The sequence below is a fragment of the Lissotriton helveticus genome, chromosome 12 (assembly GCF_964261635.1).
Source record: "Lissotriton helveticus chromosome 12, aLisHel1.1, whole genome shotgun sequence".
NCBI classification, from domain to species: Eukaryota; Metazoa; Chordata; class Amphibia; order Caudata; family Salamandridae; genus Lissotriton; species Lissotriton helveticus.
This window is the reverse complement of record NC_136073.1, coordinates 417,232,437-417,376,615: the sequence shown is the minus strand read 5'-3', so window position 1 is coordinate 417,376,615 and position 144,179 is coordinate 417,232,437.

Genomic DNA, 144,179 nt, shown 5'->3' with positions numbered 1-144,179 from the left:
GAAAAGTCGCCTATTAGCTGTGTCAGTCCTGGTGTTTCGTAGTCTTCGTTAGGGTAAGGAATCCACTCCGTAGCTTGTGGGATTCTACCCTCACTGGGGGGAATGCGCGCGCTGTCTCCCTCACAGACATGCATGTACAGCTGGGTCAATTTCTTTAGATAAAGCTCCCACGGCACGGGCAAGAAAAGTGTCTATAGTGGATCACTTAGGGGTAGTAGTTGAATCAGTGGATGATTGTATACCCCCAACCTTTTGTTTACCCATACTGCTGGCTAATCAGCTGGCAGGAACACCACAGAAAAACAGGAAATCATAAATGGAGGAAAGACTTACTTCACACTGGGCCCCTCACAGACTTGTGGCTAGCATCTCACCTAACGATAAAATCCCAATGATGTTTAGTATAGGCCCAAAAGGAAAGACCAAGAGAGTAGGCCCAGCCCGGCCTCTGTTGGTTGCTGATGGTCACAGACGTGCCCGCTCTTGACCTGGTTTTCGCCTGGGCGCGCCCCACACAGCGGGAGCCCGAGTTCAATTAAGCAGGCGCCTTTGGGCGCGGAATGGATGGTGCTGCTGCGACGGCAGTGTCTATGGCCACAAGTGCTGATGGGGGAAGAGGTCCAGCTCCTTCCTCCTCACAATACGGGCGTTCCGCGCAGCGGGAGCCAAGTTAATTTATGTAGGCACCTCTGGGCGCAGACTAGAGGATTACTCATAGTGAAGGCAATGGGTGAAGTGGGCTGGCCCCTGTACCATCTTATATGATGCAGAGGCTGATAGAACAATGTGAATGCACGGTGAAAGACTATAGGATGAAGAGGGCTGGCTAAAAGCCCCTCCAAGCGAGAATATTATACATATCATCTTAGTTAAATCAAAAGGTCTTTGCCAATGCTGGACCTTGAAATGTATTTGTATGGAACAGTGGCGCTCAATCAGTAAAATGCTCTCCTGACTTTAATGGGGAAAATATTAGCAAGATGTTTAGGTTTTCATAATATGAAGCCTTAGTAAAAATTTTTGCCTTGGACTGTTCCCAATCTGATTTCAGTTTCTGAATTTCAATGTAATATAATATAAAGAATCGCTGTAGGATCCTGATCTGACATTCTAGGCAAAAAAAACACTAATGAGAACATTATTTCTTATCTTATTAAGCTATGTTAACACATACATCTGGATTGGCTAATGTATGAAGATGATATGCAGTGGTGCATGGATACGTTGCATGTGCAAGTATTGCATTTAAGAACATGTTATTCTCACCCAAAAGACATTTTGGAGCCCTGCCTAAACGATTTGAGATCACAAAATGTACCCTCTCCCTGAGTAGGAGATGACATACTCTGCAAGGAAATAACATCCAACACACATAAATGTCACATATATATATAGCTCCAAACCAAGCCCACCATAATATTCAGCATCTGCCTAAACATATATTCCTATTTTAGAGGGCATACCTGGGACTTCTGTACGTCGAATATGTATGTGCTGTAAATGTATCATCTTACCTGTATAGTTTATAGTGGAAGACTCTAATTGCACTAATTTATGCTGTATTATGTTTCACCTCCCCCCATCTCTTCCCTTAACCTCCCTCCACCCCCACCTTTGCACATTGTCAAGATATGATACACTGTGTACATGTTGAGTTAAATGCAAATAAAGAAATAGAAAAAGAATTTAAAAAATAACCTGTAATTCACCATTTATTTCTTACATTTAGATTGGTATACATTTGTGATGGTATATGCAAATCAAGTAGCATTCTTTTTTATTTCAACTTCAATCACATGGTGCTTTGGGGGAACAGCGTTTACAACGCAACTTTAACAACGCAGTACCTTTATGACGCAACCATTACAACGCAAGTCATTAAAACGACTTGCGCTGGGGGGCGCTCTAGGATAGGGAATAGTTTTAATTTACTATCCAATACCTTCCCTACTATCCACGGGGACTGGAGTTGGAATAGTAAATTAAATTATTCACTATCCAGCGCCCCCCAACGCAAGTTGTTGTAACGACTTGCGTTGTAAAAGTTGCGTCGTAAAGGCATGCGTTGTTAAAGCATGCGTTGTAACAACGTACATCCGGTGCTTTGTTTAGTAATTGTGAATGGTTGTGTAACTCACAGTGAAGTCAACACCTAACAGAATGTTTTCTGCAAGTATTTTAACACAGCCAATATTCTCAATCTATTTTATCATGTGATCTACAGATTAAACAAATATCCTGTCAGTGGTTACATCAATCCCTGTGAGATCCTTTTAAACAAATACTCTGCCTTGGGGTAATTGAATGCTTGTGATATTTAAAAGGTAAATTTGCATCAACTCTGGAAAAATAATAGTTACTATTTTGGCAGGTGACCGCTGAGCTTGCTCCAGGCGAGGTCGCCCCCACACACCGCTGCTCCTGCCCGCTGACTGCCAGTGCTCTGCTGCCTTCGTTTTTGCCTTCTGTGTTAATCCTTTCCCCCATCTGCTGCCTTCGTTTTGCCTTCTGTGTTAATCCTTTCCCCCATCTGCAGCCTTCGTTTTGCCTTCTGTGTTAATCCTTTCCCCCATCTGCTGCCTTCGTTTTTGCCTCTGTGTAATCCTTTTTCCCCCATTTGCTGCCCTCCCCTTACCTGTGTGCTGTTCTCTTTCAGCCGCTGAGCCGCCCGCGGACCTCCTTCCCGCCACAGACCTCCGGCGACTCCACCCCCCTCCTGCCCATTGGCCGCCCCGCTCCCGCCACCCAGCTGACCCGCCCTCCCGGCTCCTTACTTATGACGCCCCCTGAGCGACCGCGCAGCGGACGTGCGCAGCGGGAGCACCGAATGAGCGCCGAAGGTGCGCCTAAGGTAAGCCCGTCTGCGCCCGTCCGCGCCTGGACCGTGCCCAGCGCCAGACCCCCTGGCCCCCGCAGAGGCCACCCCACCCGTCGGACTTACGACGCACCCGAACTCAACGCACTCAACACCGGCTGGATCCCCGGCTGCTACCGAGCCACCCCGAGACGCACTCACGGACCCTTCAGCTGCCACTCCTGCAAATTCGCCTGCATCCGGACCTGCACTGCACCAGCACCCACCAAACCGAGCTCCAGCAGCAACCACCTGCAGTGCATCCTGCTCAACACTCGCTCCGTCCACAGACACGCCGTCCAACTCTGGAACCTGATCGACACTACATCCCCAGACGTCGCCTTCCTCACGGAAACCTGGATGAACGCCTCCTCAGCGCCCGACATCGCCATCGCCATCCCGGACGGATACAAGATCACCCGGAGGGACCGCGTCAACCAGACTGGAGGAGGCATCGCCATCGTCCACAAGAACACCATCCGCATCACGACCAACACCGACGACACCCTCACTGCCGCCGAACACCTGCACTTCCAGATCCACACCAACCCCAAGACCACCCTCAGAGGCACCCTCATCTACAGACCCCCGGGACCACGCACACAATTCAGCGAAGACATCGCCGACTTCATAAGCCCGCACGCCCTCCCCTCCGCTGACTACATCCTCCTCGGGGACCTCAACTTTCACCTGGAGAACAACAACGACCGCAACACCACCACCCTGCTGGACAACCTCGACAACCTCGGTCTCAAGCAGCTGGTGACCTCCCCCACCCACTACGTCGGACACACACTCGACCCCATCTTCTCATCCAGCAAGCACATCACCTTCAGCCACGCCACCGGACTCCACTGGACGGACCACAGCTGCGTACACTTCAGCTTCACAAAGTACACGATCCACCACCACCAGCAACAGGTCGCACGCAGAAACTGGAACAAGATCCCAGCCGACCAGCTCACCGCAGCCCTGAGCCAAGACCCCCCCGCCAGCTCTGCGAACCCCAGCCATGCCGCCAACAACCTCATGAAGTGGATCAGCAACTGCGCAGACGACCTCGCCCCACTGAGGACACCGCCCAGCAGACCTGGCAGTAAGAAAGCACCTTGGTTCACCGACGAACTCAAGAGCTCCAAGAAGAACTGCTGTGCCCTCGAGCGAGCCTGGCGCAGAGACCCTACACCAGACAACATGACCACCCTCAAGCTCGCAACCCGAAAACACCACCAACTGATCCAGACCACCAAAAAAAACGCATTTAAGGAACGACTGGACAACAATGCACACAATAGCAAGGAACTCTTCAACATCGTCAAAGAGCTCTCCAATCCCAACGCCGGAAACAACAACATCACCCCATCGCAAGACCTCTGCAACTCCCTCGCCTCCTACTTCCACAACAAGATCGCAGACATACACAACAGCTTCAATACACAACCGACGCACCCTATGACCGCACCAACGACCCACACCACCACCCTCCGCGCCTGGACCCCGATCACCACCGAAGACACCATCCGCACAATGAACTCCATCCACTCCGGATCCCCAACCGACCCCTGCCCTCACCACGTCTTCAACAAGGCCGACGCTGTCTTCGCACCCCACCTGCGGGACATCATCAACACCTCCTTTGACACCGCTACCTTCCCAGAGAGCTGGAAGCACGCCGAACTCAGCGCTCTACTGAAGAAACCATCAGCGGACCCCACCGAACTCAAAAACTACCGCCCCATCTCGCTCCTCCCGTTCCCGGCCAAAGTCATCGAGAAGACCGTCAACAAGCAGCTGGCCGCCTTCCTCGAGATGAACGGATCCCTCGACCTCTCGCAGTCCGGCTTCCGGGCCAACCACAGCACCGAGACCGCCCTCATCGCAGCCACCGATGACATCCGAGCCCTGCTCGACAACGGGTAAACTGCGGCCCTCATCCTCCTGGACCTCTCCGCGGCATTCGACACTGTCTGCCACCGCACCCTAGTGCAGCGCCTCAGCAACATTGGAATCCAAGAGAAGGCACTTGAATGGATCATCTCCTTCCTCACCGGAAGGACACAGAGAGTCCACCTCCCCCTGTTCGGATCAGAAGCCACCGAAGTCATCTGCGGCGTTCCTCAAGGCTCCTCGCTCAGCCCCACCCTCTTCAACGTCTACATGAGCCCCCTCGCGACCATCGCACGCCAACACAACCTCAACATCATCTCTTACGAAGACGACACCCAGCTGATCCTCTCCCTCACCAACGACCCCGCCACCGCCAGAGCCAACCTACACGAAGGGATGACAGACGTAGCCGAGTGGATGAGGAACAGCCGCCTGAAACTGAACTCAGACAAGACGGAAGTCCTCATCCTGGGCTCTTCACCCTCCCCCTGGGACGACTCCTGGTGGCCCACCGCCTTGGGCAGCGCACCCAAACCCACAGACCACGCACGCAACGTGGGCTTCATCCTGGACTCCTCCCTCTCCATGACCAGACAAGTCAACGCCGTCTCCTCGGCGTGCTTCAGCATTCTGCGCATGCTACGGAAGATCTTCCGGTGGATCCCCACCGAGACCAGGAAGACGGTCACCCAGGCCCTCGCCACCAGCCGACTGGACTACGGCAACTCCCTCTACGCCGGAACCACCGCCAAACTCCAGCGGATCCAGAACGCCTCAGCAAGACTCATCCTCGACATCCCCCGACACAGCCACATCTCCGGACACCTGAGAGACCTGCACTGGCTCCCGGTCAACAAAAGAATCACCTTCCGTCTCCTCACCCACGCACACAAGGCCCTACTTAACCAAGGCCCAAGATACCTCAACCGCCGCCTCAACTTCTACACTCCCACACGCCAGCTTCGATCGACCAACCACGCCCTCGCCGCCGTCCCCCGTATCCGAAGAGCCACCACAGGAGGAAGGTCCTTCTCCTACCAGGCCGCCAAGACCTGGAACTCCCTCCCGACCCACCTCCGCCTGACCCAAGACCACCTCGCCTTCAGGAAGCAGCTCAAGACCTGGCTGTTCGAGCAGTAGCGGACCCCCCTTCCCCAAGCACCTTGAGACCCTCCGGGTGAGTAGTGCGCTATATAAATGCTTGATTGATTGATTGATTGAGGTGGTATATGTTCATTCCATAGTGTGTGAATTGGAGCTGCTATTGACTCATTGAAATGTGCAAATTTGGAAGCAAGTAAAAATCAGTGTATTATTGTTGGAAAGTGGATTACTAGTAGTAATAAATAGGGAATGGCCGCTAGTAATAAGACCACAAACACAATAAAAGTTTCAGTCAGGGTCTCAATAAATGCCTCCCTTGGTAGCTTCAATGAGCAGGCAGGCATAACTGAGGACACACTCAAAAAGAAGTAGAAGGGGGAAATACAGGTGAGGCCGACCCCCACTCAAACAGATTCCAACAATAAAGGGCCCGCCTGGATGGCACCTCTCTTGACGCAAAGGACTTAACAAAAAATTAATTAACTCCTTGTCCTTCTAGTGTGTTAATTTACACTACTGTATTTAGTCATGCTGCACTTTCAATACTTAAAAACCATCAACACAGGTCTATACTAATTCCTGAAGAAAACCAAGTATGTGAAGAGAGAGTACCTCACGGTTGCAACACCCGAGGGGGTTACTGACTAATAATCGCCAGTCTACCCACTTCTCATTATTGGCCTCTCTCTCTTTGTTGCGTGTGAAAAATATACCAAAAGTTAGGTGCTCCCTTTACATTAAAACCTCATATAGTGAAGAACTAGTAGGTGCAGTTAAATGAGCCCACTTCACAGACCACATAAGTGCTCAAAAGAACCCCAGTGAAAATAAAAAAAAAGGAAGTTTAAAACCGGGTAGTGCTTACTGGCCATCCAGTTTTATTCCTGGCTGCAAGCATTCCCACTTAAAAATGGTTACCAATACACCATCATTTTTGCTAACATGTTGCGTTGCCAAGAGTTTGCGCAACTCCGTCAGGGCTTTAGGGGTTCTATATTCTTATTCTTCACTCTTGATAGTTCCCAAGACCTGTGACAGCATTAAAAAACGAACCAACATTAGATCACCCAAAGGTTACATTTTGAACCACAGTCATTCTTAGAACCAAGGAGTATGCTTTAATAATCACTTGTCTCACCAGTACCTGATGGTTGCTGAATCACTGCATACCTACAACCATCAATCGTTTATGGACCCCGTGTCAAAAGATCACGTGTCCGCCAGGTAGCCCTTCAATGTTGAGCGCCCTACAAAGTGTAAAAAACATAAGATGAGACGTGTCACATCCCATCCAATATTCACAACTTGTCTGGTGCACCCCGAGTTAAAAACTCCTGCCATACTTTTATGTGACCCTGTCTCACTTCAAATATTCACATACTATCTAGTATTTACTCCTGGATTCAAGTGTGACAGCGTACACCGCCCAGGACCACAACGGTCACTTATGGGCTCTATTGGTCCAAACCATACCGTAAGCTTAAATGGCACTCGATGTGGGCTCCACACTTCTCTCGAAAACACAACCCTGAGGGTCTATTCTGTTCTCCATTATTTAGAATCCCAACAAAACAAGCCATAGTGCTAACTGCATGCTCCACTCTTTTCTCAGGCACACAACCAGCAAATTCGAGTGCTTACCGATGCCGAGTCCCACCGGCGTGTGTAGCACTCCAACAATCTGCTAACGCCGCCGCTCGGTTTAAACACCCGTATTGACTACGCCTACAAGTTCTCATGTGACACAGCTTGTGCACGTCGTTAAGCATGGCGGCCATCATGGATCAGGATGTATTTTGTATGTCTAAATCTGAAAAAAGGGTGTTTTTCCCAAACAATTTTTCGCAACTCATATCCATGTATATATATAAATACATCAGATTGCTTTGTGGCCCCTAACAAACCCACAGGCAATTTAACCCAGCATTGCCCCTGTGTGTTACTGCTACTTTCCGTCACCGCCATCGTTGATATCTGAGCAAATCTGTACGGACAATGAATAAAGTTGCGGCATTCAAAATTAAAAGGCCCAAGGCCACTCGATCTTATGTGCTTCATAAAGCATAGTGGCCATCATAGAACAGGAATTGATTTGTATGCCTGAATCTGAAACAAAGGTTTTTTTGAAAAACAATTTCTATCACCTAATATCCACATATGTATCGGATTGCCATGCGGCCACTCAGACTCGCAGGCAATATCACCCAACGTGGCGCCTATGTGTAGCTACTGCTTTCCGTGGCAGCCATCTTGGGTGAGGACGCTAAGCTAAATGGACAATGAATAAAGTTGCAAAATTCACAAAATCAAAATTCAAAGTCCAAGGCCACTTGTTCTCTAATGCCGGATGCTCCACCTACTCTCGAATAAAATGATAATGAAAAGAATCAGGGGAAGGAGGGGGTACATACTGTGCCTATTTGTAAGGAAAACCTTCATAAGCTGACCTCACACCTCTCACATAAAAGTATGGGAAGGTTTTCTGAGGCTCACAGAATGCCCATGAAAGAAGAGTACTCATTCAGGTTCTGAAATAAACCCTGGACTTTTCATACAATGTCATGGCAACAAAATTGCAGATAATGAATCCTTCCTTATTCCTCAACCTTATGTATATATCGGGGCACAGGATTCTCACCGCCTGCTAATCTTATTCCACTCAATTGAGTCGTTAAGCCCATCCTGACCAGCTTGTTTAGTAAAAATCCATTTGGCCTCCTTTCTGGCCAGAATGGCTTCCAAATTGTGGGTGTCACCAATCACCTTCTCCAATACAGTCCATCTTAAATCCCTTGGGTCATGCCCCATGTCAGTGAAATGTTGCACTAAGCGTGTTGTCAACTTTCTCGCTCTGATTGTGCTCAGATGTTCCTGTATGCGTATTTTGACCTTTCTAGAAGTTAATCCAATGTAGTGCAAACCACAACTACAAGTCAACCTGTAGACCACATATGAGGTGTTACAATTACTAAAACGGTTTTGGAACCAGGTTCTCCCATCATGTAATGTGACACTTTTCATCATCTGTGTCAAGCCACAGACAGAGCAACCTCCACAGGGATGATGCGCCACTGGCAATAAATTAGGTGGTGTCCTTGTCGGTGTGCGTGAGTACACCAATTTGTTTTTAAAATTGGGAGTTCGTTGAAAAGCAAAGCGTGACACTGGCATTTTGCTAGTAGCTGTGTCCAAAATGGACCAGTGTTTGCGAATAATCTGTCTCATTTTTGTTGATAGCGGGTCGAATGTAGTTACCACCGGGAGACAGACCTGTCTTTCCTTCACGTTTCTTTCAAGCAAGGCTTCACGTGGGGTATTTAGTGCCCATTTCTGCGCCTGCTTGATGACCTTCATGGGATACTCTCTGTCTCTCAATTTAGTTATCAACTCCTCAGATTGTGCCATAAACGTGTCGAGCAATTCCTACGGTAGAGTAAAAATTGGCCAACTGTGAGATTATCCCGGAGGGCCCTAGGATAGAAAGAGCGATAATGGAGGAGCGAGTTCCGATCAGTTACTTTATGGTGGACATTCGTTGCCAATTCATGCTCCACCACAGAGATGTCCACATCAAGATATACTGCAGACACATTACTGATGGTCCATAACTGGCATAACTGAGGAGATAGGTGTGTAAAGCATTTAAACCAGCAATTAAGCAATTTTATACAAATACACACCAAAATGACAGAAATCCAATGTAGGGAACCAGAGATATGAAGTTTTAAAGAATAAACACTTTACAGTGCTAAAAAACATATAACACCACCTTGGGACATCTGGTCGCGCTTGACCGGGACAAAGTCAAAGTTTGATGACAACCGTGATGGAGCCCTGGTCGAATACACTAAGCAGGAGGACTCGATCAAAATTCACACTTTGTAGTTTTTCTAGAGCTTTTTCCCTTGATGCTGAGTAAGGCACTTCACCAGGCCAGATTTGGTGCGGGTTCGCCGACTTGAGTTTCTGCCAAGCCCCAGTCACATCCTGAAAGTCTGGAGCTCCTGAGATTTCAGATGGACAAACCTGAAATCCAGGCCAGGCCGCATTTGAATATAGTCAGGTTGACTCTATGCGTCAGGTCGGTCACCTTATGGATCTTTTCCCAAACGTTGCTCCGAACTTCCTTTAAACTTTTGGAACATTTTCCTAAGGTTCCTCTTGATGGTTCAAAGTGTCCAAAACACAAATCCATGGTAATGGAATCTCCTAGACGGACCTTGGGAGATCTGGACTAATATTCCCACAATGCACCTGGCTAAATCCTTAAAAGCCCACTGGACACACTCCAGGATGGGGACTCTTGGTGGAGATGATGCAAGTGGACTCTGTTAACTTGTAGCTTGCAGAGAGTTCACTCCTTAGACTTTCAGAGTCAGGCAAAGTCCTTCTGGTGCTGAGGAGTCTCACACTGTGCAGCAGGTGCAGTCCTGGTGAGTACAATCCTCTTGGTGCAGGCCAGGGAGTCAGCACGTCAGTCTTTCGTCTTCTTGTTTCTTCAAGCAGAAGATCTGAGGAGCTATGCAGCTTCCCCATATTTATCTATGGTTTCTGGGCGTCGAGCAAGAGGACAGACCTGATCAATAGGAGGCAGGGTGCCTCACAGGTGTATGACAACTTTTTCCAAAGTGTGGCATATTCCTGTCTCAGAAAGCATCATTCTTTCAAAATCCAGCATGGTGGAATATCTCACCAGCGGAGTCAGATCAGGCTAACCCAACTTACTAGTGTGGCAAATTTTCCTAAACACTCCCTTTCCATCCCTCTCCCTAAGCTAATTACAAAAGAATCCTGTGGGGCTGAAAAAGCGGGATGTGTGGTTGGGCAGGTGCTGTCAGAAAATTACATTCTCCCTTTGAAGACCAGTTTGGCTACCCCTCACACCCTTCCTGCCATCTGCTCTGCAACTTACACTTCTCCACCCACAGAAAACCTATTGTGTCTTCCGACACGACATTTAACACCTCATCAGGCAGCACTGGCACAGCCTGGGAAGAGGTTGGCCAATCAGGACAGAGCAGCTGGAATGCTGGAACTTGGCTCACAGTAAAGAAAGTTTAATAACGTATTTCCTGGTAAACAGTTATCGCTAATCCAACAATGGCATGTTGTTGGGATTATATCAAATATTCATTTGATACTTTGAAGTATGTTTTTACATTTCTCCTATCAAGATGTATACTTTAATTAAATATTATAGTGTTGGCCTATGGAGCCATTCACTACAATGGGGACAAACAACATTGGCAGTCTTTCCCTCACCAGGCCTTATAAAACATATTTTATAATGTCTATGCTTGTAGTTACAGGGCACCCTTCCCAAGGGCCCCCTCGTGGTGACATTAGGGGTGACATATGTAAAAATTGTGTTGTTTGAGACTGTGGAACTTCCTTTAAATGCAACGTCGAATTTGCATATAATTACATTTTAAGGACAGTCTGCAAAGCAAGACTGCCTTTAGAATGACAACAGGTAAACCAGCAGTGCACACACTAGTGCTGGAAATCTACTGGGCCTCTAAACCTCCGTGCCCTAAGATACACTAGGGACTGAAAGGTAAGTTGAACCCTCCTAGCCCTATCATATACAAGGGACTTACAGGTTCTGTCAGTGCCAATTGTAACTAGATCATACAGCAGACAACTAGCCCTGGGTCTGGGAAGCAGAACTCAGGGCACAATCAGGGTCAGTTACCACCAGTACCAAGCATAAAATGGGGGTGATCAGGGCAAAAAAGATGACTTTCTCACAATTATCAAGACACAGTGCCATGTCGTTAATTAACTGAATGTTTAAAACATGAAGTTTGAAATTACACAAAACTGTTTGTTCCAATGTGTTTGTACAATTAGTGCTAACCGTTCTCTTAAACCCTAAGCTGCCTTTGTTTTTCTGAATATGTAAATTCTGGCTATGTCCAATCTCCCATTGGTCCTCACGTGCGCCATGGACAAATCATTCCTATTTCTCCTTTATCTCAAAAGTAGAGAGACTCCCTAACAAAGAATGCCATTGAAATGTATGGACGTATGTTAAGGTCAGAAAGGAAAAGTAATGCTTTCAGAATGCATGTATTATTGTAGGAGAGAATAATACAAACTGGAATCTGGATCTTTCCTTTATGTGTGAGCTGCTTTGTGAATTATTTAATGTAACACATGTGTGGGCGCATGCCTATGTTGTGTGTGTTCTCTTTCGAACCACTAATCACCCACTATCTCTTTAAAGTAATTCCCACCATACTATGCAGTATTTCTGTCTCAACAGTATGGAGGCCCATGAAGCAGTCGGATTGTCTTGGGTCAACTCATGTTTTTGGTCAGCAATACTAAGCATGCATCCTCCATGGGTCACGCCTTTGACCTTTTGAGCCGACATGTAGCACTCACTAACACTCTACAAGCGGTACTTCTAGAGCCAGGAAAAAGTAATTTAACTGATGTGACTACATTACATTATATAATGAAATATGAACTCATTTACAATGCAGGGATATGAATACTGGGATTTTGCACATGCAACAAATATTCACATAAATGTCAATTTCTAAATTGAGTCAGCAAGATGTTAGAAAGACAGAAATGTCAATCCAGCCCTACAAAGTTAGTAAATTGAGAATCATTATTTTGGGTGATAGTAGCACCTTCTATTTACACTGCGTCGATGCGTCAAAAAAGTGGTATGAAGCACTTCAGGAAACACGTTTTGGTTGTATTGTAATTGTATTGTAATTGCATTTATATAGTGCTTACTACCCCTGACGAGGCGTCGAAGCGCTTTTTCGGCGGGTAGCACGCTACTCCGGGACCCACAGAGGATTAGTGTTGAATTATGAAACATGTTTCTTCCTTAGTCTGTAGTATTCATGCCATCAGTAGGTTTTATTTGTCAACTACGGCGATTTGTAACACAATGTCATCTTGTCTTCAGTTTCATACACTGGAGACATTCTGCTATTTTCAGTCAAAAAGCTTTCGTAAAAATATGTTACCGTGCCCGAAATCTTTCATCAACATCACCTCAGTCTTTTAGGCTGGCAGCACATGGCACTTTGATAAAATGCAGTGCCCTTTCCCCTTCAAAGATCAGCTGACATGTTATCACATACAACTGAACTCAGAGAAATTAATGGGCCTGGATGCACAGTGAGCAAAATGGCACCCGATGTCAGGCGGTGTGTACGAATGATTTCAGAAAAGAAGATAGTAGGGGCACTTCCTGCCCCCTTTTTGATTTAGTAGTAAAAAATTCATGCTTTTAACACTGATATTATTTGGAGGTGACCTAAAATGCGCCAATACAAATGTGAATTCTCTACATGTGCATGTATTTTCCTTATATTTTTCAACTTGAATATCTTTTGCCTTACAAGCCCCACAGCAACAATGAAATCTGGGATATTTCATGGCAGAATTATTCAAAAGAACATCACTGCTAGGTTTATTATTCTGGATTTTTCCACTAGTGTACATAATACTTAATTGTGCTGTCATGCTTTCAAACAGAAACTGGGGCAGTGACGACCAATATTAATTGAAAAGCACTTAGCTAATGAAGAAATCCAAACAGTTACTGATGTAAATAATAGAGAGTGCGCTTTGCGCAAGTAATTTACCTATTACCTTGCAGTTAATGTAAGCTCTCTGTGCAACATGAACACAAGCCTTTTATTGATTGACTGGTAGTGAAAAGCTTTAGGTATCTGGCGTGATATAAATCTGTGTTTGAAATCTGCTGTCACATAACTAAATATTAGTCTTACGAATAAAAACAAGCATCTGGTTCCAAGAAATACTCGATGGTTTGCCAAAGGAAACAGATTTTCAAATTCGCTATGTTTTATTTTTGAAAGCCTTGAGGTTCATGAAAATGAAAGTAGCAGAGGAGAAAGCGCTCAACATTTCACCGGTACACACTGCAGTATATCATACATTTACTCAAGGGAATAGCGAACCTGCTGTGGAGGGCTTTTAACTGCTAAGTAAAAAATCACTTCATTTATTATATAAATGAAAATAGAAGGTTGAAAATAGCTCCGGATATCCTTGATTCATTCTGCAATCTACTTTAATCAAATTCTATATGCTAAGGGTTGGCGATGAATACCTAGATTGATAGCAAATTCAGCACCAAAATAGAGCACTGCTTTAGTTTACACTCTTATCACGTGTTTATAATGTGCATTACCCGTTGTTAGTAGATTTCTGACTGTATTAGCTTTCAATAAATATTGTAGTTTAGTGCATTGTGCACTTCAGAATCAGATGGATGTTCAAACATGACACTTTTCTGCAAAGTGTTATTTGTTTCTGCAACATTAAACAACTTGGGCCAACGACATTTGAACTAACTAATTGATGTTCATTGCGTGTTTGAAAACGTCTGTAATTAAACAACAACAAAAAGTGATGGAAGATATGCTTGTAAAAAATGTCCACCGCTGTCCACGCAGTCCATTTTGTTTTTTGCATATTGGACACATCCTGGGAGGGAGTGGCAGTTTGCAAATCAGACTTAGGGCTTGATTTACACTTTGACAGACAGAGTAGTGTCCATTCCGGGTGGAGAATGACAGTGCCTCCGCAACCCGATGGTCTGTGGTATCAACAGATAAACGTTGGCCCAGCAGTCATCTCTGTAACTTGAAAGGAACCATTGTTGATTGAAGGTATATAAAGTTTGGTGAATGTCCGCCTACAGTTTTAACGGATGTCCACCCAACTTTCATCCTTTCCTAGAAATATCCTACCAAAGCAGGAGTCTGTTGTTTCAAAAACAAAAAAACTAGTGATTCCCATATCCATGTGTTTTCATCTATCGACTATTGGTGGTGATGAACACCATCCATCTTACATAGGGTGGGCAGTATAATACCTTACCTTGATGGCCACTACACTGATGAGCTTTCTGTCAATGGATGCCGGATTAAATGCGTTTAGTGGACATGGTGCTACATCACATTTGTGATGCGGTACCCTGTCCATCCAACTCTGAATCTAGCCCTTAGTCCTGCTCAAGAAGGAAGAGTGCAGCCTGACCTGCCTCGTCACATCCACTTTGAATAGGAACACAACCAATGTCAAATCAATTCCAGGCTTATTGCATTTCCTCTGTAACGATTGTTTTGAAAATGGGTGTTCCCTGTCTAGATTGCGGCGGTGGGCACAAAATGATAGATATAATGTGGCCTGGTAGAGTTCCGGTGGCTGAGAATTTAGCACGCATTCTTGCCATCATATTTTGTTGTTCAAATGTAAGACGTAAGTGCAGTGGGTTGGCCCTGACTTGAGTCCGTATTCTCTGTACCATATGTTCCAAGATGTACCTCCTTCATTGGTCCTAACCAAGTTGAAACCTGTCTGGAGTGCTTGTGATCCCACTCATATGGGATGGTGGACTGTTCTGTTACTTAAATGTGATCAACTCTTACAACATTGCTTCATGTCATTATTCCTTAAGTGTTACATACTGATGCTTATAACCCTTGGTATAATCCCACTTTCTGTTACACTACATGCCCTTCGACATAAGGTTCAGCACACCATTCTCCAATACTTCTTCATGCCACCCTAGGTTACTAACTATTCATAATTGAAAAGACCCATTAAGCACTCCCCACTCCTGACCGAAGCGGTCTAAATATAAATGTGGAAGAATAATCACGATTATAAAGACATAATAAGTATGTAAAACAATATGTAGTTATAGGAATATACTTATATGTAAACACACACATTTATATACTTTCATGCACACATTTGCGTATATATATATATATACATATATATATATATATATATATATATATATATATATATATATATATATATATATATATATATATATATATATATATATCACTGACACCTTCTCCGTTCCAACTCGAACAGACGAGAGCAGACCCAAATAGTGGTGCAATTAAACTGTTATTTTTCTTCCCCACACCACCGCCATGACGCGTTTCAGCCTCCCACGAGGCCTTGATCACAGGAACGCGCTGAGAAAAGTGACAGTGCTCAATAGCTTAGTTTCACGTATGCCGTACTGATAGACATAGAAAAGTTGTAACCGCTAGATTAGGACAGGGTTGGACAACACTGTATACATGCCTGTTATGGGCTCCTTTTTACAAGTGAAGCAGGAACTGTGCAAATATAGGCAATAAATATGTTAAAACTCAATAAATACAATAATAAATAGAGTTTTAAAATACTGGTGATCAAATACATAAAAAATGTGTAAAAACCTGTCAAGGAAATTAATATACATTGTCCTAACACAGTCTCCACAATATGTATGGTCATCACTCAAAAAGACACCAGATAACACCCTGAATCCAGATGTATATCGGTTCAATTCAGTATACATGTTAATTGATAACGCCCAAGTGGGCCTACCTTTATCCACAACAGTGCATGTCTAAAACTGCAAGTGCAATATATTACAGTACTATCCGCTTAGCTCATATGTGACTATATATAAAAAAATGTGAATAATAAAATATTTTATAGATACAAAAATACAGTGACAATAGTGGCAAGTAAAAAAGACTGGGTACACTAGCTAATGTTGACTACATTCTCCATATTAAAATACCTGTGTTGTGATCTAGAAGTACATACAAATTGTAACAGTCGTCAATCATGGGGTTAAATTATAAACATGTATGCATGTCCTCACTGGAATTAAGTCCATTCGGTATCTTGGTATCCAATTCCAGTATATAATTTATCTCCATCCTGCGTAACACTGCTTCCCGATTACCCCCCGTTTCATGGGTGGAACACTGTCCATGACAAAGTATATATATTATACATATATATATTCACTGAAAAAACCATAGGTTTCACACATGTTATAGTTAGCTGGACATTTCCCTCATACAAAACCATTGAAATTCCCCCGTTATAGTTAGTTCAGCTAACTATAACTCGCGCGCCCGCAATGTACTGCTGATGACGTCACATATTACATCACTCATGACATGGTCAGTGACATCACATCAACGGTTTAGTCATGGGATCATGCTCTGCTCCCAGCTTCGCGAATCTTTTCATGGTAAACTGGGAGGAGAGCATTAGATCAGATCCTGGACTCCAATCCGATTTTGAACATGTGTTGATGTGGCCTCGCTACATTGACGACCTGTTCACTATCTGGAGAGGTTCTGAGAGTGATGCAATGAATTTTATTACTAAACTCAATAACAACCAATTGAACATTGTGCTTAGTGGGAAAATGAGTAGGACTAAGATTGAATATCTTGATGTCAAACTCCAGGTCAAGGGCAACAGGGTTCTCACTACTCTGCATCGCAAATCCACCGCTGGAAACAGTGTAGTTCATGCCCTCAGCAGCCACCCGGAGACGCTCAAGTGGAGCATTCCATATGGTGAGCTGCTGAGGGCAAAAAGAAACTGTAACACAGAAGAGGGGCATAAACTTAAAAGTGAGATGATAGTCGAACGATTCAGGGAGAGGGGTTACCCTAATTGGGTGCTCAGAAATGCCCTTAAAAGAGCAGGGGAAATAAATAGGGCACAGACCTTCTCGGACAAACCTCTGACAGACAATGAGCTAGGTGACAAGACTAGGGTGATTTTCACATATAGCTCCGAGGCACAAGCCATCAAAAGGATTATCACCAAAAACTGGGAAATTCACAAAAATGACACAGTCATTGGTGACAGGATTCCTGAGAGACCCAGCATTACATACCGCAGGGGCGACCACTGCGCCTTCGGCCTGGTCGCCCCCACGCTCCTCGCTCTCCTGCTCCTGAGCCTCCTGCTGCCTGTGCCTGAGCCTCCTGCTGCCTGTTCGCCGACGCCGATCCCGGCGCCCCAGCCGCCGCAGGGCCGCCCGCCAAGCCCGCACAGATTTTCCCGCCGCTGCCTGCCTGCGGCCCCGCCCCCCCGCGAGCCGATTGGCTCACACGCTCCCAGCGAACCCTCCCTCCCGGCTCCCTTCTTATGACGCCCCCTGAGCGACCGCGCAGCGGACGCGCGCAGCGGGAGCACCGAATGTGCGCCAAAGGTGCGCCAAAGGTAAGCCCGTCTGCGCCTGCACCGCGCCCAGTGCCAGGACCCCTGGCTCCCGCAGTCACCAGCCCTCCTGCCGGACCCAAGCCGCCACCGACCACTACGCACTCAACGCCGGCAGACTCCCGGGCTGCTACCGAGCCACCCCGAGACGCACCCACGGACCCTTCTGCTGCAACTCCTGCAAGTTCACCTGCATCCGGACCTGCACCACTCCAGCAGTGCCCAAGACCTCGACGAGCAACAGCAGCAGCCACCTGAAGTGCATCCTGCTCAACACCCGCTCAGTCCACAGACACGCCGTCGAGCTCTGGAACCTGCTCGACACCACAGCCCCAGACGTCGCCTTTCTCACGGAAACATGGATGACCGCCTCCTCAGCGCCCGACATCGCCATCGCCATCCCGGACGGCTACAAGATCATCCGGAGGGACCGCGTCAACCAGACAGGAGGAGGCATCGCCATCATCCACAGGAACTCCATCCGCATCACGACCAACACCGACGACACCCTCGCACCCGCCGAGCACCTGCACTTCCAGATCCACATCAACCCCAAGACCACCCTCAGAGGCACCCTCATCTACAGACCCCCGGGACCACGCACACAATTCAGCGAGGACATCGCCGACGTCGTCAGCCCGCACGCCCTCCTCTCCGCTGACTACATCCTCCTCGGGGACCTCAACTTCCACCTGGAGAACAACAACTACCGCAACACCACCACCCTGCTGGACAACCTCGCCAACCTCGGACTCAAGCAACTGGTGACCACCCCCACCCACTACGCCGGCCACACACTCGACCCCGTCTTCTCCTCCAGCAAGGACATCGCCTTCAGCCACGCCACCGGACTCCACTGGACGGACCACAGCTGCGTCCACTTCAGCTTCAAAAGGACCACGATCCACCACCAACAGCAAAAGGTTGCACGCAGAAGCTGGAACAAGATCACAGCCGACCAGCTCGCAACTTCCTTGAGCAAGAACCCACCCACCAGCGCAACGAACCCCAGCCAAGCGGCCACCAACCTCACGAAGTGGATCAGCGACTGCGCAGATGACCTCGCCCCTCTGAGGACCCGCCTAGCAGACCCAGCAGCAAGAAAGCCCCATGGTTCACCGACGAACTCAAGAACTCGAAGAAGAACTGCAGAGCCCTTGAGAAAGCCTGGCGCAGAGACCCAACACTGGACAACATGACTGCCCTCAAGCTCGCCACCCGAAAACACCACCAACTGATCCACACCACCAAGAAAACTGCATTCAAGGAACGACTGGACAACAATGCACACAACAGCAAGGAACTCTTCAACATCGTTAAAGAGCTCTCCAACCCCAACGCCGGAAACAACGACATCACCCCTTCGCAAGACCTCTGCAACTCCCTTGCTTCCTACTTCCACAACAAGATCGCGGACATACACAACAGCTTCAGCACTCAACCGATGCACGCCACGACCGAACCACCGCCCCCCACCACCACCCTCCGCGCCTGGACCCCGATCAGCACCGAAGACACCGTCCGCACGATGAACTCCATCCACTCCGGATCTCCGACCGACCCTTGCCCTCACCACGACTTCAACAAGGCCGACGCTGTCATCGCACCCCACCTGCGGGACATCATCAACACCTCCTTCAACACCGCCACCTTCCCGGAGAACTGGAAGCACGCCGAACTCAGCGCTCTACTAAAGAAGCCATCAGCCGACCCCTCTGACCTCAAGAACTACCGACCCATCTCGCTGCTCCTGTTCCCCGCTAAAGTCATCGAGAAGACCGTCAACAAGCAGCTGGACGCCTTCCTCGAGACGAACGGATCCCTCGATCTCTCGCAGTCTGGCTTCCGGGCCAACCACAGCACCGAGACCGCCCTGATCGCAGCCACCGATGACATCCGAGCTCTGCTCGACAACGGAGAAACAGCGGCCCTCATCCTCCTAGACCTCTCCGCGGCCTTCGACACTGTCTGCCACCGTACCCTAGTACAGCGCCTCAGCAACGTCGGAATCCAGGAGAAGGCACTGGAGTGGACCATCTCCTTCCTCTCCGGAAGGACACAGAGAGTCCGCCTCCCCCCGTTCAGATCAGAAGCCACCGAAGTCATCTGCGGCGTTCCTCAAGGCTCATCGCTCAGCCCAACCCTCTTCAACGTCTACATGAGTCCCCTCGCAGCCATCGCACGCCAGCACAACCTCAACATCATCTCCTACGCCGACGACACCCAGCTGATCCTCTCCCTCACCAACGACCCGCCACCGCCAGAGCCAACCTACACGAAGGGATGAAAGAGGTAGCCGAATGGATGAAGAACAGCTGCCTGAAACTGAACTCGGACAAGACGGAAGTCCTCATCATGGGATCCTCACCCTCCGCCTGGGACGACTCCTGGTGGCCCCCCGCCCTTGGCAGCGCACCCAAACCAACAGACCACGAACGCAACCTGGGCTTCATCCTGGACTCCTCCCTCTCCATGACCAGACAAGTCAACGCCGTCTCCTCGTCGTGCTTCAACATCCTACGCATGCTACGCAAGATCTTCCGATGGATCCCCACCGAGACCAGGAAGACGGTCACCCAGGCCCTCGTCACCAGCCGACTGGACTACGGCAACTCCCTCTATGCCGGAACCACCGCCAAGCTCCAGAAGAGACTCCAGCGAATCCAGAACGTCTCAGCAAGACTCATCCTGGACATCCCCCGTCGCAACCACATCTCCGGACACCTGAGAGACCTGCACTGGCTCCCGGTCAACAAGAGAATCACCTTCCGTCTTCTCACCCATGCACACAAAGCCCTGCACAACCAAGGCCCAGGATACCTCAACAGCCGCCTCAATTTCTACGCTCCCAAACGCCAGCTTCGATCAACCGGCCACGCCCTCGCCGCCGTCCCCCGCATCCGAAGAGCCACCACAGGGGGAAGGTCCTTCTCCTACCTCGCCGCCAAGACCTGGAACTCCCTCCCGACCCACCTCTGCCTGACCCAGGACCACCTCGCCTTCAGGAAGCAGCTCAAGACCTGGCTGTTGGAGCAGTAGCGGACCCCCCCTCCCCAAGCGCCTTGAGACCCTCCGGGTGAGTAGCGCGCTATACAAATGCTTTGATTGATTGATTGATTGAATCATCAGGGACATGCTGGTACGGAGTGACATCACCACCTATCCTCCTATGGACACAATGGAGTCACCAAGAATATCACCCAATTTGTGACTTGCAGTTCTGTTTTTGTTGTGTATGCCAGAGTTTTCCCCTGCAAACTATGGTATATAGGAAGCACCACATGCATGGCCTAGAAGAGGATTTTGGAGCACAGTTGTGCGATTTCCAACTTTGATCCAAAGTATCCGGTTGCCCGACATTTTAGGGAGAACCACTTCTCTAATACTAAGGAACTTAGCTACATCATTTTAGAACAAGTAAAAACAATCCCAGAGGGGGAAACAGGGTTCTGAAATTACGCCTGAGGGAGTCTAGGCTCATTATTGACTTCTAAACCAAGACACACAAGGGTTTGAACCAGGAAGAAGAATTATCTGTACACCTTAAGGAGTAATATTCGTTATGTTATTGTTGTGTCCACCCTGTTGTTTTAGTTCTTTTTCTGTAACTCATGCAAGGTTTTGTGCCCAAGATGTTAGAAATTTACTATGCCGTTATGGCACTATATAGGGTCATATGATCCTGTGATTTTAACCTTTATTCTGTTTTTTCTTTTCTTTATTTTACAGGAGGAAAGGAAGGGGCCCAAGTCACCAGCACTCACCTCACATGGGCTTCCTACCTTTTTTCTCTTTCCTGTTTTTTCAAGAGCACTGCGTCATAAGTTTGTATGAGAGCACGGCTAGTTTGTAGTATTGACACGTTAAAATATGCCTTTTTGTCTAAATGGACAATACAGCAGGACTTCTACTTTGTTCCTCAGTGTGTGCTAGGATATCGCACTTTGACATTTGTTCTCCAGTGATGTGTTTGGTTAGTCTCCCTCCTCCCCCTCTGTTTCCCTTTTCACTTCCTCTTCCATGTGTGTTGCCCATTTTAATTTCGGGACAACACATGTTTTTTCTGGCACTTGCCAATACCAAAGTAAGAGGTTTGACCCTTTGTGTTAAACATGTGTGAATTATTTTGAGAAGTGTCCTGTGGGATCGGTTGGTCTTTATATTTACCACCCGGGGGGTCACACGATCCTGGCACATGTACCCTTTGTACTCTCCATATTGTATCAATTTGTATTGGCCTCTTGAACATGATTGGTCCAGTAGCGGTAAATATCTGCAAGAGGAGAGTTTTGTTGTGTCAATTTAAATTTATTGGCAAACAACCTGAACGTGACTCACGCATTTTGTGTGAGTCCCGAGTAGTCCACCATGTATGAGAGGGTGGCAGGTTTAAGACGGTGCGGATGATACACTAAGGGGATGTGTGATACTCATTCTCTAAGATTTATCATCTTATTATGTTTACCATGCATGATGACAGTAATAACATCATTGTAACACCTTTAAGTAACAACCAAACACGAGTTGTATTTCATGACATTTTTAACTCGGCTCGAGACATGTGTTTATTTCACAGAATAACGTGCGATACAGCCCATTTATTTCTGTAAAACAATGAATTACATGCCATTTCATTGTGTCTCAGCACCAATGTACAACATTCCAATATGTCCACTATTCTTGCAATGTTAGTCCTATGTTGATTGTGATTATTATGTCTTTGAACATTATTTACGCTATGCAATACTGGCTGTTCGTTTCACGTGAACAAGCCTCGAATGAGGTGAAACGCGTTGTGGATTAAACAACAGACACCTTGATGGTTTTGTGTCTGTTTCTTTCCTGAGATCACGCACATTTTGTGGATTGTTGTTACGATTGATTCGCCGGGTGCTCTACCGGCATGCGTGCCACCTTCCAAGGGTCTTGTGGAGTCCAGTAAGAGCTTTTGTCTGGAGTAGTTGAATCGATGAGTCTGTTACAGAGACCGGCCCAGTCACAGTGCAACGCTTGGAATCGATACGGCTGAAGACCGATGACGGTGCAGGTAAGCGGGGACCCGATCTCTTCCATCCTCAGGCTGCAGGGGTGGGGGGGGCGCTTGACGGCGGTTGGGCACTGACACTCCAGTACCCAGGGGCAGCAGGGTGATTAGAGGTACCTCGTCCTGCAGCACGTGCGATATAGGTCACAGCCAGTTTACAAACATGGAGAAGCTGATGTGTACATGAACACTTGTGCTAATTTGTACACGTAGCATTGAAATCCCTCACACGTGTGCACGAACTGCAAGGCAGAAGGAACTTACGGGCACATGCATCATTGTCAATTGCATTCGCAAACGGTGCGAATCGCAATTTTCGGCCGTTTGCGAATGCAATTGACAAAATTGGGATGCATCATGTTTTTCGCAATTTTAGAAATCGCAATCATGTTGCGATTTCTAAAATTGCGATTGCATTTAAGAAATCGCAATTTTAGATTTCTTAAATTCAAAGCATGAACATTTTATATTTGAGAATTCGCAAATAGGGAGAGGTAAATTACCATGAAGTTGACCTTCATGGTAATTTGCGAAAACTTTCAAAAATGCACAAAAGTGCATTTTTGAAAGTTTCATTTTACACACACACATGCCCTTGGGGCATGTGTGTGTGAAAAATGCACTTAAAATTATATTTCAGGGGTGCAGGGGGGGGTCCTTTGGACCCCCCCTGCACCCTTGAAATTGCATTCTCATTTTGTGATTCGCAAATTGCTAATCGCAAATTGAGAATGACTTCCCATTCATTCCTATGGGCCTCTAGGCCCATAGGAATCAATGGGAAGGGATTCCTTAATTGCGATTCGCAAATTGTGAATCGCAATAAAGGAATTTTTAGAAATCGCAAAAAAAAAAACATAAAGATAACAAATAATTTAAAAGTGATTTATCCCTATTTGAAAACTCAAAAAAATGTCCTCATTTTAGTTTTTTAGAGCACTAACCATAATTTTGATTCAAATAAGACCCTCTCATATATGTAATTTCTAAAGGAAATGCTCTAGGTATTACCGTTTTGATTACATCAAGATGACGTCAGGCGTTCTACACTTTTGTAATAAATATAGAATGTTAGCAATCTAGTTGTTCATTGGGATACTGTTGAGAGGCAGAGGCCAGGGGCACAGACTCAGAAAATTGAAGGAAGGTAGGAGGGTGCAGAGGTAACAATTTGACCACACTGGGCAGGCAGGAAGGGCAGTGGCAGCACAACAGACTAAGGAGGGCAGTGGAAAGGGGGGCAGGGGCGACAAACCAACAATACAGGACTGGCAAGCGATGCTGTGGCAATATAATAGACCATTTTGGGCAGAAGGAAGAGGCAGTGGTAGTACAGCCATACATGCCAACAGACCCGATTCATCCAGGAAACGCCCAATGTTTTTAAGCCCAAATGGGCTTCATTTGATCTGTCTCCTGTCTACAATCTCCTCTTTTTCAATGTAAGTCAAAGGGGAAATCAATACCCTAGTTTTTTCCAAATCTCCCCCTTACCAAATTCAAAATGTTAGCAAGTATGGTACATTGGATCATGGAAGGCAGGAGGAATTGGGGTAGGGACATGAAGAGGTGCACCAAACTGAAGCTACAGGGCAGGCATCAGGGTTTGCAGCAGCACAATACACCACACAGGGCATGTGGGACTGGAGTGCACCACAACAATCCATACAAAGCAATAGGGAGGGGACAGGACCATGCACATGGACAACAGAGAACAGAGGGGAACGAGGCAATGGTAGCTAGCTGACCATAATGGACAGACAGGAGAGAAAGCTACAGCATAACGGACCATAAAGGGCAGGAGGGATGGATCAGGGGCATTACAATGGAACAGACAAGCCAGGAGGGAGGGAATAGGGGTCCGCACATGGAAACAGAGGGCTTGGGGCAAGTGGGCAGGAGCAACAAGATGACCATGGAGGTCAGGCAGGATGGGCACTAGAAGCAAGACACACCATGAAGAGCAACAGTGAGACTATAATGGCATACACACAGACCATGGAGGGAAGGTGGGAGTGGGTCAGGGGCAGCTAGCTGACCACACAGGGAAGGTGGGAGGGGCTGTGGCAGCAAAGAAGACCATGCATGACAAGCGGGAGGGTAAGTGGCAGAACAATGGCTATGATGGGCCAGAAGGAGGGTGCACAGGCATGCACAAAGGAACATGGAGGATAGAAGGGAGGGTAAGGACCTGGGTACAGACAAGATAGTTCAGGGTAAGGGGCCTCACAACAGACCACGTGGGGCAGGCAAGAGGAGCAGTTGCAGCACAACAGACCAGGGAAGGCAGAAGGGTGTGGCAGTAAAATTGACCATGGAGGACAGGAGGAAGGGGATAGGGGTAAGGAATGTGGAAAGGCAGGGTGGAGGTGGAGGGGACAGGTTACTGTCACCTGACAATGCTAGGCAGGTGGGAGGGGAGTGGCAGCTCAACAGAACACTCAGAGTAGATAGGAGTGGCAGGTCCATGGAACATGGTGGGCAAAAAGGATGGAGCAGCCGCATGCACACAGACATCAGAGGGCAGGGGGAAGGAGAATAGGGGCAGCAAGCTAAGCACAGAGGCGAAGCAGGAGGTCAATGATGGGACATAGAATTGGGCAATGGAGGGCAGGAGGAATGGACTGGTACATCATGCTAAATGGAGGGAAGTGGCAGCACACCAGACCATGCATGGCAGGAAAGAGGAGGCTAGTCCATGGATTCAGACAACAGAGGATAGGGAGGAGGTGGATGGGGCAGCAAGCTTACTGTTCAGAGAAGGGGGGAAAGCCATTGGCAGAACAACGGCCACACAGGGCTGAAATAAGGGAGCAGGGACATGGACTTGGACAACGTATGGCTAGGAGGAGGGACGGCAGGAGCAGCAAGCTTGGGTGTGGGCAGCACAATGCCAGGCCCTGCTTCCAGCCCCCCACCATCCATTGTGATGCATCTTACTTAACGTTAAAAAAAACTAGAAATTTGCTAAAAAAAACAAAGATTACAGGGGCGGTATAATTAGACTCAGATTTCACTCATACAGAACCAGTGAAATTCAGCAGTTATCGTTACCTGAGTTAATCATAACTTACGCCCCCGCAATGTACTGCTAATGACCTCAGACATTTCATCATTCATGACATGGTCAGTTACATCTCTCATGACATCACTCATGCCATCTCAAATGAGCTGTGAATGGAATGGAACTATAATGGCTAGAACTTTATTTAGGGATCTGCTGAAATGACATTGTGTGCGTATTAACACTTGTTTTCTTTTCTTTATTGTATCAATTACTGAATTTTCACATTGTGACCAGGCCAATATGGCCGCCAGCTTTTTGGATTAACATAATATGTAGTCCTTTGTTAATGTTGGCAACTGGAGACATTTGTACATTTAAATAAGAATGCTACAATGACGTCTTGTTTCGTTATCAAGATTCAGACGAGCCGAAACGCGTGGATCACGTCCTTTGCAGATTAAATACTTCAAAACTACAACCTGAGTGCTGATTCCTTCCTTGTAACAGTGAGAGGAGATTAAACACACATATATAAAATTCACTGAAAAAAACACCAGTTTCAGGGACATTATACTTAGAAATTAGCATTTGAAAAACCTCAGAAATTCACTGAAAAAAACCAAAGGTTTCATGGACGTCATAGTTAGTTGGACTTTTCACTCGTACAAAACAAGAGAAATTCGGCCGTCATAGTTAGTTGTGCTAACTATAACACGCGCCCTCGCAATGCACTGCTGATGACGTCACATATTACATCACTCATGACATGGTCAGTGACATCACTGATGACATCTCAAATGACATCACTGATGACATCATCCACGTGATCATCTGATGCAACTCCTTACACCCTAAACTACAGATGACCATTCTCTAAACCATAGACACACCAATACTAGTACAGCTACAATATTCTGTGCACTATGAATGCAAAACTCTAATCAGCCATATAGCATTGATACAGTCTATTAAACACTCAGTTAGTACCTATGCAGACTAGGAATCCTTCTGTCTGTCCCTTGCACTTGTCCATTCACCTATCTTATCACTCTGCCAATACCTAAGCACTAATACATTTAGTATACACTCTCTATGCAGCACTGAAATTACTACAGTTACTAGTCATATACTTAAGGAATGGCCTAGGCACTAACCCAAGTACAGGTACAATATTTTGTACACTATGCAGGTAGATCTCTAAAAAGCTACATTCTAATAATACGCTCTTCTAAATACCCAGTTAAAACCTATGCAGTGTTGAAATCCTTCTGTCTGAGCCATGTATTTCTCCAATCTCCCATCCAGCACTATCTACATATTCTATCACTCCGCCAATACCTAGGCACTAATACATTTAGATTGTGCTCTCTTTGCAGCACTGAAATTACTCCAATTATTAGTCACATACTTAGGTAATGGCCTAGCCACTAACACAAGTGCAGGTACAATATTTTGTACCTTATACATGCAGACCTCTAACCTGCTACATACTATTGATAAGCCCATCTAAATACCCTGTTATTACCTATGCAGTCTAGTAATCCTTATGTCTGTCCCATGCACTTTCTATTCACCCATCCAGCACTATCTACGTATCCTATCACTCCACCAATACCTAAGCACTTATAAATTCAGCATGCACATTCTTTGCAACACTGAAATTACTCCAGTTATTAATTGTATACTTAAGGAATGGGGTAGTCACTAACACAAGTGCAGGTACAATATTTTGTACACTATACATGCACACCTCTAACCAGCTACAAACTAATGATACGCTCTTCTAAATATCCAGTAGGTACCTATGCAGTGTAGGAATCCTCCTGTCGGTCCCATGCATTCCTGCAATCACCCATTCAGCACTATCTACTTATTCTATTACTCCACCAACACCTAAGCACTTATAAATTCACTATACACTCTGTTTGTGATACGGTAAAAATTCTAGTTTCTAGTCATGAACTTATGGAATGGCCTAGCTACTAACACAAGTACAGCTCTAATATTTTGTGCACTATCCAAGCAGACTTCTAACTGGCTACATACTATTGATACACTCTTCTAAATACCCAGTTAGTACTTATGCAGTGTAGGAATCATCCTGTGTGTCCCATGCACTTCTTTAATCACTTATCTACCACTATCTACTTATCCTATCACTCCACCAATACGTAAACAGTTATAAATTAAGTGTTCACTCTGTTTGCAGCACTGTTATCATTCCAGTTACTAGTGGTATTCTTATAAAATGACCTAGGCACCAACACAAGTACACATAAAATATTCTGTGCATAATCCCTACAAATCTCTAAGCAGATCCACTCCAATAAATACTGAAGTAGTACCCATGCAGCGTAGGATACCTCCTGTCAGTCTCATGCAATTCTTCAATCATCCATCCAGCACTATGTTCTATTGTATCAGTCTGCCAATACCTAAGCACTTATGGGGCAGATTTACAAGCACCCTGCGCCACCAGTACGTCACTTTTTGTAATGTGGTGATGGCACCAGGCACACCTTCATATTTACAAGGAGAGGAAAAGCCATCCTGCATGTTTTTTTCTCTCCTTGTAAATACGACCCCTTCATTCACAGAACTTTGCATTGAAGGGTGTTTCATAGGTGTTGCTGTGGGTTTTAGCACTCAACACCCATAGAACAAGACACATCTCCAGATTTATGAGAAATCGTAAATCTGGAGATGTGTTTGAATGCTGTGCCATCCTAGAGTTGGTGTAGCAAGGCGCAATGAGGAGAATTGTTTTCATTTCTCCTCATTATTTCCTCTTTCAATGCATGCTGAATTCCACAGCATGCATTGAAAAAGGAAAATGCCTTTATGATGATTGTTCTGCACAAAAACAGTCTCCGCACGACACAGACACCCTTACGCCATGGTGCAAGCGTGCCTGTATCACCGCATGGCTGCAGTTTGTGCAACAGCAGAGTTGCAACATATTCATGTACATATGTCACATCCCTGTGCTTTGGAAGTGCCACAGTGCAGTGCAGCTAAAGAGCTTGCAGTATCACGCTGCAGTACTTCCTAATAATTCTTCATCTATAAATTCACCATACACTACTAATGCATTCTTTCAGTCAATCATGCTGTATACATATATTTAACCAAACTTTCACACATTACCTTGCAATTATAGTTTTTTCTTTAAGCAGATAATGTAGTTCTGATAAGACATTTTTTTTTCTTCTTTTTTCTTTTGTATTTTTTTTATTTCAAAAAATGAACAAAAAAAATAATGAATAAAACAGGAAACTTTTGGAATTACTTATTATTCCAACAACTAAACAAAAAAAATTGACAACGATGGATGCATTGCGCAGCACAAACTGCATCCACTGACTGCTCACCGAAGCATGTAAGTTTCTTACACTTCACGCAGTGTTGCTCGAGAAAGGCGAATTCTGGCCTAATGTCCATTGCAGGTGCCCCTGAGGACGCTCCAGGCGTACTTGCCACACCAGGTGAGGTGTTCAAAGCAGCTTGCCTTATTTCCTCCCGAGCAAGATTGAGAGGATGTGTGGTCCAGAGATGCTTGTACATAGAAGCAGTGCCACAAGAGTATTTTTTTTCACTGCCTGTTCACAGGACTCGGTCACAAATTTTGCACGTCACCTTTCTTGCATTTACTTTCTTCTCTCCAGGTGGAAAAGTGAAGAATTTCCACACAGCAGACTCCGGCTTCTGTGGATGTGGTGCCTCCTGCAAGAATTCTTCTTCAGAAGATACTTCCTCCTTCTGCTGCTGCTGTCCAGATGCCATTTTGTTTGATAGTTTTTGAAAAACACCAAAAAACAAGCAAAAAGGGTTCTTGTAGGAAAAGAGATGTCTCTCTAAAGATGCTCCAACAAGAATGATTACAATGGGTGGGGTCCTTCAATAGTTACAGTGGAAAATGTTATAAACCATTTAAGTCTTTTTTTTAGGTCACATGGGATCCACGCACTCAGCGCTCAGGAAACACGCACCCAACGTAACTTCGCTAAAATATATTTAAAAATAATATGTTTAATATAAGTACAAATATATTATTTTTATGAATATTTTAGATAATCTCTTGCCCTAATATGTATATTAAAGACACATACATATCATTTTAGAACATAACATTTTTTTTGCAGGAGTTGCACACCCAGCGCGCCCCAGCACGTATATGATGTCACGCGGGACCCGCCACCGCACAAGACTCGCGTACCGTAATGCGCATGTGTCACAAATGTGTGGGACCAGGAGTCACAGACTGGTCGCATACCAATCGCGCACATCTCGTAGTATTAAATATATATGATGTAACTGAAAAACACGCAGCCGTCTCACACCGTAAGCAGAACCTTCGTGACTTTTCTAAAATGGCGGCTAGGTTTCCTGCTCTCTCTTTCAAAAATCAAAGCAGTTTGCTATGGTAGGGTGGTAGCCACCAGGCTCCCGCCCTACCATAGCAAACAGCAGTGTCCCGGGCTAGGCTCCCGGGGACACTGCAGGAGCCGACCCTGGGGGGTGGCGGTCCCCAGGGCCATCAGGGCTCCAGGAGTGGGGCTGCGCGGCCCCCCTCCCACCTGATAAAAGCCCAAGGGGGGTGGTGGTCCCCGGGGCGTGTGGGGGGGCTTGAGCCCCCCACACAGGTCTTTACAAAACAAAAACAAAGCCCTGGGGGGTGGCGGTCCCCGGGGCTGCGGGGGGGCGTGAGCCCCCTGCATACTTAGTAATAAAGCCCCGGGGGTGGCGGTCCCCAGGGCTGCGGGAGGGGGATAGGGCCCCCCCCCACACTTTTTTGACATTATGCCCCCAGGATTTGGTCCCCCTGGGGGATAATATTAAAAAAGCAGACCGTTTTTTTTTTTACACGGGGTACACGTACCTATGCGTACCCCGCAATTTAAAAAAATAAAACAATTTTTGGGGGGCTTTGGGGGTCCCACAGGACCCCCTGAGCATGCCTAGGGGGTCAGGGTGTTTTTACCCTGCCCACTTTGCGTGTTTTCGCGGTTCTTTTGCTGGTTCTACAGAGGCACAAGATGGCTGCACACACTTCCTGGTTTGGAGTGTTGACAGACAGTTGACAGCCAATGAGCATGCAGCTCGTGCTCAGGAAGGTACACTTCACCGTACGCTTACAGTACACGTACGGTAAGCACCTATATATATATCTATAATTTTACTTTTCATTTTCTCAGGAACTACTGAACGGATTTACACAATTTAACAAAAAGGGTAAGCTGAGAACCGAACTCTACCTTTTTGCCAAATTTGGTGTAATTCCGTTCAGCCGTTCGGGCTGTAGCCCTGGCTAAAGGTCCTATGGAAAATTGCATGGGAAAACACGTTTTGGGACCCCCCTGTTTTTTTGGGCCCCCGCTTTACGGATCAACCCCAAACTTTCAGGGAAGGAGTGGAGTGGAGCAGGCCATCTTCTTGGAGTATTTCGCAAAGATTCGTCCACCGGCGCCAAAGTTATTCTAAATAGAATGTTGTAGATTTTCTATGGAAACTAGGTCCTAACTATAACTACCTACTGGCGACCGCCATTAGTTAATATATATATATATATATATATATATCCTTGTATCAACAACACTCCAGTACGCTCTCAGTAAACGTCACCCCGCCAGCTTAAATTCCAAGGGTGTTTATTCTATAAAACAACAATTTTTTAGAGGAGTATCGACATCTGCGCCGGAGCAGACGGACGATGAAGGAGAATCCGGCACCTGTGACAAGGGGACAGAGAGGCCGAGGACGCGGCAGAGGACGGGGAAACATAACAACAGAGGAAAAAGATTACAACAAAGATGGACCAAAAGGCAAGGCAAGGGGCTCAAAAGGGAACAGCAGAGCGCGCTCCAAAAGAGGTCACTAATGGATATGGAAACAGCCAATCGGAGAGTGATTAACCTGTCGAGCAGGGTGATTAATGACACTGAAAAAATGACTTTGTGTTTGGGACTTTCATTTTGCCCCTCGATGCCATTTAACTATGCTCGAATTAACATGTTCAAATTTACTTGTAAATTAAAACTTAGAAAATGGCACAAAGTTAAAAGGTTAGGGTGGACCAAGAAAATTGAAACCACCCGCACGGAGCAGTCAGACACCATTACAATTAGCAACACTGATACCATTATAAATATGGTACTCCTAGAGCAGGAAGGTGCTGAGAACTGTAATATCAACACTGAAAGCGTGGTTGAACAGGTAACCTATGCCAGCCAACCACCCTGAGATACACACATTCTTCAGGGAGCAGAATTCATCACTGACAGCAGTGCCACTTCAGGTTTCAAACCAAAATCTGTATTCCTTCCTCCTCTCTCTCATGACTCGTTAGATACATTTCATGATAGCGTCAGCAAGGCGTTATGTACATATAGGCACAAGAAGAACAGGTTAAACATGGCCAACGGCAACATGACATTTGCTGAGAGGCAGGCACTCAGGGCGCTCATGGACGATGACAGCATTGTCATACGTCGTGCAGATAAGGGTGGGAATGTGGTCATTTTAGACAAACAAATGTACATCATGGAAGCACTTAGACAACTCAAAGATGAGAGATTTTATCTCCCAGTCTCCAAAGAAATTTACAACAGAAGCATAATAGATCTGTGGGATGAATTAACCATGTGGAAGGGTGAGGGAATACTGGAATGGGAGGAATATGGATATCTAAAGAACGATTACCCAGTTCTCCCTGTAATGTATTTGCTTCCCAAATTACATAAGGATCCTTCAAATCCTCCTGGGAGGCCGATTGTGTCATCTAGAGGAAGTGTGGCAGATCATGTTTCTAAATATGTGGACCACTATCTCCGTGAGTGGGTGTTTGGGCTGCCGAGTTATATACGGGACACCAAAGATTTTCTTAATAAAATCCAGAAGATCAATTGGCAAGATGGGTACATGATGATAACGTTGGATGTCCAATCCCTATATACCATCATTGACCACAGACATGGTCTAAAGGCATGAGGTCACTTTTTGGCAGCACGTCCTTTGAGACTTAGAGAACACAGCAAGATGTTACTGAGTATGATGAAATATTGTCTTACCCATAATATCTTTTTATTCGATGGTGTTCTTTACAGGCAGGTGGTCGGCACTGCGATGGGTTCCAGCTTTGCTCCCAGCTTTGTGAATCTCTTCATGGGGTGCTGGGAGCATGAGATCAGTGCCGACCCCGCATGTGCCAAGTACCTCCAACAGGTGATTATGTGGTGGAGGTACATAGACGACCTTTTTGTCATTTGGAATGGCAATGAGCAGGATGCTGCCACATTCATTGACATTCTGAATAACAATGACAAGAATATAGTACTGACCAGCCATATCAGCAACAAAACAGCAGAATATCTAGATGTCAAGATTGACATTATGGAGAATAAAATACAGACTACGCTGTTTAGGAAGAGCACTGCCGGGAACAGCATTCTACATGCCCTCAGCAGTCACCCGTAGACCCTTAAGTGGAGTATCCCTTACAGTGAACTGTTGAGGGCCAAAAGAAATTGCAATACTGAGGCAACCTATCAACTGGAGTGTAACAACATGCTTGCCAGGCTCTCTGCGAGGGGGTACCCTAATTGGGTCCTCCGCAGAGCCAAAGAAAGGGCAGATAAAGTATCTAAACCTGACACTCTCATTGACAAAGATATGGCCAACAGTGATGAGAATGAATGCAACACACGATTGATTCTTACGTATAATGCTGAGTCTGAGAACATCCAGAGGATCGTAGCAAAAAATTGGAACATCTTAAAATGTGACAACGCCATAGGAGAAGAGATGCCCAATAGACCCTGTGTGACATACAGAAAAGGGAGGAGTCTAAGAGACCTACTTGTACACAGTGATGTGACAACATACTCAGTGGGCTCTGAACATGGCCTCAAGGGATTTTTCCCTTGTGGCCATTGCAAGGCCTGCAAAAATAGTGTCTTTACCGACAAGATTAATTACAATGGCACTAATAAGGAAATCCAACAATTCCTCACTTGCAGTACCACACACATTATATATGTGATTGTTTGCCCATGCGAACGGTGGTACATAAGCAGTACCACCTTTGCAGCCAAGAAACATGTTTTAGAGCACTTCCGGGCCATAAAAAACAATGATGAAAAGTATCCAGTGGCGCAACACTATAGGGACAAACATTTCTCCGATACATCCAAGGTGAGATTTTTCATCCTAGAGCAAATTATGAGGAATCCCAGAGGTGACAACAGAGTGTTGAAACTCAGGCAGAGAGAATCTAAATAAATAGTGGAATTTCAGACAAAAGAACCTGGGAGACTTAACCAGGATGAAGAGCTAGCAATACAACTTAGAGAATAGTGTGATCCTTTTCTGAATTAAATTGTATCATGCTCTAATCCCCTTAGTTACTATGTTTTGTTTGTCACTACCTAGCAATGAGTTACAATGCCTTTCAAGTCTGTTTATAGTTTTACCATTATGCTATCCAGTGTGCCCAGTCAATCTACATGATTGTCCCCGAGCCCCTCACTTCTCTCCCTGGAAATATGGTGGCTCATCCATGAACATTGTACGCAAGAGAATATGATTTGTATTTAGCTATTTTTAATGATTTTATCTACACTATTCACATGTCTCCTTTGTTGTTTCTCTTTCTAAACAGGAGAATCGGAATTGGCCCATTCACCGTATTCACTTGGCACGGGCCGCGTAATTCTTTTCACCAGCACATTGAGAACATTGTTTCACTGATGAACATTACGGCAAGATTAGCATCATTCACTTTGCATGACACGTGAGCAGCATCTTGTCTTGGCAGTGATCGTATGTGTGGCCTTAATTAGGGCAAACTGCCCATGTGTGTTTTACATGGTTACTTCGAGATAAACAGTTTTTCACAATGTGGTACCGCGTTATTCGTTACGTATTTTACGTATGAACTGAGATACATTTGTCTCACGCTTGCTGACTGTAAATTACGTCCGGCAAGACTTAGAAAATTTGATTCATTTATCTAAGTGCCCACTTTTGACAGTTACTCTTCTGGCCACTGGGGAGGGTAGATGCCTAAGTTTCATTGAATTGTACATGCGCATTTAACGTTATAACTTTGTATCAATTTGTTTGTTTGTTCTATTGTACTGACTGCATTTTGTTTTCTGCCACATGTTATGATTAAGTTTGCACAAACCGCCCCATTCCAAAATGGCTGCTCTATTGTCAGATGGGGTATGACTTATTTCAGTCACCTTTCTATGCTTATGTACTGCATCGTGACTTGTCAATTGTCAAATGCTTTATTAGTATCTATGTGAGCACTATTTCATTGAACGTACAAGGATTAAATTACCAGCGTGCTCCGCCGGTTGTGTACGCCAATTCCCTCGGGGCAGCAGGAAGTCGGAAGGAGCGCTTTTTGGAAACCATATATATCCATGCTAGCGGCCTGTAACCTAGTCCAATTAATAACCTTACCCACGCACAAAGCGGGTCACACACTGGACTTAATCTGCTCCAATCTCCCCTCCATCCGGGTGGCCCCCCCCTATTCCGGTTATTTGGTCGGACCATTTCTTTATCTCTTTTGAGATCGACATTCCCCACCCCTGCAGACCTTTTATCACGCCTAAATCTTCAGGCAGAAACTGGAGCCGCATCACCTTGGATGCGCTCCAGAAACATCTCAACAACTCCCAACCCTGCCTGTCGTCCGACCCTGACCTAGCTATCAACCACCTGGACATATGGATCGGTCAGGCCTTAGATGCCCTGGCCCCCATAAAGCCCATCAAATCTCACAGGGCGGTACCTTCAGCCCGCTGGTACTCCAACGAACTTCGGCAGAAAAAGGCCTTCTGTAAATCTCTTGAACGCCACTGGAGACAGAACTATTCTCTGGACAGTAAAACCATCTATAAAACTGCCCTCAAAGAATATCGGAGAATGATAGAGGAGCATAAACGGGACTTCCTGGCTTCCAGAATCAAACTCGCCAGCAATGGCGCCAGGGAGATCTTCAACATTGTTAGATCCTTCACAGACCCCGCCGCGTTGACCAGATCTCAGCCCGCCTCACAGGCGCTATGCAATAAACTTTCTCAATTTTTTGAGGACAAAATTGAGATCATTTATTCATCCTTTCCCCCCTCCAATAGAGAAGGAGGTGACGAGCGATCTACTCCTCTTACACCACCGCCGTCCTTCCTGACTGAATTCGCAGTAATATCGGAAGCAGATTCTATGACAGAGCTCCTTAACCCCTTCGACGCTCATGACGAGCCCAGCTCGTCATGGAGTTTCCATTGGTTTCAATGGATATTGCATTGAAGATCCAAAATAGCCTTAGCATCCAAGTGGTTAAATGTAAATTAGGTTCCCCAAACGACCTTTGGCCAGCCAAGGAATACAAAAAACTGGCACCCCTACTTAACCCCTATTTAAATCACATCTGGAATGACTCCCTTCGTACAGGAAGCTTCCCTACCAAATGGAAACATGCCTCCCTAGTCCCCATTCTGAAGAAGCCCAATTTGGACCCTGACCTTCCCAGCAATTACAGGCCCATTTCCCTTCTGCCTGCCCCAGCTAAGATCTTGGAAAAGCTGGTTCACTCTCAATTGGCTAATTTCATCGAGTCCAATGGGCTTCTCCATGTCTCCCAGCATGGCTTTAGGTCGGGCCACAGCACGGAGTCGGCCCTTATTGAAATGGCCGACTCTGTGAGATGGACGCTTGACCGAGGGTCGAGGGCGGTGTTAGTGCTGCTGGATCTTTCAGCAGCATTTGACACCGTCTCTCATAAGATCCTGCTGGGAAGGCTGGAGGACTTAGGGCTGGGCGGCTCTGTTCTGAAATGGCTGTCATCCTACCTGTCTGACCGCACCCAACAAGTTTTCACCCCTCCCTTCACTTCCTCTGCCAGACCACTTAAATGGGGAGTCCCACAGGGTTCTTCCCTAAGCCCGCTTTTGTTTAATGTTTATTTCACCCCTTTGGCTAAGCTGATTGCTCAGACTGGGATCAAATCCACATCCTATGCCGATGACATCCAGCTACTTTTTACGTTCGATACCCCCTCTGCATCTGCTTTCGATCCGCTGAAATCCTGCCTTAGAGATATCTCTAATTGGATGGATGCTAATTCCCTCCGTCTCAACGCAGGTAAAACGGAGATCCTGTTTTTTAACTCACCTTCTCCCCTGGATGCTAGTCTGTGGTGGCCTGAAGACCTGTGCCAGGCCCCCACGCCTAAAGACTCGGTGAGAAACTTAGGAGTACGCTGGGACACCCATCTCAGCTTCAACACCCAGGTACAAACAGTTGCAGCCTCCTGCTTTGCCAAAATCAGAACAATTAAACGGCTCATTAACTATCTGCCGGAGGACTGCCGTAAGACTGTGATCCAGGTATTAATCATATCCCATCTTGATTATGCCAATGCCCTTTACCTTGGTATCACAGCCGGCGCGCCGCCGCTCGGCTGGTAGAGAGAATCCCTGCCAGACATCATATCTCTCCTCACCTCCGTAAACTGCACTGGCTACCCATCGCGAAAAGATGCGTTTTCAAAACAATGACGCTGGCTTTCCGTGCATCTAAAGGCAATGGGTCGGCCCATCTGAAAAATACCCTACGTCCATACGTCAAATCCAGGGCACTACGCTCCAACTCCCTACTTTTCCTAGAAACTCCCCGATTCAAACGTTCCCGTGCAGGTGGAAAAACCTTTGAGGTTTGTGCCACCCAGCACTGGAACAAGCTCCCGTTAGCTCTACGCACCTGTCAGGCAGAACCAGCATTTCGCAAATCCCTTAAAACCCATCTCTTTTCCTCCTAGTCTGGTACCCCGACCCTGTTCCTCCTGTTGTCAGAGTTTTTCAGCGCCGGGGTGCCCCGTTGGGGCTGCTGCACGCTTTACAAAATACACAAATAAATAAATAATAAATATATATATACATATATACACACACATACATACATACATAACCGAGGTGGTGGAATTGGTATCATCTATCGAGAAAGGCTGGGTCTTTTCCAGCTTAAAATTGGCGAGGTATCGGGCTTTGAATTGATGGGGTTCTCTATTAAAGATCTGGAGAGAACACTGATTACGGGTGTGCTGTGTTATCGGCCACCGGGCGCGGCTCCCTTTCTATCAGAGTTCCTTGACCTGGTATACGATCTATCAAACACCCACTCCAAGCTGTTGGTCCTGGGGGACTTCAACTTATGGCAGGGGGGTCCATTAGATGGGGCGTTTACGACACTTTGCCAAGCTTTTGCTGACATTCAATTGCAGCAACTGGTCCGTTCGGCAACTCATAGGGGAGGTCATGCTCTGGACCTGATTTTCGCTGACGCTCAATCAGTAGTGATCAACGATATCCTATGCCAATGCTGGACCGACCATGCGCTCGTGGCTTTTTCCCTCTGCTTAGGGGATTACTCCTCTGAAGTCGCCGGGGTGGGACTATCGAAACTGGGTAGACCTTGGTCCCGACTACTCAGCTTAGCTCCAGTGCCCCCTTTAATACCATATAACTTTCGTCTGAGTAATTCGGTGGAGGAAAGCTACTCTACTCTGTGCCGGTCCATTATCGACACGCTTAATAAGGTGGTGCCCCTCCGCAAGTCCCGAGGGAGAGTGAATCGGGCTTTTCCCTGGTATACGGAAGAGCTACGACAGTTGAAGTTGAGCTGTAAACGTGCTGAGAGAGCTTGGAGGAAGCAGTACTCCACCCCGGCTAAAACCTCGTTCAGGCTCGCACTGCAGGGCTATAAGGCGCAGATTAAGCTGGCCAAGGCGGCTTTCCTGGAATCTTCCTTGAATCAGGCGCCTAATAAATCCCAAGCCCTGTTCAAAATTGTCAGGGACTTGTCCCACCCTGTTTGTGTGGCTAATACGGGTTGCGCGCGGCAGGGTCAGAGCTGATTTGCATATCGCCATTGTCTAACCCAGGGTGGTGTGGAGTGCAAAAAAACGATGGATTTGGGCCCAGATCTTTTGACTGGGGGAGTGTGTGACATTGATCCACATTCAGTCCATCACTTGTTGTTTTTGCAATTGCCGCCCTAAGTGCGCTGGGGATGCCCAGACGTGGGTCCCAGGCACTCCACACCACTTGGAGTCAAGCTAGCCGGGCTGAAGAGAGGTGTTACCTCGAAACCGGTCCGGTCCTCGGATGCTTGATTCCGTTCTGGGAAGGACATGGCTTTTGTAGTTCGGACTGGACTGTTCCCATGGGGCAACAGGGTCAGAGCTGATTTGCATATCGCCATTGTCTAACCCAGGGTGGTGTGGAGTGCAAAAAAACGATGGATTTGGGCCCAGATCTTTTGACTGGGGGAGTGTGTGACATTGATCCACATTCAGTCCATCACTTGTTGTTTTTGCAATTGCCGCCCTAAGTGCGCTGGGGATGCCCAGACGTGGGTCCCAGGCACTCCACACCACTTGGAGTCAAGCTAGCCGGGCTGAAGAGAGGTGTTACCTCGAAACCGGTCCGGTCCTCGGATGCTTGATTCCGTTCTGGGAAGGACATGGCTTTTGTAGTTCGGACTGGACTGTTCCCATGGGGCAACAGGGTCAGAGCTGATTTGCATATCGCCATTGTCTAACCCAGGGTGGTGTGGAGTGCAAAAAAACGATGGATTTGGGCCCAGATCTTTTGACTGGGGGAGTGTGTGACATTGATCCACATTCAGTCCATCACTTGTTGTTTTTGCAATTGCCGCCCTAAGTGCGCTGGGGATGCCCAGACGTGGGTCCCAGGCACTCCACACCACTTGGAGTCAAGCTAGCCGGGCTGAAGAGAGGTGTTACCTCGAAACCGGTCCGGTCCTCGGATGCTTGATTCCGTTCTGGGAAGGACATGGCTTTTGTAGTTCGGACTGGACTGTTCCCATGGGGCAACAGGGTCAGAGCTGATTTGCATATCGCCATTGTCTAACCCAGGGTGGTGTGGAGTGCAAAAAAACGATGGATTTGGGCCCAGATCTTTTGACTGGGGGAGTGTGTGACATTGATCCACATTCAGTCCATCACTTATTGTTTTTGCAATTGCCGCCCTAAGTGCGCTGGGGATGCCCAGACGTGGGTCCCAGGCACTCCACACCACTTGGAGTCAAGCTAGCCGGGCTGAAGAGAGGTGTTACCTCGAAACCGGTCCGGTCCTCGGATGCTTGATTCCGTTCTGGGAAGGACATGGCTTTTGTAGTTCGGACTGGACTGTTCCCATGGGGCAACAGGGTCAGAGCTGATTTGCATATCGCCATTGTCTAACCCAGGGTGGTGTGGAGTGCAAAAAAACGATGGATTTGGGCCCAGATCTTTTGACTGGGGGAGTGTGTGACATTGATCCACATTCAGTCCATCACTTGTTGTTTTTGCAATTGCCGCCCTAAGTGCGCTGGGGATGCCCAGACGTGGGTCCCAGGCACTCCACACCACTTGGAGTCAAGCTAGCCGGGCTGAAGAGAGGTGTTACCTCGAAACCGGTCCGGTCCTCGGATGCTTGATTCCGTTCTGGGAAGGACATGGCTTTTGTAGTTCGGACTGGACTGTTCCCATGGGGCAACAGGGTCAGAGCTGATTTGCATATCGCCATTGTCTAACCCAGGGTGGTGTGGAGTGCAAAAAAACGATGGATTTGGGCCCAGATCTTTTGACTGGGGGAGTGTGTGACATTGATCCACATTCAGTCCATCACTTGTTGTTTTTGCAATTGCCGCCCTAAGTGCGCTGGGGATGCCCAGACGTGGGTCCCAGGCACTCCACACCACTTGGAGTCAAGCTAGCCGGGCTGAAGAGAGGTGTTACCTCGAAACCGGTCCGGTCCTCGGATGCTTGATTCCGTTCTGGGAAGGACATGGCTTTTGTAGTTCGGACTGGACTGTTCCCATGGGGCAACAGGGTCAGAGCTGATTTGCATATCGCCATTGTCTAACCCAGGGTGGTGTGGAGTGCAAAAAAACGATGGATTTGGGCCCAGATCTTTTGACTGGGGGAGTGTGTGACATTGATCCACATTCAGTCCATCACTTGTTGTTTTTGCTAATACGGGTTGCGCATCGCAGGCTTTGTGCGACTCCCTGGCGCATGCTTTCGAGGAGAAGACTGCAAAGATCTTAGAGGGCTTAACAAACCCCTTGCCCGTTGCTCTCGGCTTGGGAGCTCTGGTTGGCCCGCTCAGTCGACCCCAGCCAATTGCTTCTAGCCTTGGCTTGGGAACTCCGAACGAGTCACCCAGTCGACCCCAGCCGACTGACTCTGCTCTCATATTGGGAGCTTCTGGTGCGGGCGCTCCGGTTGGCCTGCCCAGTCGACCCCAGACGGGTGCCTCTGACCCTAGTCTGGGAGCTTCGGGCAGTTCACCCAGTCGACCCCAGCCGAGTGCCCCTGTCCTCTGCTTGGGAGCTCCGGATACCCCCTCCAGTCGACCCCAACTAAGACTTTTTCCCTGTCCCTCCTTCGAGGAATTCTGTAGTCTGGCACATACGGTGTCCTCGGGCTCTCCGCTCGACCCATTGCATCCCAAATTCTGGAAGGTTTTTCACGCAGAACTTTTTCAGCCTCTGTTCTCTATCTGTCTCCAGTCCTTGGAGTTGGCATCTGTGCCAGAGTGTTGGAAGTTAGCAGTAGTGTCACCTCTGCTCAAGAAACCAACTTTAGACCCGGCCTGTCTTTCCAACTATAGGCCAATCTCTTTGCTCCCTTTTCCTATCAAGATCTTGGAAAAATGGGTGACTCGCTCACTCTCAGGTTTCCTGGAAAACATCGGCTGGTTCGATGAGGCCCAGTTTGGCTTCCGCCCCGGGCACGGGACGGAGTCCGCGCTGGTAACCGTATTGGACAATCTTCGTTCGCGTGTCGACAGTGGTCGGGCAGCCTTTTTAGTGCTGCTCGACATGTCGGCCGCGTTCGATTCGGTTTGCCATCGGACCCTTGTCAGGAGACTGGAGGAGTGTGGGGTCATTGAGGGCGCAAGAGACTGGCTGATATCCTATCTTGGCGGCCGGCAACAGTTGGTTTCACTTCCCCCATTTCGCTCTGAGCCAACGAGAGTAGGACAGGGGGTTCCACAGGGCTCGGCCATCAGCCCTATACTTTTTAACCTGTACCTCCGCCCCCTGGTCCAGCTAATAAAATCTTTTGGTGTCTCGGCTTTTAACTACGCCGATGACACCCAGCTGGTCTTTTCTCTGGAAGGGAACAATGCGGTCTCGCTGGAGACTTTTCACCGCTGCATGGCAGCCACAGCGGACTGGTTACGAGCTAACTCCTTACAATTCAACAGCTCTAAGACGGAGGTGCTCCATTGTTCCATAGACCGGATTCCGCGGGTACTTCGAGAGAACTTCTGGCCTAGCACCTTCCTCGAGCCAGTGTCGGCGGCGGAATCAGCTCGTAAGTTGGGGGTGATCTTCGGCCCAAACTTACAGCTTGACATGCACGTTAACAAAACCACCTCTACGTGCATGATGCTGCTGCGCATGTTGCGTAAAGTTCTGCCCCTTCTCCCCATTCAAGCCAGGCCGGAAGTAGTTCGTGGTACCATACTAAGTCGTCTCGACTATTGTAATGGGCTACTTCTGGAGGCCCCAAAAAATCTGATGGGGAAGTTACAACGGGTGCAGAATATGGCCGCCAAGTTGGCTCTCTCCCGCCCTAGGTCTAGCTCTTCTACTCTAGCTTTAAGAGACCTACACTGGCTCCCGGTACACCTGTGAGTGCTGTATAAAGCTGCGTGTTTGGTGTTTAAGGCGGTACATCAACAGGGTCCTATTCCTCTGCAAAATATGTTTGCTTGGTACTCTGCCTCGCGGCCTCTCCGCTCTTCTTCGGCGCATCTACTTGTAGTCCCAAGGTTCCAGAGAGTCAGGATGGGTGGCCGCTCTTTTATTGTTGCAGCGGCCAAACTCTGGAACTCCCTGCCACTATCCCTGAGAAGCCACAGGGACTATCTTCCGTTCAGGAAAGCGTTAAAAACGCATCTGTTTCCAAAAACTGCTTGAGCGGAAAAAGTGCAATTGTTCCTAGATCAAAGCGCCAGGATGCCCTTTGGGTGACAGGACTGCGCTCTATAAGTATACAAAATAAATAAATAAATATATATATATATATACACATACATAGATGCATATATATACTTTTGGGGAGGTATGGCCCTTGGGGATTGGGTTCCTGTGGCCAAATGAAGCCTCAAAAAGCGGTGCTGTGAGGCCCCATTCCCCCTCTCATGAAGTTCGGCCCTGAAAATAGGGTCCCAGGGTCTAATAAGGCTCAGGGAGGGGAGCAACATGGCCCCTCCCCTTCTCTACCTGATTCGGCCTCAGGGAATTGGCTCCCCTGGTCATAATAATGTCCAGGGAGGTGGCCATGTGTCCCATTTTCCTTTTTATTAGAAATTGGATCATTGGATGGGTCCTTGGGCCTAAGAAGGCGAGTGGATGGGGGCTACATGCCCTCCCACCTTCATTATGAAACTTAGCCCTAGGGTATGTAGTTATGAGCTAACTATAACTCGCACCTCCGCAATGCACTGCTGATGAGGTCACATATTGGATCACTCATGACATGGTCAGTGACATCACTCATGAGATCTCAAATGACATCACTGATGACATCATCCAGTGACTGTGAGTGTTTCTAAAAAATGTAAGAATGTGATATCTATATATATATGATAATTCAGTCAGTGTGTGACTGACTGCATAAGAGAGAAATTATGCATGTCTGGGTGAATGTATGGGTGAGTGACTAATCTGTGTGAATGTCTGTATCAATCTGTCAGTTGGTTTATAAGTTGCTCTATGGATTGGGGAATAGGTTCATGATTGTCTATATGGGTTATTAATTGGTTGTCTGACTACCTGTATGGGTGCCTGTGTGGTTGAGTGGGGGGATGTGACTCCCTGCATGGATATGTGAGTGGGTTATTCAGTGGGTGCATGGGTTCTTGAGTGCATCTGTGAAGGGCTGTATGGGTGAGTGAGTGTGCATATGGCTGTGTTGGTGTGTGAATAATGCCTCAGTGATATATGTGTGAGCATCTACATATGTGAAGGCCAGTATACGTGAGTGTTGGAGTATATAAGTAACTACGTGAGAGTGAGTGATTGTGAGAGTTGATGTATGGATGGATGAGTGTGTGTGCTTGTGTCAGTGAGTGGTGTGTGAATAACTTCATAGGTGAGTAAAAGGCTGTGTGATTGACTCTGAGTGACTGACTAGGTGTGTGAGTAATTCTATGGGTGAGTGGCAGTGTGTGAGTATCTGTATAGGTGTCTGAGTGCATATATCAGTGGCTATATTGATAAGTGACTGCATGTATGAGTGACTGTATGGGTGAGTGGATGTGTGTGAAGACCTATGAATCAGTGTGTGGGTATGTACTAATTAGAATTGGTATGCCTATAGTTTCGAGAATGGTAGTCTGTATTTTAGAGTAGGTGTATAACAAGTTATTCTAGAGTGTTAGGAGGGGCATCAGATAATCAGTGGATGATGTCATCTGTCATCAGTGATGTAATTTGAGATGTCATCAGTGATGTCACCAATGATGTCACACACAATGTCATGAGTGATGTAATATGTGACGTCATCAGCAGTGCATTACCGGGGTGCGAGTTAGTTTGCTCTACTAACTATAACCGCTGAATTTCTCTGGTTTTGTATGAGTGAAATGTCAGCTTAACTATAACGTCCTTCAAACCTGTGGTTTTTAGTGAATTTCTAAAGTTTTTTAAATGCTAATCCCTAACTATAACATCTCTGAAACCTATGATTTTTTCAGATAATTTCAAAGGTTTTGTAAATGCTAATTTCTTACTATGACTACATATGGGGGACATGTGCAGACAGAGGAAGAAAGGTGCAGAAAGAAGCAAGAGCAATGCAGAAAGAAATAGCAGAGGTGCAGAAAGAGGAAGAGAGGTACAAAAAGAAGCAAGAGATGTGCAGAAAGAACCAACAGAGGTGCAGCAAGAGGCATTCTTTGACTGCATCTTAGAACAGATTCAAACAAAGTAGCCTAATCAGTAATCCTTCTCTCAAGATGTGTTAAACCTCACTTTTCTTTTGAAGGTGTTCAGAATGTTAGGCCTGTGGTAAATAAATAATTATTTACCGGTACTATTTTTCTATGCATTAACTGAAAACAGATAGCTCAATAAATAAGAGGCAGGATCCGTGGAATCTGAGTCAAACAGGCTTTAATTAGATGGCTCGAGCCAATGGACCATCGGGTTCCATCACCTGCAAAGGCTCAGGAAGGGACAGACACAAGGAAAAGAAATGGCATGGAATGGCAGCTGCAACGTCTCATTAACATTATTCAGTATATATAGTAAAACAGTACAATTACATTGAATACAGTAGGCGTAACAAGTGACAAACGAAAGATAAGAACACATGGGCGTGAAAAGAAGGCGTGCACAGGGCGTGCACGGAGACATGTGATGTAAACGTCACAGAGGTGTCATAAATGGGTGGATACATGGAGGGGGCTACCTGGGCAGCTGGAACCTTTAACCTACTGGTGCGCGCAAACGGGCCATGACGTGTAACTAGGGAGAGCTGGGGGCTCTGACTTCTGCACTAGAAGAGGAGACTAAAGTCTGGGATGTCAAGACGACATGTACCTATAGCATATCTGATATCTCGTGTTTGGAGAACATGTTGATAGAATCTAAAAGTCATCAGGGTAAAGGCTACTTGTCACTAAGGCTGGTGCATGCATATATTTCTTACTGTATTGCGTGTGCTATGAATCTTCTATGGATACTAATTTAGTAATTCTCTTGCATGGAGACAGGAAGACTAGACTATAGCTGAAGATGTTTATGCGGTTCGTTAGCTTAGGAATGTGAAGCTGGGGAGCTGAACTGATAACTAGAGGCATAACATATTCTTGGCAGACAGGCAGGCAGGCCAGGCCGGGCACCGCACTGCTTGGCAGAAAGTAAGTGAAGGGTCAGGGATGCGGGAGGGGCTGCATCGCTCCTCAGAGTGGTTTCAGGAGACTGGAGCTTGAATCTGGTGTCCAGGCCCCGTGAGGCCTAGAAACGGGTGCAACTCGATGAATTAACGGGCACAATGTAAAACGTTGGCAACATAGGCCTAATACTTGTTGCTTTCACGAGGACTGGATAACTGGCATATTAACGTTGGACACAACTATAATTGCGTCTTTATTCGGGCAAGGGGGTAAATATGCATATCGATCACGCACATATAACATATAATGGGGAACACGTAGGGACACATGACAGGGCAAAATTCAATTTTCCTCATTCCCTCCTTGTTCCCTACGTTTCCTTCAGGAAACATCAATATTCATGATACCATCTATCTGTTCATAGAGCATCATTTGCTCGTCTCTTATCTTCCTGGAATGGGACTTAGGACTTGGAATACAAGAGGTAGCGCACAAGCCGCAAATCGCAGGGCCACATTGTAAACATAGGCAACAACTGAATATGATCATTACTACTATACCCAGGAATGACAATACTTTCCATCCCCAGGCAGATATTATACTCCAGAGCCAACCGGACCATGTCCAGGTGCCTGGATTCTGGTGTAACTGATGGGCAATTTTATGAAGTCTGGTTATAGCTGAATAAACAGACGGTGCGTTATCAGGAATGAAAACGCAACAACTAGATCCGATGACTCTACAAGCTCCGCCCCTATCGGCCAGTATGACGTCAAGAACAAGGCGGTTCTGAAGGACAACAAATCTCATAGCAGATTGTTCTTCTGTTAAGTTACCTAGAGCGGAAGTAGTCTCATTCACTACTGCTTCAAGGGTTCTGGTTAACCTACGTATTAGCTTACTATTCTGGACAGGTCCTATGAAGAAAAAGAAACCTTTATTGAAATCTGTATACTGTTCTAAGGCAGTTTCAGTCTGATCGACAATTGGGGACTCGATCTCCCTTCTATGTCTGATGTGTACTAGATGTGTATTTCTGTGATAATCGGATGGGGCTAGGAAAACTGGTGGCAGTAGGAAGGCAATGTAACATGTTCCATCCCAATCTAGGGGCAGACGTACATATGCGGTCTGACCACATACAAAATACGAATGACGTGAGGCTTTGAAAGTAGACTTCCCACTGTCACTATACTCGACCACAGTATTACAATCACTGTGTCCTAGATGTACTGAACCATTCTTTCTGACACATAATTCGCCTTTCACTGGTAGAACTGTAATAGCAGGTAAGTCTGGAGTAGTCTCGGACTGAACATTCAAAACCATGAAATTAGAGGAAAAGTTACCTAGATCATATACTTCATTTTCTAGATCTAACCCTGTTCTATTGGAAAGACCTTCCTTGTCTGGGAAACATGTTCTATTCAAAAGGGACTTATCGTCTGAGGATGATGTTAACGTAAACCATGCTCCACACGAACCATTGTGTGAAAACGGATAGGGAAAGAGTGGCAGAACTCCCTTCGGTATCTGAAAAGGGGGGAGTCGACCACACACCCAACAATTAGTGGCATTGCTGGTCTGGTGTGAATAGTGTAGCATACGGATAAAAGTATTGTTGCGCATGGCAAGTCGGTAGGATAAATCGTGAGGAGGTAGTTCACTAAAAGTGTGCTCTACTGTATCATTAGAGGACAAATGTACATGTGAATCAATAGGAGGAAAAAATACATGTAAAACATAACCTATGCATGTAATCGTAAGACTCAGAAATAACATAAACAATAAAGTAATTACACATCTGCTGCGCAGATGTTTACAGTAACGTATTTTCTTGGAGTTTCGACTAACTCTCTCACTATGGGGGTCTATCTCATACATGTCAGGAACCTGTCTAACCGCTTCACCCGAGAGGGACTTAAACAATTAAACTGTCTGACTTGCTAGACCGGAGCTTGTTTTTATACTCCTGCTGTGGAGTTTTCTCTAACAGGGGAAGTTTAGAGTCAGTATCTGGGCAGTCCTTGAAAAAAGTCTTTGGACGGAGTCCATGGAATCGTTTGATGTGACTGGAGTGAAGCCATCCCTTGCGGCCCTCCACTTTGACGGCGGTCCTTGTGGTCATCAGAACAAGCTTCGGCTCTTTCCAGCGGGGCTCCAGCGGGCTTGAACGATCAAAGTTCCTAATCAGAACGAGGTCGCCTGGAATGACCTCGTGCGGTTTCACTTGGGTGTTGTCTGGAAAGGCAGCCGCGACCTGTGAACGACAAGAGAGTAGTGCAGACATCAAGGAAGCTAGGTAATCTGTCAGCATATTACTGTCAACATCAGTAATTTTACGTGGCATCGGTGTACCCCACATGTTCGGGGGACGACCGAAAACAACCTCAAAAGGGGACAGACCTGAACGGGAGTGCGCGACCATTCTCATGTAAAAAAGGGCGACTGGCAGTGCTACCATCCAATCTACGCCTTTGCAATGCGGATTTTCAGAGTTTGATTAAGTCTCTCGACGAGGCCAGCTGCCTCGGGATGTCGTACACAGTGGAACTTCCACTGGTACCCTAACAGAAGAGATACTTGTTTCATGAGTTCGGATGAGAATGGCTGGCCGTTGTCTGAATACACGACCCTGGGCAAACCATAGCGGGGGAAATACTCACGAACCAACTGCCTGGCAGTGGTCGCGGCAGTGTAATCTGGAACTGGATATGCTTCTGTCCATCTGGACAAAGCGCATACAACTACGAGGACATACTTGAAACCTCGACATCGATCCATCTGAATATAATCCATCTGGAGGACTTCAAAAGGGTGGTCAGAAGGATGGAATCCACCTTGTTCCACCGGGACACCTTTACCTGGATTGAACTGACAACAGATCATGCAGGTACGCACTTTCTGCTTGGCTGCTGCTCGTAAATGCTTGTTAAACCAGAGGTTCTGGATGCTGTCTAACATGGCTTTTTCTCCTAAATGTGCTGGGCTATGTGCGGTATTGATAATAACTTGAACCATAGAGTCGGGGAGAAACCATGTGGCTTTTCCCTTCGTCAACCATCCCTGATCTGTCTGGACCCCTCCTTGTTCAGACCATTTCTTGATTTCGTCTGGGGTAGCATGTGACTGTATGTCTAGTACGTCTTGTGTAGGGTCCTTAACTGTCATACAAGTAGTCTGATCGAGAACACCTGTCTTTGTCGTGTTAACTGGAATGTCTGGAGTCTGAGCTGTAAGCTTGGCTGTTCGATCTGCTAGATCGTTACCTTGGGAAATGGTGTCAGTGGCTTTCGTATGTGCTTTGCACTTCATAATGGCAATGGCTGTCGGCAAATGTATTGCTTCTAACAGAGCTTGAATGAGGGGGCCATGCTGAATCTTGGCTCCATGAGAGGTCATGAAACCTCTTTCTTGCCAGAGGATTCCAAAGTCGTGTACGACTCCGAATGCATATCGTGAATCTGTATATATGTTTACTTTCAGGTTCTTGGCTCGTATGCAGGCTTGGGTCAGAGCGATGAGCTCTGCTGCTTGAGCAGACAAGGTGTCAATACGATGTGTTTCTATAACTTCAGTTTCAGTAGTTACTGCATACGCAGCTACAAACTGTCCTGTACTCGTCCTCATACATGAACCATCCACGTAAAGTGTCAGGTCTGGGTCAGGTAATGCAATGTCTGTCAAGTCTTGTCTTGGCTTTGTCATAATGTTAATAACTTCCACACAGTCATGTGTGGCAGGGTTTGATGTAACGAGGGTAACAGTGTAGCAGGATTTAAAATGTTGCAGCGTCTGATTTCTATGTGTGGCTGAAACAGTGTCAGTTCATATGCTGTTAAACGTGCAATTGTCAAGTGCTGAGTCTGCGTTCGGTTTAAAAGAACTTCCACGGAGTGTGGAACTTGAACTGTCAGGGAGTGTCCCAACACTATGGAATCACTTTGTCTGATAGCTAGAGCTGTGGCTGCAACTGACTTGAGGCACGCAGGCAAAGCCTGGGCTACTGGATCTAATGTGCTAGAAAAATAAGCACGAGGCTTGTGTTGTCCTGCTTGATCTTGCGTGAGAACAGATAATGCTGTACCATCACGTTCAGTAACAAAGAGTGTAAAAGGCTTACTATAGTTCGGTGTCGCTAACACAGGTGCATTACATAAAGCTTTCTTTAACTCATTGAAAACAAGTGTATGTTCCTGGGTCCAAGGGAGGACAGTCGATGTGGCTGCCTCCTGTGTCGTTAACTGTATCAGTGGTTTGGCTAGATATGCGTACTGAGGAATCCATTGTCTGCAGTAAGAAGTGAGGCCGATAAAAGCTCGCACCTCCTTCTGTGTCTTGGGCTGTGGAAGATGTGCTATTAACTGGATACGGTCAGGTGTCAACTGTCTACCCCTCTTGGACAGTAAGTGTCCTAGGTATACCACTTGCTGGACACAGAATTGCAGTTTCGAAGGGGACACCTTGTGCCCCATGTCTGCCAGGAAATACTGTAAGTGACTGTAAGTGACGCACGTTCGCAGTCACGTTCTGTACGGGCTGTGATCAATAAATCATCGACATACTGGAGCAGGGCAGTGTCAGTTGGCATGTGAATACTGTCTAGTTGTCTTTTAAGTGCTTGACTGTAAATACTAGGACTTTCTGTGAAACCTTGAGGAGCTCGTGTAAATTTATAGCTTCTTCCATTTAAACAGAATCCGAAAAGAAACTGGCTGTCTGGATGAATGGGGACACTAAAGAATGCGTTCTTGAGATCAATAACAGTAAAGAACGTAGCTTCAGAATCAATGGCAGTTAATAGAGAAGAGATATCTGGAACCACTGGGTACTGGGGTATGATACATTTATTAAGTTCTCGGAGATCAATCACTAATCGATAAACTGGAGGTGCATTTGGATCAGTACGTTTAAGAATCGGAATGATAGGAGAATTACATACATTGGAGTCAGTTTCTACAACTACTCCTTGGGCAATGAGCTCGTCAATAATTTTCGATAAGGCTGCTACAGCCTCAGGTGGCAATTTGTACTGTCTGATTCGTGGTAATACAACACCTTGTTTCAGAGTGACACGATAGGGTGTAATATGCATACAACCTACATCAGTTGGACCGTGTGCCCATAAATGTTGTGGTACATTCAATAATCTTGGATCAAAATCACGTAACACATAATGACCTTTAAAATCATGTAAAAACAATCTCACTCCTTCCGGAGAACAGCATATGACTGCACCTAATTTTTTCAATGTTTTAATACCTAGTAAATTTTCAGGACATGATTTCGTAAGTAACAAGTCTGTAGTTCGGGACAATGGACCAACTTCTAGGGAAACTGGTTTCGATATTTCATTAACAATAGGCTTTCCTGAAAATCCCAGGGAAACATTCACTTGAGCCTGAGAGTGGAGCCTCTGGAACCTCGTCATGACTGATGGTAGTCCTACTTGCCCCTGTATCAATCAGAAACTTTCTCTCTTTCCCTAATACTTGACTGTGTACATAGGGACCCTCTTGATCTACAGGAACCTCGATGAGAGGCAAGCCAACCTCCCTCTCTAGGCTATTTCATGAATACTGCTGATATTCTGGATAATCTGACTGTGCATACTGGTACATCTGTTGTGTAACGTGTTGTGTGGCAGCTATAGGCTGCGGTACTGTAACTGTCTGTTGTGCGTTCTGCGGTGGTTGCGGATTTTGCGGAACATGTTCTTGTCTAGGAGGACGCGGTCTCTCTTTCGTCTTACCTGTAGCTATGTTGTGTTTCAGAACTGCACATTCATTTATATAATGACCTGGCTGTTTACAGTAATTGCATGTCCCTTTAACGGGAGCTGCAGAATGACTAGTTTGATTCGTACCCCTCTTCTGACCATCTGCTGGAACAGACTGTGCAACTAGTACTTTCATTTTCGTGTCTTTCATACGTCTCTTTTCGTGTTCCTGCTCTTCCCTGATTCTGTTCTGGTGATACTGTAGCATCTGGAGCATCTGTGACGGGGTATTAGCTTGCCATGTACTCTCGACTTTCAATACTCGATTTTTAACTTGTGGTAAAGAATTCTCAACTAGTTTGGTAACAAAGAGATGTGAATACGACTCACTACTTGTTTTCAGACCGCTATTAATAATGAAACATTTCTCAAATCTGGAATAAAAATCACTAGTGTCTTCGTCTTGTTTCTGTTTACAGGCTGAGATGGCATCGCAGTCTTCCTTTTTCGTGGCTAGGAATCTTGGCAAGACTTGTATTAACAGTTCGGGCAACGCTTTAGCTTTTTCCCCAAGACCAGTACCTGGGACTCGTGTATTATCTTCGTTCTCTAACGCGGTCCAGTCAATCTTTTTCTCTCCCACCTCCCATTCTTTTTCCTTAAGTTTTTCATATATGCCCGCGGGCAACAGGACTTTTAACATTTTGATGATATCAGGATACGTGTATTCTCCCATACGGAGCATGTCTTTTAACTCCCGGAGGAACCCTGCTGGATCTTTATCGTGACAGGGCACTAACTTTTTCATTTCTAGTAGTTCTATTTTCGTTATAGGGGTGTAAACAAATACTCGCTCGAGCTCACCCCCCGTTCCCTTAACAGGATGCACTTCTCGCAACGGATTCTGTCTATCTATGTAGAATGGGGGTGAAACAGGAACAAAATGCGGAGTCAGGAACGTTCTGTATTTGTGGCGCTGTTCTAAAATGACACTAATTAAATCGGTACCTAGACCTCTCCATCTGTTTAGGAGTAACTCGTTTAGTACATTATATAACGGACCTGGATCAGAATGTTGACTCTCATACAGTGTAATGAGGTGCTGGATCATGTACATACCCACCAGTCGCTGCTCGGCTGGGGGCAGTTTCAGAAACATTTGAGCCACTACTTCGTCTGGAAACGTGGTAGAATCACTAGTCCATCGAACTGCTGATCGGGCTAGTTCTTGTTCATGCATGGTACTAAGCTCACTATAACCTATTCGTAATTTCAGAACTTTATCGGTAGCCTGGAATACTTGTTCAAGAGAACACTGTTCTGGCACGGGAGGAGGAAAAGCTTTCTTGTAGTCTAGGCGTGTGTGTCTATCAGAAGGTCTCGTCCTACCTACATACGCTATTCTGGTGGGATTCTCGTTGTCTACATCTTCGTCTGAAGATTCATTCTCTTTCTCTGCTACTATTTTTGCTTTCTCCCTCTCGTGTATGCCTATAATTTCTTTACGAATCTTTCTGTACATGGTTTCTATACTATTTTGTGTCTTGTGTTTTCCTTCGGCTATATTGTCGCTCCATCTTGTCAGGACTTTCATCTCGTCTTTTTCTTTATCAGGATGATCTTGCTCTCTTATTAAACAATTTATCAAGAACTGTAAAATCATGCTTTGAATCTCGACCTTTCTGTGTGCCATAGCTTCGTGAATACTCTCTGGATTCTCCCCTGTTCGGATAAAATGATATATTCTGTCTAGATGTTCTTTCATATCGGATATAGTGATCAAGAAGTTTGCAACTCGTCGTAAACGTACGGAATACAAGATCATGTGATCTTCACCTGGCACTGGATCGTATCTACAATCATATTTACTATCAGTAAGGAACTTTTTGAGGGCTTCGTACGTAGCTACCTTTGGCGTGTGTTGTAACGCTGCGTCTCTCAGCGTCAGTCGTTTTGTTTGAGGCGGGGTGATAGGAGTACCTCCCCCTGCTCCTCCTGAACTGGAATCGTCAGTTAATACTGAATGTGCTGATGAAGTGACCGGTAAAGTAGGCATACGTAATGTGGATTGGTCCTGGGGTACTGGCGGATTAACGGGATTCCCTGGACCAATGGCGGGAGGCACAGTAATTACATTATTAACAGGAGGTGGAAGTTGAACAGGTGGAGTAGGATTAGTATTAGCATATTCTGGGACCGTGTCATCTAAATAGGAAGAAAGGAAAATTTCAGCTGCAGTCGGTTTATGACGTAGCTTAGTCGGGACCAATGGTGGCGGTAAATTACAGGGCGTTTCCGGGGTCGACTTCGGCAAACCCTCGGCGAGAAGAGGATACATACCTTTAATAAGGGCATTTCTCTGTCTGTCTGACTGTTCTGCTCTAACTCGTTCACCTTCTTCTAGTAATTCCCTTTCTTGGGCTTTTTCGGAGGATTCCCTACTTAATTCTGCTTTTCTGAATTCTTTTTCTGTTCTTTTATGAGATTCTTTACGCCATAATTCTATGGCATCTTTCTGGGATTGTCTGGCTTTCTTTTTCCATAATGCTTCTTCTACTCTCATGATGCACTCGGCATCCCATGTTCCTGAAACAGGCCATCTATATTTCTCTTCGAGATGCTTGGTGTAATCAACCCATAAATCTAGATACAGTATGGCATCTAAGCCATGCTTATGATACATGAAATGTCCAGGACTGTCCCTAGGAGGGACAGGAACTGATTCTTCGAGTAACCCTTTTCTTTTTTTTTATCTGACGTAACTTAGAAAACAGCGGCATATTTGAACCGTACTTGAACTTGAACACAATACACAATAAACACAGTAATGGATAGCAAAACAATCATTCATACCACGACATCAAGAATACATAAATAACAGTTCGAACAGAATACTACCTGATACATTGAAAACATAATACTTGAACTTCTCGAGAACAGACTTACTGGAATTACTGGATGCACTGCTAAAACAGTACAGAACATACCGGTCCCCTAAAGAGACACGTCATACCGTACCCACCTAGGTGAACACGTCGGACCCGATCTGTGTACCCAAACCCGTCGGACCGGGGACAAATTAATGAACCCGTCTAGATACCCCCAGCAACGGTACTCACCGGGAAGCAAACTGAAGGCCTCGGACTGGACTGGACTGCTACGACGTCTGGTTACTACGCACTACGCATGCGCCTCGGGCTTCGGGCTTCGGTTACAGGTGGGCCTCCGGATACCTCGGACCTTGCTTGCTCTCTCGGCTTGGGCTCTGGTCGGGACGACCCGCCTTCCTCACCGCCTCGTCTGGATGCCGGACCGCAGTCTCCGTCTCCTCCGTGGGCCTGAGGGAGACTTAAAGCAGAAATATCTGCAGGTGCGCAGTAGGGGTCCGTCACGGCTGTAGAAGGGTCAGGGGGCCTGCGTTACATCGCCGTCGCGTGGGGAAGGGGCTCGTCCCTATTCGGGCGCCATTTATGTGGTAAATAAATAATTAATTACCGGTACTATTTTTCTATGCATTAACTGAAAACAGATAGCTCAATAAATAAGAGGCAGGATCCGTGGAATCTGAGTCAAACAGGCTTTAATTAGATGGCTCGAGCCAATGGACCATCGGGTTCCATCACCTGCAAAGGTTCAGGAAGGGACAGACACAAGGAAAAGAAATGGCATGGAATGGCAGCTGCAACGTCTCATTAACATTATTCAGTATATATAGTAAAACAGTACAATTACATTGAATACAGTAGGCGTAACAAGTGACAAACGAAAGATAAGAACACATGGGCGTGAAAAGAAGGCGTGCACAGGGCGTGCACGGAGACATGTGATGTAAACGTCACAGAGGTGTCATAAATGGGTGGATACATGGAGGGGGCTACCTGGGCAGCTGGAACCTTTAACCTACTGGTGCGCGCAAACGGGCCATGACGTGTAACTAGGGAGAGCTGGGGGCTCTGACTTCTACACTAGAAGAGGAGACTAAAGTCTGGGATGTCAAGACGACATGTACCTATAGCATATCTGATATCTCGTGTTTGGAGAACATGTTGATAGAATCTAAAAGTCATCAGGGTAAAGGCTACTTGTCACTAAGGCTGGTGCATGCATATATTTCTTACTGTATTGCGTGTGCTATGAATCTTCTATGGATACTAATTTAGTAATTCTCTTGCATGGAGACAGGAAGACTAGACTATAGCTGAAGATGTTTATGCGGTTCGTTAGCTTAGGAATGTGAAGCTGGGGAGCTGAACTGATAACTAGAGGCATAACATATTCTTGGCAGACAGGCAGGCAGGCCAGGCCGGGCACCGCACTGCTTGGCAGAAAGTAAGTGAAGGGTCAGGGATGCGGGAGGGGCTGCATCGCTCCTCAGAGTGGTTTCAGGAGACTGGAGCTTGAATCTGGTGTCCAGGCCCCGTGAGGCCTAGAAACGGGTGCAACTCGATGAATTAACGGGCACAATGTAAAACGTTGGCAACATAGGCCTAATACTTGTTGCTTTCATGAGGACTGGATAACTGGCATATTAACGTTGGACACAACTATAATTGCGTCTTTATTCGGGCAAGGGGGTAAATATGCATATCGATCACGCACATATAACATATAATGGGGAACACGTAGGGACACATGACAGGGCAAAATTCAATTTTCCTCAGGCCTACCAAATATAAAACATCAATCCTAAGCATATCACTGTTGTAAGTTTGACCAAGTTTGTGAAGGTATGCATGTGTGTCTGTGCTTTTACCTAGTGACATGTTAAATGAAAATAAACGTCCAAATACTTGCATACCTGTGTTTCAAACAGCATACTCAGTAAATTTGTATACAAAAAGGTTGTTACATTTCATTCTGCTCACAATACAGGGCACATGGGTATTCAATAGTATATTTGAGGGGCTCTATAACACATACATACATAAAAAAATGTCTGCCTGTGCAACCAAATGACAGAGCAGAACTGAGAAGATTTGACCACTTATAGGAGAAGTTATCCACTTTGTACCCTACCATCTTCAGATGCATTCCAAGTAGACTCAGCTTGCACTTCCCATTTGAGTATAGAAAGAGACAAGAGAAGTTCAGAAAGAAGCAAGAGAATTGCAAAAACAGGCAAAAAGGGTACAGAAAGAGGTGACAGGAGTGCAGACAGAGGCAAGAGAGGTACAGAAAGAGGGAAGAGGGGTACAGAAAGAGGTGAGAGGGGTGTAGTAATTTGCAAGAGAGGTGTAGAAGGATGCGAGAGCAGTACAGAAAGAACCAACAGAGGTGCATAAAGAGGCAAGAAGGGTACAAAAAGAAGTAAGAGAAGTGTAGAAAGAATCAAATGAGGTGGTGGAAGAGGCAAGAGGGGTGAAAACAGAGGTAAGAGAGGTACATCAAGATGAAAGAGGGATACAGAAAGAGGCAAGAGGGGTACAAACATTGGCAAGAGAGGTGCAGAAAGAAGCAAGAACAGTGCAAACATAACCAACAGAGGTGCAGAAAGAGGCAAGAGGGGTACAGAAAGAGGCTAAAAAAGTACACAAACAAGCAAAAGAGATACAGAAAGAGGCAAAAGGGGTGCAAAAAGAGGCACAAGAGGTGCCGAAAGAGGCAACAGGGTTGCACAAAGAGGGAAGAGGGAAGCAGAAAGAGGTAGGAGGGATGCAGAAAGAAGCAAGAGAGGTATAGAAAGAAGTGAGAGAACTACAGAAAGAAGCAACAGAGGTGCAGAAAGAGGGAAGAGGGGTGCAGAAAGAGGGAAGAGGGGTGCATAAAAAGGCAAGAGAAGTACAGAAGGAAGCATGAGAGATCCTGAAAGAAGCAAGACATGTGCAGAAATAGGCAAGAGAGTTGCAGAAGCTGGCAGGAGAAGTGCACAAAGAAGCAAGAACAGTGCAGAAAGAAGCAACAGAGGTACCGCAACAGGAAAGAAGAGTGCAGTAAGAAGCAAGAGAAGTACAGAAAGAAGCAAAAGAGGTACAGAAGGAGGCAAGAGGGGTGTAGAAAGAGGCAAGAGAAGTACCAGAGGAAGCAACAGAGGTGCAGAAAGAGACAAGAAAAGTACAGAAAGAGGCAAGAGAGTACAGAAAGATGCAACAGAAGTGCAGATAAAAGCAAAAGAGGTACAGAAAGAGGTAAGAGGGGTGCAGAAAGATGCAAGAGAGGAACAGAAAGAGGCAAGAGAGGTGCACAAAGAGGCACAAGGGGTACAGAGTTTAGCAAGAGAGATGCAGAAAGAAGCAAGAGAAGTACAAAAAGAAGCAACAGATGTGCAGAAAGTGGCAAGAGGAGTGCAGAAAGAGGCAAGGAAAGAGCATACATAAGCAACATATGTGCAGAAAGAGGCAGGAGAAGTACAGAAAGATGCATGGAGGTGCATAAAGAAGCAAGAGAAGCACAGAAAGAAGCAACATAGGTACAGAAAGAGGCAAGGAGGGTGCAGAAAGAGGCAGGAGAAGTGCACAAAGAGGCAAGAGAGGTACAGAAAGAGGCAAGAGAGATGCAAAAAGAGGGAACAGAGTGCAGAAAGAGGCAAGAGAAGTGCGGGAAGAAGCAACAGAGGTACAGAAAGTAGCAAGAGAGGAGCAGAAAGAAGCAAGAGAGGTCCTGAAAGAAGCAAGAGATGTGCAGAAAGAGGCACGAGAGGAGCAGAAAGAAGCAAGAGAGGTCCTGAAAGAAGCAAGAGATGTGCAGAAAGAGGCACAAGAGTTGCAGAAACTGTCAAGAGAGGTGCAGAAAGAAGCAGGAGCAGTGTGGAAAGAAGCAACAGAGGTACAAAAAGAGGCAGGAGGGGTGCAGAAAGAGGCAAGAGAAGTACAGAAGGAAGCATCAGTGGTGCAGAAAGAGACAGGAAAAGTGGTCCTGAAAGAAGCAAGAGATGTGCAGAAAGAGGCACAAGAGTTGCAGAAACTGTCAAGAGAGGTGCATAAAGAAGCAAGAGCAGTGTGGAAAGAAGCAACAAAGGTACAAAAAGAGGCAAGAGGGGTGCAGAAAGAGGCAAGAGAAGTACAGAAGGAAGCAACAGAGGTGCAGAAAGAGACAGGAAAAGTGCAGAAAGAGGCAAGAGAGTTGCAGAAACTGTCAAGAGAGGTGCATAAAGAAGCAAGAGCAGTGTGGAAAGAAGCAACAAAGGTACAAAAAGAGGCAAGAGGGGTGCAGAAAGAGGCACGAGAAGTACAGAAGGAAGCAACAGAGGTGCAGAAAGAAACAGGAAAAGTGCAGAAAGAGGTAGGAGAATTACAGAAACAGGCAAAAGAGGTGCAGAAAGAGGCAAGAGGGGTGCAGAAATATGCAAGAGAGTAGCAGAAAGAAGCAAGAGCAGTGCAGAAAGAACCAACAGAGGGGCAGAAAGAGGCAATAGGGTACAGAAAGATGCAACAGAAGTGCTGAAAAAAGCAAAAGAGGTACAGAAAGAGGTAAGAGGGGTGCATAAAGATACAAGAGAGGTACCGCAACAGGAAAGAACAATGCAGTAAGAAGCAAGAGAAGTACATAAAGAAGCAAAAGGGTACAGAAGGAGGCAGGAGGGGTGCAGAAAAAGGCAAGAGAAGTACCAAAGGAAGCAACAGAGGTGCAGAAAGAGACAAGAAAAGTACAGAAAGAAGCAAGAGAATTACAGAAACAGGCAAAATAGGTGCAGAAATATGCAAGAGAGTAGCAGACAGAAGCAAGAGCAGTGCAGAAAGAATGAACAGAGGTACAGATAGAGGCAAGAGAGTACAGAAAGATGCAACAGAAGTGCAGAAAAAAGCAAAATAGGTACAGAAAGAGGTAAGAGGGGTGCAGAAAGATGCAAGAGAGGAACTGAAAGTGGCAAGAGAGTTGCACAAAGAGACACAAGGGGTACAGAGTTTAGCAAGAGAGATGCAGAAAGAAGCAAGAGAAGTACAAAAAGAAGCAACAGAAGTGCAGAAAGTGGCAAGAGGAGTACAGAAAAAGGGCAGAAAAATGCATACATAAGCAACAAAGGTGCAGAAAGAGGCAGGAGAAGTGCAGAAAGATGCATGGAGGTGCAGAAAGAAGCAAGAGAAGCGCAGAAAGAAGCAACAGAGGTGCAGAAAGAGGCAAGGAGGGTGCAGAAAGGGGCAGGAGAAGTGCACAACGAGGCAAGAGAGGTACAGAAAGAGGCAAGAGAGATGCAAAAAAAGTGAACCGAGTGCAGAAAGATGCAAGAGAAGTGCGGGAAGAAGCAACAGAGGAACATAAAGTAGCAAGAGAGGAGCAGAAAGAGGCAAGAGAGGTGCAAAATTGGGCACAAAGGAAGCAGAAAGAGGCAGGATCAGTGCAGAAAGAAGCAAGAGAGGAGCAGAAAGAAGCAAGAGAGGTCCTGAAAGAAGCAAGAGATGTGCAGAAAGAGGCACTAGAGTTGCAGAAACTGTCAAGAGTGCAGAAAGAGGCAAGAAAAGTGCATACATAAGCAACATATGTGCAGAAAGAGGCAGGAGAAGTGCAGAAAGATGCATGAAGGTGCATAAAGAAGCAAGAGAAGCACAGAAAGAAGCAACATAGGTACAGAAAGAGGCAAGGAGGGTGCAGAAAGAGGCAGGAGAAGTGCACAAAGAGGCAAGAGAGGTACAGAAAGAAGCAAGAGAGATGCAAAAAGAGGGAACAGAGTGCAGAAAGAGCCAAGAGAAGTGCGGGAAGAAGCAACAGAGGTACAGAAAGTAGCAAGAGAGGAGCAGAAAGAAGCAAGAGAGGTCCTGAAAGAAGCAAGAGATGTGCAGAAAGAGGCACGAGAGTTGCAGAAACTGTCAAGAGAGGTGCATAAAGAAGCAAGAGCAGTGTGGAAAGAAGCAACAGGGGTACAAAAAGAGGCAAGAGGAGTGCAGAAAGAGGCAAGAGAAGTACAGAAGGAAGAAACAGAGGTGCAGAAAGAGACAGGAAAAGTGCAGAAAGAGGCAAGAGAAGTACTGAAGGAAGCAACAGAGGTGCAGAAAGAAACAGGAAAAGTGCAGAAAGAGGCAAGAGAATTACAGAAACAGGCAAAAGAGGTGCAGAAAGAGGCAAGAGGGGTGCAAAAATATGAAAGAGAGTAGCAGAAAGAAGCAAGAGCAGTGCAGAAAGAACCAACAGAGGTGCAGAAAGAGGCAATAGGGTACAGAAAGATGCAACAGAAGTGCTGAAAAAAGCAAAAGAGGTACAGAATGAGTTAAGAGGGGTGCATAAAGATACAAGAGAGGTACCGCAACAGGAAAGAAGAGTGCAGTAAGAAGCAAGAGAAGTACATAAAGAAGCAAAAGAGGTGCAGAAGGAGGCAAGAGGGGTGCAGAAAAAGGCAAGAGAAGTACCAAAGGAAGCAACAGAGGTGCAGAAAGAGACAAGAATAGTACAGAAAGAGGCAAGAGAATTACAGAAACAGGCAAAATAGGTGCAGAAATATGCAAGAGAGTAGCAGACAGAAGCAAGAGCAGTGCAGAAAGAATGAACAGAGGTACAGAAAGAGGCAAGAGAGTACAGAAAGATGCAACAGAAGTGCAGAACAAAAACAAAAGAGGTACAGAAAGAGGTTAGAGGGGTGCAGAAAGATGCAAGAGAGGAACTGAAAGAGGCAAGAGAGGTGCACAAAGAGGCACAAGGGGTACAGAGTTTAGCAAGAGAGGTGCAGAAAGAAGCAAGAGAAGTACAAAAAGAAGCAACAGAAGTGCAGAAAGTGGCAAGAGGAGTGCAGGAAGAGGCAAGAGAAGTGCATACATAAGCAACAGAGGTGCAAAAAGAGGCAGGAGAAGTGCAGAAAGATGCATGGAGGTGCAGAAAGAAGCAAGAGAAGCGCAGAAAGAAGCAACAGAGGTGCAGAAAGAGGCAAGGAGGGTGAATAAAGAGGCAGGAGAAGTGCACAATGAGGCAAGAGAGGTACAGAAAGAGGCAAGAGAGATGCAAAAAGAGGGAACAGAGTGCAGAAAGAAGCAAGAGAAGTGTGGGAAGAAGCAACAGAGGTACAGAAAGTAGCAAGAGAGGTACAGAAAGTAGCAAGAGAGGAGCAGAAAGAGGCAAGAGGGGTGCAAAATTGGGCACAACGGATGCAGAAAGAGGCAGGATCAGTGCAGAAAGAAGCCAGAGAGGAGCAGAAAGAAGCAAGAGAGGTCCTGAAAGAAGCAAGAGATGTGCAGAAAGAGGCACGAGAGTTGCTGAAACGGTCAAGAGAGGTGCATAAAGAAGCAAGAGCAGTGTGGAAAGAAGCAACAGAGGTACAAAAAGAGGCAAGAGGGGTGCAGAAAGAGGCAAGAGAAGTACAGAAGGAAGCAACAGAGGTGCAGAAAGAGACTGGAAAAGTGCAGAAAGAGGCAAGAGAAGTACTGGAGGAAGCAACAGAGGTGCAGAAAGAAACAGGAAAAGTGCAGAAAGAGGCAAGAAAATTACAGAAACAGGCAAAAGAGGTGCAGAAAGAGGCAAGAGGGATGCAGACATATGCAAGAGAGTAGCAGAAAGAAGCAAGAGCAGTGCAGAAAGAACCAACAGAGGTGCAGAAAGAGGCAAGAGGGTACAGAAAGATGCAACAGAAGTGCTGAAAAAAGCAAAAGAGGTACAGAAAGAGGAAAAGGGTTGCAGAAAGATACAAGAGAGGAACAGAAAGAGGCAAGAGAGGTGCACAAAGAGGCACAAGGGGTACAGAGTTTAGCAAAATATGTGCAGAAAGAAGCAAGAGAACTACAGAAAGAAGCAACAGAGGTGCAGAAAGTGGCAAGAGGAGTGCAGAAAGAGGCAAGCAAAGTGCATACAAAAGCAACAGAGGTGCAGAAAGAGACAAGGGAAGCGCACAAAGATGCTAGGGATGTGCAGAAAGAAGCAAGAGAAGTGCAGAAAGAAGCAACAGAGGTGCAGAATGAAGCAAGGAGGGTGAAGAAAGAGGCAGAAGAAGTGCACAGAGAGGCAAGAGAGGTACAGAAAGAGGCAAGAGAGATGCAAAAAGAGGGAAACGAGTGCAGAAAGAAGCAGGAGAAGTGCGGTAAGAAGCAACAGAGGTACAGAAAGTAGCAAGAGAGGTGCAGAAAGAGAAGAGATGTGCAGAAAGAGGAAGAAAGGTGCTGGAAGGAAAAAGAAAAATGCAAAAAGAGGCAAGAGAGGTGCAGAAACAAGCAAGAGTGGTTTTCACACCATTAGTACCAATTTAACACTCACATTTATCCATAAGTAAGAGATTACCATTCTAGGTTTGTATAGGACCTGCCACCACGCTATAAGACTTATCGCTGCATTTTTGGTAGCGTTTGAGATGTTTGAGGAAGAAACACGTTTTTTTATTCAAATCTGCACATTATGCAGCAGATGATGGATTATGTGGCAAATGTGAAAAATGTATAAAGGTGCAAAAGTTGGTGCAGCCAGTCACATAATTCCAGTGGCCCTGCTCATATCTCTGACTAGGCCCAGAAGTGCCCCTCAAAGGTTACTTCTTTTTTTGTCTCATTGAGTTTGTAGTTTAGCTTCTATGGAAATGAGGAAAACTAAACCTGAGGTTACCATTGCACAACACAGACTACTATATCACATCATTTTATTTATTTTTTGCAGAGTTTTATATAGCGAGAACTTGACCCAAATCGGGTATCATAGGCCTTTACATAGCACCAGTTATGTTACAGGAGGATTCAAATTCATTTGTTGGTTAGGCACGGGGAGATTAAGTGATTTGGCCAGAATCACAGGATGTTCAGCTTCATTGCCTAGACTCGAACCCAGTTCCCTAGATTCGAGGTCGACCGCCCTAGCCGTTAGGCCAATTTCTCTCCCCAAACTACTCTCCATAACACATAATCCTACTCTAAATAATTCCTAGACACAAAATGTTACATACTTTCTATCCACATAATTTCACTGCACAACTTACCACATAATTTCACCACACACAACTTGCATCCACTCTACTCCAAAAAACTTTAGTAAAAAACATTTACATGTACAATGCCGATAGCTCTAACGCTCACAAATGCCAGACCTATTACATTGTAAATAATTATTTAACTATTAGTTTTATTTGAAGAGTGGTGGAGAAAGGGGGATGGGCCTCTGACCAGAGCTCAGGAATTCTGCTGTGAAAGACTAACAGGAGGTACCAGGAGAGCTTCTTGGTCTTCAAAGTCCCTCAGGAGAAAAGTTGACTTCATCACCCAACACTTAGTGTGCCAGGCGGTGCATTCGCAGAGTGTTGGAGTAAGGGGGTATGGCCTCCGAAGACCTCTTAGCAATCCCACTGTGTGGGACTTACTGGAGGTAACAGGAGGGGTAGTTGGCCTCCAAGGACTTCCTTGGGGCCAACCACTCCTCCTATTACCACCAGTAAGGCCCACACAGCAGTATTGGTAAGTTCTCATAGCAGGCAACACCTCCTTTGACAACCTGTCTGCAAACACCCTCTCTGGTGTGCTCTTGGAAGGGGATTGAAGTCCGCTTGCCTCCTGAGGGTCACTAGGGACCAACTAGCCGACCTGATATCTCTAGTTAGCCCCAGATAGTGGGATTGCTGAGAGGTGGACACAGGCCACACCCCCTTTATCCACCACTCTGCAAACATGCCTTCAGCCATTCTCTTGTTTGGGGGATGAAGTGCCCTTACCTCCTCATGGTCCCTGGGGGCCAACTATCCCTCCTGTTATCTCTAGTAAACCCCACACAGCTGGATTGCTGAGAGTGGTACAAGGCCATGCCCCCTTTTTACACCACCTTGCAAATGTGCCTCCTGGAGCACTGCTGGTTGGGGGATGAAGTCCACTTCAATCCTGAGGTCTTCAGGACACAGAAGGACCTCATTACCACACCACCAGTGCGCCAAGAAGCGCATTTGCAGAGTGGTGTAAAAAAGGGGGTGGCCTCTGACCAGCTCTCAGCAATCCCACTGTATGGGGCTCACTGGAGGTACCTGTTGGGCTAGTTGGCCCCTAAGGACCTTTAGGAATAAAGGGAACCTAATCCCCCAAAACAAAATGTGCCAGTATGTGTGTTTGCAGAGTGGTGCAGGGAGGGGGCAGGGCCACCGGCAAGATGCTGGCTTCTCTGTTCTTTTTTAAGTAGGGGAGCTGTGTGGCCCCCTTCTCTTAAATTCATTGGGGTCCTGAGGACCCCATCCCCCAAAGCCTGAGCCAATTTTTTATTTTTAAAACAGGAAGGGGGCCTAACCAGCCCCCTTCCTGTGGCCCCTTCTGACCCCGGGGACCCCATCATGCGGGGCTTCGCCTCACATTGGGGACCGCAGGGGAGCCCCAATGCCCCTGGCCTTGCCTCCTGTGGAATCAGGCATTGCTTTTTGATAAGAGAAGCTGCTGACATGCAGCTCCCCTTGTCCAGTAGCATTTTGCTTCACTTCATGAAACTTCCATGAAACAAAGCAGATTTTGCAATGACAGGGTGGGAGCCTTTTTCCCACCCTACCATTGCAAACTGCAATGTCCCGGGGGGTAGGTACCCCAGGAAATTGCTGGAGCCTGCCCTGGGGGGTGCCAGTCCCCAGGGCCAAGGTGGGCTCCAGGATGTGGCTGTGTGGCCTTCCACCCAATGTATACATAGCCCCAGGCAGGTGGTATTTGCATACAGTGTGCCCGGGGAGGTGGTGGTCTCCAGGGCAGTACTGGGGACTTAACCCCCTCACATAGTTTGGGGGAAGTGGTGGTCCCTGGGGCTTCTGGGAGCCCATAAGCCCCCCTGCCATATTTAGATTGAAGTCCCGGGGAGTTGGCAGTCCCTGGGGCAGCATGAGGGGTAGGAGCCCCCATGCATTTTTGTCACTCAAGCCCCAGGGAGGTGGCTGCCTCAGGGCTACAGGGGCCACGATATCACACACATTATTGATAAAGTGAAATTCAGCCGTTATAGTTAGTAGAGCTAACTATAATTCACGCCCTGCAACGCACTGCTGATGACGTCATTTATTGCATCATTCAAACATTGTCAGTGACATCAATGATGACATCACTGATGATATCTCAAATGACATCACTGATGACATCACTGTCATGAATGATGTAATATGTGATGTCATCAGCAGTGCATTGCTGGGGCGCGGGTTATAGTTAGCTCAACTAACTATAACGGCTAAATTTCACTGGTTTTGTATGAGTGAAATGTCCAACTAACTATAACGTCCCTGAAACCTGTGGTTTTTTCAGTGAATTACTAAGGTTTTTTTAAATGCTAATTTCTAACTATAACATCCCTGAAACCTATGTTTTTTCAGTGAATTTCAAAAGATTTTAAATGCTAATTTTAAAGTATAATGTCCCGAAAATATTTTAAAAAAATGTAATACTTATAAAAATAATGTTTTCTCTTTTCTAAAATATACATTTAAAAAATATATATATTGTTTAAAAAGTGGATTTGTGTACCAATTGTGTACCTGTCTCAATGCGTGCTCAAATTCAAGTATTTCGCCGCCATATTGGTTAGGTCGTGTACAATGCACATTTCGTAAGTGGCGCGGTGCAGTTCCCGCCCCCACGTAATGTCACGTACATAGTTCTGGCAATCGCAAATCTTTCACTTTTAAAAGTATATCTATATAATATATTATACCAAGACATTATTTAATATAATGGTAAATATCATTTATATGTAACTGGAATAAATATATATGATTGGTAAATGTATTTTTCGGAAATTGCACCGGGTGCTCGCACATTGCGCGCTTGGTGCTCGAATCCCATGTGACTTTAAAGGAAAGACTATCATTGGTTTAGAGGCTTTTGATTCTAAAACTTGAAGGCTCCCACCCATTTTTTCATTCTTTCAAGACCATCTGAGGAGACAGACCTGTTCTCTTTTAAACCTCTTCTTCACATCTTTTTGGTGTTTTAAAAATGGAAGCTAGAACAGCAACACAGCAGCTTCCACCAGGGGATGAAGAAGATGTGGAAGAAGTTAGAAAGAAGAGATAGAAGAACTTTTTTTTAGTATCCCACCTGGCGAAAAAAATGCCAGGAAGGTGACATGCACGATCTGACAGAATGTATTGTCACGGGGCTCAGAAAAGAAATACTCTTGCGGCACGTCTACCGTGCTGAAACACCTGCAGACAATGCACTCTCGACGGCTCGCAAGGGAGCAACTGCGTCATCAGCAAGAAAAAGAAGCAGATGATTGCAATACTGCTGGACCCAGTACAACTTCTGCTGGCACAACAACTGCTGCAAATAATGTTCACCCTTATTTGGCTCGAGTAGAGCAGTGCTGTTTGAAGTGCCAAAAAACATTGTGTGTTGGGGAGCAATCGGTGAATGCCATCCTGGTTGCCATTCAGAACCACAAGTGCTGTAAGAATTGTGGCAAGTGTAATATATGGAGAAGTGTACAGGTAGTGTATATATGATTGAATGGGTAATGCCTGGGTGATTGCAAGAGTGCAGGGCTAATGTCTGGGTGATTGCATGTGTACATGGCTAGTGTCTCAGTGTTTCCATGATTGGGGTGGCAATGTGTGTGTGATTGGAAGAATGCATGAGTAATGCCTGAGTGATTGCATGTTTGCAAGGGTAGTGCCTGGGTGATTGCAGGAGTGCAAGGGTAGTGTGTGGTGATTTTGTAAATGTATGTGTTATGCCTGCATGATTGCATGGCTGCAGACATAATGTGTGGGTGATTGGAGGAGTGCATGAGTAATGCCTGAGTGATTACATGAGTGCAACGGTAGTGCCTGGGTGATTTGAGTAGTGAAAGGGTAGTGCATGGTGATTTTGTAAGGGCATGGTTTAGGCTTGGATGATTCTATGAGTGCAGAGGTAATTTGTGGGTGATTGGAGGAGTGCATGGGTAATGCCTGATTGATTGCATGACTATAAGGGTAGAGTCTGGGTGATTGGAGTAGTGGAAGGGTAGCGTGTGGTGATTTGATAAGTGCATGTGCGAGTGCAGAGATAATGTGTGGGTGATTGGAGGAGTATATGGGTAATGCATGAGTGATTCCATGAGTGCATGGGTAATGCCTGGGTGATTGCTTGAATACATGGGTACTGTCTGACTGATTAGAAGAGTGCATGAGTACTGCCCGAGTAATTTGCATGAGAGCATGTGTGGTGATTTTATAAATGCATGGGTTATGCCTGGGTCATTGCATGACTGCAAAAGTAATATGTGGGTGAATGGAGGAGTATATGAGTAATGCCTGAGTGAAAACATAAGTGCATAGGTACTGCCTGGGTGAATGGAGTAGTGAAAGGGTAGTGCATGGTGATTTTGTAAGTGTATGTGTTATGTCTAAATTATTGCATGAGTGCAGAGGCAATGTGTGTGTTATTGGAGGAGTGCATGGGTAATGCCTGAGTGATTGCATTAATGCAAGGGTAGTGTCTGGCTGATTGGAGTAGTGCAAATGTGTGTACTGTGTGGTGATTTGAAAAGTGCATGAGTAATGCAGGCTGACTGTGTGAGGGCAGTGAATATGTGTGAGTGATTGGAGGAGTGCATGGGTAATGCATGAGTGATTGCATTAGTTTATGATGAATGCCTAGGTGATTGGATAAATGCATGGGTAGTGCCTGGCTGATTGGAGTAGTGCATGGGTACTGTGTGGTGATTTGATAACTGCATGAGTAATACCAGGCTTACTATGTGAGTGCAGAGAATATGTGTGGATGATTGGGGGAGTTTATGGATAATGCATGAGTGATTGCATCAATGTATGGGTAATGCCTGGGTCATTGCATGAATGTATGGGTAGTGCCTGGCTGATTGGAATAGTGTATGGGTACTGCCTGAGTGATTAAAGAAATGCAAGAGTTATACCTGCATGATTGCGTGAAAGCAAGGGTAATGCCTGGGGGATTCCATGAGGGTATGGATAATGTCTGGGTGACTGCAAAAATGATTGAAGAAGTTTATAAGTAATGTCTGACTTATTTGCATGAGTGCATAGGTTCTGTGTGGGTGATTGCTAAAGTGTAAGAGTAATGTCGGGGTGATTGCAGGTATGCGTAGCTAGTGTCTGTGAAATTGCATGAGTGGAAATAAAATGTGTGGTGATTGAAGAAGTGCATGAGTAATGCCTCAGTGATTGCATGAGTGGAAGGGTAGTGCCTGGGTGATTGAATGAGTGTACAGTACTGTGTGATGATTTTGTAAATGCATGGGTTATGCCTGGGTCATTGCATAACTGCAGATATAATGTGTGGTTGATTGGAGGAGTGTATGAGTAATGCCTGACTGATTACATGAGTGCATAGGTAGTGCCTGCATCAGTGGAGTAGTAAAAGGTTAGTGCTTGGTGATTTTGTGAGTGCATGGGTTTTGCCTGAGTGATTGCATGAGTGCAGAGGTAATGTGTGTGTGATTGTCGGAGTTCATGGGTAATGCCTGAGTGATTGCATGTACAGAAGGGTAGTACTTGAGTGATTGGAATACTGCAAGGGTAATGCATGATGATTTAGTTAGTGCATAAGTAACACCAGACTGACTTTATAAGTGCAGAGGTAAGGCGCACTGGGAGATTTACAGAGTAACTATAAAGACTCAACAGCCCACCAGTCTCAAGAGACACCTACTAAACAAAAAACAGTAGCAGTCGCAGCGATTTTTGATAAAAGGCGGGGAGCCAGGCTGAAGGAAAACCTTGAATTGACTAATGAGCTGATTATTGAGCCTATACGCAATAATAATGTTGTGGGAGCTGGTAGTGAAGAGGGTTCATCAGCGAAAAATAAGAATCCGGACCATGTAGTGGCAATCACTCCGGCAATCCGTGTAGAAGATGTTCTCTCCCAGTCTGGCTCGAATGTAGAATTACCTATATTACCTATATTGCTATCGGATAAGGAGCTCGAATCCGAAGCAGATGCAAAATTCTATTCCATGTCGGACCTAACAACCTTATCCGACAAGGAACAGGAACTGGACAGTGCTAGTAATCTTGGGGATTGGGGCGATCTTCCGGATTATGAAGAAGGAGAAGACCCTGAACAGTCTCAGTCCCAGGATACGGTGAGGAAAATAAAGGATACTAGTGAAGGAGTACAGCGTGATCAAGTACAGCCTTTTGGTCAGATTAACTTGGACGAAGAGCTGGAAGAGGAGTCAATCACGCTTGGCCTGATCTATAAGACTGTTATGACACATCGCAGTGAAACAAAATTGGAGGGGCAGCGAACACAAGGTGCTGTAAGGAAACTACAGAATACTGTGCGGCGTTTAATAAAAACATGTGCGGAAGTTACATCACGTGTGGTGGAAGAAGAGGAGAGAGTATTCTCTGTAGAAGACACTTTGGCGAAGCAACAATCTGCAGTAGAGTCCTTACAGAACGTGAAAGCTGATGTGGACTGGAAGCTCACGGATCTTGAAAACAGATCACGACGTAATAACTTACGCATATTAGGGATTGCAGAAATAAGAGAGGGCGCTGATCCTCGCAAGTTTGTTGTTCAGCTGTTTAAGGAGGCATTTCCAGAACTGACTATGTGGAACTGGGAACAGGAAGTAATACGTGCTCACAGGTTCCCTTTTGCAGTGCGACAGCGTGGGAGAGATAGACAGGGTGACCAAAACCTACACCCGAGGGCAATATTAATTTGTTTGAATAACTATTTGCTGCGGGAAGCTCTCTATGATTTAGCGCGTCCTGGGAGAAAACGAACTGGTATGGGCTGCGAGTTCTTTGTCCGCCCGGACTTTTGCCCGACAACTGTTAATGAACGATGGCAAATGCAGAAATGATTTGCTCCCTTTCAAGCAGTAGGGGCCCAGGTTTTCCTGCTCAATCCCTCCAAACTAAAGGTCATCACTAATGGTCAAACGATATTCTTTACATCCAGTAGGATGGCGCAGGATTACTTATCAGATCTCAAAAAAAAGTTTGAAAAGTATGAAAATGTTAAAAATACTAAGAAGGGGGGAAAATGACCTACCTAGTATTTGAGTTTGATATTGAGAGCATATTAACTTGTTACTTGTTTCTAAGACACTTCGAATGTTGGCTGGTGGGTAGGGTTAATCACAACGTTTATTACTTGCTGGAATGTTAATTGGTGTATCTCTCTTTATACAAATATGTATTCCTCGATTATGTTTCTTGATATAATTGGGTACCCTATCTGTTAGGTAAAAGGTTGGTCCTTAGGTGACAATGATGTTAATTGTAACTGTTCATATGCATAGGTGGAATAGGAGCAACCTTTTTGTTATTATTATCTTGCTGTTTTCTTTTTTCATGGTACCTAAAAGTGAGTTAGTACTGCTATGAGGAACTAGTAATTAATTTTGCTCATGAAGTGAGGTAAGAGAGTACCATATGTGTGTGGTAGGGAATTCGATGGGGTGGGGAACGGTTGTTGCATCTCGACATCACTGAGGACTGTGTCCTTAAGCCTCTTTTTGGGTGGTGGGGGTGTGGGGGGTGGGGGGAGGCTGGTTCTAGGGGGTTGTAAGTGGTGGGGGTGGGTGAGCGGGGTTGCTTCAAAATTAAAACATTTTGAGACTTATTTTGCAGAATTGGTAGTACAGACTGTGTATATAATGGCAGGTAGGCATTATAGTATATCATATAGGCTGAGGGAAGCTCATCCAGGTTTTTTCTTTCATTGCCTTGAAGGGGCAGGATAAACTAGTTATTGTTACCTGGAATATTTGTGGCCTGAACGATGCTAAAAAGCGGGCTCCGTTCTTTAAAATCGTTAATTTCATGCGTGTAGATATACTTTGTATACAGGAGACACATATTCCATGGGGGAAGCGGGAATGCTTAAAGCTTCCTGGGTTTGAGGTTTTAGTCTGCTCTAAACAGTCATCTATGATTAGAGGGGTAGTTATATACTCCAAGAGTGGTGTTGCTATATGTAAAAGGACATTGGGTGATAAGAATGGGTAGGTGGGCTATAGCGGAACTGTGCATAGGTGGTAAATTGTTAACAATCTGTAATGTATATGGATCTAATTTAGATGACCCTGATGTGTTTAAATATTTAGATGTTGAATTGGCTACATGGCCTAACCCACTTCTTCTCTGTGGAGATATGAACATTAATATATTAAGTGATTTTGATCTCACCAGTGCTCATAATTATGTGGGGCGAAAACCAAAAGTGTTTAGAGCCCTTCAGGCTCTTCTTCAGGAGCAGGGTCTTGCAGATCTATGGTATCTTCATAAGAAAACAGAGCATGGTTTTACGTTTTATTCTATACCTCATAAGAAAAATGTTAGGCTAGATTTTGTTTTTCTGTCTAAACAGGTGGCAGCTGTTAGTACTATTTTCTGTTCACCACGTCTCCTTTCTGATCATAATCCAGTGATCGCTGAATGTCCTTGGCCACAAGATAGGAAACCACCTAGAGATTGGACGTTCGAGAGGAAGTTGTTATTTGACGAAGGGTACTGCTCTCATATTAAAAAATGGGCTGTTCAATTCTTGAATATTAACAGGGGATCTGCCACAGATCAAGTGGTTTGGGACACGATGAAAGCTGGACTACGGGGCGAGACTAAAAGTTTCTCCTCTTATAGGTGGAATTTAGAACAGGAGCGGATGCGTAATGGCGTTAAAGAGCTTCGGGAGGCAAAAATTGCACTGACTTTAAATATCAAGGACGGGAATGATATTGTCTCCTGTTTACAAAAGGTGGCGATTCTTAAGGCAGGGCTGCTGGAGTCTCTTGGACAGGATCTTGCGTTAAAGTATTTACAATATCGTACAGAAATGTTTGAGTTTGGCGAGAATTCGGGCAGGGTTCTAGCCAAGAGACTTCGTAGGCGAAGCATTGAGAGTCAGGTGGTGAAAATCCAAGATGAACGCGGAATAATATATGACACGCAGGAAAAGGTTAATGAAGTTTTCTTGGAATTTTACTCCTGCTTATATCGAGAAGATACCTCTAGGCTTAATCTAGAGAGTGCTGCGGAAGACTTCTTAGCAGATCTTGAGACCGCTGCTATTTCGCCTGAACAGGCTGCACTCTTGGCCACCCCCATTCAATGGGAGGAGGTCGAGACTGCAGTAAAATCTTTGACTAATGGCAAGGCCAGCGGTCCTGATGCAGTCCCATTAGAATTCTATAACGTATTCCTGCCTGAAATTGGCCAGTTTTTCCTCGAGGTATTAAGAGCAGCCCAGAGGGGTATAGTGCCTGAATCATGGCAAAATACAACCATAGTCTTGTTTAAAAAAAAGGGTAAACCTGAATTGATACCATCATCATTTAGGCCGATTTCTTTAATTAACAGTGATTCTAAAATTTACTCAAAAATTATGGCAGGCCGACTGGTGCAGGTGATTACCCCTTTGGTTTCTGTGTATCAGCATGGATTCATACCGGGCCGGGACACAGCTGACCATGTCAGACGTTCCATTGCATTACTAGACTGGGCCCACGTCACGAACTCACCCCTCGGGTTGATCCTATTGGACGCCGAGAAGGCGTTCGACAGGGTCTCCTGGGGATTTATGTGGGTTGTCCTGAAGTGGAAGAGATTTCCAAAAGAATTTATACAGGCGATTTGTGCGATGGTTTAGGCTTGGATGATTCTATGAGTGCAGATGTAATTTGTGGGTGATTGGAGGAGTGCATGGGTAATGCCTGATTGATTGCATGACTATAAGGGTAGAGTCTGGGTGATTGGAGTAGTGGAAGGGTAGCGTGTGGTGATTTGATAAGTGCATGTGCGAGTGCAGAGATAATGTGTGGGTGATTGGAGGAGTAAATGGGTAATGCATGAGTGATTCCATGAGTGCATGGGTAATGCCTGGGTGATTGCTTGAATACATGGGTACTGCCTGACTGATTAGAAGAGTGCATGAGTACTGCCCGAGTAATTTGCATGAGAGCATGTGTGGTGATTTTATAAATGCATGGGTTATGCCTGGGTCATTGCATGACTGCAAAAGTTATATGTGGGTGAATGGAGGAGTATATGAGTAATGCCTGAGTGAAAACATAAGTGCATAGGTACTGCCTGGGTGAATGGAGTAGTGAAAGGGTAGTGCATGGTGATTTTGTAAGTGTATGTGTTATGTCTAAATTATTGCATGAGTGCAGAGGCAATGTGTGTGTTATTGGAGGAGTGTATGGGTAATGCCTGAGTGATTGCATTAATGCAAGGGTAGTGTCTGGCTGATTGGAGTAGTGCAAGTGCGTGTACTGTGTGGTGATTTGAAAAGTGCATGAGTAATGCAGGCTGACTGTGTGAGGGCAGAGAATATGTGTGAGTGATTGGAGGAGTGCATGGGTAATGCATGAGTGATTGCATTAGTGTATGATGAATGCCTAGGTGATTGGATAAATGCATGGGTAGTGCCTGGCTGATTGGAGTAGTGCATGGGTACTGTGTGGTGATTTGATAACTGCATGAGTAATACCGGGCTTACTATGTGAGTGCAGAGAATATGTGTGGATGATTGGGGGAGTTTATGGATAATGCATGAGTGATTGCATCAATGTATGGGTAATGCCTGGGTCATTGCATGAATGTATGGGTAGTGCCTGGCTGATTGGAATAGTGTATGGGTACTGCCTGAGTGATTGAAGAAATGCAAGAGTTATACCTGCATGATTGCGTGAAAGCAAGGGTAGTGCCTGGGGGATTCCATGAGGGTATGGATAATGTCTGGGTGACTGCTAAAATGATTGAAGAAGTTTATAAGTAATGTCTGACTTATTTGCATGAGTGCATAGGTTCTGTGTGGGTGATTGCTAAAGTGTAAGAGTAATGTCTGGGTGATTGCAGGTATGCGTAGCTAGTGTCTGTGTGATTGCATGAGTGGAAATAAAATGTGTGGTGATTGAAGAAGTGCATGAGTAATGCCTCAGTGATTGCATGAGTGGAAGGGTAGTGCCTGGGTGATTGAATGAGTGTACAGTACTGTGTGATGATTTTGTAAATGCATGGGTTATGCCTGGGTCATTGCATAACTGCAGATATAATGTGTGGTTGATTGGAGGAGTGTATGAGTAATGCCTGACTGATTACATGAGTGCATAGGTAGTGCCTGCATCAGTGGAGTAGTAAAAGGTTAGTGCTTGGTGATTTTGTGAGTGCATGGGTTTTGCCTGAGTGATTGCATGAGTGCAGAGGTAATGTGTGTGTGATTGTCGGAGTTCATGGGTAATGCCTGAGTGATTGCATGTATAGAAGGGTAGTACTTGAGTGATTGGAATACTGCAAGGGTAATGCATGATGATTTAGTTAGTGCATAAGTAACACCAGACTGACTTTATAAGTGCAGAGGTAAGGCGCACTGGGAGATTTACAGAGTAACTATAAAGACTCAACAGCCCACCAGTCTCAAGAGACACCTACTAAACAAAAAACAGTAGCAGTCGCAGCGATTTTTGATAAAAGGCGGGGAGCCAGGCTGAAGGAAAACCTTGAATTGACTAATGAGCTGATTATTGAGCCTATAGGCAAAAATAATGTTGTGGGAGCTGGTAGTGAAGAGGGTTCATCAGCGATAAATAAGAATCCGGACCATGTAGTGGCAATCACTCCGGCAATCGGTGTGGAAGATGTTCTCTCCCAGTCTGGCTCGAATGTAGAATTACCTATATTACCTATATTGCTATCGGATAAGGAGCTCGAATCCGAAGCAGATGCAAAATTCTATTCCATGTCGGACCTAACAACCTTATCCGACAAGGAACATGAACTGGACAGTGCTAGTAATCTTGGGGATTGGGGCGATCTTCCGGATTATGAAGAAGGAGAAGACCCTGAACAGTCTCAGTCCCAGGATACGGTGAGGAAAATAAAGGATACTAGTGAAGGAGTACAGCGTGATCAAGTACAGCCTTTTGGTCAGATTAACTTGGACGAAGAGCTGGAAGAGGAGTCAATCACGCTTGGCCTGATCTATAAGACTGTTATGACACATCGCAGTGAAACAAATTGGAGGGGCAGCGAACACAAGGTGCTGTAAGGAAACTACAGAATACTGTGCGGCGTTTAATAAAAACATGTGCGGAAGTTACATCACGTGTGGTGGAAGAAGAGGAGAGAGTATCCTCTGTAGAAGACACTTTGGCGAAGCAACAATCTGCAGTAGAGTCCTTACAGAACGTGAAAGCTGATGTGGACTGGAAGCTCACGGATCTCGAAAACAGATCACGACGTAATAACTTACGCATATTAGGGATTGCAGAAACAAGAGAGGGCGCTGATCCTCGCAAGTTTGTTGTTCAGCTGTTTAAGGAGGCATTTCCAGAACTGACTATGTGGAACTGGGAACAGGAAGTAATACGTGCTCACAGGTTCCCTTTTGCAGTGCGACAGCGTGGGAGAGATAGACAGGGTGACCAAAACCTACACCCGAGGGCAATATTAATTTGTTTGAATAACTATTTGCTGCGGGAAGCTCTCTATGATTTAGCGCGTCCTGGGAGAAAACGAACTGGTATGGGCTGCGAGTTCTTTGTCCGCCCGGACTTTTGCCCGACAACTGTTAATGAACGATGGCAAATGCAGAAATTATTTGCTCCCTTTCAAGCAGTAGGGGCCCAGGTTTTCCTGCTCAATCCCTCCAAACTAAAGGTCATCACTAATGGTCAAACGATATTCTTTACATCCAGTAGGATGGCGCAGGATTACTTATCAGATCTCAAAAAAAAGTTTGAAAAGTATGAAAATGTTAAAAATACTAAGAAGGGGGGAAAATGACCTACCTAGTATTTGAGTTTGATATTGAGAGCATATTAACTTGTTACTTGTTTCTAAGACACTTCGAATGTTGGCTGGTGGGTAGGGTTAATCACAACGTTTATTACTTGCTTGAATGTTAATTGGTGTATATCTCTTTAAACAAATATGTATTCCTCGATTATGTTTCTTGATATAATTGGGTACCCTATCTGTTAGGTAAAAGGTTGGTCCTTAGGTGACAATGATGTTAATTGTAACTGTTCATATGCATAGGTGGAATAGGAGCAACCTTTTTGTTATTATTATCTTGCTGTTTTCTTTTTTCATGGTACCTAAAAGTGAGTTAGTACTGCTATGAGGAACTAGTAATTAATTTTGCTTATGAAGTGAGGTAAGAGAGTACCATATGTGTGTGGTAGGGAATTCGATGGGGTGGGGAACGGTTGTTGCATCTCGACATCACTGAGGACTGTGTCCTTAAGCCTCTTTTTGGGTGGTGGGGGTGTGGGGGGTGGGGGGAGGCTGGTTCTAGGGGGTTGTAAGGGGTGGGGGTGGGTGAGCGGGGTTGCTTCAAAATTAAAACATTTTGAGACTTATTTTGCAGAATTGGTAGTACAGACTGTGTATATAATGGCAGGTAGGCATTATGGTATATCATATAGGCTGAGGGAAGCTCATCAAGGTTTTTTCTTTCATTGCCTTGAAGGGGCAGGATAAACTAGTTATTGTTACCTGGAATATTTGTGGCCTGAACGATGCTAAAAAGTGGGCTCCGTTCTTTAAAATTGTTAATTTCATGCGTGTAGATATACTTTGTATACAGGAGACACATATTCCATGGGGGAAGCGAGAATGCTTAAAGCTTCCTGGGTTTGAGGTTTTAGTCTGCTCTAAGCAGTCATCTATGATTAGAGGGGTAGTTATATACTCCAAGAGTGGTGTTGCTATATGTAAAAGGACATTGGGTGATAGAATGGGTAGGTGGGCTATAGCGGAACTGTGCATAGGTGGTAAATTGTTAACAATCTTTAATGTATATGGATCTAATTTAGATGACCCTGATGTGTTTAAATATTTAGATGTTGAATTGGCTACATGGCCTAACCCACTTCTTCTCTGTGGAGATATGAACATTAATATATTAAGTGATTTTGATCTCGCCAGTGCTCATAATTATGTGGGGCGAAAACCAAAAGTGTTTAGAGCCCTTCAGGCTCTCCTTCAGGAGCAGGGTCTTGCAGATCTATGGTATCTTCATAAGAAAACAGATGATGGTTTTACGTTTTATTCTATACCTCATAAGAAAAATGTTAGGCTAGATTTTGTTTTTATGTCTAAACAGGTGGCAGCTGTTAGTACTATTTTCTGTTCACCACGTCTCCTTTCTGATCATAATCCAGTGATCGCTGAATGTCCTTGGCCACGAGATAGGAAACCACCTAGAGATTGGACGTTCGAGAGGAAGTTGTTATTTGACGAAGGGTACTGCTCTCATATTAAAAAATGGGCTGTTCAATTCTTGAATATTAACAGGGGATCTGTCACAGATCAAGTGGTTTGGGACACGATGAAAGCTGGACTACGGGGCGAGACTAAAAGTTTCTCCTCTTATAGGTGGAATTTAGAACAGGAGCGGATGCGTAATGGCGTTAAAGAGCTTCGGGAGGCAGAAATTGCACTGACTTTAAATATCAAGGACGGGAATGATATTGTCTCCTGTTTACAAAAGGTGGCGATTCTTAAGGCCGGGCTGCTGGAGTCTCTTGGACAGGATCTTGCGTTAAAGTATTTACAATATCGTACAGAAATATTTGAGTTTGGCGAGAATTCGGGCAGGGTCCTAGCCAAGAGACTTCGTCAGCGAAGCATTGAGAGTCAGGTGGTGAAAATCCAAGATGAACGCGGAATAATATATGACACGCAGGAAAAGGTTAATGAAGTTTTCTTGGAATTTTACTCCTGCTTATATCGAGAAGATACCTCTAGGCTTAATCTAGAGAGTGCTGCGGAAGACTTCTTAGCAGATCTTGAGACCGCTGCTATTTCGCCTGAACAGGCTGCACTCTTGGCCACCCCCATTCAATGGGAGGAGGTCGAGACTGCAGTAAAATCTTTGACTAATGGCAAGGCCAGCGGTCCTGATGCAGTCCTATTAGAATTCTATAACGTATTCCTGCCTGAAATTGGCCAGTTTGTCCTCGCGGTATTAAGAGCAGCCCAGAGGGGTATAGTGCCTGAATCATGGCAAAATACAACCATAGTCTTGTTTAAAAAAAAGGGTAAACCTGAATTGATACCATCATCATTTAGGCCGATTTCTTTAATTAACAGTGATTCTAAAAGGTACTCAAAAATTATGGCAGGCCGACTGGTGCAGGTGATTACCCCTTTGGTTTCTGTGTATCAGCATGGATTCATACCGGGCCGGGACACAGCTGAGCATGTCAGACGTTCCATTGCATTACTAGACTGGGCCCACATCACGAACTCACCCCTCGGGTTGATCCTATTGGATGCCGAGAAGGCGTTCGACAGGGTCTCCTGGGGATTTATGTGGGTTGTCCTGAAGTGGAAGAGATTTCCAAAAGAATTTATACAGGCGATTTGTGCGATGTATACTTTTCCAAGAGCGCAACTTCGCATTTCTGGTCAGTAGACAAGCTCTTTCTCTATTACTAGGGGCACATGACAGGGGTGCCCCTGTTCTCCCCTGTTGTTTGCCCTGTATATAGATCCCTTTCTTTCTAAGATCATGGCCAATCAGCGTATAAAATCGATAAGAGCTGGTAATATGTCGTATAATTTGTTAGCATACGCAGATGATATAGTCGTCATAACATCAGATGTCTCATCTGCATTCAGGGAACTCAAGCAATTAGCAGGGCATTTTGGGGCCGTATCGGGCTATAAGCTCAATGTTTCAAAGATGCAGGAGGTTCCGACACCTGCTATGGCAATATCAGATGCTCCAGTGGTTCCTGATGCCATGTATCTAGGTGTGCGCATAACCTCCGCAGTGGATACTATTGCTGATTTGAATATTCTACCGGTTATAGATGATGCCAATACGAAATTAGAGCGACTAGATGGCCTGCATCTATCCCTATATGGACGCTGTAGCGTTATTAAAATGTTAATTCTTCCTAAGTTTTTATATTTGTTCAGGACCATTCCTCTTTTATTTTCCCAAACAAGTCTGGCAAAGGCAGATAGAGTCTGTCATAGGTTTCTGTGGGGTTATAGGCGTTCACGCAGGGCAGCCAAGTGGATGTGTCTTCCTCGTGAACGAGGGGGTTGGGCGGTTCCAAGTCTTGTCATGTATTATTGGGCTGCAATGCTTCAAGCAATGGGCGTCCTGATTTGTGGACATAAAGCATACGTATCAACATGTAGCAGGCCCACCATTTTTGAGATTGGGTTGGGGTTGGCTGCAAAAGGCATTTTACTTGAGGTTCTCGAACCCAGCTACTATAAGAGAACCCGTTTTAAAGTCTTGATAGCTGCATGTTCCATCTGGAGGCTGATCAGGAGGAAATTAGCTATCCCAAGTATGAATCTGTATACGCCTTTTAAAGCTACTTGAACGTTTCCTAGCATCTTTCAGGATCATGTTATGTATAGGTGGCAAAGTAAAGGTGTTCATGGGTTGGGTGATATGGTCGAGGATGGCGTAGTTTTATCCTATAGTGATATATGGATAAATTTCAGTTATCTCCACGTGACTTCTTTAAGTATTTACAGATTCAAAGCTTTATCCATAAATACTTGAAGAAAGCTCCTGGTATGCTGGAGAAAGTTCCTTTTATTGAACTGATTAAGAAGAGAAGCAGAATAGGTATTTTGTACCTATATATTGTCTCAATACTTCCGGATGATTTGACAGCCCAAAGCGCCAAGTGGGAATTGAAATTAGGTAGGGCTGGTATCGACGTAATCTCGGTGATAGAACTTGCCAGTCAGGTTATGGTGTCAGGCTCGCTCAAGACTCAAAGTTACATGTCAATGTTAGATTTATACTACACACCCGCTAAGATTTCAAAATGGGGTGCCACAAAGGGGAATGCCTGTGCACGATGTGGTTTACTGGCAGCCGATGCAATACATATGTTTTATTCATGTCCATCCCTCCGTGGCTTTCTTGATGATATCGAGCGTTTTATTAATGTTACACTTAAGATTAGATGTATAATGACTCCGGACCTTGTGATCTTTGGCGTAGAGGCTGGCAATATATCATCCGGTAGTAACACCTTAAATGAATCAGCCCTCATTTTTATTGCTATGTCGCAGGTTCGGCTGTGCATAACTTCTCAGTGGCTCTCTCCGGAAGCTCCTACATTCGCGCAGTGACGCACAAGACTATTAGCTATACATCGGCTAGAATTTTCTGCTTTTTCTTGTAAAGGGGGGAGACGGCGGCAATTTTCAACTAGAATTTGGGCGCCTGTAGTGGAATGGATTGGATAAAGGAATTGCGTTGTTTAGACCGCATTCTCATCTTTTATTTTTATTTGTCTCTGCTTTGTTTTCTTCAGCCTCAATTGTCAGGAATGTTTTTGCTTTATTATTTGTCAAACCTGCTTATCTACTGTTTATCTTATTCTGTATTAATAACCAATTCTGCTGTGTAAGTAGCAATGTGAATTGTTTAATGTCTGGTCTAAATAAAATAAAATAAAAAATAAAAAAGTAACACCAGACTGACTTTATAAGTGCAGAGGTTATATGTTGTTCATTTGAGGAGTGTATGGGTAATGTCTGACTGATTGCTTGAGTGCATAGGTAGTGCCTGGGTGATTGTAAAACTGTATGGCTAATACTTGGGTGATTCCATAAGTGTAGGAGTAATGTCTTCATGATTAAAGGAGTGCATGGGTAATACCTGGGTGATTGCAAAAGTGTAGGAATAATGTGTGGGTGTTTGCAGAAGTGCATGGGTACTGTCTGAATGATTACATGTGTGGATTGGTAATGCATGGGTGTTTTTGTAAGTGCATGGGCAATGCTTGAGCATTTGAAGAAGTACATGGGTAATGCCTGGGTGATTGCATGCATGGAGGGGGAAGTGTGGGTGAATGACTGTGTGCATGGGTAGTGTCTGAGTGATTCGACAAGTGCATAGATAGTGCTTATGTGATTTTATAAGTTCATGGGTACTGGCTGGCCCATTGAAAGAGTGCATGGATAGTGACTTGATCACTGAAGGAGTGCAAGTGTAGTGCCTGGGGGATTGGAAGACTGCATGGGCACTGCCTGAGAGATTGAAGGAGTGTATGGGTAATGTGTGGGTGATTGCATATATGGAGGGAAAAGGGCTGGGTAAATGGAAGAGTGTATGGGTAGAATCTAGGTGATTAGGCAAGTGCATAGGTAGTACTTCGGTGTTTCTATAAGTGCATGGGTAGTGCTGGCCGATTGGAAGAGTGCATGAATAGTGTTTGTGTGATTGCATTAGTGCAGGGGCAAGACTGCATGGGTACTGCCTGTCAGCATGTAGCACTGCATGAGTAGTTCCTTAGTGAATAGAGAAGTGCATGAGTAGTAGTAGGGTGATTCCATGAGTGCAGTAGTAGTGTGAGGATGATTGCAATACTGCATGGGTAGTGCCTGGGATATTGCATGAGTGCATGAGTAGTGCCTGGGTGATTGGAGGAGTGCATGGGCAGTGCCTGGGTGATTGGAGGAATGTATGGGTAGTGCCTGAGTGATTGAAGAAGTGCATGGGTAGTGCTTCTGTGATTCCATGAGTGCTAGGGTAGTGCCTACATGATTCAAGAGGGCAAGAGTAGTGCGTAGTAATTTTATAAGTGCATAGGTAGTGGCAGGATGATTGGTGGAGTGCATGGCTACTGGCTGGGTAATTGGTGGAGTGCATGGGCAGTGTCTACGTGATTGGAGGAGTGTATGGGTAGTACCTGGGTTATTGCATGAATGCATGAGTAGAGTCTGGGAGGTTGCAGGAGTGCAAGGATAGTGCATGGTGATTTTATAAGTGCATGGGTAGTGACTGGGTGATTAGAGAAGTGCATGGCCACTGGCAGGGTAATCAAAAGAGTAAATGAGTAATGTCTGCGTGATTAGACGAGTGCATGGATAGTGCCTGGGTGATTTTGTAAGTGCATGGGTATTGCTAGGGTGATTTTGTAGGTGCATAGGTAATGCCTGGGTGATTGCATGAGTTTATGGGGAATGCCTGGAGGATTGGATGAGTGCATAGTTAGTGGCTGGGTGATTGCATGAGTGCATGGGTAGTTATTGGGTGATTGGAGGAGTTCAAGGTTAGTGTGTGGTGATTTTATAAGTGCTTGGGTAGTGGCGGAGGGATTGGATGAGTGCATGGGTAGTGCATTAAAAGTGACTGTAAACATTACTTCATATTATTATGGTTATTACATTATTTCATCTTACCTTGTTTATTGAAGTAGATAACAAACTCATTGAAAATATTTTACATTTTTTCATTTTAAACTACATATAAAATATTTTCAAACTTTAATATTACTTTCTGTAAAAAAGAAGAAAAAAACTGTTATTGCATATAATATTTTAGTTTTAATAACTAAACATATTTTCAGGATTACATAACATATTAAGTTTCCCTTTTTTGCTGTTTTCAGATTCTATTGAATTTCACCATACACAGTGATTTCAATGTTGATCATCATATAACAGCAGGTAAAAAAAATCAGTAAGATTGTAAAGAAAAACAAATCTGTGTTGAAAATATTTACAAGTTCAACTGTTAACCTATCTACAGTATCTAAACTATATTCTTCAACCACATTAAATGATCTGCTTCTCTCATTTAGATCACGTATCATATAAAGAACAAATGTATTAACTACTTGTTTCAAACACAATTTTGCAAAGGCAATAAGAATTAGCACAAACAATAATCCAAACTGTAATTCTTCACATTTTCCCAACAGGCCAAATAATGTTTCTAAATCTATTTTATTCATAATATCCAAAATAAACTCATTAATTCGTGTTCACATCTTTCCAATAGTCTGAATGATGTTTTCAAAACTTTGGCATAAAAAATATTATATATGAATTTTCTAATTCATAAGGCAACCGACTTTTCAATTCCAAATGGGCATCATTACAAGGTGTCCATTCTTTATTGCACTTTAAATACACCGTATAGTGTCCAGATGTCGTAGTAGGTCCCTCATGGAAAATAAAAGCCACTGCTTTAAAAGTTCTTCCTGAAATTGATATTTGACTTGCCACCATTTTTATTTAATTTAAGTTTCCAATTTTCTTCCATCTGCTCTACGTTGTAGCATTAAAATTAAATATTGTCCACATCTATCTGTAAATAATGTTGACAACATTTCTGATTTACAATAAGAACATTTAAAATCTTCATTAGCTGTTCTTATTGATTTGCAATCTGGTATTGTAAAATATATGAATCATTCACTGTCTATTTCAGTGGTGGCAGAAAATGTGTAGTGTAGCTCCTATTTTCCCAATAGGCTCTGCGCATTGGAATAGTACCTACAGCAGTAAAGGCCTAGACCAGACGTTAACTAGGTCTACTACTGTCGATACTAGACTTAATTTTTGGGTTTGCCAGCTAAGCTCAGAGTTCGCTAAAAACTTTCTCGAATGTTCAGGAAAGAATTACCTCCCCTGATTAGACAAGAAGGGATTTAGTTTCTGACAACCATAGAACATGACAACTTTGCTCTCCCCTAATCAAGAGTCAATCTCAAGAGTCGTGTGAGCACAAGGCAATTATTTTACTCAGTCAGTACGTGCATTCTTAGTCTCATCAGAATGTAGAGAAAAGGAAGAGACGGGCGTGTTCAATAAAAAGGTGTTATTTATTGATCAGTCTCTTTTCTCATACATGAAAAATGGATCGATATTATTGCAATACTTATAGTTAAGTAAAGTGCATACATTAAAAGCAATAGTATAAAATAATACTGTAAAAACATTGATATGGTTTCTGAGCCATATGATGTTTAAAGATGATTAAAATATATTTACATACACATATACATTTGACTAAACGTACTCAACTGGTGTTTCTAAATACGCCTACCCCGTGTACCTGACCTAAGTCTAATGCGTGGGCGGGAATAGAAAGTTACAGTTTAAGTTAAGTTTGTTTTTGCCAAGTGAATAACTAAAGAATTCTCTGTGAGGGGTTATTCAGTTCTGTACCTGGAATTTAGGATGAATGAGGAATGGTATCTCTTTCTCTGCTCTCGATATTCCAGGCTGCCTGCGAGGGCTGCCCAGAAGCGCCGGTGCTGGGTCTCTCGGCTTGAGATAGCAGCGCGTCTCTCAGCGCGTCAGGAAGGCGGGGCTGCTGCCAGCGGGGTCTGCTTCTGCTCTCGGCTTCGGCAAGTATGGCTGCTCCGTCTTGTCACCACGCGTGTGTTTGCATAGGGCAAGGTCGGCAATATTTATACCTTAAAGGTGCCGAGATTGACGTAAGGATGGACATAGGTACGTCAATAAAGATGTCATACGACTTGCTCGTTAGCACATTCTTTTGCAAAAGTTCTCTGTGAAATCAAAACAATGGCCGCACGGATTATCCAGGTTGTCATAGGTTTGATTTGTTATGAGAACGTCGTATGCCTTATCAGGGGCTGGAGGAATGTCGCTTGTCTAATTAGATCTCAAGCGTTATGACCTAATCAGATAACACGTTCCTGTGCCGTAGTGTGACTGCGTCAGATAACGGTATCTGCATCATGGGGGTTTTCTTGCCTCATGGGCTGACTGTTAGTTAACTAGCTAGTTAGTTTAACCAGAATAGGGTCAGGAATAGGGGGATCGATTCAGAACCTATAGAAATACACGACACCCACTCCACGCTAACTATGGTCATATCTACTAATCTATGCATAGTATAACATAGTACAACATACTATAGAGTATAGTGTATACCTTACCACCCCAAAATACATAAATGCATTTTGAAATTTTCAAATATACTGAAAAATTGCAGTCATATATATTGTATGCACTTAAGCTATGAATTAAATGCAAAAGTAAACACGCATTGTTATGCATTATTGCTTTTTGGTATATGAGAAATACACATGAAATGGCTCTTAATATGGCTATACAGAAAGGAAGTTCGAGACCATTTCATCACATAATAAAATATTTGTGAACATACCAGCGGGCAGCTAAAGTCTATATAAAGTATCTAAAAATAGAAATCTTAGTTCTCTAGGAATAGTTTCTTACTTTAAGCAGAAGATCAGTGTCCCAGGAAAAATATAGGAAGAAAAATATTTTTAGGGGCTTGCTGAAAAAATCGCTGTCCGTGAACTGGATTGTAATTGTTCATGTGACTTTATTTTTAAAGTTGAAGGCCGAATTCAGGGAACGCCGTGTGCGAGTTTACTCAAAAGTCTCTATTTCTGTTCTGGAGAGAACATCATATCATTCAGGCTTTCGAAAAAACTGTCAACAGCTTCATGGGAAAGTTCCACTAAGTCGGAAATAGGTGTAACCATGCATTCGTGCGCATGATTGTCTCCATTGACATTCTGATTTGCATTGCTGACAGAAGGTCGTACCTGTTCGATGTTGCTTTCATCTTGAACTTCACTACCCCAATCGTAGTGGTGAAGATTCCAGGAATGCCGTCATCAGGATTGGCAGCCTTTGAGGGCAGCACAAAGCGTGAACCTTGGTAGGAACCAACAGTGTATCTGCATCCACCGGCGCATCCGATTGTAGCGTCAGACAGGTGTCTAACACGCATTCTTCTCCGCATAGCAGACACCTTAGTACAGGTAAAACACACCTTTGCCACATTGGTCGAAATGATAGAAACCAAGTCATATTTAGGTCTCTAAGCCGGGAGAGTCCCAGGATTTTTGATATCCGGTCCCGGTATCCAATGGCTAGGATCGTATCTTCCATTGTAGCGAGAGTTTGATCTGTGACATGGGTTGCCATAACGAAAAATAAGGACTAGGAATAGGATTCCTGCAATTAGTCCCAGGATCAGGGGAAGTCCGCCAAAAATCGAATGGACGAAATCTGGAAAAATACCCAGTATGGCTTTGAATGGTGTTAATGCCATCGAAAATACTGTCTTAAATACCTTTGAGACCCCAGTGGTATCAGAAATATTTAAGATTTCGCTCAGGATTTCCGCGAAATGTACGGGGGAATTGGTTGATAATAATGTATGTATCTCTGCAGTCGTCCTTGCGACTTGTAGATCATATGTTTCTTTTGATGACGTGAGCCTTGTAGGCGTCTGAAGAAGCACTGTTTTCATTCTGCTTAAAGTGTCTATTCGAATAGAAGTAATTTTCAAACTGGGCCATGCCCTCGCCTCCCTGTCTGGAAAGGAGCTGGGGAACAAAGAACGTCCACAGCACTTGACCTTCGCCGTCGTAGTGACGAGATAAGGAGTCCCGGGCATAAGACTGCAACATCTGCGGTCTACAATAAGAATGTAACTCCCATTATAGAGTCTTTGAAAGAATGGTTCTATTTCAGTTGCAGGTGTGCCTTGCTGGTGACATGAAAGGTTGTATGAATTCCCTTCACAGGCTCCGTGCAAACTAATACCGTTACACAGAAGCGTGCCGCTTAGTGACATAGCACAATTGTTGCCACTAAGAAACACTTTCTGTCCTTTATTACTGACACATGCATGTGAATAGGGCAGGTTCCATGTTGTTTTAAGGTACCCCTTTCCCAATTTCTCGTACATGCCAGCCTGTATATAATTTGGCAGTATTGAAACCTGAAGGTTGAGATTGGAATATTTATGATTCCGTGGATTATCCATTCACTGACAGGTCGTTCTGACATTGTCATTGGTAATCTTTCTAGTTTTTCAATGCTCAAGATTGTATAATCAGCACCCTTTTGCGCCATACCGATTTGTCTATCAGTAAGGTTAAAGATTTGGAATAGTGACGTTGTGTTGATTAAACGCCAAGGCACATAGCCTGAACGCAGATTTTGTAACGTCCAGCCAAGCTGTACAATAGAACGCAATTGTGACTGACCATGTTGTAATAACAGTAAGTCTTGCGATAATATATCGATTGCTGAAGACACAATGCTGTCCAATGAAAAAATTCTGGAGGACAGAGTCATTAACCCATTGTCCACTACAGAAAGTGATTTTTCCAAATTAATACGATCAATTTCACGTATTCTTTCTGCTGTTTCAATTTGAGTAACCTTCCAGGCCTCATTGTATGCTGCATATACAGAGGCTGCTATGAAACGCTTTTGACGCTGTTTGCGTGGTCCCAGAATGAAATCACGCAAGTCAGCACCATCAGTAAGTAAAGTTAGGTGTTGCTTAATTTCAGGCAGTGTGGAAGTCTGTAGCCATTGAAGGCATAATTTGCCCACACTGTAGGTTGTTATTATCCCTGGGTGATGTCTTTGGGGATATCTAGGGTCTGGCCTGTTCATTTTGAAACCCTGTGTTTTATTCAGGAATCTATCTTGACAGTTATTTGTATCTGTGGGCCAGATCAACCATTGTTTCCAATCAGGATGTGTTCTGTTTTGGTTAAGTATATGGTTTATGTCTATTTCTTCATCTGTATCAGAGATATTGCTAAACATTGTTGGCTTTGGAATAGACAGGTTATTTAAATCTTTGATTTTGGCTAAGCCAAGACAGGTGGTTTGTTGAACAGTGTCATTTAAAAATATCATTTGTTCTGGGATCATGCAGGCTCTAAACAAAGCTTCTAAACCCTGTACTTGCCATTCTTTTGTACCCCAAACACTTTTCAAATCAACATTTTTGTCCCAATAATCAAATCCAAAAGTATTCATTTTTTCATAGAATGATTCTGAATATATCAATTTTGTGTTGGTTATCATGGTTTTCATCCCTGTCTTGTTTGACAATTTGTAATAAAATGTTTCAGCATTACTTGTGTTAAAACCTTGAAAGTATGAATATTTGTCATAAACGGTTCTTGAACTCCCTTTTGGAGGTGTTGCACAATGTTCCCATTGATTATAATTTAAAACATTTCTAGGTTGTGCAGATTTATGCAAGAAATGGTTACCATAATGGTTATAGCAGTACATACTATCATAATTTGTAGAACCTTGCAAATAATCATGTTTTGTAAATTTAGCAGACATTACTAAGTCAGACATCATGTTGTTAATACTCTCGAAGTCCCAATCATCAGCAAATGAGTTTGGTTTTGCAAAGTCACTCAAGGAGATCTTGATTTGGTGTGGATATTTCAGGATCTCGACCGGACCATAAATTTCATAGTCAGTGTTGTCCCAGGCTACCCCACCAGGTATCGGATTTGCTGTGAAGTTGGCTGAAGAAAGTTCTGAAGAAAGTTCTCTTTTCTCGAGGTGCGAAGATGTGTGTGGTTTGAGGACCAAGTTGATGTTCTGACTTGCTGTGTCCATTTTAGCATATTTTCCCTCAATGAAGCGTCCCAAAGTAAAAACCATGATGAGCCAAAGTATGAGGATAAATGCACCAAAACCCACCCAAAATTCAATCCATGGAGAAATCAGATATGTTTCTTTCAGTTGTTTCAAAAGTTCCTTCGCTTTGTCTTTAAAGGATTTGGATGATGGCTGTGTCTTTGATTCACTGAAGCCGTCAGAGGAATCATCGAAGTTGATGAAGTAACCGGATGCAGTTCTGTCAATTGTTCCAATTGGTTCAGGATTTTTGTTTCTTGCATTGTCACTTGGTACTTCATTGTAGATTGGTGTGTCTCTGCTAAATGTTTTTATTTGGGTTTTCAGAGGTCTGAGTTCTATTGCATTGTTGCATAGTCCTTGTTGTTCTTCTGTAGGCGTTTCGAATGTGATGAGCCTCTTTGTTAGGACCTCTGTACTGGTAGCAAACCTTGGTGTTCTGCTACTTATTGGGAGTCCACTTGGCCTACCGTTTGTTATCGGCCACATGTTGTGGTTTTACCAGGTCGATGGATACAACTCGGTTCTCCTTTTTTCCAGCAAGTGGCGGTAGTACAACTGATCTTGTCCTGTTGACAGACAAGACAGGAACTGCTTTTCTGTAAGAAGGCCCAAATTCCTTCTTTACCGCGATCTGCTCCCTGACTAGATCCCCGACTTTTGGAATCCAGACAGGTCTTGCTGGGACAGGTGGTGATTCTTCAGTGGTTGTTGGCTGTTGTTTCAACTGTATGTTGCTCAGGTCTTTTCTTGTTTTGTTTAAGTCCTGCAAAATAGCCAAACGGTCTTTGACATCAAAGGTTTTTTCTATTACCACTGAAGTCTGACTATCAAGGTCAGAGATCAACATCCTTGTTCCGAATAATAATTCGTACGGACTGAATCCCTTCAGAGAATTTCTTGGCAAGTTATTTAGACTACGTTGGACACTTATTAGATGTTTGACCCACCCAGCTCCCGAACCTAATATCCTTTCTATTATAGATTGCTTTCTGTCTTGGTTTTTTCTTTACACCATCCCATACCCTCAGGAAGGAAGTGAGAAGATTCCCGCTGGGCTGTGCTCATTTGGCCATGTTTCCCCCCCAGGCTGGTTTGCCTGAGTGAAAACAATGGTCGAACGTAGCATGCTCTTAGCGTATATGCCATTTAGACTCGCAAATCTTGTATAACAGTCCGTACGTCAGCCGAGTGCTGGTGATCTACATTATAAGTGGAAACTAGCCTGTATATGTTAATCGCAAGCCATTCTTTTTAGTGGTGATGTTATCTGCAGTCAGATTCCACCGTATTTTATTTTTTCTCTCCCCACTGCGATTTCTGTTGCAGTTTTGGCAGTTTTTTACAAACATGGTATGATGTAGGCTCATGCCTGGCCACCAGTACCGTGATTGTAAATCTTCCAGAGAATCTTTTAGTTTGAGGTGTCCAAGACCCTCGCCCATATGTGCGTCTGCGATTAACAAGCTTCTCCTGTCCATGTTTGGAATCACTCTATCGCCCACTCCAGGGATTCGAGCAAAAGGGACGGAGTTTGCATCGCTTATGTATGTATAATTGAGTGGATAGTTGATCGGTAACGCTGAGCAGTCGCCTTTTGATGACGTTTTCACTGCCAGCAATGTTTCGCCGTCAATGTATTTTAATGTACACTTTTTTCGATCTACGGGAGCCGGTTTAGTGGCTGCCGCTGCGGCTGCTTCAGCCAATGAATTCCCTACAACGTGAACGCCATCACGCTGATGACTCAGTGAGTGAGTCACGTGAGTCTTTGGTAGTTCTTTTTTCAAAAGAGCTACTTGTTCCCAGAGCAGTCTCTGCTTTATTGGTGCATCTGTGTCATCTTTGTAACCGTTCTGAATCCATGTCTGCAAATCGCTGTTATATGATTTGACGCAGTAATATGAATCTGACACTATAAGTGTCGGGAATTCGCGATCCGCATTATCTAGCGCCATTTTCAATGCGATTATTTCAGTTTGTTGTTCTGAATTAGTTTCTACTGAGTGTGATTTTGTTAATAGAGGTTTTAATTTACCTCCGCGCCACACTTCTTTTGTAATCTCACATGTGGGGTTGTATGCTTGTTCTCCCCAAATGGACGGTTGAGCATGTCCGTCTGTATAGATTACACAGGCGTAATGTCGTAGAGGCAGAATGTCGATTGGCAGAGGATACGTCTTTTCATATTTTAGATTTTTTAATTCTTCTAGTTCTTAGAAAATTGTCAACCAGGCTATACTTGATAATTCATATCCTACGAATAGCACTGTCAGATGGGCAATTCTGGATTTTTTAAAGTTGAATTTGTAACCATCTGCAGCGAACCCAAGTATTATGGTGTTCACCCTTTTCAAGTGAGTCTCCAAGTCATCATCTGTTAAGTAAATGTCATCAACATAAGATAATGCTTCATCATCATATAGTTGTAGTAATTCTGTTACTCTCGCTGAGAATACCCCCGGGCTGTTCTTGTACCCCTGGGCTAACCGACAGAATTGCTTTTGAGTGCCATTTACTGAGAATGCAGTTAAATATCTGCTCTCTGGTGCTATGTTTTGACAAAAGAATCCATTGGAGATGTCCAAGGTTGTTTTGTATTTTTTGCGCACTATGTTATTCATTAGTGCAGCACTGTGTGAGTTTTGCACTGCAAAAGTTTTGCAACATGTGTTAAGGTGTCGGTAATCCAAAACTAGACGGTATGAATTGTCTGGTTTGGAGACCGGAAACAAAGGATTGTTCATTTGTGAGGTGCAAGTTTCAATCACCCCTTGGTATTCTAGCTGATCTAGTATTTCATTTACTTGTTTTTTAGCTTCTTGCTTAATTGGGTACTGCCTTTGTGCAGTTGGTTGTGATTTTAACTGGATTTTGTGAGGAGGAGAATCCTCATCCCATCCTACATGATTTTTATATAAAGCAGGTGCTAAGGCCACTGCCCACTTTCTAGCAAGTGTATATTTTTTATGAATCGGGATTTGATTCGAGAAGGCAGGCATAATTACTTCTTCGCCATGAGGGCACTCCCTGACAAACTCTGGTGGCCAGTCTTTTTCAGCTAGAAGGATGTCATAGCCCTTGGAGAGGTTATCCCAAAATAGTCCCCTTATTTTCCAAGTCTTATCTCCCTCTATACGTAATGTTATCTCGTATATCTTGTGGGGCTTGCTAACTCTGGTATCTGCAGTTTCCACTTGAAGATATTCATTCGTGTCCACTGTCTCCAGATGATTCATAAGGACTTTGCGAGCTATGCTCACCTCTGCTGCGCTGTCTAGCATTGTCTGAGCCCATTCTCCGTTTTTCAGTTGTGTCCTCAGTATTCTCGGCATTGTTAACTACCTTGATACTGGCTACCTTCTTTTTTGGAAATTGTAATTTCTTTTTCAGTTGAGCAGGTTCCTTGTCTTTGGACTTGGCGTGCTCTTCTGATCGTCCTCTTCTTTCCGATTTCTGCGAGGAATTCTGAAAAGATTGAGAGGGACGCGTATCAATGTCTTGATATCTATCAGGTTTTTTAATATTATCCCTATTTCTAAGGTTATATCTATTCCCCGAGGGGTCACTCTGCGGTGACCTCTGTCTCTGGTTCGGAGATTTCTCTCTTCGCCTAGGAGACCTTCCTCGGGACTGGAATTTCTTTTCTTTAGGATTGGATTGTTTATTTCCATCCCAGTTCTTTTTTGGTGAATTATTATTATTAAAAAATATTTTTTCTGGACTTGTAGTCAGTTGCGGTTTTACTGGTATTCCACCTAAACTATCTCTGCCTAGTTCTTCATAGGATTTTTCTATGATTCTGGCAATTTCAGCTGGTTGGTCTGCTATATCTGTCTCTTTTAACCTCTGGCGGATCGCCACGTTTGCTGCTTCACCTTTTATATTGGCTAGTAATATAGCCGAGACCTGCTTGAAGTCTTTCAGTAATTTCATACCAAGAGTTAAAGCAGGTTCTGGACCGTATTCATCTTGAATTTGTTTTAGCACATCTGGTATCACCGAAATGGATGGGACACCGTGCGTTTTTGTATAGATGGAAGCAAAGACTGTACCCCAAGTGTCACAGTCCTCAATGTGTGGTGCGATTCCCATTGGGAGACATATAGTCAGAATCCTGTGTTTTTCTAATGGGGTGGTGTCAGGAAACACCGCCTCTATTTGGGTGATTTTCTGTGCCAACCAGAATGGTATTTGTTCCCGTTTAGCTGGGACTTTACCTAGGCAGGATTGGATGTTCTGTGGTGTAATTTTATTTGTGTTCCCCTGGTGAGGGGTCAGCTGTGGAATTTTAATCGCTGGCTGAATTGTTGAAGTCCGCATTACATACTGAACTAATTGTCTGTGAATTTTTAGTAATTGTTTTAGCTGTATTAACAGCTGTGGTGCAGGCATCTCGTCGATGTCTGGATGTGGTGTGTATCCGGCTAAGACCGGCCACGTTGCTCCTGGTCTTCCTAAAGGACCGAGCCTTGTAATGTGATTGTTATGTTTTAGGGCGCCATCAAATAAGAGCAAATGCTCTTGGAATTTGAGTGGTACTTCCACCTCCTCGAAAGGAGTGTACTCATTAGGAGGTTCCTCTACTTTGTAATAGTGGAAGTACTTTGTTACAGCATTAGCTGCTGGAAAATGTATCCATGAATAGTATACCTCTGTCTGCCGATATTCGTGTGCCTCAATTACGAATATGACTGTACCACCTCTAGGTGTCAGTCCATTTTCTATAAGTTTTAAGGTTATAGATCTCCTTTTAATGACCGGAATGAGTGTTATATTCGGGTCTGCTGCTTGCATGGTAGCATCAGCATCTGCGAGTTCAGTAGCTAATCTAACTGCCTCTCTTTCTTCATCACTGTCTCCCATTTTACTGACAGGATGGTATTATGTTTATTTGCAGATCAGGTTTCTTTATGGAACAAAGATTAGATGCACAATATTTTGGAACTGTTTTTATCCTTCAACGTTGACTTGACCAAGAACCATACATAGGAGTTCCCTCCTGCGAGGTTTTTGGAGGATATAACCTTTCACCCACTCCAGACGTCTTTGGAGTATTTGGGAAAAGGGGTCTGAGTGAGAAAGCACGACTGAGTTACTCTAAATGTCTTACGTTAGTTTTATCGCCCTTTCCAAACGCGTTGGGCGCCATGTAGTGTAGCTCCTATTTTCCCAATAGGCTCTGCGCATTGGAATAGTACCTACAGCAGTAAAGGCCTAGACCAGACGTTAACTAGGTCTACTACTGTCGATACTAGACTTAATTTTTGGGTTTGCCAGCTAAGCTCAGAGTTCGCTAGAAACTTTCTCGAATGTTCAGGAAAGAATTACCTCCCCTGATTAGACAAGAAGGGATTTAGTTTCTGACAACCATAGAACATGACAACTTTGCTCTCCCCTAATCAAGAGTCAATCTCAAGAGTCGTGTGAGCACAAGGCAATTATTTTACTCAGTCAGTACGTGCATTCTTAGTCTCATCAGAATGTAGAGAAAAGGAAGAGACGGGCGTGTTCAATAAAAAGGTGTTATTTATTGATCAGTCTCTTTTCTCATACATGAGAAATGGATCGATATTATTGCAATACTTATAGTTAAGTAAAGTGCATACATTAAAAGCAATAGTATAAAATAATACTGTAAAAACATTGATATGGTTTCTGAGCCATATGATGTTTAAAGATGATTAAAATATATTTACATACACATATACATTTGACTAAACGTACTCAACTGGTGTTTCTAAATACGCCTACCCCGTGTACCTGACCTAAGTCTAATGCGTGGGCGGGAATAGAAAGTTACAGTTTAAGTTAAGTTTGTTTTTGCCAAGTGAATAACTAAAGAATTCTCTGTGAAGGGTTATTCAGTTCTGTACCTGGAATTTAGGATGAATGAGGAATGGTATCTCTTTCTCTGCTCTCGATATTCCAGGCTGCCTGCGAGGGCTGCCCAGAAGCGCCGGTGCTGGGTCTCTCGGCTTGAGATCAGCGTCAGGAAGGCGGGGCTGCTGCCAGCGGGGTCTGCTTCTGCTCTCGGCTTCGGCAAGTATGGCTGCTCCGTCTTGTCACCACGCGTGTGTTTGCATAGGGCAAGGTCGGCAATATTTATACCTTAAAGGTGCCGAGATTGACGTAAGGATGGACATAGGTACGTCAATAAAGATGTCATACGACTTGCTCGTTAGCACATTCTTTTGCAAAAGTTCTCTGTGAAATCAAAACAATGGCCGCACGGATTATCCAGGTTGTCATAGGTTTGATTTGTTATGAGAACGTCGTATGCCTTATCAGGGGCTGGAGGAATGTCGCTTGTCTAATTAGATCTCAAGCGTTATGACCTAATCAGATAACACGTTCCTGTGCCGTAGTGTGACTGCGTCAGATAACGGTATCTGCATCATGGGGGTTTTCTTGCCTCATGGGCTGACTGTTAGTTAACTAGCTAGTTAGTTTAACCAGAATAGGGTCAGGAATAGGGGGATCGATTCGGAACCTATAGAAATACACGACAAATGAACCCTCTTCACATTTATGATCCCATCTGTAACTTAGGCCAAACAAATTTTCAATTTGAAAACTTTCTTCTGCCAATACTGCAAGCATAAACATAAGAAACTCTTGTGCATATTGTTGTATATTTTGTGTAAATTGTGAAGAACTGGTACATATATCCAAAATATGCAGAATGCCAGAAGCAGTATGGATTTTAGTTCTATCACTTACCAACTTTTAAAAAAGATGATGCAATAAAGAACACAATCTCTTTTTCTCAATTTCCATACCTTTATGATAAAGATCTTCTAGATAAAAGACAACATTTAGAATGACATAAGCATTGCAGTTGAAAATCTTAACTATTCCCTAACTGGTATCCTACAATATTATCAACACTGTCTATTTTCATTTTCTTGGTAGTTTCATGCGTCTCTTGAATTGTTTTCTTTTTTTCAATCTCCCTAGAATGTTTGTCATATTTCCGTTTTGGACATAGTATATGTTTTTCATATATGGGATATTCACCTAAGTAAGGAACTCTTCTTAACCGATAATACTCGCTTACAATTTACATCAGCACTAACTTTTCTCTCATCAAAATCAATCAAATACAAACCAGATAATGTTCTTACACGAGACAATGCAACTTATTCCATATCCTCTTTAAACACTGTACTTCCAATATTTACCAAAGCACTGTCGACACTTAAACCTTGAGATTTATGAATGGTCACCGCGTATGCTAAAGAAAGTGGAAACTATTTTCTACGAACATACAAATCTTTTAGCAGCAAACAACGAACAGCACAACGTCCAATCTGTTTTACCTCTTCAATCTGATCAAATATAATCTTCAAGAATTCAACTCCATGGCCGTTTGGATAATTAACAAAATCAACAACTTTTCCCATTGCTCCAATTACTAAAACTTTTTCTATATCCAAATTACGCCGTAAAATTACCCAACAGTTTTCACATACAAATAAAGTCTTTTCTAAACCAGCAGTCTTAGATATAGACTTTTCCAAAGAATCACAATTTTGATTTTAATATTTCTGAGAGAATAATAGTAAATCATTTGTGTTCTATTTTATCAATGGCTTCAATTTTCATTATTTGTTGTTTTTCTAGCTTTAAAAGTTCTTCATTGAATGTAGAACACACTTGCAGTGTTGGCATCAGAAAAATTATAGACTTCTTTTCTCCAATTTTTTTGTACATTATTTCAGGACCAATATTTTCAATTGGAAACAAGTTTGTTAGTAGCAGCCTTTTTAAAGCTTCTTTACCATGTTTTGTCAAAACACCATTTCTTATATCTTGAAGAATGTTTCCATAATGTTCATCACTTGTTTCTCGAAGATTCTTAATAATGACTTTATATTCAAAATGAGACCAAATGTTGACATTTCCAATACTTCCCAAAATGTCCTAGTGTCTTCATGGAGAAGTGTTTTAAAACCTGGTTGCCCTTTTACAGGAGTAAGTTCTAGTAGGTCGCCAAATACAATCACATGTTTTCCTCCAAATAAATCATCATAATCTGTTTTTATGTTGTAAGTATTCTTCAGAGATTTCCGAGTTATAGTATGTCTTACTGCTGACATGAAACTGTTTACTCTTCCTTTCGAAATTACTGGACGTGGGATTCCAAAACGACTTTTTGTATAAAATGTTCCCTTTGATTTGTATGTCCATTGACAATATTTTCCACATTGATGACTGAAACCGTAAAACTTGCTCTCCTAAGGTATTTTCTTCTCCTGTTTTTTTAATACCACAGGTAACATAGTCTTTAATAAAAGACAAAACAGTTTCATCAGAATGGATTCCAACTTTAGGTGCATCGTTGATCCACAATAGCATGTGTAGATGCGGAGCACCTCTGGCTTGCTACTCCTTTCCCTAAAAGAAATCAACAATCAATCAATCAATCAATCCTTTGTAAGCGCACTACATACCCGCGAGGGTCTCAAGGCGCTGAGGGGGCGCTACTGATCGAACAGCCAGGCGTTGAGTATCCTACCGAAGTTCAGCAGCTCCAAGAGGTGGATTGTTTTTACTGCAGATAAAAGACATCATAGATGGAAACCTATGATTTAAATATTTGCACACATTTACAAGATCCAAGGAACACAGTTCTCCAGCTATCTTCAATTTAATGTTTTTTATATTTAAATTTGCTTCTCATAGAAATTCAGGTAAATCGTCCCATGCATATTCAGCACAGCTAAGTGTAACAAACCACGTAGGTGTTCCTAAGTTCCTTAACATACATTTCAGTTCTCCATGATGATGATACCAATATTCATTGGTAGCACCTTGACATGCCATCAAATGAATTAATTGAGATTCTAAATGTTCATCTCTTTGTTGAACTTTGTCAAAAAATTCCCTTGCAGAAAGATTTGTAAGATGACCTCCTGTTTTTAACAGGAGTTCATCTTATACAATCCAGGAGAGAAGATGGCGGCTGGCTAGAGTGACCAGTCGGGAGCCCCGTGCTCTCTAAGCGGAAGTGCTTAGATATTGGCAGAGTAATATGATAAGTAAATAGAGCTGGATGGGTGATTGGAGAAGTTCATAGGACAGACAGGAGGATTCCTTGACTGCATGGGTACTAACTGGGTATTTAGAAGAGATATCAATAGTATGTAGCTAGTTAGAGCACTGCAAGGATAGAGCACAGAATATTGTAGCTGTACTTGTGTTAGTGGCTAGGCCATTCCATAAGTACATGACCAGTAACTGGAATGCCGAATGGGTGATTGGAGAAGGGCATGGGACTGACACAAGGATTCCTAGACTACATGGGTCCTCACTGGGTATTTAGAAGAGTGTATCAATGGTATGTACCTGGTTAGAGGTCTACATTGATAGTGCTTAGAATATTGTAGCTGTACTTGTGTTAGTGGCTAGGCCAATCCATAAGTACATGACTAGTAACTGGAATAATGACAGTGCTGCAAACAGAGTGCATGGTGAATTTATAAGTGCTTAGGTATTGGCGGGTTGATAGGATAAGTATATAGTGCTGGAAGGATGATTGGAGAAGTGCATGGAACAGACAGGAGGATTCCTACACTGCATAGGGACTAACTGGGTATTTAGAAGAGTGTATCAATAGTATGTAGCTGGTTAGAGCTCTGCATGAATAGTGTACAGAATATTGTAGCTGTACTAGTGTTAGTGGCTAGGCCATTCTATAAGTGCATGACTAGTAACTGGAATGATTACAGTGCTGGAAACAGAGTGCATGGTAAATTTATAAATGCTTTGGTATTGGCAGAGTGATAGCATAAGTAGATAGTGCTGGATGATTGATTGGAGAAGGGCATGCGACTGACAGGAGGATTCCTATACTGCATGGGTACTAACTGGGTATTTAGAAGAGTGTATCAATAGTATGTACCTGGTTAGAGGTCTACATTGATAGTGCTTAGAATATTGTAGCTGTACTTGTGTTAGTGGCTAAGCCAATCCATAAGTACATGACTAGTAACTGGACTAATTCCAGTGCTGCAAACAGAATGCATGGGGAATTTATAAGTGCTTAAGTATTGACGGAGTGATAGGATAAGTATATAGTGCTGGATGGGTGATTGTAGAAGTGCATGGAACAGACAGGAGGATTTCTACACTGAATAGGTACTAACTGGGTATTTTGAAGTATGTACCTGTTTAGAGGTCTGCATGGATAGCACACAGAATATTGTAGCTTTACTTGTGTTAGTGGCTAGGCCATTCCATAAGTACCACACTAGTAACTGGAATAATTACAGTGCTGCAAACAGAGTACATGGTGAATTTATAAGTGCTTAGGTATTGGCGGAGTGATAGGATAAGTTTATAGTGCTGCATGGGTGACTGGAGAAGTGCATGGGACAGACAGGTGGATTCCTAGAATACATAGGTACTAACTAGGTATTTAGAAAAGTGTATCAGTAGTATCTAGCTGGTTAGAAGTCTGTGTTCACATAATATTGTAGCTGTACTTGTGTTGGTGGCTAGGACATTCCATAAGTACATGACTAGTAATTGAAATTATTACAGTGCTGCAAACAGAATGCATGCTCAATGTATAAGTGCTTAGGTATTGGCTGAGTGATAGGATAAGTAGATAGGGCTGGATGGGTGATTGAAGAAGTGCATGGGACTGACTGGAAGATTCCTAGACTGCATGGGTACTAACTGGGTATTTAGAAGAGTGTATCAATGGTTTGTAGCTGGTTAGAGGTATGCATGGATAGTGTATATAATATTATAGCTGAACTTGTGTTAGTGGCTAGGCCATTCCATAAGTACATGACAAGTAACTGGAATAATTACAGTGCTGCAAACAGAGTGCATGGTGAATTTATAAGTGCTTAGGAATTGGCAGAGTGATAGGATAAGTATATAGAGCTAGATGGGTGATTGGAGAAGTGCCTGGGACAGACACAGGAGGATTCCTGGACTGCATGGGTACTAACTGGGTATTTAGAAGATGGTATCAATAGTATGTAGCTAGTTAAAGGCCTGCATGGATAGTGCACAAAATATTATAGCTGTACTTGTATTAGTGGCTAGGCCATTCCATAAGTACATGACTAGTAACTGAAATGATTACAGTGCTGCAAACAGAGTGCATGCTGAATTTATAAGTGCTTAGGTATTGGCTGAGTGATAGGAAAAGTAGATAGTGCTGGATGGGTGATTGGAGAAGTGCATGAGACTGACTGGAAGATTCCTAGACTGCATGGGTACTAATTGGGTATTTAGAAGAGTGTATCAATAGTATGTAGCTGGTTAGAGGTCTGCATGGATAGTGCACAGAATATTGTAGCTGTACTTGTGTTAGTGGCTAGGCCATTACATAAGTACATGACTCTTGACTGGAATAATTACAGTGCTGCAAACAGCATGCATGTCGAATTTTTAAGTGATTAGTTATTGGCGAATTGATAGGATGAGTAGATAGTGCTGGATGGGTGATTGGAGAAGTGCATTGGACTGAATGGAAGATTCCTAGACGGCAGGGGTACTAACTGGGTATTTAGAAGAGTTTATCAATAGTATGTAGCTGGTTAGAGGTCTGCATGCATAGTGCACAGAATATTGTAGTTGTACTTGTGTTAGAGGTTAGGCCATTCCATAAAAACATGACTAGTAATTGAAATGATTACAGTGCTGCAAACAGAATGCATGCTCAATTTATAAGTGCTTAGGTATTGGCTGAGCGATAGGATAAGTAGATAGTGCTGGATGGGTGATTGAAGAAGTGCATGGGTCTGACTGGAAGATTCCTAGACTGCATGGGTACTAACTGGGTATTTAGAAGAGTGTATCAATGGTATGTAGCTGGTTAGAGGTATGCATGGATAGTGTACATGATATTGTAGCTGAACTTGTGTTAGTGGCTAGTCCATTCCATAAGTACATGACTAGTAACTGGAATAATCACAGTGCTGCAAACAGAGTGCATGGTGAATTTATAAGTGCTTAGGAATTGGCAGAGTGATAGGATAAGTATATAGAGCTAGATGGGTGATTGGAGAAGTGCATGGGACGGACACAGGAGGATTCCTGGACTGCATGGGTACTAACTTGGTATTTAGAAGATGGTATCAATAGTATGTAGCTAGTTAAAGGCCTGCATGGATAGTGCACAAAATATTATAGCTGTACTTGTATTAGTGGCTAGGCCATTCCATAAGTACATGACTAGTAACTGAAATGATTACAGTGCTGCAAACAGAGTGCATGCTGAATTTATAAGTGCTTAGGTATTGGCTGAGTGATAGGAAAAGTAGATAGTGCTGGATGGGTGATTGGAGAAGTGCATGAGACTGACTGGAAGATTCCTAGACTGCATGGGTACTAATTGGGTATTTAGAAGAGTGTATCAATAGTATGTAGCTGGTTAGAGGTCTGCATGGATAGTGCACAGAATATTGTAGCTGTACTTGTGTTAGTGGCTAGGCCATTCCATAAGTACATGACTCTTGACTGGAATAATTACAGTGCTGCAAACAGCATGCATGTCGAATTTTTAAGTGATTAGTTATTGGCGAATTGATAGGATGAGTAGATAGTGCTGGATGGGTGATTGGAGAAGTGCATTGGACTGAATGGAAGATTCCTAGACGGCAGGGGTACTAACTGGGTATTTAGAAGAGTTTATCAATAGTATGTAGCTGGTTAGAGGTCTGCATGCATAGTGCACAGAATATTGTAGTTGTACTTGTGTTAGAGGTTAGGCCATTCCATAAAAACATGACTAGTAATTGAAATGATTACAGTGCTGCAAACAGAATGCATGCTCAATTTATAAGTGCTTAGGTATTGGCTGAGCGATAGGATAAGTAGATAGTGCTGGATGGGTGATTGAAGAAGTGCATGGGTCTGACTGGAAGATTCCTAGACTGCATGGGTACTAACTGGGTATTTAGAAGAGTGTATCAATGGTATGTAGCTGGTTAGAGGTATGCATGGATAGTGTACATGATATTGTAGCTGAACTTGTGTTAGTGGCTAGTCCATTCCATAAGTACATGACTAGTAACTGGAATAATCACAGTGCTGCAAACAGAGTGCATGGTGAATTTATAAGTGCTTAGGAATTGGCAGAGTGATAGGATAAGTATATAGAGCTAGATGGGTGATTGGAGAAGTGCATGGGACGGACACAGGAGGATTCCTGGACTGCATGGGTACTAACTTGGTATTTAGAAGATGGTATCAATAGTATGTAGCTAGTTAAAGGCCTGCATGGATAGTGCACAAAATATTATAGCTGTACTTGTATTAGTGGCTAGGCCATTCCATAAGTACATGACTAGTAACTGAAATGATTACAGTGCTGCAAACAGAGTTCATGCTGAATTTATAAGTGCTTAGGTATTGGCTGAGTGATAGGATAAGTAGATAGGGCTGGATGGGTGATTGAAGAAGTGCATGAGACTGACTGGAAGATTCCTAGACTGCATGGGTACTAATTGGGTATTTAGAAGAGTGTATCAATAGTATGTAGCTGGTTAGAGGTCTGCATGGATAGTGCACAGAATATTGTAGCTGTACTTGTGTTAGTGGCTAGGCCATTCCATAAGTACATGACTAGTGACTGGAATAATTACAGTGCTGCAAACAGCATGCATGGTGAATTTATAAGTGATTAGGTATTGGTGGATTGATAGGATAAGTAGATAGTGCTGGATGGGTGGTTGGAGAAGTGCATGGGACTGAATGGAAGATTCCTAGACTGCATGGGTACTAACTGGGTATTTAGAAGAGTGTATCAATAGTATGTAGCTGGTTAGAGGTCTGCATGCATAGTGCACAGAATATTGTAGCTGTACTTGTGTTACAGGCTAGACCATTCCATAAAATCATGACTAGTAATTGAAATGATTACAGTGCTGCAAACAGAATGCATGCTCAATTTATAAGTGCTTAGGTATTGGCTGAGTGATAGGATAAGTAGATAGTGCTGGATGGGTGATTGAAGAAGTGCATGGGACTGACTGGAAGATTCCTAGACTGCATGGGTACTAACTGGGTATTTAGAAGAGTGTATCAATGGTTTGTAGCTGGTTAGAGGTATGCATGGATAGTGTATATAATATTATAGCTGAACTTGTGTTAGTGGCTAGGCCATTCCATAAGTACATGACAAGTAACTGGAATAATTACAGTGCTGCAAACAGAGTGCATGGTGAATTTATAAGTGCTTAGGAATTGGCAGAGTGATAGGATAAGTATATAGAGCTAGATGGGTGATTGGAGAAGTGCCTGGGACAGACACGGGAGGATTCCTGGACTGCATGGGTACTAACTGGGTATTTAGAAGATGGTATCAATAGTATGTAGCTAGTTAAAGGCCTGCATGGATAGTGCACAAAATATTATAGCTGTACTTGTATTAGTGGCTAGGCCATTCCATAAGTACATGACTAGTAACTGAAATGATTACAGTGCTGCAAACAGAGTGCATGCTGAATTTATAAGTGCTTAAGGATTGGCTGAGTGATAGGAAAAGTAGATAGTGCTGGATGGGTGATTTAAGAAGTGCATGAGACTGACTGGAAGATTCCTAGACTGCATGGGTACTAATTGGGTATTTAGAAGAGTGTATCAATAGTATGTAGCTGGTTAGAGGTCTGCATGGATAGTGCACAGAATATTGTAGCTGTACTTGTGTTAGTGGCTAGGCCATTCCATAAGTACATGACTCTTGACTGGAATAATTACAGTGCTGCAAACAGCATGCATGTCGAATTTTTAAGTGATTAGGTATTGGTGGATTGATAGGATAAGTAGATAGTGCTGGATGGGTGATTGGAGAAGTGCATTGGACTGAATGGAAGATTCCTAGACGGCAGGGGTACTAACTGGGTATTTAGAAGAGTTTATCAATAGTATGTAGCTGGTTAGAGGTCTGCATGCATAGTGCACAGAATATTGTAGTTGTACTTGTGTTAGAGGCTAGGCCATTCCATAAAAACATGACTAGTAATTGAAATGATTACAGTGCTGCAAACAGAATGCATGCTCAATTTATAAGTGCTTAGGTATTGGCTGAGTGATAGGATAAGTAGATAGTGCTGGATGGGTGATTGAAGAAGTGCATGGGTCTGACTGGAAGATTCCTAGACTGCATGGGTACTAACTGGGTATTTAGAAGAGTGTATCAATGGTATGTAGCTGGTTAGAGGTCTGCATGGATAGTGTACATGATATTGTAGCTGAACTTGTGTTAGTGGCTAGTCCATTCCATAAGTACATGACTAGTAACTGGAATAATTACAGTGCTGCAAACAGAGTGCATGGTGAATTTATAAGTGCTTAGGAATTGGCAGAGTGATAGGATAAGTATATAGAGCTAGATGGGTGATTGGAGAAGTGCATGGGACGGACACAGGAGGATTCCTGGACTGCATGGGTACTAACTTGGTATTTAGAAGATGGTATCAATAGTATGTAGCTAGTTAAAGGCCTGCATGGATAGTGCACAAAATATTATAGCTGTACTTGTATTAGTGGCTAGGCCATTCCATAAGTACATGACTAGTAACTGAAATGATTACAGTGCTGCAAACAGAGTGCATGCTGAATTTATAAGTGCTTAGGTATTGGCTGAGTGATAGGATAAGTAGATAGGGCTGGATGGGTGATTGAAGAAGTGCATGAGACTGACTGGAAGATTCCTAGACTGCATGGGTACTAATTGGGTATTTAGAAGAGTGTATCAATAGTATGTAGCTGGTTAGAGGTCTGCATGGATAGTGCACAGAATATTGTAGCTGTACTTGTGTTAGTGGCTAGGCCATTCCATAAGTACATGACTAGTGACTGGAATAATTACAGTGCTGCAAACAGCATGCATGGTGAATTTATAAGTGATTAGGTATTGGTGGATTGATAGGATAAGTAGATAGTGCTGGATGGGTGGTTGGAGAAGTGCATGGGACTGAATGGAAGATTCCTAGACTGCATGGGTACTAACTGGGTATTTAGAAGAGTGTATCAATAGTATGTAGCTGGTTAGAGGTCTGCATGCATAGTGCACAGAATATTGTAGCTGTACTTGTGTTACAGGCTAGACCATTCCATAAAATCATGACTAGTAATTGAAATGATTACAGTGCTGCAAACAGAGTGCATGCTGAATTTATAAGTGCTTAGGTATTGGCTGAGTGATAGGATAAGTAGATAGTGCTGGATGGGTGATTGAAGAAGTGCATGGGACTGACTGGAAAATTCCTAGACTGCATGGCTACTAACTGGGTATTTAGAACAGTGTATCAGTAGTATGTAGCTGATTAGAGTGTTGCATGGATAGTGCACAGAATATTCTAGCTGTACTTGTGTTAGTGGCTAGGCCATTCCATAAGTACAGGACTAGTAACTGGAATATTTACAGTGCTGCAAACAGAATGCATGGTAAATTTATAAGTGCTTCTGTTTTGGCAGACTAATTGGATAAGAATATGGTCCTGGCTGGGTGATTGTAGAAGCGCTTGGGGGCTGACAGAGCATTCCTAGACCGCATAGGTACTACCTGGGTAATTGGAGGAGTGAATCAGTACTGTGAAGGTGGTCAGGGGACAACAATGTTAAACCAAACACCAAAAATAATGTGGCTATTTGAACTATACCTCTCTAGACACTTATAAAACTAGTGTAATCAGAAATACCTTAACTTAACATATGCAAGTACAAACACACTTCACACACATGTCCATGCACTTTTTAAAACTTGACAGACTTTACTTCTATTTTGAAATGTATAGTACACACATATTGACTGGATGTTTTGAGTAATGCTGGGAGAGTAAATGGTGAATTTATAAGTGCTTCTGTTTTGCAAAATTAATTGGATACGTACATGGGTATGGTGCATGGGTACTGACAGGGCAATGGGTAGTCTGCAAGGTCAGTGCTAATGGGATTGAAGTAGTGCATGAATCTCTGCTACTACTTTACCATTTTACAACAACTTTTAAAGTTACACCTAGCCAAATAAAAAGCAGGAACCATTAATATTTCTCTGCTATAAGTCTCACCATATTGCAGAAAAACATAAATGGATGTCTGTCTCCCACAACACTATCTACACCTCATAAATTCACAGAACAAACTTCAATTTTAAACCAAACACCTAAAATTATGTAGCATATTTCAACTGTACCTCTCTAGAGACTTATAAAAACTAGTCCCATCACTAATACCTTAACATATGCATTTCCAATTTGAAATCAACACCTAAAATTATGCAGTATACTACAAATGTACATATCCACACACTAAAACAAACTACCATAATCAGCCATACCTATTCCAAAACACACATAATACTATACAGAATTTATATTAAACAACATTATAATACATCACTAAAAAGTGCAATAAACATTTCTTCATTTCAGAATATATCTCAAACTTCAAATTTCATGATTTATATTTTATCTTTAAAAACAAAGGTACCACATAGTACACCTCACAAATTGATAACTCACCTTCCAAATTGATTTGTAGATTATGAAGTATCAGAATCTCACACCAGATTTTCTTAGGCACAAAATCAATATAATGCACTGGTCTTAGCAAAACCAGTAATGGCAAACGTTCCCTCTCTTTCTGTACACATATATATGTACATAACAAATCACATTGCTTACCAGAACATTTCAAATTCTAAAACAGATTTCTATTGGTTACACATAACAACCCTTCCCACCTAACTTCTAACTGAACCCAAAATGCTTCTGGAATTTTCTGGAGTAGCGCCTGCACCGTGCACCATAAGCGATGGCACCGCAAATACATACAGGAGTTCAAAAATATATTACAAATAATTGTACCGCTGTTTTTTATTAATATACCACTTCTAAAGATAGCACGGACTTGGGAAATCTCACTGTAATAACATAATACTTTAATATTTATGACAAATTCTCATTTTAATGCAACAGTTAACTTTCTAACCTATCCCCATTCTCCTTAATGCCTGTTTCCATAACAACAGTTCATGGAACACTCAACTGAACTCACAGGTCACAAGTTCTGCACACAATGTTGCAAATACAAACAGCAAGTGTGTTTGACTTTCCAAAATATGTGATTATCCTATCTAATGTACTTTTCAAACAATTTTTACTAACAAATAAGAAACATGCTTTTTAAAGACAGAAACATGCACCCTATTTTTGAGTAGATAATGTTTTTAAACAGCCAATCATTTCTCTTCTTTTTTTAAAACTGCATCTTGTCCACCATTTTAGATTCCTCTCATTCTACCAACAGTCTACTTCAACCACACACATCTTTTCAGTGCATCCAGACTTCTCTTCAACATGCACAGAGTGTGAATTGTGGGACACAGCTATGTTTTCTGGTGCAAAAGGTATGCTGAACCCAGAGGTATTGACAAAGATCTGGCTTTGCAAAATATGGACATTAAATAGATTGGAGAAAGAGGATTAAAGTGGCACCAATGAATGCCTTTGGTTAAAACCTTTTTACATCTCCAACCGCCTGACCTCATGATTGTGCAATGTGGTGGCAATGACCTAGGCAAATTGACTGGAGCAGGTCTGGGAATGCTAATGAAGCACACCTTTGCACAATTGATGTTGCTTTTGCCTCAAACTGTCTTTGTATACTCGAACATATAACAAAGGCAGAAATAGAACTGGTTCAATCAATTTTGTCCTCAGATTGTGAAAGTTAGACAAAATGTCAATAATGCTGTTTCTGCCTATTTCAGAGACCATACGATGGGCTCCATATACAACAACAATCTTCGTTTCAATATGGATGGCATCTACAGTAGTGATGATGTACATTTCACAGATAAGGGAAACAGAGTCCTTCTCATCAACCTAAGTCTCTGCATCGGCACTTACATGTGGCTACAAAAATCTCCCAATAAACACAAGGGCTCTTTTTAAAGCCACCTAATAATCCAACATATAATTTAGTTTTTGAAAAAATATATTTTTTTTCCTTGCTTGTAGTTACGCACCCAGCGAGTCTCAAAGCTGTGCACTCATCGCATTCACACGGGGGGCCACGTTGAGAGCTGTGCATCCATCGTTTTCACACAGGGGGCCACGCTGGGAGCTGTACACCCATCACGTTCACATGGGGGGGCCGCGCTGAAAGCCGTGCATCCATCGCGTTCACATAGAGGGCCGTACTGAGAGCCGCACTAGGGTCGCGACTCCATTTAAAAAAAACAATTTTAAATGTCCACTTTCACTTATATACATTTGCCTCAGAGACCCCATCCCTGAGGCATGCCCACATGTTCATAATTAAAAAAAAACTAAAAACGAGAGAAGGGCCGTGTAGCCCCCCTCCCAGGCCACATCTGGCCCTGGGGACCCCATCCCCGGGGCCTGGCCTCTTTGTTGGTGACCATGGGGGAGCCCCAATGCCCGCATGGTCCCTGCCGGCTCCCCACCTCCTGCAGGAGCCAGCATTGCCTTTCCACATGAGGAGCTGCAGACATGCAGCTCCCTGTGTGAAAAAGCAATCGGCTTTGGATTTTGGAAGAGAGAGCAGATTTTCCTGCTCTCGCTTCCAAAATCCAAAGCAAGTTTGCTATGGTAGGGTGGGAGCCACACGGCTCCCACCCTGCCATAGCAAACAGCAGTGTCCCGGGGGTGGCCACCCCATGACACTGCAGGAGCCCCCCCTGGGGGGTGGTGGCCCCCAGGGCCATCACGGGCTCCCAACGTGAGTGATGCCCCGGGGAGGTGGTGGTCCCATGGCAGCGTGTGGGGATTGGGACCCTCCCAAACTTTTTTTTTTTACAGCTCTGGGTAGGTGGTGGTCCCCAGGGCTGCGGGGGCCCCCGGTATTATTTACTGGCAAAGCCCACAGGACCTGGCCCACCCGGGGGCCTCATGAAAATGAAGCGCAGGAGACCGGCTTCATTTTATTTTTTATTTCAGCAGGATCTGCGACCCAAGTGCGAATTGCGGTGAATTTTTTTTTTTAAATGCTTTCTTTTGGCCCTAGACCAGGCCTAGGGGGTCAGGGTGTTTCTACCCTGCCCCGTTTTCTTATTTTATGTATTTGTTTCACTGTTTTCTTGTAACTCTGTTCTACCTAGTCACAAGAAGGCTACCAACACTTCCTGGTTTGGAGTGTTGGCAGCCAATCACAGTGAAGCGGGAGGGTTTGCGAATTCACCGCTGCCCTAAATATTAAAACAATTATTTTTTTAATTTCTCAGCAACTACTGTACGGATTTACACGATTTAAAAACTAAGGTAGCTTTGATTTTTTGTCTCTTATTTTTTTAATTTCTCAGCAACTACTGAACTGATTCAGAGCATTAAAGAAAATTGTCACTTTCTGAACCAAGCACTACCTTTTTGCCAAATTTGGGGTAATTTTGTTCAGCAGTTCGGGCTGTAGCCCGTGTTAAAATTTCCTATAGAAATTAACATAGGGAAAACGCGTTTTGGGACCGCCCTTTTTTCTCAGATCCCGCTTGACGAATCACACCCAAACTTTCAGGATAGGAGCTGACCTTGATAGACTTTCTCTTGGAGAATTTCGCAAAGATTCGTCAAAAGACGCCAAAGATATTAGCAAATCAAAAAATGCTTTTCCTATGGAAGGAAACTAGGTTCTAACTATAACTACCTACTGGCAGGCACCAGTTGGTAATATATATATATATATATATATATATATATATATATATATATATATATATATATATATATATATATATATATATATATATATATATATATATGTATATATATATATATATATATAACCTACTGGCGGTCGCCAGTAGGTATATATAGTTAGGATTTTTTCTCTATGGGATTTTTGAAAATTCTATGTCTAATAACTTTGGCGTTTGTGGACCGAATTGGCTGAAATTTTCAGGCAGCGCTCCAGTTCGCGTACTTTTCGCGTTACGGAGCTTTGTGAAGCGAAGCTGATTGGTTCTCCGGCGTCTGTAAACATTCCAAACAGTCCGTAGCGGCCGCCATCTTGTCTCTCGGTAGGATCGAGAGACAAGAGGAGGCCAAAGCGAAGGGGAAAATGACCATAAGGGGGCATAGTAGATCCTCCCTGACCCCCTAGGTTTGATGTGGAGGTTTTAAAAGGGCCCCGCGGGGCAAAAAAAATAAAAATAATAATAATCGAACGGCTGAATGGATTTGCACGAAACTTGGCAAAATATTAGGGACTGGTAGCCCGATGTGCCTTTGCTAGGTCTCAATATATGTGCTCCAGTGGATTTTGAGAAATTAACGTTCAAAAAAAGATATATATCTGTAACAGCGCTCCGCTTCGCGTACTTTTCGCGTAACGGAGCTTTGCGAAGCTGATTGGTTCTCCGGCGTCTGTAAACATTGCAAACTGTCCGTAGCGGCCTCCATCTTGTCTCTCGGTAGGATCGAGAGACAAGAGGAGGCCAAAGCGAAGGGGCAAATGACCATAAGGGGGCATAGTATATCCTCCTTGACCTCTTAGGTTTGATGTGGAGGTTTTAAAAGGGCCCCGCGGGGCAAAAAAAAATAATAATGATAATCGAACGGCTGAATGGATTTGCACGAAACTTGACAAAATTGTAGGGACTGGTAGCCCGATGTGCCTTTGCTAGGTCTCAATATATGTGCTTCAGTGGATTTTGAGAAATTAACGTTCAAAAAAAGATATATATCTGTAACAGCGCTCCGCTTCGCGGAGATAAAATTATCTCTGTATTACCTAGCTGTTGTTAACACCAGTTAGCGACCGCTAGTAGGAGATAGCGACCATCTTGGGCCCCACTTTGCATGTCAGTGATATTTATCACTAATGACATGCAAAGTGGGCATGCCAAGATGTTAGCGACTGGAAACAGTCGCTAACATCGCTATCTCCTATTACCAACTTTTGGAGATATTCGCGCTAAGCTAAGCGCGAATATCTCCAAAAGCTACCACCTGCCCTGAGCAGTTCTTAGCCATGTTATCCAATGGAAGGTGGATAACATGGCTAAGAGCATTAGCTCGGTAATGCATGAATATCGCGGACTTTTCAGCGATATTAATGCATTGCGGTCGTTTTTTATCGCATTTGCGATAAACCTTGATAATAGCAAGGTTTATCTGCGATAATTTCTGACGATGCTTAGCGGTAAAAAATTCGTTGCTAAGCATCGTTAGGGATAAATATCGCTTAACTTTGGTAATATGCCCCAACGTCTGTTAACGTTCGATTCGAAGGAAATCAGGAAGTGTTGAAAAACATTGTCTGCGCCATCTTGCCTTTTTTCAAATGCCACACTTTTGTCGTGCTCAGCAGTCATTTTAGATGCCTTGACCAGACCCACTCTCTGCACGCTGTCGATCCTTGGCATGGCTCCCCACCCTCGCAAGCATCTCCCCCAGGCACTGGTCACCCCCGCTCTCTGTCTTATGCATGGGTAATAAACCTCCCCCCATCTGCGCTGCTCTTCCCTGAGAATCACATCCTGTGCCCGCCCGACACCTCCCTTTCGCCCTATTCACTACCGCACCCTCTGACACTCCTTTTCCTCTGTGTCCGATTGTCCTGGCCGGTCCTAGGCTATCAGCTAGCCCTGCAGATATAGTTTATGGCCCCAGCTGTAAAGTATCACCCCTCTTCAAAGGAGTTATAGTAGATCAAGGCCCACACTCGATGAGATCCGTCACAGCACACGCGTTCCTACTATCTGAAAACCATCCTGTATTGTGATTGGGGAGGGGACCGAGCCTGAAGCGGAAGATTCCAGGGATGACTCTTTGTACATCAAAGTTTTTACAATTATGTGTCACATTAAAAATATATAGCACTCCAACAAAGTAGTAGGATTATAAAACTTTAATAACTTATAAATATATACAACAAAACAAAAACAGTAAAAACATTTAAACATTTTTAGGGAAAAAGAAGGAAGTAGCGGTCGGTTGTGCGAATAGTCCCAACGCAGCACAACGTCCAGATTTCTGGACGGCACCCAGGTGATGTTGCCTGGGTGCCGCACTGATTTCGGTATCCGGCGTGGGGCGTCGCGGGGGGTGGGTCATCAGTAGCGGTCTGTTGTGCGAATAGTTCCAAGGCAGCAGAACGATGGCACCAAGGTGATGTCCAGTAAGTTGCCGCCCTCCGAATAACGGCGTGGGGCGCCCCGGGGGGGGGGAGGCGGCGTGAACGGCCTCTCCAGGTGGAGTCTCGTCTGTTGTAGTGGGGCGCCCCTTTACCGTTTCAGTTGCCATTCCGTCCGCTTTTGGTCCACTGTGTCAAAAGCCGCAATTCAGCTGAGTTGCGCCCACTCTTGCGGTGCAGCGATAGGCGGCTGTCACAGGACTCTCAAAATGGCGGCAGGCTCTTTCCTTTTTGGGCCTGGTCCACTGAAATGGCCCTGGGACACTTTGGAAATCGGACGCTTGTCTGCTAGGTCTTGGACCCCATTCTCGAAAGCGTCCCCTCCGCCTTGAGGATTCAACAAAAGTTTTGGGGGCCCCCGACTCCTGCAGGCTTCTGGTGGGGAGCGGCTGCCATGATTGCTCGCGGAATGACCACGACGGAGCCACGAGATGGTGGTGCTTTCATGCTGACGCCAGCTTCAGTCTGAAACATCCAGAAACAAGGTGGGGCTTTCATTGTTTGGGAAAAAAAAAAGTTTTCATCCAATGAAAAGTGTTATTTTTAGGTCATATGATCAAGCCTTCCATCATTAGGAAACCAAAAGTAAAATGAACCAATGAAAAGTTTTATAAACAAGTCACATGACCTGTTATGCGGCATAGGGTATAAAATGCGGAGAAAATACGTTGGCACGTGAGGCGGCGTCAGTAGCGGACCGATGTGCGAATAGGCCGAAGGCAACACAACGCGCCAAGATCCGGATGGCACCGAGGTGGTGTCCAGCAAGTTGCAGCACTGGTGTGGCCATCCTACAATGCTTAAAGTCGGCGTGGGGCACCCCGTTGGCCTGTGAGTTCGCGTCAGTAGCGGACCGATGTGCGAATAGGCCGAAGGCAGCACAACGCGCCAAGATCCGGATGGCACCGAGGTGGTGTCTAGTAAGTTGCCGCACTGGTGTGGCCATCCTACAATGTTGAAAGTCGGCGTGGGGCGCCCCGTTGGCCTGTGAGATGGCGTCAGTAGCGGACGGATGTGCGAATGGGGCCAAAGGCAGCCCAACAATATTTTCCGAATAGAAGACACCACTGGGCGCTGAGATGCCAAGATCCGGATGGCACCGAGGTGGTGTCTAGCAAGTTGTCGCACTGGTGTGGCCATCCTACAATGTTGAAAGTCGGCGTGGGGCGCCCCGTTGGCCTGTGAGATGGCGTCAGTAGCGGACCGATGTGCGAATGGGGCCAAAGGCAGCGCAACAATATTTTCCGAATAGAAGACACCACTGGGCGCTGAGATGCCAAGTTCCGGATGGCACCGAGGTGGTGTCTAGCAAGTTGTCGCACTGGTGTGGCCATCCTACAATGTTGAAAGTCGGCGTGGGGCGCCCCGTTGGCCTGTGAGATGGCGTCAGTAGCGGACCGATGTGCGAATGGGGCCAAAGGCAGCGCAACAATATTTTCTGAATAGAAGACACCACAAGGCGCTGAGATGCCAAGATCCGGATGGCACCGAGGTGGTGTCCAGCAAGTTGCAGCACTGGTGTGGCCATCCTACAATGCTGAAAGTCGGCGTGGGGCGCCCCGTTGGCCTGTGAGTTCGCGTCAGTAGCGGACCGATGTGCGAATAGGCCGAAGGCAGCAGAACGCGCCAAGATCCGGATGGCACCGAGGTGGTGTCTAGTAAGTTGCCGCACTGGTGTGGCCATCCTACAATGTTGAAAGTTGGCGTGGGGCGCCCCGTTGGCCTGTGAGATGGCGTCAGTAGCGGACCGATGTGCGAATGGGGCCAAAGGCAGCGCAACAATATTTTCCGAATAGAAGACACCACTGGGCGCTGAGATGCCAAGATCCGGATGGCACCGAGGTGGTGTCTAGCAAGTTGTCGCACTGGTGTGGCCATCCTACAATGTTGAAAGTCGACGTGGGGCGCCCCGTTGGCCTGTGAGATGGCGTCAGTAGCGGACCGATGTGCGAATGGGGCCAAAGGCAGCGCAACAATATTTTCTGAATAGAAGACACCACAAGGCGCTGAGATGCCAAGATCCGGATGGCACCGAGGTGGTGTCTAGCAAGTTGCCGCACTGGTGTGGCCATCCTACAATGGTAAAAGTCGGCGTGGGGCGCCCTGTTGGCCTGTGAGATGGTGTCAGTAGCGGACCGATGTGCGAATGGGGCCAAAGGCAGCGCAACAATATTTTCTGAATAGAAGACACCACTAGGCGCTGAGATGCCAAGATCCGGATGGCACCGAGGTGGTGTCTAGCAAGTTGCTGTACTGGTGTGGCCATCCTACAATGCTGAAAGTCGGCGTGGGGCGCCCCATTAGCCTGTGAGATGGCGTCAGTAGCGGACCGATGTGCGAATGGGGCCAAAGGCAGCGCAACAATATTTTCTGAATAAAAGACACCACAAGGCGCTGAGATTCGGTTACCACCGAGGTGATGTCTAGCAAGTTGCCGCACTGGTGTGGCCATCCTACAATACTGCTCCGAATAACGGCGTGGGGTGCCCAAAGGAGGGGGGGAGGCGGCGTGAACGGGCCTTCCTAGGTGGAGGCTCGTCTGCTGTAGTGGGGCGCCCCTTTACCGTTTCAGTTGCCATTCAGCTGAGTTTCGGCCGCTCTTGATGCTACAGCGACAGGCGGCTGCAACAGGACTCTCAAAATGGCGGCCTGTTCTTTGGATTTGGGCCTGGTCGACTAAAATGGCCCTGGGACACCTTAGAACTCGGACGCTCGAATTTTTTTTCCTTTCCTCTACATGCAAAAAAAGGTAAATGCCCGGTACGTTACATGCTTCATCTGCCACGATGTACTCTCCAGAGGAACCGAAAAAAAATATAGTTATGGTAACTATACCATGCATCGTCATATGGAGAGGTAGCACCAATTAATTATAGTGCTGCATAAAAGAGAGATTTGGAGGAGAACCCCCGACCTGCCAGTACATTCATCAAAGAAGTGGCACTGACAGCATCAGAGGCAAGGGAAACGGTCCCAAATATTTAGAAGAACTTTGGAAAGATTAAAATGACATGTTTAGATTGTGGCAAATTAATTTCATGTGGACAGATGAGTGTTACTCTAATAAATACAGCATATGAACATCATCATAGTCGATGGTTGGTAGAGACATTTTGACTATATCCTGGACCTGCCCGTCCTCGCCCAAAATGGCGCCGGAATAAATGGGACTCGTAACTCCTTGTTGTGTACTGGTTGCACAACCTTGATATCACGAGATACGTATGCAGTTTTGAAGCACATGGCGGGCGGGGACGAGAATAGATTGAATATTTGGACATCTCTATTGATATTAAGTTCTGATGTGTTATTGATTACTGTACTATTGAAAGTTCGAATTAACGTCACCCATGGTACTTTCCCGCAATTGTATATCTAGATAATGTTATTGTAACTGGCCCTGTCGTATTTTAATTATAAAATGTACGTCCACCGATTCCGCAACTGTTAGACACCTTAGTTCTTGCAACCTAATGGCCCGCCCGTTACGTTCCTCTACAGTGTAAATGTCTACTCATCATATACGATTACAGTTTGCTCCGTGGCCGGCCCACGTGGTTATAGGCTCGTATTTGTATAATGACATTTTCACAATAAAGGTTTTTAAAAGAAAACATGGTAGTAGTATATACATTGGTAAAGTTTTTAATAATAGTCACTGTTTTAGAATCAATAAAAGGCAAGTGAAATAAAGCAGACCAATTACATGAAGGGTAAAAGGTATAATACGCAGGAACGCAGTAAAGATAAATGGTCAAGGGCTGTTGTGTTTTCTACTCCTGCAACATAAAGTGATCGATAAGAATCTCATATTCAGGCGTATCGGCGACTAAGACAGCAGGTCGACCCTCTTTTGCTCAACGGCTCCGTCATGGGACGAAGAAACGCCCTTTTTCTCGAAAAAAGAATATATTTTACTTGCAGGACAGTTGTAAATTTTCCGGGAAAGTACATTAGCCTGGAACATTATAACATATATTTAAGAAAAAATAATGTTCCGAAGTAATAAAAAGCGTAATTTTTAGGTCATATGACCAAGCCTTTCATCATTAGAATAAGAAAAGTAAAATGAACCAATGAAAAGTTTTATTAACAAGTCACATGACCTGTTATGCTTACGTTACGCGCTGCGCGTCGCGCCCCGGATGACTTCCGGATGCGCTAACGCGGCGCGTCATATGACGCATTACGCGACAACGCAGGTCCAGAATATAGTCAAAATGTCTCCACCAACCAGCGGTCGGAACTCAACCCCTTTCAGCAGGCTAAATAGTTCTGTTAAATGACAACAGAAGGGACAGGCAACAAGAACCATCAGTCAAAGAGGGGAGGGCTAGTTCTTCTCTACCGGGTTACGTTGGGGCGCTACCGGAACTGATCGAATTGGTAGTCTACAGTGTTTCTGGATGTTTCAGACTGAAGCTGGGGTTAGCATGAGAGCACCACCATTTCGTAGCTCCGTCGTGGCCATTCCGCGAGCAATCATGGCAGCCGCTCTTTATCGTTATTTTGGGCGGGGTGGGTGGCGGAGCCGAGCTGTATTGCAGCCATCATGGTGTGGAGTTCAGTTCATCTCACTAGTTTCGTATTTGTCATGAGGGGTTGTTCCTAATGTTTCTATTTTAGCGAGGTCAAAAAGAGATCCCATTAGTGGCCTACTGATTTTGCTCGATTCCTTTTGTTTTTTTACACGATTTTTCGTTATCTGCAAAGACTAAACAGAGTATTGCGACTCTGTGTTTGTTTGTTAATAGAGAATGAACCAAAGAGAACCAATTCTAAAACAGTAAATGCTTGGATAACAATCAATCAAATGGAGAGAGAAGCAGGCACGACGTATTACAACGGGGGCAAAGGCCTGCGTTAACTACCTTTCACTATCTGCAAAGAGAGAGTACTCCTAATAGAAATGAGGGGGGGGGGGCAGCATTCAAAGCAGATCAGTGTGCATAAACACGAAAATGTTTTTACTTACCACGTACTTGACATTCGACAGCTGATGATATTTGCTATTAAAAAACCATTGAAATTCACTGAAAAAACCATAGGTTATAGACCATATATAGTTAGGAATTAGCAAAATTCACTGAAAAAACCATAGGTTATAGACCATATATAGTTAGGAATTAGCATTTACAAAACCTTGAAAATTCACTGAAAAAACCATAGGTTATAGACCATATATCGTTAGGAATTAGCATTTAAAAAACCTTATTTTACTCACACAAAACCATTGAAATTCCATATATAGTTAGTTGCACTAACTATATATCGCGCACCCGCAATCCACTGCTGATGATGTCACATATTACATCATTCATGACATGGTCAGTGACATCACTGATGACATCACTGATGACATCTCAAATGACATCACTGATGACATCACTGATGACATCTCATTTGACATCAATGACCACATCACTGATGATATAATTCATGTGACAATACAATGCATCTCCTCACATTTTAATATAACCTCTGTTTAACCCAGTGTTAAATACAGAGTATAATTTTTGAAACCATTGACACACCAATACTAGTTACTACATACGCACTCACTGATTCCTACGTCTACACACACCTTCACTCATTCATCCATACAAGCATTCATACATACAATCACTCATCTTTACAACACTATCATATGCACTCATACACCTATACAGACACTCACAGTCTGCCACTCATCCATGGAGTTACTCACACACCTAGTCAGTCCTGTAAAGAATCAATGACACTTCCATTTTCTTGTCTATACAGTTAAACATAGAGCACCTTACATTTTCAAACATATACTAACACATACTTACCTTCTTATACAATCGTTGATAAAAGTACACATTGATCTGCACAGAGTCACACACCTCCCAGCCAGCCACACACACACTCAGTCTCCCATACAAATACTTGGGCAATCAATCAATAACCCATATAGTTACTCATATAGCTACTGATCAACACATGCAGCAGTTTACAGAACAACAGACATAATGATGCACAAATTAAGACAGTTTAGTCACTAACCCATGCACTCAGTGAGACACATTTAATCACTCACTCATACAGTCAGTCATGCACCTACTAAATCCTTCGTCCAGACACTTATACATCCACTCATTCTTCAATATGTAAGACATATTTAAACTTTACAGAAACAAAAAATCACTGGATGTTGTTATCAGTGATGTCATCAGTGATGTCATTTGAGATGTCATCAGTGATGTCATCAGTGATGTCACTGACCATGTCATGAATGATGTAATATGTGACATCATCAGCAGTGGATTGCGGGTGCGCGATATATAGTTAGTGCAACTAACTATATATGGAATTTCAATGGTTTTGTGTGAGTAAAATAAGGTTTTTTAAATGCTAATTCCTAACGATATATGGTCTATAACCTATGGTTTTTTCAGTGAATTTTCAAGGTTTTGTAAATGCTAATTCCTAACTATATATGGTCTATAACCTATGGTTTTTTCAGTGAATTTTCAAGGTTTTGTAAATGCTAATTCCTAACTATATATGGTCTATAACCTATGGTTTTTTCAGTGAATATATATATATATATGTATGTATATATATATATATATATATATATATATATATATATATATATATATATATATATATATATATATATATATATATATATATATATATTCTGCTCACAATTTCCGTTCTCTTTTTTCAGGAAAAACAGCACTCAGGAGGGTAAATCACAATCCACAGGTTTATTCTTTAGGAACCACACAAACGCGTTTCGTCAGTGTGTTCAACATGCTAATAAAGTTTCTTAACATTGATGGACACAGACAAAGGACAAAACCTCTCTGAAACCTTACAGGAGCCATCTTTAAGTGTGCATAGATGATATAGCATTACCAACACGATGTTGTTGTATTACACCTGCAGATAGGTGTTACTGCCTGTAATCAGAGGGTACATATTATTTACCATATTCAAATGTTGAGTTATTTAGCCGTGTATTGGCCAAGGTCCTATGTCATTCGGTCCCCATTGGTCATTTCAAATATCACACTCCAACCGAGCTAAACAATTTGATTCAACTGATCCAAGAAAATTCAGAGGATCACAAGTTAATGAAATGTCTCAAAAGGCAAAAACACAAAACAGAACAAACAGAAAACATAAGTTGAAATGATTTTCCCAGTTTCTACATCCATGTTGCAGAGCCCTACTGACATGGGTATAGATTTCAAATTTCCTATGAATCTTTTCATAAACAGAAACCTTCAGCTGTCCTTTGCCAAGAGAAGTTAATGTTCACAGTAATACATGTATGCTTTATATCAACAGCCTCTCATATCCTAATCTGTCAATTCATTACAGTTACATCAGATATGTCGTATTTCTAATGCTGGATTACACATGTAAAAACATTGGACTTAGATGAAAGTAGGAATATTCAGAGTAGGCCCTTATTCCCATATTTCAATCCTCATTTACCTAAATGAACCGCCATCTCCTCCCTGCTATTCATGCCCCTGGGGTGTTTGGTAGATAGATCAATAATGTACCTAGACTCGAGTCTTCGGAGCCGTCTCAATCTGTCTCCACCCGTGATGTTTTATGGAACCATATCCAAGCCAAAGTATTGCAGCTTGCTTCTATCCCTATTATGCATCTCAGTTAAATGGCGGGCCACCGGGTATGCTGGATCTGCTTTTTCAATGACCCTGAGATGTTCTAAAATCCTCATTTTAAGTTGATTGATTGTACTGCCAATGTAGCTTAAGCCACATGGACAGATCAGACAGTAAATTGCATATGGTGTGCTGCAGGTGATGAATTTTTTGATGCATGTCATTCGCCCTGTATCTGGTATCTCGTATGAGAGGACTCTCCTGCTGCCTGCGCAAGCCTTACACCGGCCGCAGGGAAAGAATCCCTTCATTTCCCGTAGTGTATTACGCTTGGGTGTGGGCCCTTCTAAATGACTGGTTACAAGCATGTCTCCCAATGACCTAGCTCTACTAAAGGTCAACAGGGGGTATGCTGGCAAATCATTCTGCAGTACACTGTCTGTTTGGAGGATGTGCCAGTTTTTTTCTGCATATTTCTTAAATCATTGGCCCCCGTGGAAAAGGGAGTGATCATTCTGAATTTACTTTTACTCCTGTCGTCCTCACTTTCAGGGTGTCTCTTGGGTGGTTTAGCAATAAGTAGTTCCCTCCTCGGAATCTTTCTTACCTTCTTTAAGGCATTTTGTAGTAACGTTTCGCCATATCCTCTCACTGCGAAACGTGCTATGCAATCCGCAGCAGCCACCTCAAAATCCTTTTCTCTTGAGCTATTCCTGCGGAGTCTCAATAACTCCCTATACGGAATGCTCTTTACTAGCTGGGGCGGGTGACTACTGCTGGCAAAGAGTGTTGAATTGCCAGCAATTTCTTTCCTATATAGTGCAGTCTGCACCTGACCATCTTCTATGAACACCCTCAGGTCTAAATACTCCGCTGCCACCGGACTAATAGTCCCTGAGAAGTGTAGGTTATACTTGTTGTCATTCAGTACCCTGATATATTCTTCCGCTGTGTCTGATGCCCCATGCCATATAATATATATATATATATATATATATATATATATATATATATATATATATATATATATATATATATATATATCACTGAAAAAACCATAGGTTATAGACCATATATAGTTAGGAATTAGCATTTAAAAAACCTTATTTTACTCACACAAAACCATTGAAATTCCATATATAGTTAGTTGCACTAACTATATATCGCGCACCCGCAATCCACTGCTGATGATGTCACATATTACATCATTCATGACATGGTCAGTGACATCACTGATGACATCACTGATGACATCTCAAATGACATCACTGATGACATCACTGATGACATCTCATTTGACATCAATGACCACATCACTGATGATATCATTCATGTGACAATACAATGCATCTCCTCACACTTTAATATAACCTCTGTTACACCCAGTGTTAAATACAGAGTATAATTTTTGAAACCATTGACACACCAATACTAGTTACTACATACGCACTCAGTGATTCCTATGTTTACACACACATTCACTCATTTACCCATACAATCATTCATACATACAATCACTCATCTTTACAACACTATCATATGCACTCATACACCTATACAGACTCTCACACTCTGTCACTCATCCATGGAGTTACTCACACACCTAGTCAGTCCTGTAAAGAATCAATCACACTTCCATTTTCTAATCTATACAGTTAAACATAGAGCACCTTACATTTTGAAACATATACTAACACATAATTACTCTCTTATACAATCATTGATACAAGTACACATTGATCTGCACAGAGTCACACACCTCCCAGCCAGCCACACACACACTCAGTCTCCCATACAAATACTTGGGCAATCAATCAATAACCCATATAGTTACTCATATAGCTACTGATCAACACATGCAGCAGTTTACAGAACAACAGACATAATGATGCACAAATTAAGACAGTTTAGTCACTAACCCATGCACTCAGTGAGACACATTTAATCACTCACTCATACAGTCAGTCACGCACCTACTAAATCCTTCATCCAGACACTTCTACATCTACTCATTCTTCAATATGTAAAACATATTTAAACTTTACAGAAACACACAGTCACTGGATGATGTCATCAGTGATGTCATCAGTGATGTCATTTGAGATGTCATCAGTGATGTCATCAGTGATGTCACTGACCATGTCATGAATGATGTAATATGTGACATCATCAGCAGTGGATTGCGGGTGCGCGATATATAGTTAGTGCAACTAACTATATATGGAATTTCAATGGTTTTGTGTGAGTAAAATAAGGTTTTTTAAATGCTAATTCCTAACTATATATGGTCTATAACCTATGGTTTTTTCAGTGAATTTTCAAGGTTTTGTAAATGCTAATTCCTAACTATATATGGTCTATAACCTATGGTTTTTTCAGTGAATATATATATATATATATATATATATATATATATATATATATATATACCAACAATTGCAGGAACCCAAATTAACTGGAGCCACTCGGAGTTTAAACATCTGCTCTTTTATTTGACTGGCAGCTTCCTGACAGGCGACTTTACCAGCAACACACATCCAAAGTGAACGCCAGACGCGTTTCGGGGCTGAAAATCCCTTCCTCAGCGGCGTAGGTCAAAGGAGAAATAAAAGCGTCTTTCTTTGCACACTTAACTTATAACACACCTGCCATGGTGGGCGTGGTCATTTGCATGGCCTTCTGGGGTGTGTAGTCCACAATTAAATCCCAAGTGGGTGCGCTTGCATAGTCCTTCACATCTTATGACAAATAAATCCCAAGTGGGTCGATGTGTGCTACAGGCGTACTCCTGCCTTGCTTTACAGATGCCAGTCCGAGCACCAAACTGTCAGCTCCCTGCAGAGTAACAGCTTGCTCCGTTCCCTGATTCAAGACGATCCCTTGTTGTCTTGAAAGGACCCGCTTCCAATGCAGTGGACTCCTCGTCACGACCGGGCAGGCCGTTTCTATACCAACAATTGCAGGAACCCAAATTAACTGGAGCCACTCGGAGTTTAAACATCTGCTCTTTTATTTGACTGGCAGCTTGCTGACAGGCGACTTTACCAGCAACACACATCCAAAGTGAACGCCAGACGCGTTTCGGGGCTGAAAATCCCTTCCTCAGCGGCGTAGGTCAAAGGAGAAATAAAAGCGTCTTTCTTTGCACACTTAACTTATAACACACCTGCCATGGTGGGCGTGGTCATTTGCATGGCCTTCTGGGGTGTGTAGTCCACAATTAAATCCCAAGTGGGTGCGCTTGCATAGTCCTTCACATCTTATGACAAATAAATCCCAAGTGGGTCGATGTGTGCTACAGGCGTACTCCTGCCTTGCTTTACAGATGCCAGTCCGAGCACCAAACTGTCAGCTCCCTGCAGAGTAACAGCTTGCTCCGTTCCCTGATTCAAGACGATCCCTTGTTGTCTTGAAAGGACCCGCTTCCAATGCAGTGGACTCCTCGTCACGACCGGGCAGGCCGTTTCTATACCAACAATTGCAGGAACCCAAATTAACTGGAGCCACTCGGAGTTTAAACATCTGCTCTTTTATTTGACTGGCAGCTTGCTGACAGGCGACTTTACCAGCAACACACATCCAAAGTGAACGCCAGACGCGTTTCGGGGCTGAAAATCCCTTCCTCAGCGGCGTAGGTCAAAGGAGAAATAAAAGCGTCTTTCTTTGCACACTTAACTTATAACACACCTGCCATGGTGGGCGTGGTCATTTGCATGGCCTTCTGGGGTGTGTAGTCCACAATTAAATCCCAAGTGGGTGCGCTTGCATAGTCCTTCACATCTTATGACAAATAAATCCCAAGTGGGTCGATGTGTGCTACAGGCGTACTCCTGCCTTGCTTTACAGATGCCAGTCCGAGCACCAAACTGTCAGCTCCCTGCAGAGTAACAGCTTGCTCCGTTCCCTGATTCAAGACGATCCCTTGTTGTCTTGAAAGGACCCCGAAACGCGTCTGGCGTTCACTTTGGATGTGTGTTGCTGGTAAAGTCGCCTGTCAGCAAGCTGCCAGTCAAATAAAAGAGCAGATGTTTAAACTCCGATCGTGCCCGGTCGTGACGAGGAGTCCACTGCATTGGAAGCGGGTCCTTTCAAGACAACAAGGGATCGTCTTGAATCAGGGAACGGAGCAAGCTGTTACTCTGCAGGGAGCTGACAGTTTGGTGCTCGGACTGGCATCAGTAAAGCAAGGCAGGAGTACGCCTGTAGCACACATCGACCCACTTGGGATTTATTTGTCATAAGATGTGAAGGACTATGCAAGCGCACCCACTTGGGATTTAATTGTGGACTACACACCCCAGAAGGCCATGCAAATGACCACGCCCACCATGGCAGGTGTGTTATAAGTTAAGTGTGCAAAGAAAGACGCTTTTATTTCTCCTTTGACCTACGCCGCTGAGGAAGGGATTTTCAGCCCCGAAACGCGTCTGCCGTTCACTTTGGATGTGTGTTGCTGATAAAGTCGCCTGTCAGCAAGCTGCCAGTCAAATAAAAGAGCAGATGTTTAAACTCCGAGTGGCTCCAGTTAATTTGGGTTCCTGCAATTGTTGGTATAGAAACGGCCTGCCCGGTCGTGACGAGGAGTCCACTGCATTGGAAGCGGGTCCTTTCAAGACAACAAGGGATCGTCTTGAATCAGGGAACTGAGCAAGCTGTTACTCTGCAGGGAGCTGACAGTTTGGTGCTCGGACTGGCATCTGTAAAGCAAGGCAGGAGTACGCCTGTAGCACACATCGACCCACTTGGGATTTATTTGTCATAAGATGTGAAGGACTATGCAAGCGCACCCACTTGGGATTTAATTGTGGACTACACACCCCAGAAGGCCATGCAAATGACCACGCCCACCATGGCAGGTGTGTTATAAGTTAAGTGTGCAAAGAAAGACGCTTTTATTTCTCCTTTGACCTACGCCGCTGAGGAAGGGATTTTCAGCCCCGAAACGCGTCTGGCGTTCACTTTGGATGTGTGTTGCTGGTAAAGTCGCCTGTCAGCAAGCTGCCAGTCAAATAAAAGAGCAGATGTTTAAACTCCGAGTGGCTCCAGTTAATTTGGGTTCCTGCAATTGTTGGTATAGAAACGGCCTGCCCGGTCGTGACGAGGAGTCCACTGCATTGGAAGCGGGTCCTTTCAAGACAACAAGGGATCGTCTTGAATCAGGGAACGGAGCAAGCTGTTACTCTGCAGGGAGCTGACAGTTTGGTGCTCGGACTGGCATCTGTAAAGCAAGGCAGGAGTACGCCTGTAGCACACATCGACCCACTTGGGATTTATTTGTCATAAGATGTGAAGGACTATGCAAGCGCACCCACTTGGGATTTAATTGTGGACTACACACCCCAGAAGGCCATGCAAATGACCACGCCCACCATGGCAGGTGTGTTATAAGTTAAGTGTGCAAAGAAAGACGCTTTTATTTCTCCTTTGACCTACGCCGCTGAGGAAGGGATTTTCAGCCCCGAAACGCGTCTGGCGTTCACTTTGGATGTGTGTTGCTGGTAAAGTCGCCTGTCAGCAAGCTGCCAGTCAAATAAAAGAGCAGATGTTTAAACTCCGAGTGGCTCCAGTTAATTTGGGTTCCTGCAATTGTTGGTATAGAAACGGCCTGCCCGGTCGTGACGAGGAGTCCACTGCATTGGAAGCGGGTCCTTTCAAGACAACAAGGGATCGTCTTGAATCAGGGAACGGAGCAAGCTGTTACTCTGCAGGGAGCTGACAGTTTGGTGCTCGGACTGGCATCTGTAAAGCAAGGCAGGAGTACGCCTGTAGCACACATCGACCCACTTGGGATTTATTTGTCATAAGATGTGAAGGACTATGCAAGCGCACCCACTTGGGATTTAATTGTGGACTACACACCCCAGAAGGCCATGCAAATGACCACGCCCACCATGGCAGGTGTGTTATAAGTTAAGTGTGCAAAGAAAGACGCTTTTATTTCTCCTTTGACCTACGCCGCTGAGGAAGGGATTTTCAGCCCCGAAACGCGTCTGGCGTTCACTTTGGATGTGTGTTGCTGGTAAAGTCGCCTGTCAGCAAGCTGCCAGTCAAATAAAAGAGCAGATGTTTAAACTCCGAGTGGCTCCAGTTAATTTGGGTTCCTGCAATTGTTGGTATAGAAACGGCCTGCCCGGTCGTGACGAGGAGTCCATTGCATTGGAAGCGGGTCCTTTCAAGACAACAAGGGATCATCTTGAATCAGGGAACGGAGCAAGCTGTTACTCTGCAGGGAGCTGACAGTTTGGTGCTCGGACTGGCATCTGTAAAGCAAGGCAGGAGTACGCCTGTAGCACACATCGACCCACTTGGGATTTATTTGTCATAAGATGTGAAGGACTATGCAAGCGCACCCACTTGGGATTTAATTGTGGACTACACACCCCAGAAGGCCATGCAAATGACCACGCCCACCATGGCAGGTGTGTTATAAGTTAAGTGTGCAAAGAAAGACGCTTTTATTTCTCCTTTGACCTACGCCGCTGAGGAAGGGATTTTCAGCCCCGAAACGCGTCTGGCGTTCACTTTGGATGTGTGTTGCTGGTAAAGTCGCCTGTCAGCAAGCTGCCAGTCAAATAAAAGAGCAGATGTTTAAACTCTGAGTGGCTCCAGTTAATTTGGGTTCCTGCAATTGTTGGTATAGAAACGGCCTGCCCGGTCGTGACGAGGAGTCCACTGCATTGGAAGCGGGTCCTTTCAAGACAACAAGGGATCGTCTTGAATCAGGGAACGGAGCAAGCTGTTACTCTGCAGGGAGCTGACAGTTTGGTGCTCGGACTGGCATCTGTAAAGCAAGGCAGGAGTACGCCTGTAGCACACATCGACCCACTTGGGATTTATTTGTCATAAGATGTGAAGGACTATGCAAGCGCACCCACTTGGGATTTAATTGTGGACTACACACCCCAGAAGGCCATGCAAATGACCACGCCCACCATGGCAGGTGTGTTATAAGTTAAGTGTGCAAAGAAAGACGCTTTTATTTCTCCTTTGACCTACGCCGCTGAGGAAGGGATTTTCAGCCCCGAAACGCGTCTGGCGTTCACTTTGGATGTGTGTTGCTGGTAAAGTCGCCTGTCAGCAAGCTGCCAGTCAAATAAAAGAGCAGATGTTTAAACTCCGAGTGGCTCCAGTTAATTTGGGTTCCTGCAATTGTTGGTATAGAAACGGCCTGCCCGGTCGTGACGAGGAGTCCACTGCATTGGAAGCGGGTCCTTTCAAGACAACAAGGGATCGTCTTGAATCAGGGAACGGAGCAAGCTGTTACTCTGCAGGGAGCTGACAGTTTGGTGCTCGGACTGGCATCTGTAAAGCAAGGCAGGAGTACGCCTGTAGCACACATCGACCCACTTGGGATTTATTTGTCATAAGATGTGAAGGACTATGCAAGCGCACCCACTTGGGATTTAATTGTGGACTACACACCCCAGAAGGCCATGCAAATGACCACGCCCACCATGGCAGGTGTGTTATAAGTTAAGTGTGCAAAGAAAGACGCTTTTATTTCTCCTTTGACCTACGCCGCTGAGGAAGGGATTTTCAGCCCCGAAACGCGTCTGGCGTTCACTTTGGATGTGTGTTGCTGGTAAAGTCGCCTGTCAGCAAGCTGCCAGTCAAATAAAAGAGCAGATGTTTAAACTCCGAGTGGCTCCAGTTAATTTGGGTTCCTGCAATTGTTGGTATAGAAACGGCCTGCCCGGTCGTGACGAGGAGTCCACTGCATTGGAAGCGGGTCCTTTCAAGACAACAAGGGATCGTCTTGAATCAGGGAACGGAGCAAGCTGTTACTCTGCAGGGAGCTGACAGTTTGGTGCTCGGACTGGCATCTGTAAAGCAAGGCAGGAGTACGCCTGTAGCACACATCGACCCACTTGGGATTTATTTGTCATAAGATGTGAAGGACTATGCAAGCGCACCCACTTGGGATTTAATTGTGGACTACACACCCCAGAAGGCCATGCAAATGACCACGCCCACCATGGCAGGTGTGTTATAAGTTAAGTGTGCAAAGAAAGACGCTTTTATTTCTCCTTTGACCTACGCCGCTGAGGAAGGGATTTTCAGCCCCGAAACGCGTCTGGCGTTCACTTTGAATGTGTGTTGCTGGTAAAGTCGCCTGTCAGCAAGCTGCCAGTCAAATAAAAGAGCAGATGTTTAAACTCCGAGTGGCTCCAGTTAATTTGGGTTCCTGCAATTGTTGGTATAGAAACGGCCTGCCCGGTCGTGACGAGGAGTCCACTGCATTGGAAGCGGGTCCTTTCAAGACAACAAGGGATCGTCTTGAATCAGGGAACGGAGCAAGCTGTTACTCTGCAGGGAGCTGACAGTTTGGTGCTCGGACTGGCATCTGTAAAGCAAGGCAGGAGTACGCCTGTAGCACACATCGACCCACTTGGGATTTATTTGTCATAAGATGTGAAGGACTATGCAAGCGCACCCACTTGGGATTTAATTGTGGACTACACACCCCAGAAGGCCATGCAAATGACCACGCCCACCATGGCAGGTGTGTTATAAGTTAAGTGTGCAAAGAAAGACGCTTTTATTTCTCCTTTGACCTACGCCTCTGAGGAAGGGATTTTCAGCCCCGAAACGCGTCTGGCCTTCACTTTGGATGTGTGTTGCTGGTAAAGTCGCCTGTCAGCAAGCTGCCAGTCAAATAAAAGAGCAGATGTTTAAACTCCGAGGGGCTCCAGTTAATTTGGGTTCCTGCAATTGTTGGTATAGAAACGGCCTGCCCGGTCGTGACGAGGAGTCCACTGCATTGGAAGCGGGTCCTTTCAAGACAACAAGGGATCGTCTTGAATCAGGGAACGGAGCAAGCTGTTACTCTGCAGGGAGCTGACAGTTTGGTGCTCGGACTGGCATCTGTAAAGCAAGGCAGGAGTACGCCTGTAGCACACATCGACCCACTTGGGATTTATTTGTCATAAGATGTGAAGGACTATGCAAGCGCACCCACTTGGGATTTAATTGTGGACTACACACCCCAGAAGGCCATGCAAATGACCACGCCCACCATGGCAGGTGTGTTATAAGTTAAGTGTGCAAAGAAAGACGCTTTTATTTCTCCTTTGACCTACGCCGCTGAGGAAGGGATTTTCAGCCCCGAAACGCGTCTGGCGTTCACTTTGGATGTGTGTTGCTGGTAAAGTCGCCTGTCAGCAAGCTGCCAGTCAAATAAAAGAGCAGATGTTTAAACTCTGAGTGGCTCCAGTTAATTTGGGTTCCTGCAATTGTTGGTATAGAAACGGCCTGCCCGGTCGTGACGAGGAGTCCACTGCATTGGAAGCGGGTCCTTTCAAGACAACAAGGGATCGTCTTGAATCAGGGAACGGAGCAAGCTGTTACTCTGCAGGGAGCTGACAGTTTGGTGCTCGGACTGGCATCTGTAAAGCAAGGCAGGAGTACGCCTGTAGCACACATCGACCCACTTGGGATTTATTTGTCATAAGATGTGAAGGACTATGCAAGCGCACCCACTTGGGATTTAATTGTGGACTACACACCCCAGAAGGCCATGCAAATGACCACGCCCACCATGGCAGGTGTGTTATAAGTTAAGTGTGCAAAGAAAGACGCTTTTATTTCTCCTTTGACCTACGCCGCTGAGGAAGGGATTTTCAGCCCCGAAACGCGTCTGGCGTTCACTTTGGATGTGTGTTGCTGGTAAAGTCGCCTGTCAGCAAGCTGCCAGTCAAATAAAAGAGCAGATGTTTAAACTCCGAGTGGCTCCAGTTAATTTGGGTTCCTGCAATTGTTGGTATAGAAACGGCCTGCCCGGTCGTGACGAGGAGTCCACTGCATTGGAAGCGGGTCCTTTCAAGACAACAAGGGATCGTCTTGAATCAGGGAACGGAGCAAGCTGTTACTCTGCAGGGAGCTGACAGTTTGGTGCTCGGACTGGCATCTGTAAAGCAAGGCAGGAGTACGCCTGTAGCACACATCGACCCACTTGGGATTTATTTGTCATAAGATGTGAAGGACTATGCAAGCGCACCCACTTGGGATTTAATTGTGGACTACACACCCCAGAAGGCCATGCAAATGACCACGCCCACCATGGCAGGTGTGTTATAAGTTAAGTGTGCAAAGAAAGACGCTTTTATTTCTCCTTTGACCTACGCCGCTGAGGAAGGGATTTTCAGCCCCGAAACGCGTCTGGCGTTCACTTTGGATGTGTGTTGCTGGTAAAGTCGCCTGTCAGCAAGCTGCCAGTCAAATAAAAGAGCAGATGTTTAAACTCCGAGTGGCTCCAGTTAATTTGGGTTCCTGCAATTGTTGGTATAGAAACGGCCTGCCCGGTCGTGACGAGGAGTCCACTGCATTGGAAGCGGGTCCTTTCAAGACAACAAGGGATCGTCTTGAATCAGGGAACGGAGCAAGCTGTTACTCTGCAGGGAGCTGACAGTTTGGTGCTCGGACTGGCATCTGTAAAGCAAGGCAGGAGTACGCCTGTAGCACACATCGACCCACTTGGGATTTATTTGTCATAAGATGTGAAGGACTATGCAAGCGCACCCACTTGGGATTTAATTGTGGACTACACACCCCAGAAGGCCATGCAAATGACCACGCCCACCATGGCAGGTGTGTTATAAGTTAAGTGTGCAAAGAAAGACGCTTTTATTTCTCCTTTGACCTACGCCGCTGAGGAAGGGATTTTCAGCCCCGAAACGCGTCTGGCGTTCACTTTGAATGTGTGTTGCTGGTAAAGTCGCCTGTCAGCAAGCTGCCAGTCAAATAAAAGAGCAGATGTTTAAACTCCGAGTGGCTCCAGTTAATTTGGGTTCCTGCAATTGTTGGTATAGAAACGGCCTGCCCGGTCGTGACGAGGAGTCCACTGCATTGGAAGCGGGTCCTTTCAAGACAACAAGGGATCGTCTTGAATCAGGGAACGGAGCAAGCTGTTACTCTGCAGGGAGCTGACAGTTTGGTGCTCGGACTGGCATCTGTAAAGCAAGGCAGGAGTACGCCTGTAGCACACATCGACCCACTTGGGATTTATTTGTCATAAGATGTGAAGGACTATGCAAGCGCACCCACTTGGGATTTAATTGTGGACTACACACCCCAGAAGGCCATGCAAATGACCACGCCCACCATGGCAGGTGTGTTATAAGTTAAGTGTGCAAAGAAAGACGCTTTTATTTCTCCTTTGACCTACGCCTCTGAGGAAGGGATTTTCAGCCCCGAAACGCGTCTGGCCTTCACTTTGGATGTGTGTTGCTGGTAAAGTCGCCTGTCAGCAAGCTGCCAGTCAAATAAAAGAGCAGATGTTTAAACTCCGAGTGGCTCCAGTTAATTTGGGTTCCTGCAATTGTTGGTATAGAAACGGCCTGCCCGGTCGTGACGAGGAGTCCACTGCATTGGAAGCGGGTCCTTTCAAGACAACAAGGGATCGTCTTGAATCAGGGAACGGAGCAAGCTGTTACTCTGCAGGGAGCTGACAGTTTGGTGCTCGGACTGGCATCTGTAAAGCAAGGCAGGAGTACGCCTGTAGCACACATCGACCCACTTGGGATTTATTTGTCATAAGATGTGAAGGACTATGCAAGCGCACCCACTTGGGATTTAATTGTGGACTACACACCCCAGAAGGCCATGCAAATGACCACGCCCACCATGGCAGGTGTGTTATAAGTTAAGTGTGCAAAGAAAGACGCTTTTATTTCTCCTTTGACCTACGCCGCTGAGGAAGGGATTTTCAGCCCCGAAACGCGTCTGGCGTTCACTTTGGATGTGTGTTGCTGGTAAAGTCGCCTGTCAGCAAGCTGCCAGTCAAATAAAAGAGCAGATGTTTAAACTCCGAGTGGCTCCAGTTAATTTGGGTTCCTGCAATTGTTGGTATATATATATATATATATATATATATATATATATATATATATATATATATATATATATATATATATATATATATATATAAATCCCTGGTGCCTAGTGGGCTTTCTGCACCCTATTGCCCCCATCTGCCTCCAGGGTGGTCAGAAAGACAGTGGCTAACTTTTTCTAGGGTAGGGGCAATGGCTTGGCCATTCTGACCTACAAAAATATTAGTCCCTGGCTTCCCAGTTGGCTTTCTACCCCAGGGGGCAGAACGACTGCCCAATTTGTGTTCGAGTGTGAGGGCACTGGCATGCCCATTGTGGGCAGCCCTCACTCGTACATATAAAAGAAAATGATCTCTCATGCCTAGTGGGCTTTCTGCCACCTCTGGGGGCAGATTGGGGGCTAGTGCCACCATCTTTCCCAGGGGGCAAAAAGACTTTCTCTACAATTTATTTTGGGTGGGGGCTTGGGCTTGCTTATTGTGGACAGCCTTCACTCCTCTTTTATAATTAAAAAAACCTTGGTACCTAGTGGGCTTTCTGGCCCCGTGGGGTAGGTCAGGGGTAATAACTCTGAAGGGGGAAGAAAGACTGCCCAATGTTTGTTTGGGGGGATGGGGCACTGGCATGCCCATTTTGGGCAGCCCCCACCCCAGTGTATAAGATAACATAATCTCTGGTGCCTAATGGGCTTTCTGCCCCCGGGGTGCAGATCTGGTGCTATTTCCTCAATCAGCCTCTGGGTGGGCAAAAATACTGTGGCTAACTTTTCTTTGGGGTAGGAGCAATGGCATGCTCATTCAGCTCCCACCCCTGACCTACAAAAAAGATAGTCCCTGGCTTCCTAGTAGGCTTTCTACCCTCCGAGGGGCATAAAGACTGTTCAATTTGTAGTTTGGGGGTGGGGGCACTGTCATGCCAATTTTCGGCAGCCCCTACCCCAACATATAAAAAAACATAATCCCTGGTGCCTATTGGTCTTTCTGCCACTCCCTGGGGGACCGATCAATAGCTAGTGCCCCCATCTTCCCTTCAGGGTGGCAATTTGTGTTTGGGTGTTGGGGCACTGTCATGACCATTTTGGGCAGCCCCCACCCCTACGTATTAAAAAACCCATTATCCCCGGTGCCTAGTGGGCTTTCTTTCCCCACGGGGTGCAGATCAGGGGTTATTGCCCCAACTGTCTCCAGGGGCCCAAAAAAGTGTGGCTAACTTTTTTTGGGTGTAGGGCAATGGCATGCCCATTCTTTGCAGCCTCCACCCCAACCTACAAAAACATAGTCCCTGGCTTCCTAGTGGGCTTTCTGTACCCATGGGAAGGGGCGGATCAGGATCTATTGCCCCTATCTTCCTACTGAGGGAGGCAGAAAGAATGTGGCAATTTTTTTGGGGGGCGGTGGGCATTGGCTACAAGTAACTACAAGTTACTAAAAGAAAGGGGATAAAGGGACAGCAGACATGGATAATAAAAAACAAAAAACCTCACTTCACTGGCAGAGCCTCTGGGATCAAAAGTCACGGTGGAGCTGGAATGGGACAGGATCATTATCTGAAATGGGATGTGTTTTATAGTGTGGTATGCAGGTGTATCCATTTGGCCAATTGACATCAGGTGTGCTTTGCTAACATCCAACCAGGGGCCACAATGATGGTGCATTTATGAGCGTGTACCGCAACCGACTTACTCCATTTGTAAAACGCCTCCCGTAGACCCCCAGCACAACTGTGAAGTCTAAATCAACTCAATTGTAAGCCACCACCCTGACAGCGACTGAGTAGTATTCACCAGCATTGGAGGCCATCACATCGGTGGTAGTGTGCCGCAACGGGAAACACTCTGTTGACGCGGACAGCGAGGCAGCCTGCATGTATCTAAATATGGCAGGTGAAAGACCGTCAAATCAGTGGAGTATTACTGCAAAGATCTAAATCGGACCCTCAGTCAGATAATAAAAACATAGACTAGCATACCCTACTTAGTATATGTAACCTCTGCTTCATTGAGGTCTACCTGAAATTGCACCTAGGTCCCGGTCAACCACAAACAAGATTTTCTAACTGACGTTTTACTTTTTCTTGGCACATCTTGCCTTAAAACTTTAAAGATTTATATCTTCGGTCCCCCCTATTGAGTGTTAGTTGTTTTGGGGCTTTTTTTCTTATTAAATGTTTCTTTTTTTTATTATTGATTGTTGAAATTTTGTACTTTTACTTTAATTTTTTGACTGTTTTAGTGTTACTAAATGCTTTGCATATATTCTTAAGTTAAGCCTGTCTGCTGTGTGCCATAGCTCCCAGGATTGAGTCTAGGTTTACATTATTGAAACTGTGGTGGATATTCACAAAGGAAACTTACATGTGTGAGTAATTTAAATGTGTATTTACTCTTACCCTTTTGAGTAACTCTCTACTCTGGGCGATTCACAAAATAAAAGTGTGAAGTTACTCAAAAGTGTAGACTTAAACATCTCCACCCCTCGAAAATGAAAGGGGGGTCATATTTATGAGTATTAGTTACTACCGCCAAACAGATATAGCAGTAAGTTCAGCAGCACACATGGCAAAACAATGATACTGCAACACCCTAGTTTAGAATGTAATGGAGGTAGGGACTTATTAAGAAATAATGTTAAATTAAATTATTTATTAAAATTAAAAATACAAATAAATTTAATTCAATGTTAACATTCTACAAATTACACATATTTAATATTTAAATATGACATTTTTTAACAACCCTTTTTTAATTTAAAAATTATAGTAACATTAAAGTTCAATCAAATGAATGCATTCTATACATCAGTTTTAATATTAGTTCCTTACATTTATATAATTATAAATTATAAATAATAATCATAAAAGCATAATAAATAAACTTGCATTTGATTGTTCATAAAAAGAGCCAATTAGTTGCATTTGTCATAAAGGGAATATGCAATAGTTGCACATCTCTAATAAAAACAATATTTCAAAACACTTATTTGCATATCTTAATACACAGTATACACATAAGTCCAGACTGAATAATCTGCCTATTACATTTTATTTATAGTATAATGATTAAAGGTAGAAAGAAGATTAAAAATCAAACTATTTCTATGATGAATTGCAGCAATGATAAAATTCCCCACACCAAGGGGTCAATTACGATGCCGTCTGGAAAAACTCCGAACGGAATTTGGATTCGGTGAATTCGATTCGGAACTTATGTTTCCGACCGAATCGGACACCTTTCTGGACGATCGATTACGGTGCAAGGAAACCAATCGGGCAGTCCGAATTGGTTCTGAACAGCATTCGGACAGACTGAGTCGTTCGGAGCTGATTAGTCAAGCTCTATGGACACGGTTTCGGAACAAGCGATTACGATGACCGATTCGGACAACCGTTCCAATTCGGTTTGCCTGAAATTAATCAGCTGTCAGAATCTAATTTTGGGGGCCCATAGCAGGACCCTCCTTCACACTGAGGTTTCCGTTTGGGGCCCGTGGGGGTACCCATTGGACCCTCCCTGGTAAACCATGCACAGTGTGGCAGACACCATAGGGTGCACATTACAGAGTGCATGCTTTTCCCCAACTAACCCTTTTTTCAATGGGAGCCTGTGTTCTCATTCGGAACACAGGCTCCCATTGAAGTTAATGGGAACCGACCGAACGATGTACGGAAGCATCGTAATCGGTCGGTCGGACTCACATAACCCGATTAATTCGGAAACGATTCCGAAACTGATTCGGTCGGAAGAGTTTCTTAACGAGATCATTATCAGCCCCATAGACACGCTTTGATTGAGGCCAAGAACTGCAGGAATTTCATGGCTATTCTACATCCCCCAAAGCCCTGCCTCTTTAAAATGGGTACTAAATATTTGTGGGTAATACTCTTTTAGATCCCACAGAAAAAAAGCAAGTACAGTAAAGTTTGTGGTTGGTGTTCATTGCGGGGGCACAAACATTTTGGGGCTCATTACGATGGCGGTCGGTGACCCTCCGATCTCTCGTTGGAGGCTCACTGACCAACATCGTAGGTTTAAAGTCCAACTGTCTAATTACAATGTAGGCGGTTGGAGTTTAAACCGACCTGTCAGACCGACTGGCTTCCAAAGTGCTCAAGGAGCCCATTGGCCAGTTGTAGGCCGCACATATTTCCCTATGGACTGTGTTTCTGTCGTGGGGATTATGATGTTGGTTTCCAACAGGCTTTTCATGTCGGGCTTTCCGGCATAAAAAGCCTGTCATAAAGTGACTGTGGGGGCCCATAGCAGGACCCCATGCTCCTGTAAGCTCCGGCTTGGGGCATGTGGGGTACATTTGATGCCCCCTGCTAATCCCTGCACAATGTCAGTACCGCTTCTTATTTAAAAAAAAGTGCAGGGGAGACCACCAGGCCTGGCCCTGGGGTGGCTGAAGCCAAAATCGGCCAGGAAGGGGGGCCATGTGGCCCTTCTCAGTTTAATTTATTTAACAAACTTTTATAAAAATGCCAGGCCCCAGGGATGAGGTCCTGAGGGTAGAAATTTGCCAGGGAGTGAGCTGCGCAGCTCCCTCCCTCATTCAGAAAAAGGGCTTGACCAGGGAATGGGTCCCCGGGGTCCAAAATGACCCAGGGAAGGGGGCTACATGCCATGCCCCCCTCCCCGAATATATATGTATATTATTGAATCGAAGGTGCCCTTCAGCATTGGGAGGTCACTTGACAGAGCCTCGCCATATGGCTCCTTGAGGCAGCCTGCTTTCCTGCTCCTTTTTAATTATCTTTGCCAACGTGTTTCGAAGATAAACCCCTTCTTCATGCGCTGCCACCAAATGAAACATCCAAGTCTTGCATCCAATTCTTTTTTCAGCTTTATTGGTTTTGATCACTGCCCCTCAGTGGGCATGTGCTCAGTACAAGTCCTTATGGATGGTGGGACGTGTAGTCCTGGGTGCGAGCGTCACTCATCACTTAAAGTAAGTTCAGATGTTCTTTTGCATATTTTCGCAATTTCATCTCCTTTAGTAGGACAGAGCATTTTAGCAGGCTTAAATTAGCATGTGAGGCACGTACAGTGGGATTGCTGGGAGGTTGTTTAAGGCCATGCCCCCCTTTCTCCACCACTCTGCGCACATGCCTCCTGGTGCATTACTAGTTGGGGAAGAAGTCCCCTTGGCTCTTAAGGGTCCTTGGGGGCCAACTACTTGTCTAGTAAGTCCCACACAGTAGGAGTGCTGAGAGGTTGTCAGAGGCCATGCCCCCTTTCTCCAACACTCGCAAACACACCTCCTGGTGCACTGCTCATTTGGGATGAGGTGCACTTCTGGTAGGGAGATATTGTGCCCTCAGCTCTAGAGTGTCCTTGGGTGTCAGCAAGCCCTACTGTTACCTGCAGTGTGTCCTACAGAGCGTAATTTCTGAGTGGACTTTATAGGCTATGCCCCCTTTCTCGACCCTCTGCAAAAGCACCTCTTGGTGCACTGGTGGTTGAGGGACATATCCTCTTGGATGTTGAGAATTCTTGGGGGTCCTCCTGTTACCTACAGTAAGTCTGACATAGCAGGATTCCTGAGAAGTGGTCAGAGGCCCCATCCCCTTTGTCCACCACTCTGCAAACGTGACTACTCGTTAAAAAATATAGAAATTCACTTAAAGAAAAGCAAATGTTACAAGGACATTATAGTTAGGAAATAGAATTTGAAAAATCTTAGAAATTCACTTAGAAAACCTAAGGTTACAAGGTCATTATAGTTAGGAAATAGAATTTAAAAAACCTTCAAACTTTACTGGAGAAAGAAAGATTACAGGACATTATAGTTTGGCTCAGATTTCACACGTACAAAACCAGTGAAATTCGTCAGTTTTAGTTACCTGAGCGAACTATAACTTACGCCTCTGCAATGCACTGCTTATGACCTCACATATTACATCACCCATAACATGGTCAGTGACATCACTGATGAGATCTCAAATGACATCACTAATGACATCATCCACATAATCATTCACACACCCTTTCACGCACCCATACAACCTCTCATAAGCCTATTCCCACTCCCACACAAACACTCACATACCCAATCACAGACCCATACCACTATTCACACATCCACTCACTCTTCCATAGAGGCACTCACACACTCACTCAATTGTACAGCCACTCACACAGCCATTTACTCACACATACAACTACTCATACAACTAGTAACTCACCCACAGGCACCTGTGCTTGCTTTTAAATACCCCCCCAGGTGGGCCAGGTCCCAGAGGCATACCACAAAAATAGTTTGGGGGGCGCATGGCCGACCTCCATAGGCTTATGAAAGCCCCGGGACTGACACCCCTCCCACCCCCCCGGAGAATTGCTTTTTATGTATGCGGGGGTGCCACGTAGCCCAGGGCACTTACAAATATGTAAGCGGGTACGCCCCATGGACCTCCCCCTCCCCAGGGCTAGATATCAAATTATTGTGGGGGCCCATGTGGCACCTCCACAGTCCCAGGGACTGCCTTCTCCCTGGGGCAATAAGTTAAAATTAAGGGGCGATTCCCTGCAGCCCTGGTAATCACCATATCCCTGGGGCTAAATACTGCAATGGAGTGTGGTACCCCACCTGGAGCCATAGATCAATCAATCAATCAATCATATCATTTATATAGCGCACTACTCACCCGGAGGGTCTCAAGGCGCTGGGGGGAGGGGGTCCGCTACTGATCGAACAGCCAGGTCTTGAGTAAGCATGGCCGTAAAATCCGTTCCGCTCGCGGATTTTGCGGATTTTCGGTAAATTCGCAATCCGCGAACTCTCGCGAACTTGCCGAAGATTCGTAAAATCCGTGCGAAGCGGATTTTTTTCTTGGTCGCACTTGCCAACTAGAATACTATACAATTTCGCGGGAGTAAATACTTGCGAACACGTAGATGCGGCGGGCAGCGACAATCTCGCAATTGCGAGATTGCAAAATTTGCAATTTCGCACAAGAAATCCACCAGCAGGCAGCATAAACCTTGAAAATTATGATTTTTATCAGAATAACTCCTCAGGTTGACATTTGCCTACACTTTTTCTTTGCAAGGAGTCCATTTTGGGGGGTGGGGGTGGGAGGAAGGATGTGCCCCACAGTCTCCAACTTCCTGTTCCTGTCCACCAGGCTCCTCCCAGTGCTTTCTTCATGTGCTGGTCACTTTGATTTGGATCTTGACCTGGAAGGATTACTTTTGTGGATGCTGCTGGATATTTGGATTTTTGCAAAACTGAAAGCACTCAGCAGGTGCAAAAGTTCAATCTTATCATTCGTAACCATTCCCTGTAGTGCTTCCTGAGGGACCCCTTCAGAGTTCATTTGCCTACTTGCAACTATTCTATGACCCTGCTCTGACCCTCACAGTAGGCTCAGAGAATAGCTACAAGTATGCAACAAAGGTCCTGTTAAAAAAATTACACTGCAACAGAAGGCAATTACAGACAAAACTGAAAGCACTCAGCAGGTGCAAAAGTTCAATCTTATCATTAGTAACCATTCCCTGTAGTGCTTCCTGAGGGGCCCCTTCAGAGTTCAGCAAATTACAGATAAGGAAGCAGGTGCCAGCCAGACTGGAAGTTTAAATTCAGTGACACATTAATCAACCCCAAATTAATTCATGTCAGTTGAAGCAGGGCAGGTGTGCTTGCTTTTTTTCACCCCCATAATCTACAGTGATAAACCAACCAGAGGGTGGCAGTGATGTACCAGAGGGTGGCATGGGTGTACCAGAGGGTGGCAGTGGTGAAATAGAGGGTACTGTGAACCTGTGATGATGAACCAGATGTAGAAACAACATAGTCACGGCCGTTGCGAGCCGACAAGTAAGTTCGCAATTGCGAACTGGTACTGAACCCTCGCGAACTGGCAGAAATCCTTGCAAACACAAAAAAAAAAAAGCTGCAAATTCGCGAGAGTTCGCGGATTTTGCGGATTGCGAATCCGTAAATACGCAAGTTCGCGGATTGCCAATTCGCAAAAATCCGCCCATGCTTAGTCTTGAGCTGCTTCCTGAAGGCGAGGTGGTCTTGGGTCAGGCGGAGGTGGGTCGGGAGGGAGTTCCAAGTCTTGGCGGCCAGGTAGGAGAAGGACCTTCCTCCTGTGGTGGTTCTTCGGATGCGGGGGACGGCGGCGAGGGCGTGGCTGGTCGATTGGAGCTGGCGCGTGGGAGCGTAGAAGTTGAGGCGGCTGTTGAGGTATCCTGGGCCTTGGTTGTGTAGGGCTTTGTGTGCGTGGGTGAGGAGACAGAAGGTGATTCTCTTGTTGACCGGGAGCCAGTGCAGGTCTCTCAGGTGTCCGGAGATGTGGCTGCGGCGGGGGATGTCCAGGATGAGTCGTGCTGAGGTGTTCTGGATCTGCTGGAGTCTCTTCTGGAGCTTGGCGGTGGTTCCGGCGTAGAGGGAGTTGCTGTAGTCTAGGCGGCTGGTGACGAGGGCCTGGGTGACCGTCTTCCTGGTCTCGGTGGGGATCCATCGGAAGATCTTACGTAGCATGCGCAGGATGTTGAAGCACGACGAGGAGACGGCGTTGACTTGTCTGGTCATGGAGAGGGATGAGTCCAGGATGAATCCCAGGTTGCGTGCATGGTCTGTGGGTTTGGGTGCGCTGCCCAGGGCGGGGGGCCACCAGGTGTCATCCCAGGCGGAGGGTGCGGATCCCAGGATGAGGACTTCCGTCTTGTCCGAGTTCAGTTTCAGGCGACTGTTCTTCATCCACTTGGCAACGTCTGTCATCCCTTCGTGTAGGTTGGCTCTGGCGGTGACGGGGTCTTTGGTGAGGGAGATGATTAGCTGGGTGTCGTCGGCGTAGGAGATGATGTTGATGTTGTGCTGGCGTGCGATGGCTGTGAGGGGGCTCATGTAGACGTTGAAGAGTGTTGGGCTGAGCGAGGAGCCTTGAGGAACGCCGCAGATGACTTTGGTGGCCTCTGATCTGAACGGGGGGAGGCGGACTCTCTGTGTCCTTCCGGCGAGGAATGAGATGATCCACTCCAGTGCCTTCTCCTGGATTCCGACGTTGCTGAGGCGCTGGATTCAAGCAAGCCGGGCCGAAGACAGCTGTAATGCCAGAAACCGGTCCCCGGAAGCTTGTTTCCTTCCCAGTGTAAGAATTGGCTTTTGTAGTCTGGTCTGCCCTGTTCCCATGATGCACTGGGCCAGGGACAGACTAATTTGCATACAGCCAGGTTCTGAAACTGGGATGGTGCAATGAGCTAAAAAACGGTGTTGGATCTAGCCCTGATCTCTTGACTGGGTGAGAGTATTCTGCTTAATTCAGAGACTCTGTCCCTCACCACCCCTTGTTGTAAATATTTTTGTCCACCCTAAGCGTGGAAGGGTATACTCAGACATGAGTCCCTTGCTCATTGAACCATCAGGATTCAAGCAAGCCGGGCCGAAGACGGCTGTAATGCCAGAAACCGGTCCCCGGAAGCTTGTTTCCTTCCCAGTGTAAGAATTGGCTTTTGTAGTCTGGTCTGCCCTGTTCCCATGATGCACTGGGCCAGGGACAGACTAATTTGCATACAGCCAGGTTCTGAAACTGGGATGGTGCAATGAGCTAAAAAACGGTGTTGGATCTAGCCCTGATCTCTTGACTGGGTGAGAGTATTCTGCTTAATTCAGAGACTCTGTCCCTCACCACCCCTTGTTGTAAATATTTTTGTCCACCCTAAGCGTGGAAGGGTATACTCAGACATAAGTCCCTTGCTCATTGAACCATCAGGATTCAAGCAAGCCGGGCCGAAGACGGCTGTAATGCCAGAAACCGGTCCCCGGAAGCTTGTTTCCTTCCCAGTGTAAGAATTGGCTTTTGAAGTCTGGTCTGCCCTGTTCCCATGATGCACTGGGCCAGGGACAGACTAATTTGCATACAGCCAGGTTCTGAAACTGGGATGGTGCAATGAGCTAAAAAACGGTGTTGGATCTAGCCCTGATCTCTTGACTGGGTGAGAGTATTCTGCTTAATTCAGAGACTCTGTCCCTCACCACCCCTTGTTGTAAATATTTTTGTCCACCCTAAGCGTGGAAGGGTATACTCAGACATGAGTCCCTTGCTCATTAAACCATCAGGATTCAAGCAAGCCGGGCCGAAGACGGCTGTAATGCCAGAAACCGGTCCCCGGAAGCTTGTTTCCTTCCCAGTGTAAGAATTGGCTTTTGTAGTCTGGTCTGCCCTGTTCCCATGATGCACTGGGACAGGGACAGACTAATTTGCATACAGCCAGGTTCTGAAACTGGGATGGTGCAATGAGCTAAAAAACGGTGTTGGATCTAGCCCTGATCTCTTGACTGGGTGAGAGTATTCTGCTTAATTCAGAGACTCTGTCCCTCACCACCCCTTGTTGTAAATATTTTTGTCCACCCTAAGCGTGGAAGGGTATACTCAGACATGAGTCCCTTGCTCATTGAACCATCAGGATTCAAGCAAGCCGGGCCGAAGACGGCTGTAATGCCAGAAACCGGTCCCCGGAAGCTTGTTTCCTTCCCAGTGTAAGAATTGGCTTTTGTAGTCTGGTCTGCCCTGTTCCCATGATGCACTGGGCCAGGGACAGACTAATTTGCATACAGCCAGGTTCTGAAACTGGGATGGTGCAATGAGCTAAAAAACGGTGTTGGATCTAGCCCTGATCTCTTGACTAGGTGAGAGTATTCTGCTTAATTCAGAGACTCTGTCCCTCACCACCCCTTGTTGTAAATATTTTTGTCCACCCTAAGCGTGGAAGGGTATACTCAGACATGAGTCCCTTGCTCATTGAACCATCAGGATTCAAGCAAGCCGGGCCGAAGACGGCTGTAATGCCAGAAACCGGTCCCCGGAAGCTTGTTTCCTTCCCAGTGTAAGAATTGGCTTTTGTAGTCTGGTCTGCCCTGTTCCCATGATGCACTGGGCCAGGGACAGACTAATTTGCATACAGCCAGGTTCTGAAACTGGGATGGTGCAATGAGCTAAAAAACGGTGTTGGATCTAGCCCTGATCTCTTGACTGGGTGAGAGTATTCTGCTTAATTCAGAGACTCTGTCCCTCACCACCCCTTGTTGTAAATATTTTTGTCCACCCTAAGCGTGGAAGGGTATACTCAGACATGAGTCCCTTGCTCATTGAACCATCAGGATTCAAGCAAGCCGGGCCGAAGACGGCTGTAATGCCAGAAACCGGTCCCCGGAAGCTTGTTTCCTTCCCAGTGTAAGAATTGGCTTTTGTAGTCTGGTCTGCCCTGTTCCCATGATGCACTGGGCCAGGGACAGACTAATTTGCATACAGCCAGGTTCTGAAACTGGGATGGTGCAATGAGCTAAAAAACGGTGTTGGATCTAGCCCTGATCTCTTGACTGGGTGAGAGTATTCTGCTTAATTCAGAGACTCTGTCCCTCACCACCCCTTGTTGTAAATATTTTTGTCCACCCTAAGCGTGGAAGGGTATACTCAGACATGAGTCCCTTGCTCATTGAACCATCAGGATTCAAGCAAGCCGGGCCGAAGACGGCTGTAATGCCAGAAACCGGTCCCCGGAAGCTTGTTTCCTTCCCAGTGTAAGAATTGGCTTTTGTAGTCTGCTCTGCCCTGTTCCCATGATGCACTGGGCCAGGGACAGACTAATTTGCATACAGCCAGGTTCTGAAACTGGGATGGTGCAATGAGCTAAAAAACGGTGTTCGATCTAGCCCTGATCTCTTGACTGGGTGAGAGTATTCTGCTTAATTCAGAGACTCTGTCCCTCACCACCCCTTGTTGTAAATATTTTTGTCCACCCTAAGCGTGGAAGGGTATACTCAGACATGAGTCCCTTGTTCATTGAACCATCAGGATTCAAGCAAGCCGGGCCGAAGACGGCTGTAATGCCAGAAACCGGTCCCCGGAAGCTTGTTTCCTTCCCAGTGTAAGAATTGGCTTTTGTAGTCTGGTCTGCCCTGTTCCCATGATGCACTGGGCCAGGGACAGACTAATTTGCATACAGCCAGGTTCTGAAACTGGGATGGTGCAATGAGCTAAAAAACGGTGTTGGATCTAGCCCTGATCTCTTGACTGGGTGAGAGTATTCTGCTTAATTCAGAGACTCTGTCCCTCACCACCCCTTGTTGTAAATATTTTTGTCCACCCTAAGCGTGGAAGGGTATACTCAGACATGAGTCCCTTGCTCATTGAACCATCAGGATTCAAGCAAGCCGGGCCGAAGACGGCTGTAATGCCAGAAACCGGTCCCCGGAAGCTTGTTTCCTTCCCAGTGTAAGAATTGGCTTTTGTAGTCTGGTCTGCCCTGTTCCCATGATGCACTGGGCCAGGGACAGACTAATTTGCATACAGCCAGGTTCTGAAACTGGGATGGTGCAATGAGCTAAAAAACGGTGTTGGATCTAGCCCTGATCTCTTGACTGGGTGAGAGTATTCTGCTTAATTCAGAGACTCTGTCCCTCACCACCCCTTGTTGTAAATATTTTTGTCCACCCTAAGCGTGGAAGGGTATACTCAGACATGAGTCCCTTGCTCATTGAACCATCAGGATTCAAGCAAGCCGGGCCGAAGACGGCTGTAATGCCAGAAACAGGTCCCCGGAAGCTTGTTTCCTTCCCAGTGTAAGAATTGGCTTTTGTAGTCTGGTCTGCCCTGTTCCCATGATGCACTGGGCCAGGGACAGACTAATTTGCATACAGCCAGGTTCTGAAACTGGGATGGTGCAATGAGCTCAAAAACGGTGTTGGATCTAGCCCTGATCTCTTGACTGGGTGAGAGTATTCTGCTTAATTCAGAGACTCTGTCCCTCACCACCCCTTGTTGTAAATATTTTTGTCCACCCTAAGCGTGGAAGGGTATACTCAGACATGAGTCCCTTGCTCATTGAACCATCAGGATTCAAGCAAGCCGGGCTGAAGACGGCTGTAATGCCAGAAACCGGTCCCCGGAAGCTTGTTTCCTTCCCAGTGTAAGAATTGGCTTTTGTAGTCTGGTCTGCCCTGTTCCCATGATGCACTGGGCCAGGGACAGACTAATTTGCATACAGCCAGGTTCTGAAACTGGGATGGTGCAATGAGCTAAAAAACGGTGTTGGATCTAGCCCTAATCTCTTGACTTGGTGAG